We start from the raw sequence: 110,139 nt of genomic DNA, 5'->3' as shown, positions 1-110,139 counted from the left end.
TGAAAACATTTACCATAGAATTTTCGTGACTGATTGTGTTATTGACAAAGCTTTTTGGGTGTAGACATGACCCTGAAAGAATCTTTCTGGGAATATAAAGCTGTATACAGATTTTTGAAGAGAACAAAATTAAGAGAAATAAGAACATTTCACAAATTGGCAGAGAATTAAGAATGAATTGTTTCCTTTGGTTTGAAAGAAAACTTAAATGTGATAAACTTTTATCTTACTGACAGTCATGTGGGACACCAAAGGAAGAAAATCTATATTGATTTCGATCTTGTACATAGGATTAATTCATATATTAAGACTACTGTGTGTTTTGTAAAAGCTTTGTAAAAATCTCTCTATATAACAGGCATCGCCGTTGCTAGATGCTGGGGTGAGGTTTTGGAAGCTGCTTTCAGGATATAGACTTCTGTTGTTCCTCAGTCTGTGTGGAAATTAGCAAACTTGAAATCTCAGTTTAAAAATGGAAATACTGGCTTTTTGAAAGATTACTCTTGAAGGTTTTAAGACAATATCAATTCAATTTTCCTGGTTTCCTGTGTTAAGTCTGTTCTTTAGTCCAAAAAGAGGTTTAATATTATATATAATAAAGAGTGTTGATATCCAGGGAATCAAAGGCTTCAGAGTAGATTTGGAGCAGCCTAAGACTTTTGATGTTTGAGAAAGTGAACAAGAATACACTACTATCTGTGCAACAAGGTTCCAGTACAAAGCAGAAAAGAAAGAGTAACAGAAAAACCAAGCAGTCTGTGCCACTGTTTGCATTACATGTGAAAAAGATTGCAAAGGGCAGTAACAGTAAAAAGTTTGATATTTTTTGAATATGCGAAAGGAACAGAAGCTTAAAGCACGTTTCTGGGAAATATCGTGCTGAATAAACTGCTTTATTTCTGTATAGCAGCTACTACTGAAATATTTGTATGCTTCATTGGTATCTCCGTATTTGAATTATATTTTTGCTTAATTCTTGAAATAATGAACACAGGCCCTTCAACTTGTAGATTTCTGCCTTTATTCTTTCAAAGCTGGATGTGAAATAAGTAGGTAATGAGTTCTCTTGGTAACGATCATTCCTATCCTGCTCTGGTTACATATCTGGAAAATAATTAACAGGTTTTCTCTAATGCTTCCTAAAGATGTTGAAACTATAGTACAAATATTGACTGAGAGGCAGCAAAATTTGCTTGAACAGGAGAAAAAAAATAATGGTTTATATAACTGAAAACAGTTTGCCAAAAACAAAGCAGAAATTCTGGAAGCTCTGATTTACAGTTGTTGTCAAGGGGGCCAAGTGTGGATTCAGATATTTGCACAACACACATGTCCCATCACCTTCGAGGCACCACACAAAAGTGTTCTGGTTTCTTGAAGTTTTGCGGGGCCCCATCTCCTGTCCCTAAGAGCTGGGCATGAGGTGGCTTTGGGTTGTCCTTTGCGTTGCATGTAGGAACCCGTTGTTGGGATCTGCAGTGGCTCTGGCATGACCAGGATTTCAGAGATGTTAGCAGAAACTTGCAAGTCTGATGTTTTCTTGTGTTTATCAGCAAAAGAGAGGAAAGGAATTTGGGGAGGAGGTGGAGGAAACAAGCCTCCACCTTGTGACTGGGTTGAGCACATTGGGTAAGAAGGACTTTGGACTGCAGTGTGTACAATGGCAGAGAAGGTGGAGGCAGCTGGCTCCCCCGCTGTGAAAAGATGGAGTGGTTCTCCTTCCCTTTGTCCTCGTCACATATGTGCATGCCCCTACCCCCACAGTGAGAGCTCTGCCTTTTGAGTTAGGTCAAACCAGAGACGCTTTTGATCCTAGAGCCTGCTTGGCTACAGGTAAGGGTCAAAGACCACCCGAGCCCATGGATGTTATGCAAGGGGCTATTGTGAAGGGGGCCCAGACTGCAGCCCACATCAACCAGCCTCCCTGCTCCCCCTCCAATGCTGGCTTTGTTCCTCAGGGGGTTGCGAAAGCCCTAGGACTACATAAAGCATTCCCTGTCTGGACGGCCTGGCCACTGCCACCAACACAGAGCTCTCCAGAGTCTGCAGGGAGCAGTGCTGTCTGTAAGGGACCTGCTGCATCAGGGTGGGGGCAACTGGGCACCTTTCCTGCAGATGCATCAGGGAAAGCTGCACAGTGCCGTGGGGACTTGTGGGACAGCTCTCCTCCCTTCCCTGGGGGTCTGACGGAAGCCATTGCTGATGTTGTTTGTCTCTTTGCTGTTGCCGCAGGGACAGGATGGCCTACACAAGGAGAGCTCTGCTGCTCCTGGCACTGGCCTTTCTGGGCAGCGGCATGGCAGAGAGGGACTGCCGTGTGAGCACCTTCAAAGTCAAGGAGAACTTCGACAAGAACAGGGTAAATCTTTCTCTTCTGAATCTGTGATATATTGCTTAGCTGTTCTTCCCAGGCTACAAAATCTGGCATTGTGTGTTTATGTTTTCACTCTATGACTGCAATACTTAAAACAGTAGAAGTGTGTGTTGATGCCTGTACCTCCACGGTACTGGATCTTGATACAACTGATACAGGAATACTGCAAAAACTGAGATTAGCAGACTGCTATCAACTTCTGTGATCTAAATAGAAAAGGAGTGTAGTGACTCCATTTTTCTGCAAAAAATGCATGGTGTTTTCAGAATAATTATAAAGAAAAACATCTATATGTAGATCTGTTAAGATCTTCCAGTTGATATCCTCCTTCCACCAAATTTTTTCTCAATACAAGAGAACTGCAAACAGAAAAAAGATGCCAGAAAAACAGTCAATTCTTTCTTCTGTCTGCACTAGGACATATTGGTGGCCTTAAGCTGTTGGTAGAGCTATATTTAATTTATAGGTAAAACTTCAAGACATGGTGTCAAAGATCTATGTGTCAACCCCTCTGCCATCCTACCCCAGTTTGCAACGTCTGTTTGTAGTATTTTCCATACTTCTAACTGAGGCCTTTCTCATTTCCTTGCAGTACAGCGGCACCTGGTATGCCATGGCAAAAAAAGATCCTGAGGGGCTGTTTCTGCAGGACAATGTGGTTGCCCAGTTCACTGTAGATGAGACTGGACAGATGAGTGCCACTGCAAAGGGCAGAGTCAGACTCTTCAAGTAAGCTACTTGCAATCATCCTTTTGTTCCATTTCACTACCTTCTGCTTTGCTTGCTCTTGCTCGAATCCTGTCTGCTATCCTTGTGCTAGTCACACAGTCTCACCAAGTCTGTGCTGTCAGGTTTGAATGTGATATTTTCTTTCTCCCTGGCTGCAGTAACTGGGATATCTGTGCTGATATGATCGGCTCTTTCACTGACACAGAGGATCCTGCCAAGTTCAAGATGAAGTACTGGGGTGTTGCCTCTTTTCTACAGAAAGGAAGTGAGTAACTTTAGAAGATGTGGAGCTAACTGGGAGCCTGATTATGCTGAATGTTGATGCTTGGGAAGAAAAAAAATGCAGTGTTGGATTTCTTGAACACTTAAAGCACGCAATAACTATAATATAGCAAAGTCTTAATGTGAACAAGGTAATCACTTTTTTTTATGAGACGTCTGGCTGGTTCTCTTTAAGCAAGAAAAGACCGGGCCTTTGTATATCTTCGTATTTCTTTTGTTTGCTACCCAATTATATAATCTAAAGTGTCTGTTCAGAAAAATAAAAGGTAAGTGTAGTATTTTATGCCTTGTTTTAGTTCAGAATTCATTTACTGGATGTTCCTGCTCTCTACGAAAAGCTTGATGTTAGACTTGTTCTAACAGGGAAAAGGATTTTACAACTATTCTTTTGCATAATCTAATATCTGCAAATGCAGAGATTTATCTGTTTTTACAAATATCATACAGTAAATATATATTCATATTTCCTGTCATCTTTCACACTCTATGCAAAATTAGTTTCTTGAGTGAAGTAGACATTCAGTTACTTGTAGCTCAAGACATTTCTATGGATTGTTTCCAAAAGCAGCAGATGGAATTTGGAAGTGATTGAAGCTCCATTCTCTCCAAAAACACAGTTAGAAAGAGTGCTTTGGTTGCCAGTTGCTCTTGAATTGTTGCTGAATCACCTCAAACCATGCTGATGAATCATGTTTTCATGGATACTTCGGATTGCTGACTCAGGCTCTATTGTCTTAAAAACTGTGGTCTCCGCCCGCAGGAGAGATGGAGAAGAGAATTGCATTCAAATGGCAACTGTATTAATCTTTTACCTTAAAAAATATGACTTAAGTAATATTCCTGGGAGGAAATATTTATGAGTATTTTGGAGCACAACTAGCATGACAAAGAGCACTTCTTTCTTTTTTTTTATTAATTATTTTGAACATACCCTTTTTTGGTTAAAATAAGAAAACTTTAATATTCATGGTAATTACTCTTATACGTGGTTTTATTTTTGTGTTTTGTGCCACATTTTATAATAATTTTCATGCATGGATTTACAAGATGTTTACTACCATTTTGTCATGCCGCTCTTGTTCTGTGCTAGTGTTAGAGGCGAAGAAGTCGTGCCAACCCTTCCTTCTTCTCTTCATCATAGCCCCTAACATATAAGCTTATTTTAAAAACAAACAAACAAGCTTCCCCTCAGAACACAGAATCAAATACTGGACATAGGAATAAACTAAGAGCTAATTTGTTATCATTCATACCAATATTCATTGTAATTTCTTTTTGTTATTGTATTAACGTTATGGAATTATGACAATGATGAAGATTTTACTTTGTGTCTCTGACTGAGAATCTACTTGATTTACTTGCGTCTCTGTAACTCCCGTGCTTCTTTGCTATGATTTCTTCCAGATGATGATCACTGGGTAGTGGACACAGATTATGATACATATGCTCTTCATTATTCCTGCCGTCAGCTAAATGAAGATGGTACTTGTGCTGATAGCTATTCCTTTGTGTTCTCCCGGGACCCCAAGGGATTGCCTCCAGAAGCACAGAAAATTGTTAGACAAAGGCAGATAGACCTCTGCTTGGACAGAAAATACAGAGTTATCGTTCATAATGGTAAGAATATTTTTTTCAGAATAATTTTATTTCAGGGTTTATTGAGAAAAGTACTGGGAGTCTCTTTAAATAGCAAATGCATTAAGTTTTATACTTACTGGCTTTAATATTGTCATTTGAAAACTGGAGCTTGTAGTAAGTTCATTTCAACTTTTATTTCACTTATCTAAAGGAGAGCCAAGGTGTATGGCTTTTTATGTGGTGTATCGTATCAGCTGAAACAATAATTAGAGGAAGTTGTAAAACAATTAAATCAGTGTGTTATGGTTAAACATTGTAACTTCATAGTTGCTGTAAGGAGAAATTTTCTCTCTTTAATCAGAATTCTTTGCCTTCCTTGAAAGTAGCTGATTAAGGAAATACAATGTATTTTCAAAAAATTCTTGATAAAGAAAATAAAATTATTTATCAAGATTACACGAAGTGGGAAATAGTGAAGAATGAAGAAAATAGATCAGAGTATTTATTGCAAAGAAAATAGCAGTGTACCCCGATTCCTACCTTTGCATTCTGGAAGACAGGGTATCTGCAGAAGATTGACTGGTGAGTCAGCTGAATTCCCAACATAACGCCATGGAGAAAAGAGTTAATGTGATTCTTTAATGCATAAGACATGGATATCAAATATGGGTTTACAGACTCATATGAGGCAGTCGTGCTTGGCATAGGTCTGCTTGATATGTTTAATGATGTTGATAACTAGGAAGGGTATGAGAATGAATTAGAAATTTCAAAGAAGAGCAAAGAAAATGATTGAAAGTTTGTTAAATGTGTCCACTAGTGAGCGTTTCAAAGACCTTGATCTTTTTCTCATTAGAAAGAGTTTAAATACTGTCCTGAGCAAAGTCTGTGCTTGCCCACACAAGCAATGAGAACTGGATAGTAAAGGACTTGCAAACACAGGAATAATAAAATAAAATGGATGTACTTTAAACTAGATACATTCAGAACAGAAATAAATAGCCATTTGTTTAACTCCAAAGTTCATTAACCTTTGGAACTGTTTACCAAGAGCCATTGTATGGTCTTCATCTCTGAAATCTGAAAATCAAGATAAAAGGCTTTTCCAAATAACGTGTTGCAGTAAACTGGGATTGACTGAAGGAACTTTAGTGTATTAGAAAGGAAGTCAGAACAGGTGAGCACAGTCAGCTCTTGTGTCTATTACCTGCTCATCTGATCTACAAACAGAGAGTACTATATTGCCATGTAGTAAAGTATCCTGATAACAAGGTGCATGAAAGATCTGCTGAGGTTGGTGGTGTTCAGAATCCTCATGAGTGACCTAGAAAAATCATAGAATCATAGAGTGGCTTGGGTTGGAAGGGATCTTTAAGATCATGTAGTTCCAACCCCTCTGCTATAGGCAGGGGCAGGGACGCCTCCTACTAGAAAAGTGCCTGACAACAATAAAATTGAAATTTTTGTCTTGAATGAGAATTTGGAGGCAACATAAAAGTATTTAAGAATGTCAAATTTAAGAAAAATCAAAGATGTGGGTGAAACACGATTTTAATACCTACTTGATAATAAAGCTTCACAGGAAAAATTTTAACCACTCAAATGCTCTTGAGTTCTGACCTTTGTGTTCAGGAAAGACATCCGATGCATCAGACAACATAATTAAAATGCTGCTTCATTTGCTGCAGCAGTCAGAAAGCTAATGATCTGTTTTATTGCATAAAGTGTAGGACAGAAGATAAAATCATTGTTTATATAAACCGATGATACTTTCTTGCTTTGAATACTGCGTTCTCTGCCCTTCGAGTGACAGATGTCGAGAGTTAAAATTTCTGAAGATTAAAAAAAAAAACAAAATAATGAGATTACCAGTGGTGTTAAGGAGGTTTTTGAATTAAATTGAAGATAAAGTGTAGCTATACAGCTGCTATGCTGCGACTTTGAGATGTGTGTTATAGTGGCTCCTTGCATATCTGTCAAACTCAAAAAAAGTGCTATTTCACTGTAGAATCAGTATGTTAGGCTAGTCTGAGTACTGGTCTGGTTCAGGATTGTTTGGTAAAAATGTGTGTGATTCAGTTTTGCCTAATGTGGTTGAAAAACAAAATTGTGTTTTTTTTGTGTTTCAGGATTTTGCTCTTAAGGAGGTCCATAAGTATGGAAGAAAACCATGTAACAGCACCATGGATGTAAATTTAATACATTGATCAGGTGCTCTTTTGAAAAGATCTTAGATGGCTTCATTTAGATTTCAAATATATTTATCTGAACTGCATAGCTCATTTTGTTAATAAACCAATGAAACATTTTAATAAACTTGGATTACAGGGGATGCAAATTGTCTATATGCACATCTGTACATATGTAGGCACTGGTTTTAATAATAAATTGTTATCATTATGCACTATTTTAAACTGCTGACTGATAACAATTAAGAATTTATTCTTTTTTTGTTACTGGTTTCAATTTCTGACTAATAGTGTTTTAATTAAAAATCAAAAGATTTGTATTTGCTTCTAAAACATTTACTTTCTTTTCAAGTACGATGTCATGAAATACTGAAAATCTTTTCCAATTGCATTTTAGAAATGAGAAAAGGATTCCAAAAACAGTATATATCAATGCTCATTTTATGACTACAGAAGTCATAAAAAATGCATCTTTTTAAAAGAACTATTTTTCACATGACAAGTAAACATTTATTTATTATTTATTTATAAATTATCAGGCATTATATCCATATATTTAATTTAAGGTGGAACCAAAACAATCATTCACGTGTTGATAACAGAGGTTTATAATCTCATTTGCCAAAACCTTTATGCAGGTAGTCAGTTATCTAACTGTAAAATCAAGCGCCTTTTTTCTCTGGAAATCTACAAGAGCAGAAAATGTCTGAAGATGTACATTTTCACTATAAAGTTGATCTCAGCAAAAAAAAAAATAGAGTAAAAATGGAATAGATCTGCTCTTGATATAGATTCACTACAACTTTATTAAAATTAATAACATTTTTGCCAACTGAAAATGTACTCCCATAAAATTTAATTCTGCTAAGTACTTACTTCAACTATTTTACATTCACCAAGTTCACTGCCATATTTCATTTTCTTCCAGTACAAGTGGAGAGTTCAATCCATTGGATTAAATTGTGCAAATCTTACTGAGGCAAAGCAGTGTAGTCGAGAGGATTTTACTTGCTGGAATAAAAAATGTTTTTCTTTTTGCCTTCTCCAGCATATAATACTATAGCATGATAACCTAGTCAAACTGGGATAGTATGGACATTAACATCCAAAATGAGTCACAGTTCAGACTTTAAATAATTATCTGGTAATGACAGACAAATTAGGCTGTTCATATTTACTTCTTCTTGCAGAGGTTTCCGAACCAGCCCCAGTCCTTACAGGGTTCCCTGTACAACAGAGGAGAATTTCCTGACATTTACGTCTGAAATGGGCAACATTATATAAAACTGGGTTGACAGCAGAGTTGGCAAAAGTGAATAGCACTATCCAGAAGAAAACGGATGGCAAAATATCTTGTTTGTAGTTCTGGACTAAAATAAAAAAAATAATTATGATAATTGGGCTCCACATGATGAAGAAGGAGATCATCAGCACAATGAGGGCTCGGAATAGTTTGTAGTCGTGCTGGGAAACACGAATCTGGTGATTTTCTGAGTAGGCCAATCCAGCATTTAAACTTCTTCTTGATGCTTTTGTAATCTGCAGTAAAAGAAAGAAACTTTCACTGAAACCTATAGAAAAATTCTTAATGCATTTTTACAGGTGCAAAAGTAAATCTTGGTACATGATGTTTCTATTTTTAAAAGTGACTACAAAAAAGGCATTGCAGAATTCCATGTTTACTTTTTGTTAATGGTTCCATTTCAACATTTTCACTTTACTAGCAAGGTTTTTCTTCCTTTCAGCTGTGAATTCACTTCAGTATTAGTGAAGCCTGTTGTTCTCTGCATGGCTCTTCACAAGCCATAAAATTTCAGCATAAAATAGAGCCTTAATTACTCATGAAATCCCATTAACTTCAAATTATGACTTCACCTGCTCTATCTAAATAAACCTATCGATCTTTCCATAAATGCGAACTGGAATATAGGTAACAATCCTGTTGATGCACAAGAACGAACAAAATCTAATTGTATGATTGCTATGCTGGTATTATAAGGTAGGTATTAGAAGAAGCATGAATGTATTACAATAACTAAATCATGGTATATTTTAAATTTGAACGGGATTTTAAGTTTTGTCAAAATGCTTAGTTTTTCAGTCATTAATCAGAATTGCATTCTATGAATTAATCTGAATTCCTGCAGCTCCTTTCATCACGATGGAAGTCTCCCTGTATCTTGTAAAATTACTGGCTGATGTAATAGACCATAGTATGGCTAGTTTGGGGAATATACTATTCATGGGTATGTATCATCTGCCATTAGAATTTTGAATCTTGAGGGCTTGCAGAAAACTTTAAATCCAAAACTCTGCTCCGTGTCTTCATTGATATTTGCACAGCAGATTTAAAGTCTGTTAGATTCACATATCTGTTGCAAAGTAAATAAAATTGAAATATTTAGAAAAACATACATATACTAAATAAATGATATGCCCTTTTACAAAGAGGTGTTTTCAAAAATTTGGACTAATTTGGTGTTTAAGTAGGAATTCAAAAGCATAAGAACCTTCTTGCTGCTTGTATGTGTGACATATCCCTTTAACAGTAACTTAAAGGCTAACACTAACACTTAATAGTTTCCTTGTTTAGGTAAAGATGATAATGTTTATAGACTTTGAGTAAATTGTTATTCTTTCTGCAGTTTTCTGACTGTCACAGAGATTGATGGCCTAGAATAAGTATTCTTTAAGAATCCAGACTTCTGGCAAAGTTATCAACAGAATGGAGGTGTATAAATCAAAATCTGTGATAGAAAAATAGGTTTCTCTGTAGTTGTTAAGCCTGAGAAGGGGACAGTCTCACTAGCTGCTTCTGTAGGCAGAGGATTCTGATGTTTTAAATATGTAAAACTATTGCAGCTAGATCGTATCCTGTAATATGTACTTGAAATCCAGAAATCAGGCTAACTCTGAAGGATTCAGTGCCAGAGTTGTTCCCTGATCCAGCATTGCCTGCCTTAGTAAGGACATGCTTTGTGTAAAATACAAAGGACTAATACTTTGACTCTAAGAGTGCAGACTTTTAAAGATTTATCCAGAAAGTGGAAAGAAAAAGGTAGTGTGCCCTCCTTGGCTTCTAGTTCTGAAAACAACATCTGAAGAATGTCTTCAACCAGCAGGCCTTGTATCTGTCCTATGGAAGTACCCCTCATATTTCCTGATGGACCTGCACAGGCTTAGAACTAAGAATGCAAGAATAGGACTAGGACTGCATCTTAGTGAAATGCTCAGTTGAAATGGGGTGAAAATGATAAGTTTTGGATCCCTTTCTGGTCTGCCTAGTATAATGAGTCTTGACACCTACAGTGGTCACCTGGACCACGTGAAGACCAGAAACTTAAAGCTCATGTATATACAAATAATATCCTCCCAACATTGATTTCTTTACTGGTTTTTGCCTATTCTCTAAATCCACATGGGTTGGGTCTTGCCTGAGAGAGGAAACACTGCAAATTACAATACAATTCAGTTAACAAATTGTGCCTTCTAATCTGTTGTTTTTGGAAGTATTGCAAAAAGTTAATACTCAGATTCTAATTAAATTTAGGTACTTTTGGAGAATACATTTCTTATCAGATTACAGGCCTTATCTTTGTAGTGAATCATCATCATAGCTGCTGTGTTATCTGAATACAATAATGCTTTGAAGTGCTCCCAGTAACTCAGCATCGTACTGTGTGCACTGTTACCATAGAGTGTTCTCACAAAGTTAGAGTGAATCTGTTCTTGGGAATGACTCAGGGATTAAGATATTCTCCAGCTGAGTTCTGGTTGCTTCCTGAAGAGCTGTGTGAGATAGAAGATCCAATTATAACATATGGGAACCTGCTATAGGCCTCATTCCTTTTTCAGTTCAGGAGGAATGATAACACAGTTTAGCATCTGTGTTATCAAGTTGGAAAAGAAATGTGAGTACAGCAGTGTGGGGCTGATTTGTAATCCAGTATTCTGAACACTTTTTTAGGCTTTTAGAACCCTATGTGCCATTGTGTTTTCTAAATCTACCAGTTGTAATCTGAAGTCTGCAAGGACAAGCAGAACACCATTCCTGTCCTGGTCTCTGACCAAGGACTGTAGCATTCCTTGGTATGCAGTTTTTTGCAATTCTTTCAAAAGGCTCAGAATCCTCCGAGTTACTGTATGCTCTTCACCTACAGCTAGTATGAGGTTGCAAAAGGCAAATACTTTACCTCACTGGAATATGTTTACCTTATGCATTTACCTCAAGATTGTAATGAGATTAGAGCATAGGGAAATGAAGAGATTATGATTTTGACTATGAGCCCAATCAATACAATACATTCAGAGCCTGGAGCGTAGGTCATAGGTTCATGGTAACATCTATATCTAGCTCTGGCTCATTTACTCACAGCCCCTGGTGCTCACCATTTCACCAATTAATTCCTTGCTCAATAATCTGTGCATTTTGCAGTTCCTTTCAAAAGCCTAAAATGTTCCTTATAAATAATATGAGAAGCTTAGTTACCTAATACAGGATCCAATAATATTGTTGCTACTGGAAAAAAACAAACAAACAAACAAACAAAAAAACCCCAGGCATTCCAGCACTTAGTTTGAAGATTTTTAATTCCTTTCTCACTTAGTTTTTGGAAGAGGAAAGGGTATGAAAATAGTTTTTTTTTAAGGAGTTTAGGTATCTAGAATATACACTGTGATGCCTGGTGTCTTGACCTTATATTTCAACACCTACTCAGAAAGAGCATGGATGCAGAGTGCTTAGTTTACAGCCTTTGTCTGCAAAGTCAGAAGTTGTGGAGGAGTAAGAGTACTCTAATAAAACCCGTGAACTACAAATACCTGCAGAAAGCAGAAAATCAGTAGATCTAAAATGGGAAGAATTGTTGTTTCTAGTCCTGCCTTTCTTTGCTTTCCTACAACTTTCTTGTGAGTCCCCGTGGTTTAAGCTTAAGGAATGCAAGATCTAGTTTTATATTATTTCAGATGCTTAAGTCTTTAAGTATTTAAGAGTTTGACAGTCTTTAAATATTAATAACACATAAATGGAGATGAGTATTAAATACTATATATAAATGAAAGACAAACTTTATCTTAGTCATCTGGTAATGTGCTGTTCAAGTATGTTCCTAGTTGAAAAGTACAGACTGACTTACAGGTTGAAATGCCTTATTTTATATCACATGCTCTTCTACCTGAGCAAATAATGTACATACTCTTTAGGTGTATGTATATACAATGATGATGCACCGATGCCTAATGAATTACTGTTTATTTCTCTTAGCAAGATTTAAAAAATACCTGTAAGATTTTGGAATAACTGATGACAATGATTAATCCTGGTATTAAAAAGACAACAACAGCATAGGTCACATCCCAGACTATTTCTCCTGCATGGCTGGGCCAATCCAAGGTACAAATCTGAATCTCCTGTTTACAAAGAAAAAAGAAGAAAATTAACATTCTACGGTTATTTTTCCTATGATGTTGTACTTATCTCTCTCTGTGCCCATGGAAAAAAATGGCTGCAGTCTAAACTGAATCTGTGAAAACTTTCTATTCAAGCAAACCCATCAATTAATGTATTACTTTACATTTTAAGAAGCCCACATATGTACCAATAGATAAGTTATGTGAGTTGTCCACAATCTAATTTCCACCATAAATTCCACATCATATGCTAACGGCAACTTTAAAATAGAAACTTGCAGACTTAATAACATATTTGAGTGCCATGTTGGATGGACTTCTGCATGCATTTCAAAATACTAGAATCAAAAACCTATGCATGGCCACTTTGTACAGACACAGGCACACATGCTGGGTGTCTGTCCAGCTCTCACCCTTACCTCACCAGTGACACTGGGCAGCTGCACCACGGTGAAGAAGCAGCAGAGCGGCAGGGTGACGATAGCGGCAAAGCCCCAGATGAGGAGAGCAGCAGCCAGCAGCTTGCGGCGGCGGCGGTGGCGGAAGGCAGTGTGGTGCAGCTGAGCGATGCTGATGACCCGCTCCAGGCTGACGGCTGAGAGAGAGACAATGACAACGGTGCCACTGAGGGTCATCACATAGAAGAGCATGTGGCAGATGACGTCGCCCAGCACCCAGTTCTCGGTCCAGCGTACGATGGCGATGAATGGGATGGCGGTGATGAAGAGCAGGTCGGCGCAGAAGAGGTTGAGGACCAGGTAGTTGGCAGCGCACAGCCGTTGCTGCCGCCACACCAGCAGGCAGATGCCCCAGATGTTGCCCACCAGTGCCAGCAGGAAGATGCAGCCCAGTGCAGCCGACTCACCGACACGCAGGGCCGTCACGTTGCCACCCCTGAAGTCTGAGAAGAATGGGAAGTAAGTCTTGTTCTCTCCTGGTGTGCCCCCAGCCCCGACCATGAGGGCGGCTGGCGGGCATCAGAGTGCTGCCGCAGGCAGCGGCACCATCCCTAGGGGAAGGGCTGCGCTCCCAACCACCACGGCGGCACCTGGGGTGCTCTGACACAGGGTGGGGGGCTGGCTGCCATCCCCCTCCTCTTCTTCCTTCTGCCTGTGCTGTCACAGGCTCGGCTGTGCCAGCCGTTCAGTTTATGGCCCTTGCACTGCAGTGCAACAAGGAAGTGGGAGGGTAAACACGGCACAGTTCACACAAAGGTGAGGCTGCATGCATGGGGAGGCAGTGAGGGGCTGGGTGCAAGTGGGGCCTCCTGACACCTCCCCAGGGAGAGTGTGGGGCCGAGCGATGGCACCTCCATGCCAAGGGGACCTGGGCCTGGCCACTTCCCTCATGGCGACCCTGCTCTCCAGACAGCCCCTCTGGGTGCCGGTGAGCTGGGAAGGCCTTGCAGGCTGCTCCAAGATGCTCCCCTCTGTTGGGAGTGTGTGCACAAAAACACAGGGTGAAACACTGGCCCCAGGATGGGCTTTCAAGGAGGAGCAGCTGTGAAAGCTCTTCTTGGGACACAGGAAAGCAAGCACTGTCCTAAGGTAAATAAAGAGGGATTTACTGATTTCCTCATGTCTTGGCAGGGACCTTTGCAATGTGGTCTCATGCACTGCGTGTATTAACTGTAGTCCCGTGTGGAGAGGAGATGTCACAATACTGTTTTTTGGAACTCTTACACTAGGTTGAGCTAGAGTGGTGCCTGTTGTCTGTGTTACGAGTTCTGAAAGAAGAAGCCTTGTTAATTAAGACATATGTATAAACTACCATCTTTTCTCAGGATGTTAACTTCTGAGAGCGGTTGCTCCAGTGCTAGAAGTGGTCTTCCTGCTTACACTCTGGGCTGGGATTGAAGCGTATAAATGGTGAAAAACCAGCAGATAATGCCTCGTAAAAGAAGATAAAATGTTTTCAGGAACTGTGTAAACAGTTGTATAACTTCAGACAGCTCTAGATGAGTGTTTGATTCAGTGCCAATGCAAGTGCTTAAGGTTTCTGTTAGAGGCTTTGGCATAAGGAGCTACATGTTTTGATTTTCCTATCAACTGTTACTCTAAGTGAGAGTTGTTCCAAGCTGATATATCAGCAGGGCATCGTAAGGAGCCATTGCTTTTGCAGTATTCTGGATGTGATCTCTGCAATGAACCTGTTACATAATGGCATTACTGGGGATTCCAGAAACCTGGTCATTCTAGATGATCTTCTAATGAAGACTGGCAAGAGTGAGATTTTTACTGGACCACTTTCCACATCCTTGGTGGTGCAGAATTTACACTGCTTTTAATCAGCATGTGTTCTCAAGCTAGAGTGGCTCAAACTGTCTATTCTGTCTCATCAGAGTTTGCAAGGCCACTTAAGCAGGTAGATGACTACATCCTGCTGATTTATATTTGATTGTAAGAAATGTGGGCAGATCCTGCTGATTTATATTTGATTGTAAGAAATGTGGGCAGATTCGCCGTTATGTGGGTGGCTGCTCTGAACTATGACCTCAGATGAAGACAATAGGAGAACTTAGAAAGGAGTTTTGACAGCCATCTACACAAGGGACTGGCAAGCATCTCAAAAAACATGTTTTATTCTACATCACTTTTTAGGAGAAAAGACACTGCACCCATATTGCCCAAGATTCAGCAAATTTCATAGGACTGTTGAGGATGACTATGTATTTGACATGTTCAGCCACAATTTATATTGGTTCTGCTGTGGTCTGATCCTGTAAAATACTTAGCAAATCTTTAAAAATGGCAAATAACCTTCCTCAGCCTTATAGGCCTGGGACTTTATACAAGCTGACAAGCTAGTCCCAGAGTTGTGGGCAAATGGCAGTAGCAGTGACATACGTGGTCAGTTCTGAGCAGACACTGGGATGTGGGAAAGAGCCATTGTTAGAAGTCTGTGCCTGTGCAGAAACTTGGAAGGCATTGACAGGATGTGTAGTGGGCAGCTGACAAACGGTAGCACAGATTAATGCAAATCATGTTATGAGTAAAATCTTCAGCCCCTTTGGTATCAATGGAAAATTAAATCAGAGCCTGCTCTTATCAATTCAGGGTAAAGTGAACACCTTGGATACAGAATGGGGGAAAGAAAATAGGGAGCAAAACATCCAAAGCAGATTATTGAAGAAGTTAAGATAAACTAAGTCAGAAAGGAAAGGAATGCCATAAATGATGCAAAGGTTTGAAAATGGATGATGCTGAGAATTATCAGGACAGATCCTTGATCTTTAGAAAGCGTTACCTTTAGCTTTGGTCCTTCAATGTGAATGAGAACTCTATTTGGTATCAGCTAGTTCTTGCTCAGGAGTTCCAAAGCAAAATGGTACTCTCAGAATGCTACCAGTGAATGAGTTTCACACTGTTGTCTGCACAAAATACTGTACAAGGGGACTGCAGAGGTGTATAAAAAAACCAAGCGTATTACAGAGGGGTGTTATCAAATGAATTGGAGTTCCTTTTCCAAAAAAAAAAAAAAAGACTGATTATTCATAGGTCTAATGGATCCATTTACCTAAAAGAATACTTTTCCCTCCATGAATTACAAAAGCTGTATTTGCCATTGGATAGCTACAATCATAGCAACCATCACAACGTGAAATCTGAGGAAGGGAGGAATCATAACCTCAATATAGCTACTCTTGCGTTACAGTAATAGGTGGATGCTGTGTGCAGTATATAGTCCACGTATGCTTATGAACAGGAAATGATTAGCAAAATGCTTGGAAACCTGTTACAATGCCTTACCTGTATCATTTTTTCAACCTATTTGCTCTTTTACTTTCAGAAGCAATGAAACGCAGAGACAACTCCAATCTCACAGTTCTAGACTGAATGAAAGTAGTGGGGATCTCTGAGGAGCTAGTTAGCTAGCCTCAGAGGTTAAATGTCTTGTTTCTTTTTTTTACTATTTTTTTGGTCCTGATTAAAAGCTTAGTCTTTCCTTCTCTGTGGCAAGTAAGTGCTATGTTACCTGATATCATAAGTCAAGCTCAGTTTTTCAGATTATTCCCCTGACAACCATGAACTGTCATGACAGATGGGAGTAGTTCAGCTTATTTATTTCTTGTGCATAAGAAATACTCCTATAGAGAGGGACCTGCTGAGCTAGGTGATGCTGGAGATGGTCTTTTTTTTTTTTTTCCCAATTGGAAGTGACTGTGGAAAGCTTTTTGCCTTATTTATGTAATCTCTTGCATGTAAATTATTGTTTCGATCTTTGGGCAGTATTTCCATGCACTGGTGTCACAATAAGTAAATAACATTCACTTTTGTAACAGGTGTGTTGTATATTTCCTGTTTGCTGAGTGATAGAAGTTCATTGCGTTAGAAATATTGACTCTTTGTCTTCACAATAGAAGTTCCAAGCTAGCAGGTGACTCAAGCTATGTCTATATAATAAGAGTTTCAGCATAAGTTTCAACACAGATTAGCTTTCTATTTTCATTTTTTTCTGTCACGTACCGTGCTTGTAACTGTTCTGCTTCTAGACTTGAGTTGTTCTGCTTCTTTGCTTGGAAGAAGCTATGCCACTCTAATATTGGTTTCAAATACAAATCTGCTTTTAGTTATTTTGCTTTTTAGGGAGTTTTCTAACCGCTCTCCCACAGTATGTTCTCACTTCAGTGAGCTGATGCACTTACGCCAATGTCCAAGTGACAATTTTAAATTTGTAGTGCAAATATAAGCGCATGTGTGTGTATTCATGTAGTGGAAAGCTCACCCACTCCAGCGTCCATGGGAAACGGCAGATGTTGTATGGATCTGTGTGATTGTGTCAAGTACTGACTCTCCAGTTTCTTCTGGGGAGCCTTGTTCCCCTGTGGTCAGTGTCCAACAGGAAAAGGTTGGGAGCTGGATCAGGTTTTTTGTCATCAGGACCACCAGAAAGTTTTGTCAGCATTTTTCTTTCTTGCAGTACAGGAGGCATTTCTCTGTAAGCCAAGTGCAAATATAAGTACAGAATCCAGGTAAGAGTGGGTTCCCCAGACAGTCATGGTCTCTGTTGTGCTACAGTCTAACCAGAGCTTCATGAGGGTGACTCAGCTCCAGCTAGACTGCTCTGACTAAATGTAGTTTTCTGTTTCCTGTAAGTTTAAGATACTGTATTACATTTACACATCTTATACCTGGATTTCAGGAGTTTATCAATGAATATAGGATATCAGGATGATTCATTCTGACTTTGCAGGACCTGGTAGAACACCCTTACCGAGGAACTGAGACCTGAGCTAGATGTATATAGAGTACTGTAGTTTGATATTTAAGTGCCACTGAACTTAGCAGCTCTGCCCTTCCCCTGCCAGCCCTGCCCTAGCCCTCTGATAATAATTTTCAGCTGTGCATAGTTACTTACATTCCTGCTGATGAGCTTTAATGCAGATTCATCAAAGCATATACTAACTATATTGTTCCTCTGAAGGATTTATAAGCAAAAATTATCATCAACCTGTCCTCCTCATGAGATGTATTCAGACTTTCTCTGAGTACATCTGTGCAGTGGGCTGCACACAATGCAGAGATCACAAATGTCATCATTTTCCCTCATATCCCACAGACAGTGATTAGAGAATGCTCTTATTTACAGACTGGCTTGCTTTCTTTCCATTATAACTTATCTTAGAAGAGTGACTTTTTGAGATCAGCAGAGATTCTTCAGCTCAGAATCAGGATAAAATCTTTACTTTTACTCTACAGGCATTTCTGAAATAATAGGCTACAGAGTGACTCTCTGCAACAAAAAAGTGCTGTCCTTATTGAAGAGAAGGTTTGTGCTCCACTAGCATGGAAGATGGGAGAAAGAGAAAAACCATTCTTGCAACACCAATGAGAGAAAGTACAGATAACTATTTTAAGTTATGATGTAAAACTTTCTGACTTCCCAAGTGTAATGCTAAATCATATTATTTCCCCCACTGCTCATGATTTTGTTGTCTGTGGCTGTTTAGGGTCTGGTTACATTATAATTTAAAATGAGATAATTAAAGAGATGCGACTTACAGCTTCTCATAAGCCATGTCCAGACACATGGACACCTAAATTAAGCTGTATAGTTTTCCATCTAATTGAATGAGATAATACTGACCAGATCGTTATTGTTACATCAATAAAACTTGAGCTTTTCCTAATGCACTGTGCTTGCTCACCACTTTTGAGAAGACCAGAGAAATTAAACCTGGCTGCAGTTCTGTCAGGAAGCGAGCTGGTATTGACTTGATAAGGTCCCAGACTTCTTTATTAAAGGATGTTGAGGCACTTTGTCTTGCTCTCTCATTTTGAGACTACTCACTCAGCTTGAAACACTTACAGGCTGCCAATTGGCTAGAGAGGCAACAGAAATGAAGTCAAGTCCTTGGAATGGTTTTGATAGTTTTATGTAACTGTCCCTGTGGAGATTTTACAGCCTCGGTGAGCAATGTGTGTCACTGCTCATCTATCCCAACCACTAGAATGATTTTCCTTATGTCAGAATTTCCTGTTGCAGTTTTAAGCTTCTTACTCTTCTCACTGAACATAGGAAGACTTCTTTCCTCTGCATGAAATGTCATTTTTCATGACAACGTGTGGTCTCTGCTAGACTACTTAGCCCTGACTCTTGGATGATTTTGATCAGAAATCTTAAAGGCTAGCTACATCCTCATTAGCTCAAACTGTTCTTGAAGTACAGTACTTGAAACTGGATGTGGTATTCCAGCTAAAACACTCATCAACGAGAAATGCAAAAAATATGTGTAAAACATGTAAGAGTCTGTTTATTCATGATGTAAAACTGCCGTACAATCTTGCAAGTACGATAATGAATCGTGCTCAGTTTCTGAAATTTTCCTGAGAATTTGATAAACTGTCATACTACTGATTTTGCCTTTAGGTAGTTGATTATTTGTACCTGTAATAGTTACTGTATTCATCCTGTTTATTTCAGCTCATTAGTCTTAACAAACTGAAAATTAATGCTGTCCTCTAAAGAGCTCTTAGTTCTTACCTTGGAGTATCTCAGACTTTAAATGTACAGTATTGCAGAACCATATGCATCACCTGTGAAAATCCAAAATAGTTTTGGAAACAGATTAACCTAGACTACGTTCCTTACTTAATCATTTCATATTTTTACAGGAGTTCAAGGGGAACGTAGGAGAGAAATCCATTGATAGCTACTAACACATGGGAACTGTGTCTGGCTCTCAAAGCCCGAGATTTTCAGGTCTCATAGATGAGATACATCACCTGTCCTTATACTCAGCATCTACTTGATGCTGTTTGTCAGAGATACTGTATATCCTGACCATGTAAATCAGAGCAGAGATCCACCATTAGCTGCACTTATGTTCTAGTAGCTATGAATTATCGATACTTAACTAAATATTACAGCTTTTCAGCTACTTGTGCTATCTGTGGTAGAGGGTAGAGGAAATAATTAGATTTCTCTGCATTAAGAAACTAGCATTTGAGACTAAAGTCCACATTAGCATATCTTTTTTCCTCCCTCTCCACAGCACTTGTTCAGTAAGGAAACTGTGGGCACGTGATAGGATTCCAAGTGCCAGCTCTATGACAGTGTGCTTTTGTTTTTTCCAGGAATTGAAGTTAGGTTGATTTTCTCTAAATTCCTATGGCTTCTCCTTCCTTGTTAGGTATCATGTTTTTCTTTATTTTCTCTAAGTCTTTTAAAATCCCACCTACCCTCCAGAATCCTCAAACATCACAGCATGCATCATATCGCATAGATGATTTCAGGGAGGTCATGCACTGTCCTTGCCTGGTAGATATGTAACTACTCAACCTGGGTGAGTACCTTGAAAATGTCCCAAACAGACCTCCACATTGACAGTGCTTCTTTTTAATACCTGGAGACTTTCAACAAGACCATCTCTTACTGCAGGGAACAGATCCACTCAGCTACCTGTCACATTTTTCAAATTATAGGAAAGAAAAGATTTAGAACTGCTACAAGTAGTGCTCTGAGTAGCATAGTCCTGCTATATGTACTGTAGGCTTGTATTATAAGACAGTGTATCTTTCTTGTGTGAGAGATAATTTTTATCATTTTTAAGATAAGACGAACTGCTACTGTAATCTTCACAGTTCAATCACATTACAAGATGTGGAAACTAATAGATTGATTAGCAGTTTAAAATGGATCTGCTGCACTTTCATTACTTGTAATCTCTCACCTACATCTTCTTTGTGACAGAGCTATCACGAGGGCAGTATTCCCCATAGTCTTGTCTTGAGGACATCATACCATTCATTTTTGCATTATCTGCCAAACAGTGGCATCCAGTTCTCTAAATATTTGCGTGGTTCAGCATGATTCTTTTACAGCATAACAGGCACTGTGCCTCCCTGCCATATTATATTTGCATGGTTAAAGAGGTTTATTATAGAGCTTGCCTAAACACCTGTAAAACAGCTACTGGCACACAGCAAACAACCGTATGAAAGATTATCAAAATCAAGACTAAGAAATAAAGTTGCATAAGCAACTAAATGAGGAAGAATTGATTGAATGGTTCATTGGATACAACCTTACATTAAGTTGATGAGTAAGAGCCATCTTTCAGTTGCTGTTACTTCACAAGAAGTTGTCCTTGTGTAAAAAAAGACATTTGTTAGGCTCAGTATAGCTTTCTTTCCAACCGTACCTCATTGCATCAAAAGCAATTAATTCACTATTTACAAACAACTCTGTATGTGAAAGAAAAATATATATTAATATGCTGTATTAATCCGAGAGCTTTCCTAGACTGGCATCTTCATATGATGCAGGCTTGACAGAGATTTGCAATGTTGAATTGTGTTGAAATTCAGTTACTTGAAATGGACATAAGAAAGAATAGACTGCTGAAACTGAAAATACAAAGTGTTTGAGATAACAGCATTTTTTTTTAGAATTATTGCCTTAATTATTAAATGTACAGCTAAGTCCTAGCAGTAGGACAAGCATTAGGCACAAACCCATCTTTCCTAGGCATAACTTGAGAGAAAAGCAGCAGACCTTTTACTCAACCGTTTACTTTCAGGATAAAAAGCAAACTTCAGTCTTAGACTCTTTCTTCACTTCCAGTGACCACAAAAGAGAGACAGTGATATGGCCTGCATGCTCTGTGAAAGAGTCAGAGTTCCATTCTATGGTTGGTTGTAATCACATATAAGTAATGACAGGTTTGTGATCATGCCTTCAAAGTAGGACTTGTCATGCTCAAGAATGTCCTTTTGCTAGTTTTCAAACACAACATCAATACTACAAGTGTATCATTACATTCTCTTATTTTGTGCTTAGGTATAGGTATAAATATAGGTATAAATGCGTTGTTAAAGTTCAGAGCAGGTGTTGGAATAAACAAAACTTTTTAAAAGGTATCAAGTTACAATTTTATCTGAATCCCTTCATTTAATACTAGGCAACTGAGCAGCTAGTGAGCTGCAGCCTTTCTGCCCTCTTGGTAGCACCAGCTTTAATGAGAAAGTGTTTCAGGCTAATTTAAGAAAGCCTCAGAATTACTGCAGAGAAGACTGCTGACCTGGAGCAGGCAAACTTATTTCATCTATAATACATAAAAGTTCAGAATTTCTTATTACAGAAGCCATGCTGAATATACAGCTGGGACTAGAGTACTAGCTGCTTAATATGTTGTTAAAAGACACCTAACCTAAACTTTTAAAAAAATAGTTTAATAAGAGATTAAGGTTGTTCGGTTGGAATGAAAAGCATAGTAATCCTTAATTTAAAAATTAGAAGGACATGAAATGAAGGGAATTTCCATCATGATGAAACCTTAGGATTCTGAAGCACAATTTGCTTTACTTGTTAGTTCACCATCTCTTTGCTAAATAGTAGCAGTATGTTTTCTTGCCAAATTGTCAAAGACAAAGATTAGCCTGACAATTAGTAAAATTGAGAAGTGGTGATACAAGTGTTGTCTTCAAATAGCTTTTATCAACAACGATAGAATATTATAGCAGTAATTGGAAACAACTTTGAAAATACCCCCCCATTTAAAAATAATGTTTAACCATGCAAGAGTAGGGAGAACCTTGTGGGTCAGATGCACAAAATTCTACAGCAAACTATGATGAGAAAAGCTGACACTGGCTAGCAATTCTAAATGGTACACCAGAGATAGATTCACCTTACAGTTTGAGTGCAGGTAATTTGCTGGCCTCAGCAAACCATAGAATTGCAAGAGAAGTTAATTTATCTTCATTATTGCCTTTTAAGAAGTCCTCAATTTAATCATTCTTATGATAATAACAACTTGTTGGAGTTCACTACAGGTACAACGAGGAAAATGCTAGCAACAAACCCAGCTTTACAGTAGATGCTATAAGAGAATTGTGCTGTGATTGCAAATCAGTAAACACTCAAAGTTTTCTGCCAGTTTCAGAACTGGATATGCCAAGTATTAGTCTGACACAGTAGGTGCATTTTTACCGGTCTCGGTTTTAATAGTGCAAGAAAGATCAGTAGTTTACTATTAGGAAATAGTCCTAATTCTACAGATACTTCCATTTGTAAGCAAAAATGCAATGGCCATTTCCACAAAAGTCAGGTGGAATATTTGAGGCCAAATAAATTACTGTTTTCATTGAACAGAAATACAAAGTTAGTAGTCCTTCATATAACCTTAAAAGAAAAGTTTTACAAAAAATATGTTGCCTTTATAAACAGTATATTGGGAGTGCATAAAGAGAAATAGAAGTCCATTTGGAGCTTAAGCTGTACAGAAGTCAATATGCGCTAGTAATTCTCTGTGCTGGCTTGTTGGATACTGCACTTTACATCTGGGACACTCAAGAAAACTTTCATCAAGGAGATTTGAATGTTTCAGGGAAGGACTACTATCATACGCTGCAATCTTCTCTTCAAATGCCACTTGCAAATCTTCTTGTGGCTCCATACGTCCAGACTCCTGGAGCTTCTGGAAAAGGAGAAGATTTAGTGAGGGACTGGGGCATGCATCAATGAGGTTCTGATCACATAAATGTATGAAAAAAAGATATTTGATGGCACACAAACCATGTGTTACATACAGCACTAAGGACAGAATTTTAAAGATGGCTAAACGCAATGATGCTATTTGCATTAATAACAAGGGGCAATATGGGCCTGCTGAATAATTTTAAAACGATATTTGAATTAGATTGCAGGTAGCTTTCCTGCAGGCTATTTAACACAGGCTTTCCACAATATCTGATTAAATATACAGATAAGAGAGCACATCAATTACATTATGGCAGTGTTTAATGCATATTCTTAGTTTGAAGTAGTATCTCTCCTTCGTGAACCACTGAAGGAGAACATGATTCCTGCCACTTTAAACCCTACAGTAGCTGCTACACAGTGTATTCATAAGGTATAACCAAGGAAACATGGTGGTTTATTGTTCTAAAAAGTTCTAAAAAATGCCATATATGTATCAAGGAATTCAACATGATTTACAATTACACCTATATTTAGGAAATTTCTTCTTCCCTTTGCAAGGAATCCTTCTCCAACCATCTTCCTAGCCATTCATGTAGTACCCCTCCCTTAATCAAATGCACCAATCCCCACTACATAGCATGCCACCTCTGCCTAATTACCTTCCTAAACTCTGCCTTAGTTTTCCCTTCTCTACCTGACACCATGAACCAGTTCCTATGCACGAAGGTTTCCTTTAATGGACAATGGCACCCAGCAGCTACCCATCCAACTTCTCAGCACAGCGAAACTGAACACTGCAGCTCTGCAGAAGCTTCAGCTCCTCCTGCAGCTAGATTTTCTAGTGGCCTCTGCAGCAGCAACTATGATGCAGAGTAAGAAGAATTCCTCTGCTATGCAACTTGTTAGTAGCTTTAGGATTTACCTTCTCTGTAAGAAGCAAGGCAGCCTCAGATCTGATACAGGCACCTGATTTTTTTTTTCCCTTCTGAACCTCATAAATAAGTCCAGAACTGCAGACTCACCTATTCAGCTATCACAATTTTGCAAAACCCTTAAGATAGAGTTCTAGAAACACCAACAGTCAAAATATATTTCTGCTCCAGAGCAATCCTGGATACAACAGAGCAAACATTAGTGGATTGCTTGATGTTTAATCTTCACTATTAAATTTCTGTTGGATCTAATGGTCAAATCTAGGTAGCTTTCTTTGGGCTTATATAATAAGCAGCAAACAGACCATGGCCCTCACACAATACAAATGTCCTTTTTTATTGTAGGAGTTAAGCAGATCTTTTTGGAAATTGATAAACATTAGTGATCCATCAGTTCTATATAACAGAGATATAGGATAGGGACTGGGGAGAGGGATTCAGCTGTAAGGCTAGTGCCTTGTTCACTAGCAGCAAGTTTGAGTAGAAGCATATTACAGTTTTATTGTGCAACAGACAAAACTACATATACACTGTGACAAAACTATTATGTTCTCTATTGAGGAACCTGGCTATTCTGGATCTCCTTCCACAGTACTTCTCTGCAGCAAAGAATTTGTATTTAACTAGCTAACATAGGGTTCTGCACCATTGGACTACTTAGCTAAAGGATACGAGCAACTACAGTGAATATCTGATGATGTGAACAGAAGGCTCACTACACTCTAAAGTAGAAAGCTGTTCACTTATGCAAAATTCCTGAGTTTGCCTAGAAGTTATTCAGTACATACCAGAGGTTCAAGACGAGTTATTTGCTCCCTAGCCTTGAACAATTCCTTAAGGATTTTGTTTAACTGACGCTTCAAGTCCTGGCGGTCAAGCTTTTCATTCTCCAAGTCTGTGGTGCATACTTGGATCTTGCAACCCCACAAAGGGAAAAGAATAGAAAGTAGAATTATTAGGAAAACAGTGGAAAGAGTGATTTTCCCTCTTCATGTATTTAAAGCAAGCTTTACTTGCAATAATATCCTAAAATATGTTAAAATCATTTCTTTCATTTCAGTGCAATTTATATGCTCAATTATGAAAATAATTAGAGGTAGAGCTACAGGTTATTTTGGCTGGAGGGTATTTCAGCTGTCTTGTAATCCTAAACCGAAGATTTTATGGAAAAGCATATAGTGCAAGTTCCCCCCAAAAATGCCAGTTTTTACTCAGTGATCTTTGTTATACCAATTCGAAAGGAAACTGTGGGCAACACTATACCAGAGCTTAGCAGATAAACGCACAGTAACATTTTCTCCAAAGGACCTAAGTTAGATCTCTAAAAACTTCCTTGGAAAAAATCAATACGATGTAGCAGATGGCAATGCAGTTATTTGTATAACTTTATCAGGAATATGTTGCAAATCTCAATGAACTGATTGGTTTTAAGATGTTTCCCAGACCTGATTTGAGGATGTACAGTTTCTATTTATTTGAAGAAGTGATTGTGCAGAAAGTAGCATTAGGTTTAAGTTGCAGCCTCTTACAGATTTCCTCTAGGAAACATAAGAGTTCTCGGAAGCATAAGGATTCACCCAGAGTTGTTTATTAGTATCTATTATTGTTTTATTAATATACTGCTTAGTCTTAAATTTGAAGTTATTCTGGAAAGCCTTTGTGCATATTATACAAGTATCAGATTCTTGAATAATCAAGTCAGTACCTGAACATGTAATTGCATACCTGTTGTTCCAAGAAAGCTATCCTAGCATGTTCCTCCTGCTGTTTGAGCAGTGATTTACGAAGAAGCTGTACCTACAAGGCAAGAAAACAAAGCAATTTCCATGTACAATAAATAGGTAGTAAGTTTAAGAAAAAATTCCCAAGGAGGAATGAAACTAAACTTTTGTATTCCAGTGCCAGCAGAAAACACGCCTATAATGCAGCAGCCAAACAGGATTCAAATACCTCTCCTTCCCTGGGGAAAACCCCAGGAAAACATTGTCACTACATGGAGCAGGGAAGAAGGTAGACTGATATTTTACTGACGGGAGAAAAAAAGAATAAAAACCAACTGAACTCTCCCAGGCGATTGGCAGGACAGAAAAATATAAGGACAAAAAAAGTATGTTTAAACTAACATGCCATGATAATACTATTTATTTTAGTAAGTAATTTTAACTTCTTTTAAATAGATCTGAAAAAGTTAGAAAATACTCAACTAAATAAATATAACTAGTTAGTAATGCATATCTAAAATAACCTCCATTAACAGGACATATCAGCCTTTTATAGCGAATGCTTTTGTTCAGTTGAAAAAACTGAAAATACAAAATAACAGTTTATAATTACTATTAACCAGTGACAACCACCAGCCTGTATTTAGAGAGCTAGTCTGATGTTCTAGTTTTGGCCTAAATCAGTACCTATTGAATTATATCCTCTTATTTCAAATTTCAGCTCCATTGACCACAAAGTGTGAAGTGTATCTTATTTGGATGACATGAGTACTGTCCATCAAGAAGAACTTGCCAGGTTCTCTTCAAAGAGATTGTCTTGATTACATGTCCAGAGAATGAAGTTTTTATTAGCATCACAATGCTGACAGGAATACTTAGTTTTAATTTACCACTGTAGTTCTCCACACAGGGAGTCCTTGTGACTATTCCAAACAAAGTGTAAGCACTGAATTATTTTTAACATAAAAATACAGCATATGCATGTTTTCCCAACTCCGCTCAGTCAGATAGGTAGTGAGAAGTCATTGGGCTCAAGGAAACGGAAGGAAGAATCAAGAACTTCACAATTAAAAAATGTTGTTGTTTATATAAAATCACTAAGTTACTCTCTGGGAAACAGGCAAGCCCTGCAAACAATTAGAAAGTGATAGAAAAGCAGCAGATGAGGCAACAGTGAAGCCATGCACAATGAACAGCCTGCCTCACAAGCAACTTCTTGGGCTTTGTAATGAGTTACAGAACTGTTGTCATTGGTTTCTACCACACTCCAAGACAGTGACAATTTAAGCTCTATCACATCCCTTATCGACATATTCCTTTTTAATACTCAGATATGCTTGATAATGTTTTATCCATGGCATAATGTAGAAAACCAAGGATGGGATCTGAGCAAGTGGGAAAAAAAAGGAAAAAGCTGGTGCAGGCCACAACAGTTAGTTGGAGGCTCTATCCAGGGAGATGTGTCTGTTTATCCAGTAAATATTAGACTAGAGCTGATAGTAAATATCAGTGATATTCCACTTAGGACCACATGATAGAATAGCATGTATTAACCTGAGTTTTTACCTTTTCTGTTCTCATTCACCAATAATCTTGAGCATGAAGCCAGATCAAAATCAATGATGCATTCTCCCGCTCCCTTTTGTGCCCCACAGGGCTATTGAAATAAGTGAATTCGTATGTCTTTAAATGACTAAGTTTCACAAAACTAGGTTGCTACATCAATATTAAAAGATTCAGTTTTAGCCACAAGGAGGATTTGAGTATAGATGAACACAAATAGCAGTTATCAGACCAAGTGAGTGACAGTCCATTCTGATAAAGTATGGCTTTCCAGCTCTCTTGATACTTTGCTAATGATCTTCAATTTTTATCTGCTTACCTGAGATAAGAGATCTTCAGACTTCTTCTTTTCCTCTCTTAGCTGTACTTTAATACTTTCATTTTCTTGTTTTAGTATCTGTATTTTCTCTCCTTTATTTTTGTTTTCATTTTCTAGATCCTTCATTTCAACAACCTGTTGTGACTGCAGTAATGCATTTAAACTCATTATTTCTTGTCGCCTTTGCTCATACTTTTTTTTGAATTCATTAAGTTCACATTTCAGCTGGGTTACAGTGCATCTTTCAGCCTCAAGATCACTCTTCACATTTTGCAAGAGCTGATCATAATGTTTTTGCTTTTCTTCTTGTAGATGACCTTAATGAAACAAATAAGGAGGCAATAATATATAAAAAAATCACTTCAGAATGAGTGCACCACACACTTAATGCATTTTCAAGCATATTGATGTAAATTGACATTTTAGGCTGTTACACAGCCTAGATTATCACCAAACAATTAAAAACAGCTTTCTAAACTTCTAAAGCAGGAAAATCTTCTCCAAGGATAGTTACTGGAAAATAGCAATTTGGCTTCCATGTACTCCCATAGCCACTTCCTTCACTAATTGTTATAGCAATGTTACAGCATTTGCATGGTCCCACTAATAGTTCTTATGTGGCCTCATGCATTATACTGAAACATCAGAATAGAGGCCGAAAGACATTAGAATCTCACATTTAGATTTAGGCTCCTTAGTGAAGGTTCTGTCATTACTCTCTCCCTAGAGACGCTGTGGGAGTCTTACAGGCTCTGTTCTACCCCTGCGCAAAGATGGAATATCTGTTGTCTTAAAATTTTATGTGATCACTTCTAAATTGCACTTAAAGGAAACTGGAGTAGGTCTTTTGATCAAGAATGCCTGCTTCTTGGCTAGTGACAGTTGCTTAAATCACTGCTCAAATAGTTTATGCTTGTTGACCCAAGAAAAGATTATTAACTGGGAAAAAGAAGTGCCCTCTAGAAAATCAGAATTTAAAGTATACCCAGAGGCAGAATAAGGAATGCTGTCTTACACAGTCCCTTGTGTTTCCTGGTACTCAAGTTCTTGTCTTGAATGCTTCTCCTGTTGAAGAACAGGAGGGAAGCCTTCAAAGTGTACTTTACTAGGGAAAGTTTCTTGCTTGAATGTTCAATACTCCCCACCTAAAGCTAAGCCTTAAATTTTTGTTAGCAATCCTCCTTTAAATGGTCGTGAGCTCTTCAGAGAGATACCAAGGTTTTCCTTGGAAAAAATATATTTATTTTCAACTTGTACAGCTAGATATTTTTAATCATCTATTTCTACTGCTGCCTAGTTGCTTGAAGAGGAACTCTCATTCCCTTACTTCACATTTCTTGGCTGCTTTGATGATAAAGCTTTGTCCACAGTAACTCTGGTTACTTCATCTGGTGAGCTACTACAGGCTGCCTCCCTCCAATACACTGTTCATAGATTCTTAAATCAAATAAAGATTAAAAAAATGACATTTCACAGTTATCTGTAAGGTTCCCAGCAGCAACAGAGAAACAAAACCGCTACACATTAATTTTTGAAGTGGCAAATACCTGTAGGCATGTTCTTATTCCAGATGAGGATAGTTTTATTTAGTAAGTTTACCTTGCAGATCAGTTGCAGTATTAAACTGCAAGCCAATTCCTTCTGGCTCTCCTGTTCAAGATTATTTTAACTGTATTCTACAAGCTGGTCAAGTGTGACTCGAGTCAGTCTGACTACACGGTACAGAGAAGGTGCTTATTGAGGAACTCCACAACGTGGAAGTGAGCTAGAGGTAACAAGATCCATATTGCAAAAGGTTTTGGATAGGTGTCAAAACCTATCAGATTTTCATGCCTGACGATCTGTTCAGATGAATAAAGAACATGTCAGGCTTGAGTCATTTTTATAATGTTTATTTTGAAAGAAACAGACTGATACACACCTAGCCAGTAAATTCTTAATGCTTCCTTTATGGAGGCTGAGAGTGTACTCTGAAGGATGGGAGTTATACATATATTTGCCTCGACACTTTTTGCAAACAGAAAGGTGGCCAATAAACTGTCAAAGCTTTTAAAGAATGTTTGGTGAAGTAGATAGGAACAAAATAAATTGATCAAGTAACGCAGCTGAAAAACAGGAAGCAAAGAAATTTAAAAGTTCTACCATTAAGAAAGCAAAACATTGTTAAGAAAGTCATGACTTCTGTTTTCACTTATGGAAAATGTATTCTATAGATAATTATTGTTTGGGTCACTCACGGGAAAAAATAAAATCAATACCTTCTGCAGTGGATTCTTTCGGTTGTTGCTGGCTAACAATTTCTGACCTCTGTTCAAGTTCAAAGATCCTTCCCAGCAGTCCCCTGACATATGCTTCACGTTGCTGGTCATACAGTAACCACTGTTGGTTTTTCTCAAGAGCCTTCGTGAAAAGGAAGAGAAGAAAAGAAAACCTCCAGTACTTCACCAGATTTTAAAGTATTATTCACCTCAATTCTTAAGAGAAAAACCACATATTGTACGTTTGTACAAGAAAAGCCACTTAATTCCCCAGCAAACTTAATCTTTTTTCACAATAATATAATAAATATTATATATTTATGTATTATGTAATAAATAATAGTTTATTCCATAATAATGGAATAAATGAAAGCATTACAACTAAAAGCCTTTAAGATGCCTGACATCTGACTATATCTGATAGTGTCCTCTATCATACCCTCCGAGGTCCCATTCTAACCAAAAACATGAATAAGAATATAAACTATCACCATATATCTTGATACATGATTTTACATGGAATGTTGTACAGGAGAGCTTACATCTTTCAGCTGTTTTTCAACTTCACTAAGATTAGTTGAAGATCCAGGGCTGTTGGTTACAGCTTCCTGCAAACAAAGGACAATCAGCATTCTTTAAAATAAAAAAAAGCAGTATGTCTAGTTCTATGTAACTTTAATCTTGTTGTTAGCATAAGAGTAGTTTAAAATTTAAGAACATGCATTTATCTGACACTTAAAAATCTATGTTCTATTTTTAGAAGGAACTAAGTTACATGGGAAAACATTATAGATTTTTAAAAGTCTCCTGGAAAAGATGGGACAAATATTTCAATTTAGTTCACTGAGTAACGGTTACATAAAACTTTTCATAAAAACAACATTTTTTTGTTGAACTTCTGTCTTGAGAGACCTGAAGGGTGACAGGAAAGCTTCTGAAGGATTCAGGTATCTAGGGTTTTTATTTAAGTAAGAGAAAATGTAAATTATTTTTTCTATTTTCATATCATCATTATACCAGTTTGACAATAAAACAGACCTGTAGGAGTTGTTGGGGTTAGCTAGAGAAGTTACACTTCTTTGAGATAGCCATAGGATTATTAACACCTGGAAAACTATGGAAGCCTGTTCAGAGCCATAAGGACATACTAGTTTTCCAAGAGCCAATCCACAGCAGAGCACTTAAAGTATGAGTTTCACAGTTCTTTAGCCCCATTTAAAACTGAAGAGCTGTTAGACATTTAAACTTTGTTCATAACATGTTATGTCTATTCACTGCACAAAGCTTTTCAAAGTTGTGTAGATAAGCCAGAGGGAACTTGTAAGGACATGAATGGAGATTATTAGATAAATCAAATATATTTTTCCAAAGTTTTCCTGTTATTTGTAGAACATAATTTAGAGCAAGTTTTACAGCTGAAAAATACAAGAGATTTTGAATGCTGAACACAGTTATTAAAGCTCAGTGCTTTCTAATGTGATTTAGATTCACCCTAACTGTTCAGATTCTTATTTCTGTAAATAAGAGAACTTCTGCATCAGTGAAAACTGCACCACTTCAAGTTGTCAGAGTATACCTGCTGCTTGTACATCACCTAGCAGTTTTAAGAAACAGTGCTGAACTTGTGTTCAAGTTTCCCAAAACATTCAGCAAGGAAGTCTAAAAATATTGTTGTCCTCCACTAATATATCAGTAAAAATTTAAAAGGAAGTGCTGATTTTAAACTAAGAAATATTTGGCAATCAGAATCTAATTTAAACTGTTGAGAATGTCTTCCCTGAGGCTTCTTTTATCACTGATAGCAAGCAAGCTATTCTAGAATTAGAGAAAATCTAATTTCTAGCATTACCAAAAAAACCAAACCACTGCTGAACACTTACCTCACTGCTGAGGTAAGAAGTAATTACTCTTTAATCCTCCTATTTTGTACCTGGGATTGAAAGATACACTTTCTTTAACTAGCAGGCTGCTTAAAGTTCCTTAACTAAGAACTGAAGTCACAGTACAGATAGAAAGTGGGGGTCTTCATCCTTCAAAATAAAGAGGAATTCTGCAGGCTACAGGATTCTTTACTCTTGTATCTTTTTAAAATGACCTATTATCCTGGCACACCACTAAACCTCTCTGCAGTCAAAATATTACGCTGCGTACTGCCACTGAACTTTAACTTTGTTCTGCCTGTAGCATACTATGGATGCAGTTCTGCTATTGATGTGGTTAAGACAACAAATTCCTGTTGTGGTTACTAGACAAATAAATCCATTGACAGGGACAGTATAAAAACCACATTGAATGAATGTAAGTTTAAATTTTTCTATAAAAGTCTTCAGTGCTGTGAAATTAGACATAATACCAGTAGATGTGATGTGTTTATTTCCCAAGATACGTATTTGTACCCCACTGAATAGTGTAGCATTAAAATTGAAAATGAGTAGATTAGGTTGGTGGTTTTTTTATTTAGTGTATCTGATAAAAGCTGAATTTCTAGAAATTGCTTAACTTTGTTATATAGCTTAGGGAACTAGCACCACCTCAAGGTTGGAAACAAAACGATTTAGAGGCAGCTCCTTTCAAGCACTGATTTCCATGTGCCCCCTACTGAGACAATACTGCATTTTCCATAGAGCATTATCATAGGTGAAAAAGCAACCAGAGCAAACAAAATGCACTCATAGAAGTAACACCATAGCTATTAAGAAGTTTAAATGACAAAATCATTACTCCATCTTCTGTTATATTAAAGCATCTATCATATCACAGAATGGCCTGGGTTGAAAAGGACCGTGATGATCATCGAGTTTCAACCCCCTGCTGTGTGCAGGGTCACCAACCACTAGACCAGGCTGCCCAGAGCCATGTCCAGCCTGGCCTTGAATGCCTCCAGGGATTATCGTGCATTATGCCATGTAAAGTGTAGACAACTAGTTTTAACCAAGGAGTAAATGAAGATTTGCAAGAGCAGAGAGGAGAAAGGCATTTTCATCGCTTACCCTGAAATAAGTAGGTGGGGAGTTTAGCATTCCTTTATTAAGGCCCCATGTCTATTACAGCTACCTTCCCACTCTGCTTACTCACTGAGCATACAAATCCATGGAGGGCACAGTGTCTGTTTAAGCAACAGCATGTCAGTCATACCATACCACCATCACACCTGCCTGCATACGAGAACAGGAAAAGAGGACTTGCAGTACAGAATTCTCTCCTAGCTGTGTTGCCAGAAGTTGTACTCACTGACTGAGTATTAATGTTCAGTCTGGATACCACCTGCTGTGTTGTATGCTGAAATCTTATATGAAGACTTGTAGGAAGATTAAAAATCGCATCCCATTTTATAACAGATAAAGGTGCTCAGTGCATGAAAATTCCAAGTCTAACCTGTAAACAGTTACTGTTTATCTTTAGTGCTTACCTGGGATACCTGAGAACTACCAGTTCTGTTTTCAATCTCAGAGCATTTTGCAGTAATAGTGGATAAATTACATTTTAATCGGTTCATTTCTTCTGATAGAGAACTAAGTAACTGTTCTCTCCTTTCTGCTTCCTTTGTTTTTTCTTCTAGTTGACTGTGTAATATGGATACTTCACCATTCTTGTTTTTGGACTTAAGCCTGTCTCTTAGGTTTTGGATTTCTTTGTCCTTCTCTCCAAGAAGATGGTTGCATTTTTCTTTTTCTTTTTCAAGACAAAGTATTTTCTAGATGAAACAAAGAAGTGGCACAAAGGTGTAAGCATCTGCATATACAGCAATAACATTAGCAAATGCACAGCAGTTTAAGATATTCACTTCAAATGTTCTCGTTGCCTTTAGTTACCTGAAAATATTGTTTTTTTAATAAAACAGACAACACTACAGCAATCGCCTGAAATATTTCAAATAATTTTAAGAACAGTCTAGAGTAAATGAAACAAGAAAAAATGCAGAGAATTATATTTCACAGACTTGGAAAGCAGCTTTGCTTATGAATACAAATCACTATGGCATATGAGCTTTAGTATTATAAGTACTCTAGAGCATTTCCAGTTCAAAAAGAAAAGTTGTTAATACTTTTTTTAGTGTCAGTAAGATATTTAGTAGTTTTTAAGGAGTAAGTGACTTTTAGGTAGGCCTCCAGTGTGGTACATTCTTGAATAGCATTAGAATTTTGAGTTACCTCAGAGCTATGCATAAACTTGTTACCACAGCAAGTAATTTCCCATGAGAAATATCAAAGCTGAAATCCTGATACGGTTGATATCAAGTCATTAGAAGGTGGCAGAGAAACTGGAAGAATTCGCATTTTATAAGACCTCACTTTGGGGGTGGTTTATGACCGCACCCAATGCTCACTAGAGCTATAACACTGATGCCTAATGGTATACCTAAGCACGCCTGTGATTGTCCACATATAAACTAGTAGCCAGCTGTTAAGTAACCAACACTCAGCAAGCAGCAAACTCCACCATACACAAGAAATATGCTATAGGAATTTACCAGAGCAGCAAGCCATAACTAGTACTTAGACTAGCATCAGAACTGACACTGCAGCACAGACACATCAAAACCATTATGAAGAAGTAGCCCAGAAACAGCATGCCTAGTTTGTTAAGTATATCCCTTGAAAGAGTCCATTTACAGATTCCCAGTGCTTTTGGGAAGCCTGACAGCATCACATATCAAGTATAACTTATTTTTCTGCAGCCACAGGTTTACTTTTAATGGACTACAAGGCATGGAAGTTACAATGTTTTAGTTTGTGCTCCGAGGTTGGAATGGAATAACAACATGGGGAATGAGTTAACAGTTTTATTTACCCGTGCCTGAGAAGATGCTTGGCAACCTCGGTTCATGCAAGGGACCCGATGCACTGAGACCAGTTGGACACACCAGTACAGGACCGAACAGACTCAGTGGTGCTCCGGCCTCGAGCCTTTGCATTTTACAGCCTTACCAAGCGACAACCTTATCTGCTCAGTTATCACGGGGAAATATTTGAGGATAGAAGCGTCACAGCGCGTCTGCTCACCTCCAGCAGCCGGCTCCGCTCCGGGTCCGCCGCTCGGCCCTTCCCCTTGGTGACTTCCTCCAGAGATTTCCTCAGGGCTGCGTTCTCCAGCTTGTACTTCTCAACATCGCTCACTAGCCTGGAGCTACCGGACTTTAAGCCCCATTTACCAATAATCGCGGCCTTAGCCGTCTTAGAATTCATTTTCCAGCGCCTACACAGACAAACGCAAAGAAACGCCTTCCCTCCAAGCAGGACAGGGCCTCTCCCGCAGCTTTAACGGAGCTCAGACGACGCAGGGCTCTCAGCTCCCACCGCGCCCCACGTCTAGCAGCGCACACCCCAGGGCGGGCAACAGACCCGGGCGGCACAGCGCAGCAGCTGTCCCGCTCAGTCCCTGCTTCGCTTCCGGGAGTTTGAATCCCGCGGCTGCACCATCGTCACATCCGCCCACATCACCTCGCAAGCGGAGCAAGAGCTACGGCGTCCCCCGAGGGTTAAAACAGAGCGGGGGCGGGGGTTGGCCAGCGCTTCTGAGGGGGCGGGATGTGGGGCGGGGAGGGCGGGACGGGACGGGACTGAGGCGCACGTGCTGCCTTGAGCCAGGTGGCTGGTAGCGGCCGGTGGTGCGCTGATGGGGGCTTGAGAGGAGGCTCTCCATTGGCTGCTGCGGCTGTGGCAGAGTTGCCTGGCCAATGGGGAGGGGCCTTTCTTCCGTCCACCTCGTTGCATTCTCCTGACCCTTGTGCTCCCACCTGCCTGTGGTGAGGCGAGGCCTCATTTGGCCGTACCAGGGTACCTGGAGCTGAGTAGGGCAGGGTGTACTGCTGGTTGTTTCTCTTGTATAAAGCTATAATTAATTTTTGCTTAAAGGGGCTTTCCACCTTGTATTTAAAAGGTCGTTGTGCAGTGCAGGCTGGTGGCAGGTGTGCACTCTGCATGTTGCTTGCTGAGGGTAGGCACCCTGCTCTGTGTGGTACACTTAGGAAGGTAAGCAGTAGCTGGGAGGTTGGGGATATGATGGGAGAGTGCCAAAAGGCTCAGAGTGGTGCTTCATTCGAGTCCTTTGGGTCCAGTCAGTGCTATGGTGGGTCTGCCCTCATCCTCATCATGGATTGCCTTTTGTTTCCTCAGATTCCTCTCTACTACCTAAAATCTAACCATCTTCTCTGTACAACTGCCTGAATGGAGGTTGCGGGGAGGGGGCGGGGTTGGCCTCTTCTTCCAGGTAGCAGTGATAGGAGAAGAGGTAATGGCTTTAAATTGCACCAAAGGAGGTTCAGGTTGGATATTAGGAAACATTTCTCCTCAGGAAGAGTGATAATGCACTGGCACAGGCTGCCCAGGGAGGTGGTGGGATCACCATCCCTGGAGGTGTTCAAGAAACGTGTAGGTGTGGCACTGAGGGACATGGTCAGTGGGGGTGGGTTGATGGTTGGACTCAGTGATCTTAGCAGTCTTTTCCACCCTTAGTGATTATGTAATTCTATTCTGTGATTCATCTGAGAATGGAAACAAGTTTTATATAGGCTTCAAAAATAATAAGTTATGGGTAGCTCCTGTGGGTCCCCACATCAACGCTCAGTTGACCTTTGTCTGTGGATGACTCATTCTGTGCTGTTTTGTTGGCTGCCCTCATCTCCACCTAAAACACAGATTTTGCAGAAGTAGCATGAACCACTTCTTTTTTACATCTGGCTCCCAGCTGAGGAACATCGCTATAAAGCTGAAGATGGGGTAGCTTGGAGCAAAGAGTTCTTGTTCTTGGTGTGCAATTTTTTAGCAAGATTTCTTTTAGCGGAGTCTACTGCATGTGTTTGTGTTTAAAATGTAGGCCTCCAATACACAGGGTCTTATTGTCTCGTTTGTTTGTTTATTGTATGTATTTGCTTAATTCTTGTACGTTTTTTACTTATGACTTCTGGTCATTTCTTTTTGGGAGATCTACTAAATACATCACGTTAAATGCAGGAAAGGGAGTAGTTTGGCACAGCCTTCTTAGGGCGGTGGTCGCGGCACCGTGCTTGGCAGAGTTCAGGAATCCTCTGAACAACGCTCTCAGACGTATGGTGCGATTTGGGGTGTTCCTGGGTGGAGGCAGGGGGTGGGCTCCGCCATCCTTGTGGGTCCCTTCCAACCCGAGGTTCTCCGCGATCGATTCTAGTTTGGAACGCGGAGGTTCCGCAGCTGGCAGCAGGGGGCGCGCGCTGCGCGAACTTCTAAAACAGTACAGAAAAAAAGCTACCATGAAATGCAATGCCTGGGTGTACCGAGAGACAGACGTGATGTATTCTGACTGCTGGAATTGCCTTGAATACATTGCTTATGCTTGCCTTGGTTACTGATGTGGTATTTATCACGCAGTGTGAGAAAGCACCAACAAATCTGCCCTTTCTGTTGCTGGATCTCACCGGTCAGAGCTCCTTTTGTGCAAAAACACGGCGCTTGGTGTCAATTTACAGGCACTGAATTTGTCATAGCCTTCGGGAGCAGTTCGTCATAGACCCACCCCGAGCTCCGGCCGCACCGTGCCATTCCCTGCCGCCTCTTCCTGCTCGCGCTGCCACCCCGAGCTGCGCCTGGGAGCCCGCGACTTCCTTACGTGGCTCTGCGGCAGCCGGCGTTCGGTCCCGGCTCGCAGCAATGCTCCGGGTGATCGTAGAGTCCGCTTCCAATATCCCCAAAACCAAGTTTGGGAAGCCAGATCCGATTGTTTCCGTAGTTTTTAAAGGTAAGGAAAGCTGTCATAAACGTACCTCGGAAGGGAGGTTTGTGTAAGGATAGTGTCCTATGTAAGAGTTGGAAAATGTGTAAAAATACATTTGCATGAAGTTATCGCTGATGTACTGTTAGGAAAAACTTTTATTTGAGAGCCTGAAGTTACCTGCGTGAGGTTGGACTTGGGTGGAGTGCACTGCTTTTTTCCTGCGCTTCTGTCGTGGGATGCAGATGTTGAGCTTGATGCAAAGGATGAGCCTTTTGCTTTAAAACCCAGCCATACTGCAGAGATGAATTGATTTTTAATCTTGGTATTTAAAATTACCATCCAATTAATTACTCCTCTGTCTTGAGTATCTTGCACAACTACTGCTCACCAACAGTGCCACTCTTGCAGCAGTGTATCTTTATTTGTTGACTTGTTTATTGCTGTACTACCAGCATGTAGAACAGCAATACAGTTACTGAAAATGTTAGGGATTTTTTTTTTAACAAGCTGACTTGCATTTAAAATGTTTCCATTTTGAGACTGTTTAGTTTAAAGACGAAGGATTGATAACCCATTTTGCATTTTTAATAGCTAAATGCATCTGGGAGAGGGAGAAAGCTGGTATAATTAGCATTTACATGTAATATGTAAATACTGTATGTTTTAGCTATCGTCATCGCTCATAATATGTAAAGTTAACTATGTTTTACTGTGTGTTTTACCTGTTGCCATCATTTCCTCTCTTGTCTAGACTAAAGGAATTTGATTGCAAATATTGATTTATCTTAAAGGTGTAGAAACCTGCAAGCTATTTTGGATCATTAAATGAAACTGTGGCAATGTTATCTGGTTTTTCTAACTGCCCTGAAATGAGAATGGTGTTTCTTAAAGCGTGAAATCATTGATCATTGCAAGGGCTTGCCACCTTCAGAAACCAAGTATGAAATCATGACATTCTGCTGGAGGCTGGAAGAGGCAGTGGGTATCCAGTATCTTCCAAAATAAAAAGTTTTCAGATTCAGCACCAAAAAGACATGGTATCATTCCATTTCCTTTTTTCATTCCTCTTTTTCAAGTTTGTCTTTGTTTTCTTGTGTGTTAGGGCAAGCGGCTGAGCCTGTCTCAGGGGCTTTTGGACTTCCTAATTCTTAAATAGGATTTCTATTGCTGTGCAAAAAATGGTGTTACTGGTGTACTGTAATTTCTCTGTCTTGTTCCATTTACTGCTGCTGCATCCTAAGCATTCATATTTTCAGCTTCTTTTCTTTTTTCCTCACTTTCCTGTCTCAATTTAGCCTTTCTGCGTTACTTCTGTTCCTGTAGTTCCATACTCCAGAGTATGTGCTTTCTCTTCTTTTGTACCTTAAGCATCTGTTTAATTCCTGCCAGTAATCTGTTGTTCTTACTGTGTGGTCGAATACAATTCAGTTTTACTTAGTAAATATGATTTTCAGAATTTACTTATTTATGTTTTTATTTTGGTATTGCTGGATTTCTTTCTCAGTACCTTAACACAAGAATTTCATAGCAAACATTAAAGGAATGAGTTTACATTTATACTTTATGTTCTGTAGTTGGCATTATTGATATTCACAAACATGGTCAGCTGTTGTCTTAAATTTAACTTCATAATTTTGATGTTTATCCTTACACCTGCCACTTCTTTATGTCGTTGCACTACCTAGCAAAGGTCAGCATTTTGGCTTTCTGAGTAGAGTTGTAAGGTAAGCAGTAAGCGTCAGGCTTGTGCTGGCTGTTGAGGATTTAGCTTGCAATTGATGTAGCTGGTTGCTGAGTGTGAAGGAGTAGGGATCAAATCTGAAATATCTCGAACTTCTGGCTCTTTACTGAGATGTTTTACATGCAGCCAGTTCCCCCTCACCAGATTTAAGTTCACGTCATTAAACAGTGTTGTTGTTTTTTTCCTGAGATTTTTCAGACTTGAGCTTTCCGCAGCCTTTGCTGATGTCACAGTTAAGTGATTTTAAGACTTCTACTTAGTATCTCTCAGGGTTAGATCTTTACAGCCATTATTGTGAAGAAAAGGCCGTGACCCTACAACTAGTAGTATGTGAGTGACTGAGAACACTTTATGTGTTAACCTACATGGGTTACTGTAGTTTTACCTATGTATGCAATGGACTTCATGAATACTTGTGTAGCTAAGCTAGTTATAGGTTATCTGCAGTCAACACAATTAATACAGTGATGCCAAGTACATATAAAGAGGAAATAAGAAGCTGTTTCCATTGTAATGTTTTATTTACAACAGAGGCTTTTTGTGTAAGCATTTGACATCTTTTTGCACATTTCTCTTCAGTCCAGTGGGTTGGAACACTTCATTTATTTACCTTACAAACAGCTCATTGTTCAAAGAGAGCTACGCCCCGAGAGTAAACCAGTACTGCTATCTGGAACTGACTGATATTGCTGCAGAATTCTGAGTTTGTTGTTACTTTATGCAAGACAAATTATTTGTCAAATTAATAAGAAAATGTGTTGTTGTTTGCAAGTGGCAGGAACTGATAATGATTATGTCAGTAATTTTTTTTTTTTTGCTTGTTAAATATACCAAATTGGAAAAAAAAAATGTGCAAGATTTGTCTTTGGAAGCAAAAACCGGTGTAACTGCTCAGATGTGCAGTGAGGTTTAGGACATTTAGTGCATTGTTCCTTGCTTTTGACTGTCATTCAGATTTATTCATTAAAAACCAGCATGAAACAGCATTCAGTTTAATTGGGCCAGCCTGAATATATCATCTTCCACTCATGGTTAATCTAAGAGCTTTCCAGCAGATGTGCAGCCATTTATTGGTTCGTATTTCAGTGTGTGAAAGAAAGGAGTATTAGAGTGCATTAATTCACAAAATATATATTTTCTGTTTTGTAGGAACTAAGTAACTTTCATTTTGTGGCTTTTGGGGGTCTGCCTGCTTGATCCTGCTGTTTCTACTCCTGTGCAATCTTAATTCTTCATTAACAACAGTTCTGTGGAAAATGAAGTGTACTGGATTGTGATGCTCTTTTGAATCTCGGGATTAGGATTGTTTTAGCAGATAATGTTTGCTTCTGCTGTTCCCCACCTGCTGAAATTGATAAATAAATTGATAAAGTTGTTGTAGGAGAGCAAACACAAGATTTAAGCACTGGTGGTTTTATAGTATTGTAATTGCCTTTCTAATGATGGAACAGTTGTTGTTTAAACAGCTCAATCTTTGAATGAATTTTTTGAATACTGTCATCTCATTGACTATCACAAAGTCCTTATTACACTGAAATATTTGCAGTGAAGAATATTGAACAACTTGTGGTAGTATAATGCCCCTATCCAGATAAAGCAAAGAAAGATTTCTTCTACAGTATCGAGAATGGCTAGTTACTTTTTAAGGAAACAAACATGTAGAGTGTCCCACTCATATCCATTATCATTTCTTACTCTATTTCTTGATAGGGCCAAACTAAAAATGATGACTGACCTTATCTCAGAATGTACTGTGATTTGCATTATAGTCTTGGCTGCTGTAAATAGGTTTGTTACAGTAGAAGAGAACAGCCTGAGAACTTAAAACTGGGCAGTCTGTTCTATCCTGCTTGGCAATAACATGTTTAGCAAGGTAACTTTGGTGGGGAGGTGTTTCTCTTAAAGAGCAAAAAAAAAAAAAAAACCCACACTACATTAGAAGAATGGTAATAAATAGAAAGTTTGCAAAAAAAGAAGTGGAAATATGTGGCTGAGGAACAAAAATGCTACACTCAGACAGAGTGCCATTGAATGCACTGCTTCCTGGTGTCTTTCTTCCAACTTTCATACAAATGCACAACACAAAATGTTTTTTCTTCATACTGTGTAAAATATGCTTACTCTTAGTGGAGAATCATAAATCTGACTTTCTTGTTTTTATGAAAAATGATAGTCCAGAGTGGACTTTACTCCCTGTCAAGAATTGTCTTGCCTGATGTTTGAGCCAGGGCTTTCCTCACAGCACAGAGTTGCATTTGAGCTTAGACAAGGGTCATAGGACTTCTATTCGTTTGTTCTCTCAGGATCTGTGATTCATCTCTCCTTTGCAAACAGCTGCAACTGTTCCTTTTTCCACCGGCACTGAGAAGATCTTTTCCCTGACTCCTGGCTCCTATTTGTAGAAGGACTTCGAGTACCAATTCCAAGCCACGGATATTCCAGGATATTCAGCTTTCAAAGTGTTTTGTCTTCTATTAGATAACTTACATTTATGTTAAGTGAAGGTAGATTTCCCTTACTAGCATAACTAGTTCCTTGTCCTGCAAAATGTGAGTCTGAAGCATGTTGGTTATGAATGCTCTTTCCTTTGTGGTGTGATATGAGTCAATATCCTGTATAAATTGTAGATGATTCCTGTTACATAAATGCGAGTCAGTTCTCGCAATTTTCATTACGGGATGACTTTTCTTTTTCCAAGCACGTCATACCAACGGAAGCAGCCACCACAGGCTGCTGCTTGAATAGTGTGTATATGAATCTGCCCGTGTGGCATGTCTTTTGCCCAGGCCTTTACAGAGTTTTCCTGGCAAAGTATAGGCATAACTTGCAAGTAATGAACGTGTTAGCACCTTTACTATGCTCCTTAAACTCAAGAAGTCTGTCTGAAATGTTGGCTTCTTGAGGTGGCTGAGCATCTGACAGATCAGCAGCTAGGATACTGACCTTGCTGAGAAATACGCATTTGTTAACGCTAGTATACAACATTTCTCTTTAGAGATCTGCTTGTTTGCTGGTGTTCTTCTTTGCTCCCAAGTGCTGTGTCCAGACATCTTTTCCATCAGAGCTGTATACCTGTAGTGCAACTAAAACTTAAAACTGTAAAGCATTACTTGCTTTGAGCCTGCTGTGACAACAGAATTGTATTTCCCTTGCTTAGAAGTGAGGGGGTTTGCAAAGGGCCTCTGCAATAGTATTCCTCTCGGGAGAAGGAACTTGAATAGAAACACTACAATCTAAGAAACTTACAATCCCTCTGTCATTTCTAGGTTGACCAAATGCAAATTTTACCATGAAATATTTGTTAATAAAGTCATACATTTGATTTCTGAAGACACTTGATCTCTGGAAACCTTTTTTTTTTTTCTGGAAGGACTATATTTCCTCTTAAATGCATGTCTACTTCTCCTAATATTTGCTCATTTAAAGCAGAAAATGCTGACAATGTAATGTCTTCTTAAGATTTTTTTTCAAGTGATGCTATTTCAGAGTTAGACTGTTGTGTAATACAGATTTGGTAAACGTGTAACAACACATTGTCTTTAGTAGTGAAGTTCCATCCCTTTGAGGTCACTGTGCAGTTGGATGTCTCCAGGCTTTTTAGTCTGTAGTTGTTGTCAAAGGTCACAAAAGATTGAAGTACCTGAACAATAATTTTGCTTTATGGGAATAGGTCTAGCCATGCTTAAACAAAACAAAATAAAAAGCCTCAACAACCTCTTAAATTGCCCACGAAAGTTTTGTAACTGGAAAATCCGCAGATATCAGAAGGGGACAAAAAGAATTAGAAAGTTTGGTTTAAAACTCAAGTTTTGTTTTGAGAAATGAAAGGAAAAATCTGGGTACATGTAATGAATTAGTGAAAGCAAATGATCGTTCTTTATTTGTATTTGCAGATGAAAAGAAGAAAACAAAGAAAATTGACAGTGAACTCAATCCTGTTTGGAATGAGGTAATTTTTATTTGAATTAATTATTGATCTCTTATGATAAAAAATGCTTGTAAAGTTTGAAAGTCAGTTTCTACAGCTGTGAATATTAGAGACTGGAGCTAATGAAGGTATGTTCTTAAAAGGTGTTAGTAAATACAAATGAATGGATTCATCCTGTGCTACATATTATAATGCAATAAATAATGATTTTAGGTAAAAGTAAATGAGCATCTGATGAGTTTGTGGTATGTGGTTGGTAGTTTTTTCCTTCTTGCTTTGGACCAAATGATATTCATCCCATCAGTACTGTATATGAGTGCGTAATTGGATCCTTTATGATATACTAAGAAAAAAACACAGAATGAATTGTAAACTGAAGTTCCTTGTGGCTTATGCTAAGGCTGCTATTTTGCATCTTCGGTAATATTTTTCTTGGGGAAAATATTTTCCTTGTCTGTTTTTTACAATCAGAAATGGTAGCTAAAGATTAGTCTTTAGTCCCTCTGTACTCAGCACTGGTGAGGCCGCACCTCGAGTACTGTGTCCAGTTTTGGGCCCCTCAGTGCAAGAAAGACATTCAGGCCCTGGAGCGTGTTCAGAGAAGGGCAATGAAGCTGGTGAGGGGTCTGGAGCACAGGCCTTATAAGGAGCGGCTGAGGGAGCTGGGATTGTTCAGTCTGGAGAAGAGGAGGCTCAGGGGAGACCTCATCGCTCTCTATAACTACCTGAAGGGAAGTTGTAGTGAGCTGGGGGTCAGCCTCTTCTCTCTTGTAACTAGTGACAGGACGAGGGGGAATGGCCTCAAGTTACGCCAGGGGAGATTGAGGCTGGACATTAGGAAATTCTACTTTTCTGAAAGAGTGGTCAGGCGCTGGAATGGTCTCCCCAGGGAGGTGGTTGAGTCACCGTCCCTGGAGGTGTTCAAGGAATGTTTAGACTTTGTGTTGAGGGACATGGTTTAGTGAGAACTATTGTTGACAGGCGGTCGGTTGGACTGGATGATCTTGTAGGTCTTTTCCAACCTTCTGATTCTATGATTCTTTGAATTTGTAACATGTAAGAAAGGGAACCTACAAATATTTGTTTAAATTCAACATCATCTGACTTCCTTCAGTTTTGGAGGGGAATTGTATCTGATCCTATGAATAATAATAAACTACTTATCTTAGTATGGCAAAGCAGAACTGCAAAAGAGAGTATCTAAATATTAAACAATTGAGTTCTTTTTCTGTATTGTTAATAGAAAGCAGCAACTCAATGTTCTATGAGTGTGTTCCAAGATTTTAAATTTTGCTTTTGCAAATGTTAGATCGTTCTTATATATCTCTAAGTGCAGAATTTATTTCTGAATAATTTTACTGTTTATGCTACTCTTGTTAATTAACTCTCATTAACTTAATTAACCTATGTGTAACTTGTAATTATGATTTAGTTTTGCTCTTTTTTTTTTTTTTTACTCAGATTCTTGAATTTGACTTGAAAGGAATCCCTCTGGATAATTCATCTTCCCTGACAGTTGTTGTGAAGGATTTTGAAACAATTGGACAAAACAAGTATGTACCTTTTCACAACATTAAATGCAACTTTTAGTGTAGAATTGATGTATGCATTTCAGTGTTTTCTGATGTAATAACTACTTCTAGTCTGTAAGGCAGCACGTTTCCCATCCCTCACCAGTTGGATAGTTACCGTGAAGAAAGTGCCAGCTTAATTTTTGAAATGTTGAAGCAAAGTCTGAGGTGTTTAAGGCAGAATTTGGTTAAAATTTAGATCCCCGTGGCTATTACTGTCATTTGAAAAGCACAGGTACCGTGATTCAGTTACTGATTCCTTGTAGTTAAAGTTCTTGTGTAAGTAGACTTCTGTCACTTCAGAAAACTGGAGCAGGTCATTATCTTGCAGAAGTGTGCAGTGCAGTACCCAAAACTGCTGCACTTAATACATTTCCAAAAAGTAGCCCTGAAGAAATCATAATGCTGTTAAGGCTCTTATCTTTAAAATCCCCCTAAGACGCTGCATTTTACATCACTTATCAAAGTATTGTCTAAGAAAAGAGGAAGCAGAAGTTGTTCAATTTCCTACCTTATCTGAAGAGATTCATCTCCTGGGAGAGTAACTTAGTCATCAGGATAAATATGTTGAGTAAAATACAAAAACTGTCTTGGGAATGAAATCCAGATTCCTGTTCCTTTGAGTGTCCTAGCCAATGGGATCTATGAAATGTCATATTCCTTCAGTATTCTTCCTGACTCAATGAATTTTAAACTCTCTGCACAGTTATTAAAAGACCTGGAAACATGAATAACTTCCCCAAGGTCAATTTGTAAATCTCTTTTTATCGTGAGGGTATATTCCCTTACGCTGAGCAGGGGAACTAAATCTCAGCTCAGCCTGTTGGCTGGATGTTGCAAACTTAAGACTCATGGCATATATCAGAGACTGGCAACACTGTTACTACCTCCTCTTCCGGTTCTACTGTAAAAAGATTTTAAAAGCAATGAGGATTGTTTTGTGTTGTTGGTGGCTTTGTGGGTTTGTTTTTTGTTTGTTTTTAAGAAAACACATATTTTGAAATTAAGAGAGTCTTCTGGGAAAAGTAAATTGAATAACATTAGTGGAAGAAGAAGTTGGATGTCTGGCTTCCCATTTGTTAGGGAAACTAGGGTTATGAAAATGGGAAGTGGGGAAGGCACTGAGAATTACCTTTTTAGTTGTTCGTTTATCAGAAATGAAAGCAGAGATTCCTGCTATCAGTAAAGGATTTAGTGTCTAGGTCTTCAGCAGACAGACGTACCCATTTTCTTTATGCTCACAATGTGCAGGAATTTAATGCTTTTTCCTTCCTGCTCTATTTCTGTTTTAGTTTGTACAGTTAGTGTATGCAGGGAGGTCTGAATCCTGCTCTAAAAATCTGAACTCTCCTAGTGTAATATGTAGAGCATCTATATAGTTAACATCAGCTTATGTATTTTTCAGGCATCTAAAAATCAAATGCCATGGGACCTGAGGCTGCAGATTTTTATTTTATTTTTTTCCACTGCGAGAGGCTGAAGGAAAGTTTAATTCATGCAGTTTTTGTTAGGGTTTTGAGGAAGTCCTCATTGCTCAGACAAAAATTCTTCATGCGATAGTAAGAAGCTTAGTTTAAGTTTTGACTAAATCAGGCTTCGTTATCAACTTTAGAGAACTAAAGATAAACAGTAGCAATATCTATGTGTGTCTGGAAGGATATAACATCAAATGTGAATGGTATCCTTCAACTAAACAAACAAAAATATGTCCGGGCTTTCTACACATGCTGTAATTACAGCAGAAGAGATGCTAAGAGTGTACGATTTTTTTTGAAATTTTTTAATGTAATTTTACTGTTGAGGAAACAGGCACCTTGAATTGAAGCTGCTAGCCTTATAGGATAGGAGAGGACGTTATAGAAACTTTAGAGCGCTGAAATGCTGTTAGATGTCTGCTTGGCATTTAGACATTTTTTGTCACTTTCTCCTTTTACAAAATGGGAATGTGTGCTAAGTAAGTAAATAAGGATTCTTGTTCCACTAACTTTAAAGAGTAATCCATGTATTTTTCAAGCTTATATTGTTACTTTTTTAAAATTAGATTTGTTTATATGAATTGAGTTTGATAGGACCTCTTAATGGTGGCTGTTGAAAAAAAGTTGTTGCCTTGAAAAATTAAAGTTGTATACATGTGTACACTGCAATTAATTCAGATTATATTAAAAAGCATAATATATAAATTTTAGTAAAATGTAGGGTGTTTTAATATTATTTTTGTCTGGACGTTGAGGTTCCTGCTGCAATTGTGAACAAATACATAATGCAGGATGTAAAGTTGTATCTGGTTCTGAACATAAGATAATAGATATTTGAAGGAAAAAACCTCACATAACTATCTGGAGTTTTGTAGGACTTCACCTTTAATTCATTATCGGAATCGTATCTGTATGGGGTACCTTAAAGCAATGTATGCAGATCATCCCAATAAAGAAGACATAAATGAGAGATAGCTTTATGAACTTGTGGGGAGCCTCTCATGGTTTGCATGCTGTTAGTCAGAGAAAAAAAAGCCACTCTCTAAAGTCAATTGCAGGAAAAGTTTAAGCTCTTCTGGGAGGGCAAGCTAGTTGCAAATTATTGTTTTAGACCATGAGTGTCCAACATTCTGGCTTGTGTGGGCCTCACTGAGTAAAGAGGAATTGTCTTGGGCTCCATGTAGGTAGGTAGCTCCAAAGGTAATGCCTCCTAATTAATTTCCATAGAAACTACAAGAGATACAATAAGCACAGAAACACTGTTTGATAGAGCAAATTCTCAGCTATAAAATACTATCTTTCAGCATAGTCACCACCATTAGCTCTGCATTTTTGTCAGTGATGAACAGGAGTTTGCATGCCACACTCATAAAAACCTCCATCAGCAGAGATGACCCACTGTAGTTGTTGCCACTGCTGACATGTACCACCCACTGCCTCATTGTGCTTACACTCCCTGTTTGGTCTCCATAAACATTCAGCAAACATCCATGAATGTCAGTGGTGCCATTTCTTCCAGATGGAGAAATTCGGTTCCACAACTTTGGCCCATACCCACTTCCATGTCAGACACCATTTTGTCAGACTTCCTCTCAGCTGCCATCTGTTGCATGGCGGTGATGTGTAACGGAATGTTGGTGGGAAGGTTCAACCTCTACTGTCACACCACCACCATCTGCCTCTGATGTTGAGGGACAGCAGATTAAAACAGGAGGCATTACTTTTGGAGCAGCCTTCATAAAATATATAATATAGTTAATGTATGAGAGTAACAAAACATTTTAATTTTTAATATTTTTCTATTAAAACATAAAAAAGAAGAGCAACCATAAAACTAGTGGGGTATGTGGCCTTGTTTTTTGTGAACGTAATCATCGGTGTTGGTCAGTGGAAGTGGCTGCCATTCTTAGTGAGTTCTCAAGGTGTTTCTCAGATTTTTTAATGAAATTTTTCCTTTGTTTCATCCTTGAAAACAGTTGTTCACAAATGTACGAACTGCCAAAAAGTGGTGGCACGAGTAAGTGAAGCGAGGGATATTTCTCTCTGCTAAGATAGGGATTATAAAAGTCCAGTAGAAAGACATGATCACCTTTTTTGAGTTGAATATCTGATCGCAACAATATACATTCCATTTGAAAATTTGCTGATTTTGTATTTTTTCTTGACTGAAACTGGAGTCTCAAATATTCCAAAAATTGATAATTTTTTTGCAATCTTGAGACTGTTCTCAAATTCCTGTATCACAACAGAAAGCAAGGCTGCCTTTTTTCTGCTGTCCACAGAGCTGTGTTTAGCCAGTGAATACATTAAGAATGCATTAAGTTTCTTGCAAGAACTTGATTTACCACTGCACAATGTTCAGTTGGCGTTGAGTGACAGTTGCGCACCTGGGGCCAGGCTGGGCTGCTCTGCTCGGTGAGCCAGCGCTGCTGCCGTGATGGTGCAGGGCAGGGGCTGGCTGCATTGCAAGCTGTGCTGGGCTGCATGTGACCTGCAGCTTGGATGTGCCTGTTTTTGGCAATCCACAGCAGGAATAGAATGTATTATTTTGTGTCCAAACATGATTGTACTAGAAGCTCCAGCAAAGCCTAGTTCATTCTTAACACTCCTAGCAAGATAAAGCTTTTAATTTGTTTGAAGATTAAAAGATTTTGTTTAATCTTTATCTATCCCATAGTGGTTAGGATCTTCAGCCAATCTCTGCTTTTTGCTGAAAAAGGTAAATATATATTTCGACAAGAATCCACTCTCTAAGTCATAGAGGAATTTTAAAAATGTGAGCAGGAAAAAAAAAAAAAACAACCCTTATCCAAAATGAGCTGTCGGTTCCCTACTACTTTGTATGAAGTTCCAAGATTTTTAAAAAGATCCATTTCTTTCCTGATCAGCCCCTCTTCCTCCCAATGAATGCCAAGTAGGGTTATTGCTGTTTTGAAAGGCAGTGATGATAAATTTGGGTATTTTATGATGCTGTATATATTCGCACCTATTTATAGTAGTCTGCTTCCATTGTAGATTTTCTTTACACCTTTCTACCTCCTCCCAGCAGTTAAACTGCATTTCATATTTTTGTAGTGCTTCATCAAATCTGCCGTTAAATCTCTGTTATGTGTGCAGATGCCCTCAGGTCTCTGATTTGAGATTTCTTTAGGTCAGTAAAGCAGTAAAGCATGCCTCTGACTTTAGGAAAACCCCAGAAACCACTTTATGGAGGAAAGCTTGCCAAGAATCTGAACGTTGTAGTGGAATTTGTAGATTATTACCAAATAAGGGAAGGTACTTAACTTGAGCTCTTAAAATACTTCATTCTGTACAGGGGTTCAAATTGTAGCAAGCATGCTGTTTTTCAAACCCCTTCTGTAACCATCATCTGGGTTTGTGACTGTTGAGCCTAACACACACAGTTTATGCAAATGCCTGTTTTGCTTTTGCTTATGCGGTGTCTACCGCTTACTTATTCTGTGTACAAATAAAAAAAAAATCTTTGTGGAAAAAAAGAAAGTAAAATTGTTTGGGAAAGTGATTTCCATGCCCAGAGCTGTGCAATACATATAGTCCATTCCGAAGACAGAGCAGTGCCTGCAGAGTCTTGTTCTTTGAAAGTAAATCCTCAAAAACCCCCCACGTATTTGCAGCATGTGATGTATTTGGCAAGGAAACAGGATAAGCAGAGTTAGAAGTAGGAATAGATGAGTGGGCTTCCTGACTCCACCATGATAATAGGAAATGTCATCTCAAAATTTCTTTTAAAGACAGAAAGCACTGTAAAAGCAGAAGAGACTTTATGTTAACGAACTTCTAGTGACAGGAGTATATAAAAGAGGGAGAGAAACTTTTGGAATAACTTTCCCACATATTACTTGTGTGCATGCATAACATGTATTTCTGTAGAGTTACTGATCCTATTTAGTAATACTGAGTTGGGGAAGGTTTTAGAACTGCCGTGTTATTGTTTTGACATTGCAAACACTCTTCAGAATAGCCTGATAGTTGTTTTTTATCAAGGTGGTCTCAGTCATAGTTTGAGTCTCGAAAAACTAATGAGACTGAAATGTATTCAAATTAAGAATTCTTTAAAAAGTGAACATTCTTTTTTTAATATAAAAATCTTGTCTTTAAAGGCAAGGTCTTAATCAAACATAGTGGTATATTTATTGATTGAAGTACATAAATATAGTAGAAATTTAATTTATTTCCAGGTTATTATGCCTGTTCATTTGTAATAAAGAAGAATGTAGGTTTTTAGTTCTTAGAGTAATTCAAATTTTGGCCCCCAAATGAAGTCTTTCTTTTTCATGACATCTAGCTCAACTTCCGCTGATTTCCAAGAACTGAGTGCTTTACATTACATTTATTATTAGGCAACTATTAAAGTCTGCAGAAGGTTTGTGAAAGTCTTGTACTCCAAGGAAGTCACCCTGCCAATTACACAAGTTTGTTTTCTCTGTATATATCTGAGAAGGTTTTTGCTGAAAACCTCTCCAGTTAATTCTGCTATTAATTTGTTGCTCCGTGAGGCAGATAGCCAAAGCAAGCGCAAAATTGTCTTGCACGTATCTCAGGGCAGTGCAGCACATATCTGCAGCTCTGCAGCATTCCAAAGAGATGCTCAGTAGAACGCTGTGCAAATGACACTGCCTTGTGTTGTCTGCATTCTAGTTCAGGACTGGAAAGGTGGAGTTCAGTGTCTGCCTATGGTCCTTACTACTGTCATTATGAATGACAGTATGTTAAACAAAACAACCAAACATAAGGCAGGGCAGGAGAGTGAGTGCTGTAGTATACTGTATTAATTTTTAGATGTCATGTTGATGTTGTTAACTGAACTCAAGCTTTTCAGACATAAAGGCCCATTTTTTTTTTTTAGGAAAACAGTGTTTGTCAAGGACTTTTGACATTATTCAAGAGCAGACCTGTTAGCTTTGGAAGTACATCTCGTGCTTAGTATAATGGGATTTGACTCTAAATCACATAAATTGTTCATTCCTGTAATCTTTTCTGTAGAGGTTCATGATTTTATTATTTTACTTCTCTTTGAATTCTAGATTGAACTGGGATTTAGCTTTTGATTGTGACAGGTATGTGTAGGGGATTGTGTTTGCTGAGAAACAGCAATGAGAAAGAAACTACACTGTGTGTGTGTTCAGCCTTATTTCCTCTGTTCTAGAGGAACATTCTTACACTGATGCAGGATGAGGAGCACAGTGGATGACTCATTGCTTTGGCATGCTTCTGTAAAAACAAGCTTGAAAGAGCACTTGAATATTTTTCCCTTTCTCTTTTCCTGGAGATAGAATTTACTGTTCTATTTACAAGATCACTAAACTTTTGTGGATAGATTAAATGAGTGCTGTTCATGTAAAAAGGCACAGTCGTTCAAAAAGATAAATGAAGCAAACCACACTCAGATGTATGTGGACAGATCATCATAAGAATAAGCCAGAAAGGACTCATATGATCTGTGTTGAGCTAGATTTTCCAGTGTAAAGTCGTCTGAAAAGAAAACACATCTGCTTTCTGTTATGTCTGGAAATGTTAGCAGAAAGATTTTGAACTCTCCAAACAAATCCTTATGCAGTTTTTTTTTTTAAAAAAAAAAAAGCTGAAAAAATTGCATCAGTCATCCCTGAGAAGTTTAAAAAAAATACTATTAAATTACTATCTTGTTTGAATGAAGTGATTTTAATTTGATTTGAAGAGAAGAGCTGGGATTACATTTCTCTGGGTCCTTTGTGTAGTTAGTAACGTAGCAACACAGAGGGGAAACAGATTGGGCACACCCTTACAGTGCAGCAAATTATTTAATCATGTTTAAGTATTCTCCATAGGTAAACAATTACTGGATTGTTTGAATCTTCCTGTAGTTAGATCCTGTAGTGTGAATTCTTTTCTATGTCAGAGTGGCTGTGCATGATTACAGGCTTTTCTTTGCATATGTTGCATGCAAGATCGAGGCTGGTTAAGATTCAGTTTGGGAGTTTTCTGTTTTGCACTAAATAGTATCTGTGTATTGTTCCGTAAAGTTTGTTCATGCAACAACTATTATCTAATAACTAAAGAAGATAAAAGTAGTTGGTTTGCTCTTAATAAACATTTTCAAACACAAGATAAGTAACAGAGCATGGGTGCTGGGTCTTGTAACACAGAAGCTATAATGCAACATATACACTGAAAGAGTGAGAGTAGAAATTATAACTGTAATGTTCAAGTTTGCTGATGAGAACAATCAATATAACTTCTACCAAAGAAAGCCCTCAAAAATAAGCCAGAAGAATTCAAAGGCTTGAACCTCAGCTGATTTAAGATCTCTTGGAACTCAGTAGAAGTAGTAGTTAAGCAGATGGAATACTTGATACGCCAAAGAATTCGGTGTAAGTTGCTACCTTCAAACAGGGATAGAGTAATAAAATGATTGGTACTGTGAGTTAGCATTTCCTGATCCAGGAATGGGTGTGAACTTTCACTTCTCTTAGGTATTATTTGGGCAGCTAACAGGAAGTGCTAACCACGGCACTAACGGATTAATTAGCGTTAGCACAAATACAACACTATTTCCAATATTTGGACATCAGTAGCTTAGTGATTTCATGCTGATAAACTAAGTATTTCCCTTGATTATGGATAGGAAAGTATCACCGGCCTAGTATGGTGAATTATACTTCAAGTGGTTTAAAATCTGCTTCTGAATGTGGAAGTTACATTTCTCTTTTGAGGTTGTATTCTGTAATATACTAGAACTGCTTGTGGCAGGACAGTTTTTTTTTGCTTTCCATCAGCAAAGCCAGAAAAGTTTGAAACCTGCCTGACAGGGCACATTACATGTACAAGTCTTGGGGATGATTGGATAGGTATGTATGCAGAGTTAAGAAGCTTAGAAACTGAGCTGCTAAAAGAAAAAGACTCCCTGTCATCTTTGAAGTCATGACTGTGGAAGGAGATTGCAGGCAATCCTTCCTCGAGGTAAAGAAGTCTAAGAGAGTCCATATGAATGGAGCAGCTTTATATAGATCCATAATAGTGGTGCAGAGAACTGGGCATCTATTAGGGGCAAGAGCAGTAGTAGACCTTGCAGAAAAAGGATTAAACAGCAACAAATTGTTCAGGGACATGATGCCACAACTTAGCTGATAGGTCTTACATGACTTAAACCAAACATTAGAGACTAGAGAGAAACAGCTCAGGAAAAGGCTTTCTCCAAGACTCTTGTCAGAGTCATAAAGGTGAGCCTTAGCAATGATCTTGAGGCAGTTCTCGTTACTTTTGAAAATATGACTTCAGCCACTGAGTAGCCACATGATCAAAACCAGCCTGGACTGGCAACCTGCTGTAGCTGACTCTTAGCTGGGATTTGATCAGCTCGACAGCAGTTCTGTCATTCTTATAGGGGAGTAGTGAAACAAGTCACATCCAGTGAACAAGACCACTTCAAGGAGAGGAAAAAGACTAACTGCCTGAAGTTTGTCAAAAGCTTAGAATTAGTCTAAGATACTATATCAGCTATTTATTAGATTTCTTAGTCTTGCTGGAGTGGGAAAAGATGGGAGACTGTTGTCCAGCCTGTTAGAGGAGGGGGCAACGAAGGACTTCAGAGGCAACTAGAAGCAGTCAGGTGGACTCAGTCTTCCTGAGGTGATTGGTATTTTAAAAAAGATTACAGTGTATTTAAATGTGTGCACTGTTTTTATTTGCATGGGACAGAGAAGGATACAGAAGTGCAAATTTATGCTGGAAAATCTCAGAAGCGCTACTACTGATGAGCTATTCCTTCAGTTAATGTCACCACATAAGAGAGTGTGGTTGCTGAACCAGTCAGCCAGATGAAGCTCTTTTCAAAGTCAAAATAAGTCACTCCAGCTCATATTAAAACATAATAGAAAGTCTGCAAAATTTTTCTACTTATGTGCATAGGAGAAGTTTTATTTGCCTTTCTCTAGAATCAGATATGGCTAGTAGGTTTTGAGTAGTCCTGGTTTGTTTTTGTTCTTTTTTCCCTTTTGTGATACTTCTAGCTATGTACGTTTATGTCTGTTATTCTCAAATAAAAAGGCATAGTCATAGTTGAAGGATTTGAGGAAAATTTGAAATAGAATTTTTTAATTGATTAATTTTGCATTGAAGGAAGAAGAATAAAGAGAAGTTGATTTCTTTCAGTATCCAGCTGCATAAAGGAAATTCAAGCATTTGTTCCTTTCAGCTATAGAAGTTGTTTCCCATTTGTTCATATTATACTTGCTTTCAAAGATATTTACATCTTAGAAGCCTATGAGATAAAAAGGCACTAAGCTACACAGGATTTTCCTGGTTTAATCACTTTGAGCTTTGCAGTCATATGGAATGAACTTTTTTGACTTCTCTTCAATGGCTGAATAATATGACTGCCTGCAGGTCATTTGCCCTTTATGTGGTAAAAGTTGGTCAAATGTAGAGGAAGATATCTCTCTGGTGTATAATGCCAGACTTACGTGACTTCTATGGTGCACCACTGTTTGGAATGTTAAGGCATGGGAGGGAAAAAAAAGCCATTTTCTGTTTGAGAAAGGCCATCTGCTGTTGTTTCATGGGCTCAGTATATGTTACTGCCTGGTGTCGAGAGTTGCTGAATGGAATCACAGGCAACATCAAATAATACTAGAGTTGGAAGTATAAAGAAGAGCAGTATGGTAACGTATATCTGATGTTCGCAATCTAAGCTTTTCGTGTGGGTTGAATGCAATTGTTATGTAACGGGAAAATGATTGTTATAAAGTTGAGAAATGCATGGAGTCAGAATGTCAGCTAATGTCCAGCTCTGTGCAACAGTTTGTAAAAAGTGACATGTACCTAAGATTGATTAAATGCCCACTGAAATAATCTGTTGTATTTCTGTAGCTTTTAAAGAATGCTGAATCAAGACTGTGCTACTGAATTGAGGTGTCTGTTTAAGGGAAGAAAGGCAGGTGTCAGAAATGGAATCAGTTTCAGTTGTGATCCTTTTAAAGGTTAGAACAGCTTCACCTGTGCAGCATGGCCTGATCTTAAACTGCTTTTTACATCTAGCCCGTCCCCTGTATGTCAGTAATATGTGATGCAAAGCTAGAATATTACTGTGCTCTGGCAACTCTTTTGCCAGATGTTTTGGGGGAGATGGGGCTTGTGGATTGGGACTGGCTGCTGGGTGAGGATTGCCAGCACACAGTGACTTTTTTTCTGTGGCACATCACTTAAATTACAGGACCAAAAGCAACTGAAATTAATTTCAGACAGTAAAGAGAGGATTTTGAATATTAATTCATAGCCTAATCTAGAGACGATGTTGTATGGAAATAACACAGATTATGTGGACAACTGTGAAACTAGGAAACTTGACCTGGTGCCCTGTTGCATTCTTTCACTTTTAACATCCTGTAACAAACCAAAGAAGTGCTTAGAACAGAAGAGAAGGAAGGTAGGAAAGATCTCTGGAAGCTAAAGGGAGGTTAAGGCTTGAAGAAAAAGTGCTTAAATGCTAATATCACAAATCTGATATTTAGATCAAGATGGTATTGTAGGCCTGAGATTTAGCTGAGAAGATTTCTTTAGAAACCTTTTAGTGGAGGAGAGCAGGCTGGGCTGGAGAGGTTCTGAGGGCTGAAGTAGAGTATTCCTTGTCAAAAGTAAATGAAGTGTTCAGTTCAAAAGAATTTTGATTGCATTTACTCTGTTTCATTGTTTTTATTACAGACGTTTGTGTGTGTCTTTTTCTGTACTTTTTTGTGTGATACAGCATAATATCTTTATACGGTACTTTTCATCTGAGAGTTTGCAAAACTATATAGGAAAAGATTAGATTACCAGTGAGAACTGTGAGTGAAGTGGCAGATAAGAACAAAATGGCATTAGTATGAATGCAAATCAAGCAGAATGTTTTTTAAGGTGGGACAGAGAGGGAGAAATACAGAGAGAGATTAAGGCAAGGGAAGGAAAGGTAGATTGGGAAACAGAATATTTAGAGGGTTACAAGTTCAGTAAGAAATGTCAGCAGGGAACTGGAGACAAGTTCTGCATCTGGCATGGAGAGAGTTCTATAAATGGGAAGATGGAGAGTTTGAACTGCATAGGCACAGCATAATCCTGAAAAATTATCAGAATTATTAATCTTGATATTAATCAGGAGATTAATTTATCCCAATATATTTATCAGGGAAAAAAAATGGAGACAGAAGTGAAAGGTTTGAAGAGTGAGTCAAAACTATCAAAAAGGTAAGAGGGATTGGAGGTGTGAGGTGAACTGGGGAAGCAGAGTTGATTGACATGGTGCTTCAGATGGGTTATTCTAACAGAAGTGTAGGGTTTTGTGTACAGATAAACACAAGCTGTAGTATATGATACCTGAAATCAGTATTTGCAGGAAAGTTGTGTTTTATACCTATCCTAACATACTTAGTAACTTATGTTCTTGTGAGGTAGCACCTGAGAATGGCTATGATAATGCTCTTGCTTCATTTCACAAATGCCTTTGGATCCTTACCCTCTGCATGAAAAAGCACCGTAATCTAAAACGCAATGTAATCTACTCAAAGGGACCACACTTAGATCTTTTTTTCCCATGTCAGCAGCAAAGTTGGTACTTTGTTTGAAAATGTTCTCTTAAAATATTTATAGGGTGAAATTATCTTAGGGATTTCTCTCTGGCAAAAATCTCACCTATTCCAATAATCCACTGTAGTATAGGAGTTACCACATACTGTGGTAACTAAATGCAGTGCCAGACATTGTGCGATGCCACACAGATAGAAAATCAGCCTGGAAGAAATTTCTCAGGTTAAAAATGCATGCAATTTTCACTTTTCTTAATAAAGATCAGGGTTAGAGAGTCAGTTTCAAGAGGGCAGAAGCAGCTCAAGGAGTTTGACTTGTAACTCTTGGGCATCTTCTTTTGGTAGGTCTCTCCAGAGGAATATCTAAACATTTAGAGAATTGAGAGGCAAGCATGTTGAACCTATTTGAAAATGTAGAGTATGGTAAAAAGATTATTTTGTGAAGAATTTTGATTGCATTTACTCTGTTTCATTGTTTTTATTACAGACATTTGTGTATGTCTTTTTCTGTACTTTTTTGTGTGATACAGCATAATATCTTTATACGGTACTTTTCATCTGAGAGTTTGCAAAACTATATAGGAAAAGATTAGATTACCAGTGAGAACTGTGAGTGAAACAAGTAACGACTGATAATATTCACACAAAATGTAATAACCAGAAATGAATATATATTTTTAATTTACTTGTTTAACCTCTTTTAGGTTAAAATAATCTCTTCAGTAAAGGAAAATGAGTACCTATAAGCTCAGTGAAAGAGAAAATATGAATTAGCACTACTCAGCCATTAGATGACATTTGCAATGATCTTTCGAGTTTTCAAGTTACAGCTGGAATCATCTGGTTGACAGACAGAAGCTATGGATGAAAGGGAACTTGTGCTTGACAAATACTTGTATTCTAATAATGATTTTTACTTCATTTCAGGTTAATTGGCAGTGCATCCATAGCACTTAAGGATCTTGTAGGTAACCAAAGCAGATCGTGTCCCTTCAAACTCATACCTCTGCTAAATGAAAGAGGACAAGAAACAGGAGTGAGTGGCTTACGTTTCCTGCTTTTACTGTAGTCTTGATCAAAATGCTCCAGCAGTAAGAAGCAAATATATTTCGAAGTTATTTTTACTGTATAGATTAAATGCTTTGCAGTTTCATAGCAAAAGCTTTAGACAAATGTAATTTATAGCTGGATGTAATTATTCCTATATAGTCAGCTTGATTGATATCAGAGAGATTCCTTTAAGTTAGATTTTTTTTTTTTCTGTGTATGTATTACTTATTTGTATATGTGTTATAGATGAGCCTCGGGGTGCACGTGAAAATCATCCTAGTATTAAATATATATATGTACTTTTTTTCCTAAGTAACAAGTTGACTTCACTTCTTGCTGTATTCTTTCTAATGTTCACCTGTGTCATAGCAGTGATTCTAGGAAGCACACAATCACATGAATGTTTACTTCCAGCTCAGTTCAGAAAATTACACAAGAACTTGCTTAACTTAGTTTAGCACGTGTTTAAATTTAACAGAGTGATTAACCGATGTCTGATAAAAGTAATGTCTGGAACTAAACTCACTGTTTGTGCAGACTGGCTGCTAAGGCACTTCATATTACATTCCAGTCCATGTAATAAGAAGCCTTAAAGTGTAATTTCGGTATTTTATCAGCTACAGCTTAATATCATGGTTAGTTGGTCATGGAGTCAGGTTGGTTTTTTTTTTTTTCCTGACTCCTCATGTTACTGTGGGAGCTAGGAATAATAATGTTTTATTCAATCATCTAAAATAGCACAAAAAGGCAATTCTGCAATTAGAATGGAAAATGACATTGTGCTTTTCTTCCAGGATGGAAGTATGAATTGGCAATTTAAAGAGCCAGACAGGAAATGCTGCTTGTATTTCAGACTTCTGTTGTTGGTCAGATAGTGTTATTTCTCTCCATCTTTGTTTTTTCACTTTTAAATGTAGGATGTCACCTAATCTGCATCAGTATTGTGAAACTAAATAAATTAATATTTGTTGAATGTGTTATGTACTTGTATTGGAACTGATTTTTCTAAATATAAAAAAGCAATATCATTTTTTTAAATAAAAATTTAGAGCAATAGTCTGAAAATTTATTATAAAGTATGCTGTGAACGTAAGTAGTTGTTATTTATGTACAGTATTTGAACAACTTGCTGCTTTAAATGAGTTGTTGTGAACACTTTGTATTTCATAGAAAATCATGTATTCTTCTATAGGCAACAATAGATTTGGTAGTAGGATATGAGCCGCCAGCTGGACCTGCAAATCCAAATGACCCAGGAGGGACCAATACACAAGAAGGTATTTCAATCTTTTTTCAGAAAATTATTATTTGATGTCTTATGTATCATTTTAACCAGACATTTGTTGAGAATGTTTTTGAGATCCTCTGTTTTTTCCAACTCATCAGAGAACTATGAAGTAACAACTTTTTTTCAATTGGCAGGTAAATAATTACCCTGGTGGTCAGACTGCACTTGTGCAGAAATAATTAAATGTAATAAATGTTATATGTTTGAGAAGAAATAAATCAGTTTGACCATTATCTACTGATATACGGTAACATAAGATGGAAAAAAAAATGAAATTTAGAGTCTCCTGGGGTAAAATTTTGATTCCACTGAGAGATGTGCTTGGGGATTGGAAGGATAGGTAATGCAAACACAAAAGTTCCATGTTAAATTACTAGACTTCAGAATGATTACATGGAAATGTGGACTTGAAGGCTAAAAATGTTAATTGACTTGTATGAGATTATTTTGATAGTTTTTAAAAAATGTACTATAATGGAATACAGATAAAATACAGGCTTTTAGCTGGTATCCAGCAACTGCATGATAATTATTTCAGTGCCAATTAGCAAACACATCTTAATTCATTATTGTAAATACGTATTTCCCATTAAGTGAAATGAGTTGTGATTGCTGCAGTTCTGATTCAGAAGTTAAAAATGAAGTGCTAAGTCAGAGTGTTTAATCAAGTTGCATGTATCCACTAGGGCAGATGGATTCTGAAAGTTGTTAAGGAGATGGAGGCTTCCAGTTACAAAATATATGTCAATTGTGATTTTAGACATCTCTTACAAGGATCACTGAGGAATTAATTACGCAAAGTGATCAGTGTAAACTAACTCATGAATTTAACAAACATTCTGTTAATGCTAACTACCATACACACAGCATGCTCTTCCTGTAGGTTTTACCACATTCACTGTCCTTCATTTAAGAAAAGAAGCTTAAAACACAAGGGAATGACACTTTTGTGGTCTAGATGTTTATAGATCCTGTTTCGCAATACTGGAATTTCACTGTATGATTCAGTATTGTAATGTCATGGGGTTGTAGAACTGTGTTCCACAAAGATACTGTGATTTCAGAGCCCTCTTTAAAGAGGCTTTTTAAGAAACTTCCCCTTATTCTACAGTTACATGCTGTGGAGATGGATTCAAAGTTTTACTTCAGATGGCAGTATCTCCCTTCAATAACTCATAAATGGATTCATATTTTCAAGATGCTGAAGTAAAAACCAATGCTATGCTACAGCCTAGTCTTGCTGCTAGGAAAAATAGCTTCAACTGGTGGATGGCAAGCTGAACACAAGCCAGCATTCTGCCCTCATGGCCCAGAATGTGAACTGTATCCTTGGCTGCATCAAGAGAAGCATGGTCAGCAGGGTGAGGGAGGTGATCCTGCCCATCTGCTCTGTGCTGGTGAGACCTCATGAGATGTAATGCATACACACGTGGAGTCCTCAGTACAGGAGAAACATGGATCTGTTGGAGTGCATCCAGAGCAGGGCCACAAAAATGATTCGAGGGATGAAACACCTCTTCTGCAAGGACAGACTGGAAGAATTGGCTGTTCGGCCTGGAGAAGGCTTCAGGGAGACCTGAGAGCAGCCTTTCAATATCTGAAGGGAGGCTAAAGGCAGACTCTTTAGTGGGGTCTGTTGTGATAGGTCAAGGGGAAATGGTTTCAAACTAAATGAGAGATCTAGATTGGATGTAAGGAAGACATTTTTTTACACTAAGGGTGCTGAGGCACTGGTGCAGGTTGCCCACAGAGGTGATGGATGCCTTGTCCCTGGAGACAGTCAAGGTCAGGCTGAACAGGGCTCTGGGCAACCTGATCTAGCTGTAGATGTCCCTGTTCATTGCAGGGAAGTTGGACTAGCTGACTTTTAAGGGTCCCTTTCAACTCAAATGATTCTATGATTCTAATTGTCTTAGATAATCTGCACCCAAAGAAGGACAGATCTGTGGTTACCTTGGCTAGGATGTAAATGAGATAATACAATTTCAATATTATTCACGTGTATCAGATTCTTATTACTGAAACTTCAACAGTAGTACATCAAGCTGTACTATTTGTTTATCATCTGTGCTGTTTTTTAACTGTAGCAGATGGAGAAGATGATGGAGATTGTGAAGATGTCCTGGATGGTGCTGTTGCTGGCATCACACCAACAGTTCCAAGTGGCACAAGGGAAGCCCAGCTAGCTAGGCGCATCACCAAAGGAAAGAAAACACGCAGAATCCTTTCTAACAAACCACAGGATTTTCAGGTAATAGATTTATTAAATACTGCATGTTGCCTTTTTCTGACATTCGCATTATCTTGAGTATAATTTAATGTCAGATCATTCAAAGCTAATGCACTGTGAAGACAATTAACCTCTAAATTTAAAAGCCTTTAAAAGCCTAAAATTAAATTCCAAAATATTTTTCATATTGTTACGGAGATGTCCAGCTTTGAAGAGCTGACTGAAAAATAGGTGAATCTTATTTACTATATAGTTGGAAGATACCAAGCTACACTATCAGCTTTAAAAATAAGTAGTGAAAGCAAGTTTAAAAAAAAAAAACAAACCCATGCTGAAAAGCTTATCTCCAGTTTGTCTTGTAAAATTCAAGTGAAGTTATACTTGCTGTCATAATTAAGTTTGAAAAGACTATCCATCTCTACCAGCTACTTGAGGTTTGGTTAATTTTTTAATGGTGTATTGAGAAATTGCAGGATAATAGAAACCTTAGGGAACGTGTTAATACAAACGTTTGATTATTTATGTCTATTTCTTTATTCAGATTCGTGTTAGAGTTATCGAAGGTCGTCAGTTACCTGGAAATAACATAAAACCAGTCGTCAAAGTTCATGTTTGTGGTCAGACACATCGAACGAGAATCAAAAGAGGAAACAACCCTTATTTTGATGAAGTGGGTGTTGTAAGACACATGCGGAACCTATTCTTTCATGCCATTGTCCATGTGATATAATACGGGCTTTGAATAGTTGTGTGCAGGCTATAAAATTGCTGGGAAAAAAAAATTACTGTAGTGCTCTATGGTGTCTGCAGCTGAGCTTTCAGTGCAGTGCTTTGGTTTACTAAGACTGCCACGCAGAATCTGGAAATGCCACTGCTTCACTATATATAATTTGTAAATGCACAGCTAGATTTCTCTGTCGAGATAGATTTCTACCTGAAACATATGGAAATGGCAGAATAGAATTCACAGCAGTTTAAAGGGCACAAAGGTGATTGTGTAAACCTATAGATGTTTCACTCATATTGGCTAAAAAAAAAAAAGAGTGAGAAAATCACCTGCACCTTAACTTAATCAATTTGTAGTCAGTATATAGAGGAGGGACTGTGTTTGTGTACCCTTATTTCTTGTTGAATAGAGTACTAATTGAAGTATGACTGGGCTCAAACACCAAACCTAGTAAAGCATATACTGTAAACAGAGCAGATAAGCTAGTAAGTAGTTTATTTATCTTCACGCTGTCCAACTCTCAGATTTGTTACTGTAAGTCTTGAAATTCAAAGACGCAAATCATAAAAATCATTATCACCGTGAACACTACACAAGACCTTTTTGACAGCTATTACAAAGATGACTAGATCAGGACTGAATGTCCTGGAGAACAAATAACCTTTACAATTGCAGAATATGTTCCCCTGAGGAAAATATGAAGTGCACAGCAAAGGCAGTGCTGAAAGTTTCCAACACAACTATACCTACTGCATTCTGGGTGGAAGTCTTGACTTTGTCTTCTGTTTTGTACTAAGTTTATTTACCGAGTTCCGTTTTTACTTCTGCAGTAAATAATCATATAATGTTTTCAAAACAGAGGCAGACTGAAAGTATGATAACAGGTTAGGCTTCATAAGCCTCCTAAAGTCTTGTTTTCAGATTTTCTTCTCAAAGAATTATGTGTTTGCCGTTTTGAGACAGTTTTTTTTGTTTGTTTTTACCTTAACAGATATTTTTCTACAATGTCCACATGACTCCTTTAGAGTTGTTTGATGAAACAATTAGCATTCGGGTAAGAAAAAGCAGTGAATATGGGATTCTCTGGCCATTTCTCTGTCATAATTAGAAGCATTCCTGATTCATGTCTGTCTTTATAGGTATATGATTCTTACTCCCTGCGAGCAGACTGTCTAATGGGAGAATTTAAGGTGGGTGTGAAACATCTTCAGTATCTTGACCAAATTGAAGAAAATGAGAAATTATTAAAGTCTTTGTTTTAAGCATTTAAATTTATACTGCTTTAGCATGGTGCCAGAGAATTACCTAGTGATGTCTTGATTGTTATGCTAGAGACCATTTGCTCTAACCACTAGCAATTGCTTTTCTTATTTGAGTAGATTATTGTTAAAAGAACATTGTGCCTGCTTTATATAGCAAGCTCTCTCACTTGGCATCCAAGAGAAAAAACTTATTTTCCAAACGGTAAATGCTTTACTCAAAAAGTAACAGGGTGATTATTGGGTATGAGGAAATAATGTTATTAGACGAGAAAAATGGTGATGTGTATGACGCCATAAAGATTCAGGTTCTGAAATGATGCAGAAAGGTGTTCACTTGATCAGAAGCTTAAGCAAAAGAGATCACAAAAAGTCTCCTAAGGTAACTTCTGTGGTTATAATAATAATAGCGTGATTGGTTTTATCGGTATGCATTTCAGTCAATATTGGGAGGTAGACATCTGCACTGTTGAAGGTATTCCTAAAGCAGTACAAACAAAGCATTCACATGATAGTTGTAATGTTTGCTCCAATTCCCTATTATAACATTTCCAATATCAGTGTTGATTGTCTTTCATTTGCTTATTTTGTACTGTAAAAATTCAGTACATCTTTAGATCAGATACGTGTGGAAAAGTGCTCTTTATATGAAGCAGGTCTGCCACAAGTCTGGTAGCTTTTGCTCCTTGCTGCTTAGTTTCTCTATAATTTCTAGTGATTCAGACAGTGACATGTTACTCTGATTGTTCATTCACTAAGAAAAATAGGCAGATGACAGCATGTGATTCAGATGCTTTCTGTTCCTGCACACACTTCAGGAGGAACCCCTACAGAAGAAACTCTCTCTACAAAAGGACTTTTTTTCAGACCTGTGAGAAATACTGGCCCCAATTGCCATGAGAAAGCATAACTTAACCTTCATGAACATGTTTGAAATCTGATACAATTAATACAGTAGTGCTATATGTGCAATCTTGTCCAGGTTTCACCTAGTGGGGAAAATATTGCTCACCTTTTATAAAAGAAAAATGAAATTATTAATTAGAAAAACAAGTTTAATTTCTGCAACTGAAGGATGAGATATTCAGCAGGAAATAGGAACAAAACAGTTCTAAAAAGCCTTTATGAATGTAAAATTAAGGGAAAACATGGAAATTCAAGAAGCAGTAAGCTAGCTCCATCTTATGTCTCTGATGAATAGAAAAACTGCAGATCCCAGGAAAAAAGGAAGTAACCACCTCTGTTAGACTCTATGCATCTTTTACAGTGGTTTTTTTCTTGGATTCTGTATCTATTAAAAATTCCTCTTTTGTCAATGTAAGGCATTTTCTTTTTTCCTCCCAAGAATAGTCTATGTAAACTTTTATCCTGTTTGTGACAAACTTGTGGAAAAACTTTAGAGGAGTTTCCCCAGCCATTTTGCTTCAGATCTATTACTTCAGATGTGATGTCTTTGTTTTGATTGCAGATTGACATTGGCTATGTCTATGATGAACCTGGTAAGTAACAGCTACTTCATATCTTCTTTCCTAGCTTGAAACTTGGAATTGAAATATTTTCATTACAGTTTCTTAAGTAAATTGAAATTGCTGCTTAAAGTATTAAAAAAAAAAATCCAACAGCATGTAATTCCTTTCAGTGCTTTCAAGATGAAGAACAAGCACCTAAAATTTGGATATTAGTTTTGGTATCAAAGACATTTAAAAAATGGTTATTATTAGGTGGATTTTGTTTGTTTTATTTTAGGCCATGCAGTCATGAGAAAATGGCTTTTGCTGAGTGATCCCGAGGATACAAGTTCAGGAGCTAAAGGCTATATGAAAGTCAGCATGTTTGTCCTGGGAACTGGAGATGAGCCACCAGTAAGTTTGATTTGTATGCTTCTCTGCTTTTCTTCTACTCCCTCCACCTCATTCATGGATATGTATTCATGTTCCCCCTCACACTTCATGAGTTCTGTATAATTCCTTCTGTGAGCAGTATGTAAAAGTAAGGAAATATTTACAAATTGTTTCAAGGGCATCCGGTACTAAGTGACTAACTTGAAGTGTTATCCTCTCCAATTAAGCAGTCTCTGGACAAACTCTGGCTATGCTGATCGACCATTTGTAGATATTTCTTCATGTCCTGGAAGAAGCAGAAGTTTGCTAGCCTGGAGTCGCATGAAAGCTAATATGTAATTCTACTTAGCATAGGTAATCAGGCTGAGCAGCATATTGGTGTCAGTTGCATGACTAACTCAGGAATGTCTCAACTGTTGCATAATGTAGATGAGCCTGCAGAGAAACCTGAGTACCAGAAAGCTCCAAATACTTGCTTGGTGAAAATCAGGCCCAGCAATAGTTACGGGTTAGTTAATTTGATGTATGGGAAAGCATATTATAGTTAAAAGTAGCTACTACTTTTAAAAATTCAGTCCTTTACAGTCTGCTGTCCTGTCAACGTAAAAGTAGACTCTCTCCTCTGTGTGACTTTTGTTCACTCTTGAACATTGTCTGTAGTTTCAATTCTGCTGTTACCCCTGCCTGAGATTTTTACATTCTGCTCCTACTTAATTAAAGATAATATGGTCCCTGGAATCATGGAGTATCTCCTACTTGTTCCATATTATAGAATCATGGAATGATTGTGCTGTCTTAATGCTTCTTGATATAACAATGATATTTGTAGTTATTTGTGGTGAAGTTTTTGATAGCTTGTTTACTTTTAAAGCAGTAAGTTCTGGTAAATTATATCAGAATTGTACACATTAGCTAGTTGTTATACGATGCCGTACCACCATATTAATCTCAAGATGGATATGAAAACTGCACAACATTGGCATTTTGAGTACACTAATGAGCATCAGATGAGGATGGTTTTAAAAGTGTGATCACGATAGAGATGAAAATCAAAATAAAATAGTTTAAGTAAAATTATTTTTTATGGATTGATAATACAATAAAATTTCATTCTTTATAATGAAACTGACAACAGTTTTCTACCTGAAGTGTACTGCAGCACCGGTTTAACTAATTGCCTAAAACCTGTATGTTAATCTCGGTCTTTCTTACATACCAACTGCTGTGTACCAATGTATCTCCCAACAGGTTGAAAAAAGGGAAAGAGATAATGAAAGCGATGATGTGGAGAGCAATCTGTTACTACCAGCTGGAACTGCACTTCGATGGGTCACGTTTCTTCTCAAAATCTACAGAGCTGAGGACATTCCACAAAGTACATAGATTCTTACTACGTGCCTATTGGTGTATTTGATTACACATTAGAAAATTTAACACAATAGAAGTACCTATGCTAGCTGCTCAGACACAGCTAGCTATGTAAGCTGTTCATGAACATAAAACATAGCTGTTGGAGCCAATAATTCTGCAGTGGCTTAAGTAGCCTATTTCAGCCCTTTGGTAACGCTCAGTGAGTCTACTTAATTCTTAATGTTACCCACTAGATGAGCGATGTTCATCTGTTGCTGAGTGGGCTTCAAGAAGTGGTTCATTAGCCTTCTTCCACTCACAGAAATTAGATGCATGTAGTTAACATTCAAGTACAGTTGATCTGCAGGTATATAGAATGTTCTACGAACATCGATTTTTTGAGTATGCAGTGCATGTGCCAATTTTATCCCTTCATAGCATGATTTCTCCCCACTGCCTGTGGCAGGTGACCATGTCAACAGGTACTTGAGTAAAACATTTCAAATACAACTATGACTCTCAATTCAGGAGCACATGAGCACTCTTTATAGTGTTTCAGGAGTTTATATTCTTGAAATTTCACCAAAACCTCTCTCCTTTCACCAGTATATGTTTACTCTTCACAACTTTGTTCATCAGATTAGACTTCACCACACCTTGATCTATAAATTGGTTGATTTTAGTGGGAATGTTATGGCAAGTTTAAAATTGAAGAAAAAAAAGTATAGACTTTAATTTGTTTTGAATACTCTCTCCAGTGGATGATGCTTTTGCACAGACTGTCAAGGAAATATTTGGAGGAGAAGCAGACAAGAAAAACCTGGTAGATCCCTTTGTAGAAGTTTCTTTTGCTGGAAAAAAGGTAATTTAGTAAATATCTGAGTCACTGCATTTTAGTCACAGTCCTGAGGGAGAATTTATATGCCAATATACATTTTTAAGCTTACCGAAATTATGGAAATGAAAAAGCATTGGCGCTGAAGTTCACCTGCTATAACAAGGACAATCTACATATAGTAGAATGGGTGTAAAGCTGATGACTAATAAAAAGAATGTATGACTAAAGGCTAGGAACTGATGTGTACCAGATTGCTTATCTACTGGTTCCTGACTGCTTTTTTTGTAACTGGTTGTGCAGATTTTTCTGGTCAGGTTAATGTCATTTGTACATTTTATGACTAATACGTTCCTCAGAATACCAAATTTGAGCTGAAGCCCAATTGCATAGCCTACATTCATAGCTATCCAGTCTTCAAGAGGAAAAATGTCAGTCCTTTATTATGCTAATATAATCAGGTTACCACTCTCAGTAAACAGAGGAGATCTTCAGTAGACATTACCAACAAACAATATAGGCTCTCCCAAAAAGTATATTCTTCATCTATCCTGAAATCTGCATAAAGTAAGCTGAAATTGGGTCATTCCTTTGTCATGTTTCTTTGCAGTGGTAGGAGATCAGTATTATTAGTGTGAAAGCACATTCATTATAGCTAGTGGAAATAACGAACTTTTTTCCCCTTAAGGTAATTCCAGCCTCAGGTTTAAACACTATTTCAAATTTTTCTTTTCCCTCCAATAGTCATTAGGTTTACCTATGCAAGTCAGTTTAGCAATGTTTATGAATTGAAAACAACTGGTTTATTGCAGCATAAGATCCTCAGTATTCATCATTAACTACTACCCCTTCTCTCTGAGTAGAATATGATTGATCCAAAATCATAGCTAGTATATGCTTTTTTGTCTTTTTTATCTTTGTCCTATATAATTTTTGTGGGTTTTTTTTTTTCAGGTTTGCACAAACATAATTGAGAAAAATGCTAATCCAGAGTGGAACCAAATTGTTTACCTTCAAGTCAAGGTCAGTTTTTTTTCTTGTTTATTTAGAAAACAGACGTTCTTTTGGAACCCAAAGTATTAAGATTAGAGAGTTGAAATAATTAATGGGTTATTTTATTATCATTGCTTTTTTTTCAGTTTCCCTCAATGTGTGAGAAAATAAAGCTTGCAGTTGTTGACTGGTGAGTTACGACTTAAAGCGCTGGACAACATAAATTATATTGTGTGAAGTCTGGTTCTTTAGCTGTCAGATACTGCTAGTCTCAATCTACAAGAGTGCTTAAGCAAATGCATAAGTATCTTTAATAATATGGTTTCTTTACAAAAAGCTTGATTAGCATATTGTTAGTTTTGTGCAGTGAGCAATGAACACTATTGTTATTTAGCCGATAGTGAAGAACAATGTTTGTAATACTTGTGTTTGTCTTTTTTCTTCCCTAGTTTTGTGTCCACTAACTAGTTCATTAGTATTTTTAAAAATGTTTGAATTTCATTGCATTTTCAGATAAAACTTGAATGACTGCTTCCACAAATGTTTGTCCTGCACATATCAATACTGTCTTCCCTATTAATTCATGTATTGTTGAATTCAAATATTAAGCATGCTTAGTGTTTAGGTTGTTCAAATCCTAGTATGCTACAGTTACTATTCTATCTGTATGCCTGTATACACTTACTAAGCATAGTTCTGGAGAGGAGAAAATCTCACAGAGATCTCATTTGCAAATTTTGCTCTACTACAAATTTCTGACTGTATCTAAGAAATACAAATGATTATTTTCAGCAGAGCTTCTAAGTTGGTTACTAAAATTCTATTTTTTTTAAGCAGTCTTTCAGTTTTTTACATGACTTCCTCATGGTACATGCCATTTTTGTAACCAGTCATTACCTTCTGCTAATAATAATAAAACATTCCATATGAAACAAATGTCATACCTGTGCACTCTGTCTTGGAGTGCATTTTAACCACCTGTATCTTGCTTCTGCATAGGATGGCCAACATAAAGTTTTAATTAAACTTTTCCTCCTTCTTTTTGTAGGGATCGTCTTACCAAAAATGATGTAGTAGGAACAACTTATTTAAGTCTCTCAAAAATTGCTTCTTCTGGAGGGGAAGTTGAAGGTAAATAAATCAACAGTATGTAACATACTGTCTTCTCTTTGGAGGAGCAGCAAGCATCAGTGCTCTTAAGAAAGCATATTTTCATACAGCTCCTCATTTCTGTGGCTACAAGATTATCTGTTTCCAGAGATTTCAAAACAACGCTCACAGAAAACAGGCAGTGGGACTTTTCAGAGTATTAATGTTTAAACCACATCATCATCAAAATAGCAGTAACTCAAAATTCAGTGTTGTGTTTATTAAATATTATAGATATTTATTAATATATATATATATACAGTTAATGAGTCAATTAAATTTTGTAAGTCCTTTCCCAAATTCCAAAAATGATGTAATCTCACAATATGCCATTAGTGAGATAAGTAAATTTGCTAAGATATTTAACTTAAGAACAACCTGGAGTCAGTGTTTCATAGTCACTACTTCATTGGGTACTAATGGACAAGATTTCTTTTGCCACCTTATAAATCAATCTCTTCTTTGGTTGGGAAGACAATGTAAAAACAGGAGACTATTCCTGAGTAGTTAGCATACAGGAATGATCTAGAACCACCTGCTTCTTTTCTATATACTGCTTTCAGATGCTGAGAGGAATTTTGATCAGTCACTGCTTTGATCAGCAGCTTTATAGAAACTGGCACTGTAACTCATTGCTTAAGAGCTCCACATGACTCTTTAGCAACCCTTATATTAATAGCTTCAGTGAATTAATTGAATGCCTGCAGTACTGTGATTGCACATCATTAACTTGCATGCTTCAGTCAGTTTACGTGACTGGATTTGTAACTTCATAAAAATTGAAAGGCAAAACTGACTAGCTGCAAGAAAGCAAATGTTGTTAGGCAGGATATGAAGTTCATAACATTGACTCCATTAGACAATATATTTGTAATAAAACTCCTCTTAATGGTATGATAAGCAGTTTTGTGCACAGATTTTTGGGAAATACTAAATAATGCATTTTCTCTTTCTGTTCTAATATAATATTGTGAATGTTTTACAAATAATATCCTTGTCATCTACATCTATAATTCCATCTTTTCCTAGCAGGATCTTTCATATAATTGAGGCAGTTCCATGACAAGGATTCTGTGTTATTTTGCCTGAAAAAATGTTTTGTCTTTTTATGAACATAGTGTGGTATACTGGGTGTCCATACATAATTTTAAAGCTCATGGTTAAACACGCTTAACCTTTATTAATATGTTGTTTATTAATTTGTAGGACAGTGACTGAAAACCACTTCTGCAATAAGAATCTAAATTACTGATTTTTTTTTTTTCCTCTTGTGTTTACGAACCTGTATGATGTGTACTGCTTGTCAGAAAGCAGCCCAGTTTGTCCTTGAGCGAGTAGCTATGTCAGGAGTTTATAAACAAAATGCGTGTCTCCAGCCTTGCATGACTTGAGCAGATATTTAAATATCAGATGGAATTGTATTGCTAGTCACATAACATCACGCTTAGTATCCGGTCCTCTTAAAACTACTGCTTTTGAAAGTACAACTTTACTTTCTTATGTCCCACATGCAACCAGAGCCAAAAGCAAAGGTTAGGAAGGCAAGGAGAAACCAAAGACAGAAGGGCTGGGCTGTTCGGGAAATTCCAGCTCTGGAACAATCACTTGTACTACCCACACAAGCATGTAACCTGAACTACTGCTGAGTCAGAGCTCACTTATGAGCCGTGAGTGCCTCATTTAGGTGCTGGGTAACTGAGAAAATGTTACTTGGATTCTCTGTCTGCTGGAGTACTGACTCTGCAATGAACCAGTTCCATGTAAAAACTCAGATTATATTCCAGGAGCTCAGTGCCAGGATTGAAGCCTGTTCTGGCTTCTAAATGACTGAGAAACTCCTTTTCCTGTGGAATTCGTACAAGAAAAGTAACACCTTCGTATTATAATCAGGAAGCAAAATTCTAGCGCACGTGAACTTGTTTTTTTCTCATGCTTTCAACTACATTTTTAAAGCAGATTGCTTTTTGATGTATGTTTTTAAAATGCTATTGTCTCCTGTCATGTAACATATTCTCTTTTTATAATGTAGAGTTTTCATCTTCGGGAACTGGGTCTTCATCATATGAAGGCTTAGGTCAGTTACTGATTTTACTTCCATTGCCCAAACTGAGAAGTATTGCCTAAGAAAACCCATCATCTTAAACATATATACATATTTTAAAAATTCTCTCAAAGAATTCGCCATTATAATTATAGATTATCAAAATTGCTAACTGTATAGAACAGTTTTGGCACTGGAACTGGTTTGAAAATATTTCTGTTTGGCTGATGCTTCAAGCTGTGTTTTAAAGCTGAGTATGCAATTGCTTCAGTTACAAAGTGCTCTAACAATGGATTGCGATTTTTAACATACTTATGAAGTCAAAACTAGGTTGGCAGCTGCTGAGCCTTATAGTAGCAAGTAACTGCATAAAACAGCGCATGCATTGCTTATCCTTAGCTAGATGTATGAAGTTTGAAAAATGAAATCTGATTCTGTGAAAAGCTGGAGAGATGGCTCTTTCTGACTGTTCTGAAAGACTTCGTGTAAATATTTATGTAATGACAAATAAATACAGTTGGAGTGCAGCTGAAAGGTAACACACACATTCCTGCACCAAAATACTTAGTTTACTTTTTTTCTTTCTTAATAAAGTAATACTAAATTGAAGGCTGAAATAGCTTTTTGAAATTGCTTTCTGTAGCACGGGATCATCAGCCTTCTAAATGTTTTATTAAAAAAAAAATACACAGCAACAATGAAGAGGGTGGAGGGTTAAAAGATTTGGATTTGCAGTATCTTATGTCTGGATCCTTTATTTTATATTTTGAGATTTTAAACTACTTTGCATTGACAGGAAATGAAGTCAAAACGTGACATTAATTTTTATTCATTTGTGTCACTCATTAGTCACTGTGGCAAAGTCAAAGAAGGCATAACCCTTTCTTTTCCACTATCTTATCTCAACTACATTTTCCTGTGATAAATGTGTAATTCATTGTACTGCAGATCATTCGAAGTGATTTATGCTGCCAGGTTAAGAACCGGATTCTGATCTTTTTTACACGGGGATCATTTGATCAAAGACAGAAGTTTGGATAAAGCAAGAAAAAAAATGTAGAATCTTTCCTGTTCTCTCATAACTGTGCAGTATTTTTCGTAGATGTGGTGGGAAATTAGTGTATAAATTGGAGCTTACTGTCATTGTAATTGGTAGCAGTTATTATTAGAGTCTGCATTAGTCTTTTACCATGAAGTACAATCACAGAAAAATTGTACCACAATTAGAAGAATGAGATTAATTCTGCTAAATTCTAGGTTTTTGTGGTATGGTGTGCATTTTTATTGTGTCTGTTTAGCCAGAACAGTAATGACCTGTGCATTTAAATGAATGCACATATGTTCCATTTCTTTGTAGAAAAGTTGTTTTTCCATTAACACATGAGTGTATTCACATTAATGAAAATCTAGTATTTGGAGTTGGACAGAAGTTATGTTTATTCTGTGGGTTTTTTGTGTTGTTTTTTTTTTTTTTCTGCATGAAGCAGTATACAGTAAGTATGTACAATGAAAGAGGAATTTAGGAACAAATACAGTCAGTGATATAGTTACTTTGAATTCATAGTGTATACCCAGCTAATGAAGTGTTCCTAATTCACTAATAACTAATACCTAACTAATATCTAACATTTGTTCTGTTGGGTTTGAAAGTAATGGTGATTGTTTTTCTGTCTCTGAATGATAACTAATAAAGATACAATGGTGATGTTTGCCTATTAGTTAACACCGGAGAAACAGAAGTTGGCTTTTTACCAACGTTTGGGCCTTGTTACTTAAATTTCTACGGAAGTCCAAGAGAATACACAGGATTCCCAGATCCATATGATGAATTAAATTTTGGAAAGGTCAGTTTCTTTATTGATCCTTTTTTATAAAAGGATTAAACACAATCAGATGTAATCAATTTATTAACTCACTTTAAATTTTTTTTCACATTATACTCCTTTTGCTTTTTTTTCTGATTGTGTCTTCTTACATTATTTTAAGTTTTTAGTGATTTTTCACTACCTGTATCTCTTCATGCAGTTGTATTTCTTACCTCTTTGGTTTCTTAAGTATGCATTTATTTCTCACTTCTATATTAATAATTAGTTCCAACAGCTTTTTTCATTTGTTCAAATATGCACATGCATACCTCAGAAGTTTTAAGAACACTTCAGTGATGCCATAAGCATGTACAGGCAAAGAAAGATTATGTTACTTCAGGAGAAGAATGTAAAATTGGATTAAATCTGTCATTCTGTTACAGGGAGAAGGAGTTGCTTATAGAGGAAGAATTCTGGTTGAACTATCTACAGTGCTTGAAAGCAAACCTGTTAATAAAAAGTTAGACATGATTCCTAATGATGACATACTGGTTGTTGAGGTAAGTTCTTGTTTTACTCTCACTGTTGGTAATGGAGGTTTGCCTTGTCGGTTTTTTTCTGGAGGGTGATCTAACTTATTAAAATTGAAGTTATTGAGTTGAATATTAGAATTAAGAGATGCTTATTTATAGCATGGCTACAGAAATGTCAGACCCTCGTGTATGCCCACCCTGCTGTTGACCTGAGCTGGGACCCCTCAAGAGGGGCCTGGAGGAGAGCCCATCTGGGCAGGGGCCCTTGGCTGGAGCGGGGGTGAGGACACTGCTCCCTGCCCTGCACTCCCAGCTTGGGGGCTGGCTCATCCAGCCCATGCCCTGCAAGCATCTGGGCTGTCCTTATCAGGCACTTGAGAATCATCCTATGCCCCACTAGCCCGGTGCCTAAGCTCCTCCCAGGAGCCTTGCAGCTTGGGCAAGGGCTTCTTAAGCAGCCTGCGTAGTAGCAGAAACAGGAAGCGTCACCACGGCAGGAGACCCTGTGTCTGCCTCCTGAAGGCAAGGCTGGGAGCCATTCACAACCCATTAAGGGAAGAGACAGCCAAGGCTTGTGTCTGTCCCATGCTGAAGGCATGTGTGGGTGGGTGAGGGGCAGTGAAGAAGGGCAGATCTACCCTGTCTTCAATGGACAAGGTGTGTATGGAGGTGTGTGTGTAAAGGGCTCTTGTCAGCAGACCTTGCTCCTGGTGCTCAAGGCCACCCAAGGGATGTCCCTGTCTGCCCCGAAATCACCAGGCCGCTTTGAAGTCTGGATTTGTGCATGGCCTTTGGACATGGTCCTGCACCACATCCTTATCTCTAAATTGAAGAAATATGGATTTGAAAGCTGGACTATTCAGTGGTTAAAGAATTGGTTGGATAGTTGCAGCCATGGGGTTGCAGTCAACAGCTCCATGTCCAGGTGGAAGACAGTCATGAGTTGTATCCTCCAGGTGTACATCTTGGGACTGGTGCTCTTTAACATATTTATCAGTGACATAGGTGATGGGATCAAGTGCACTCTCAGCAAGTTTGCTGAGGACACCAAGCTGAGTGATACAATACAGTTGATACAATGGAAGGAAGGGATGCCATCCAGAGGAACTTGGATGGGCTTGAGAAGTGGACCCACGTGAACCTAATTGCAGTTGGGTCGAGACAATCCCAGACGTGAGTACAGACTGGGAGGAGAACTCATTGAGAGCAGCCCTGAGGAGAAGGATTTTTGGGGGTCCTGGTGAGTGAAAAGCTGGATGTGAGCAAGCAGTGTGTGCTTGCAGCCCAGAGGGCCAACTGTATCCTGGGCTGCTTCAAAAGAGGTGGCAGCAAGAAAGGAGGTGATAGTCCCCCTCCACTCTGCCTTTGTGAGGCTGCATCTGGAGTACTGTGTCCCAGCACAAGAAGTATGCAGAGCTGTTGGAGTGGGTCCAGAGGAGGGCCATGAAGATTATCAAAGGGCTGGAGCACCTGCTATACGAAAAAAGGTTGAGGGAGCTGAGCTTGTTTAGCTGGAGAAGAGAAGGCATCAGAGAGACCTAAGTGCAGCCTTCTGGTACTTAAAGCAGAAGGGTGACCAGCTTTTTACACAATCCAATAGTGATAGAACAACGGGGAATGGCTTTAAACTAAAGGAGGGGAGATTTAGGTTAGATGTTAGGTGGAAATTCTGTACTCAGAGTGGTGAGGCACTGGAACAGGTTGCCCAGAAAATCTATGGATGTCCCATCCCTGGAGGTGTTCAAGGCCAGGTTGGATGGGGCCCTGGGCAATGACCCTGCCCACAGCAGACGGATTGGGGTGCAATAATCTTTAAGTCCCTTCCAACATAAGCCTTTCTATGATATTATATCATTTTTATACTCTCAAGTGCAATAACTTATGACACACATCTGTTTTTTTGTACATCTCAGAAATATGCAAAAAATATTAAAATCATTGCTTCCATTGAGCAAAAGGTACTGTTTTCTTTAATTGTGGTTCCTAGCTTACAATTACTTCAACAGAACTAAAAATGTTCTTGTTGTAGAAGTACCAGCGCAGACGAAAGTTCTGCTTGGCTGCTGTCTTTCATTCTGCTACCATGCTGCAAGACACTGGTGAGCCTATCCAGTTTGAAGTTAGCATCGGTAACTATGGCAACAAGTTTGATACCACCTGTAAACCTTTGGCATCGACAACTCAGTACAGTCGTGCTGTTTTTGACGGTAAGGGTGCTGCTGGTATTGGGATGAGATCACGTAAAATTATCCTTTGAGCGTGCAGGATATTTATAGCTTTGGAATGACAGCCCTTACTCCACTAAAAATTACTGGAAAATGAACAGAAAATAATACGGTTTTTTCATGGTCTTTGATAAAAAGTAGGCTGAAAAGCCTGCTGAGGCTTTAAAAGAAATTTTTGCAGAATTCAGTGAGATCTCTGTGTACTAGATGTACACAGGAAAATTGGTAGGAAAAAGCAATCACAGGGTTTTACAAGTATCTGAATGCTAGGGATTAAGAAGGGAAAACACCATCAGAACATTCTGCTTTCAAAGATAATAGGAACTTTTTTAACTGAGGGTCTGGCAGCCTAGAAGAAAACAAGTTACTAATATCACAGAAAAATATGTTTTGGCTATAAATTTAGTTATTAAATGCAAAAAGTAGGAGTTATTTTCTCTGTGTATTAAAAGATCAGGGAAAATGATTATTTGAATATTTTATTTCAGAGAAACACATTAATTCTCACAATGTTTTACATTAATTAATAACTGGTTAGAACAATGAATGTGTTAATAGATTATTGGAAAAAAATCCACTTGATCATGATACAGTTTGAGGTCAAGTTTTACCATCCAACAGATGCTATAGAGGCTGAAAAATAGAAATCCTTTAAGTGGGGCTAGCTTGTGTGTACTTTTTGAATGATAGTTCATAACTGAAGTGAACAGAGCAACTTGTGCAGTACATATCTGTGCCATGAATTCTAAGTCTAACATACAGATGTTTCACACCAGGTAATTATTATTACTACCTGCCATGGGCAAACACAAAGCCAGTGGTAACACTGACTTCTTTTTGGGAGGACATAAGTCATAGGTTGGACCCTGTGAATGTAATCCTGAACATGGCTGAAAGACTGGTAAGTTACTTAAGAGCTTTCTTTTTTGTTGATCTGTCTGTCTCTTTTCTTGGATGTGTAATGAAAAGTGATTTTTTGAGCAAATTATGGAACGTAATTTTTATCCTTCTCTCCTGTTCAAAGCTAAACATAGAACAGTGTGAGAAATGGCACTGATAATCTTAGATTTGTATTCTGAAAAGGCCCAGTGCTGCTTGAATCTGCAGGGAATTCCCGCAGGATGGAAGGGTCCTCTTCATTTGGGAGCGTGTTGAGTTTGTAGAACTGTACTTGCCTTGAAGTTAGGTGCAACGTGATGAAGTAATAAAATGCAATGTGAAGGAACATGTAAAGAGTCTTATTAAATTTGAATCGAGTTTGAATATCTTAGTCTTTTTTGATTCCGGCTTTAAAATAAGATCAAAATAAAGTATTGAAAGTCATATTGACTATAATATTGCAATTTAAGTTTCTAAATGCAAATCCTTCTAAATTCCTCAGCAATCCAACTTAACCAACTTAAAATCAGGAATGCAGGCTAAAATTTCTGAAAACAGATTAGCTGAGATGTGGCTGAAGCTGATTGACGAACTTACAGACGATATAAGGTAAAAGAATCTTTTTTATCTCTTGCCTTATCGTTCTAGGCCTGCTTGTAATCTTCTTTGTTGCCTTTACTGAGTCAGAGAACAAATTCTAAAGACTATAAAACTCATTGCCCATATGAACTGACTTGAAAACTGGAATTCTATAAGTTTCTGAAAGCAGTAAAACAACACAGATAATTGCCAGTGCAGTCATCCATCTAGGTTTATAATTCTCTGTTATCTTAGTCAATGATAGTAATAAAGCAGCATCTCTTGGGGAGGGGGGACCAAGGCAGAACTGCTTTCCAAATGTGAAATTGTGAATCTCTGCTGCCTTTCTACCACTTTAAGAAGATAAAGCTTCTTTAGCTGTTTAGAGCTTAAGGGCCATAAAGATAATATTTTTGAGTGACCTTTTAGTCAGTATATCTGTAATGTGTCCAGAAAACACAATGGGAGTCAGCACTTAAGGTTTTGAAGGAAAACAAATTCTAAATAATGAGGAAAGAATTGTATGAGAAAGAGGCATTAACAGAAGGGGATGAGGAAGGGAGATGGAAAATAAGAGAACAGTTATTATTCATTAGAGTAAATAACAGAAAATATGCAGTTATAGAAGAACTAATTCATTAAGCTCTAGAGCCAAAGTAGAAGTGAACAGAGGAAAAAGCAAACACAGTGAATATCATTTTATGTTATAAAATAATTGTATGGTAGATAACTTATCTCAAAATATAAACCTACTATCGTACAGAAGAAAGCAGAGAAAGAACTGACATGCTTTAGGAAAGCAAAACTATTGTCACGTGGGGCCATCTGGAGAGTATAGAAACTTTAAGCTTTGTATTGGTGATAACAATCCATCATCTGACACATCTGCACTGCTATTCAAACTTGTTTTATTAAATAGCAGGAGCACTTAGACATACCAACCGCATTAGCTTCCTGTTGTTTATAGGATACAGTGCCCTCTGATGTATTTTCAGGAAACTCACAAAACCTTTGTCAAAGGCAAATATCGTGGGTTGAATTCATAGAACAGTTTTCTCTGCTATGATAAAGTTTTCACAAAAAGGAGTTTGAGAGTTTTCAGAGCACCGTTTAAACCTAAAATGTGATGACTTTCTGGAAGTTCGGATTTGGTATGTTTGAACCAAGTGTAAGTTCTTGTACCCTGGACAGGCAGCATTTGCATTCAGATTAGTAGAACTAACGATAGCTATAGGTGCAATAGTCAGTGGTAAGGCTTTGCAGAGTCAAAGTCCTTAGAAACGCATGACTTATTATTAAAACTAGGTCAGAGAAGAGTCCATCTTTCTAAACTTCACAGTGTCTCTGGAATTTTCTTTTTAAGTGTCACATTAAAGACTTTTTAATGAACGCTACTGAAGAAATTTAATCATGGATCTTTGAAAAGCTACCTTTTCCCCAAACCAACACCTCAAAAAAGCCACTTCTTTTCCTGAGTTCTTTTGCACTGCTAAAATATTGCTTGCTTCTGTTAAATAGTTACCCTGCCCTCTGCTGTCACTAAAGTTCTGTGTTACAGATTTCTTTTAGAGATTTTCCAAGTTTTGTTGCCAGAGAGTTAGATAGCTCTTATACTCATAGTGACAGGCTGTATTTGTATATTGAATTTCTGAGAACTGATGGTTTCAGTGAAGGAAAGGAACCTAATCTTGGTCTGAAGTGCTGATTTTTATCTTTGAGGTGTACATTCTGAGACAATATTTCTGATCTGCATACTTAGGGAATGGATTTTGCTTGATTTGGTTAGCAGCAATTACATGAAAGCACATCCGTCTATTTTATATTGGTGCTTCTTACATAAGCACAGCTTTCTCCAATTTACTGTAAACACTTGGTCAGCAGGAAATGTCTGTAGAAATGGATGCTGTAGTACTATTCTGGTGGCTTTCAATTACAGAAAGCGGTAGCACTCAGTGTTTTGCCACTGTATGCATGTACTCATTTAGTGTATGGCTAAATAAAATTCACTTAGATTGTTAACCACGCTAATAATTCTATTTTTCAGTAAACCATTTCCCCTCATAGAAGGCAAATCTAATATTACAGTCCTTGACACTCAGATAGAAAAACTGCGCCTAAGGTCTCTCAGACAGATTGGAGAAGCAGCAACAAGGATGAGAAATGAAGCTACTGATGTGAAAACCACTTTGACAGAAATTGAAGATTGGTTGGATAAATTAATGCAACTGAGTGAAGAGGTTAGTCCCACACCATATCAGTGATTCAGTTGGTTCAGAAGTAGCTGTCTAACCCAAAGTGGTATAATGTTCATTGCTGATCAAGCAATATCCACTCTATTTAGAAGAGTAGTTTTAGATGTCATGAGAATAAACATGTGCCTCTCTGTAATTAGGATTTACTTAAATGTATTGTTCTAGCTTGTTATCCAATTTCACTGAGAATGTATGTTGAGAAATAACCTTGTAGAATTAGAACATGCTCTTTATCTCTTCAAAGCAGCAATCTTTTTTCCTTTATTTTCTTCCAGATCTGCAAGTCATTCTGCAGGTTCAGGGACTACAGGGTATATGTAGTACTTCTGCACGTCATTAGCCATAGTAACTAACTTCTTACAGTTGTGTTGTTTTGTTTGTTTTTTTTTTTATTTTCACCAATGTCTTGAGTTTTCACCTGGGTTATGCTCTTTCATGATTGGTTTTCATGACATTGTAGAAGTGCCTATTTTCCCTTTGTCACTTCTACTTTGAAAAACTTTTTTAAAAACCAGCACTTCATTTGAAAGACTTGCAGCTAGTGTACAGAAGTATGGACAAAGCTGAAAAAAAATGGGAGGCTGTTTATGTCTTGTAAAAGTCTTATGATGATTCACTCTTAACGTGCAAGCATTGCAATGTGCACTGTATCAATCGAAAGCTATAGCAACTGGGATCTGTCACTGCACTGTAAATGAATTGGGATACAATGCATTTCTAGATAAAATTGCAAAAGATGTAGGAACAAAATCTTTTTAACAAAACATTGTTTTCTAGCAGTTTTTATGGTATTTTTAATGATTGTTTCACAACTGTATATTGCATTATTTGTAAGGTAAATCAATTTCCTCCATTTATCATAAATTCATGCTTATTATTGATTCGTAACTGATAAATCCTTTGACAATAATAGATTTATATTGCTGTTGCCTAAGCATTAGGTCAATTTATGTTTCTGTTATCTAGCATTAGGTTCTTTTAACCTTCTATTAATTACCACCTTTGACATTCTTTGCCCTGCAAATAATGAACAGCCACAAAACAGTATGCCTGATGTAATCATATGGATGATCCGAGGCGAGAAAAGGCTGGCTTATGCTCGTGTTCCTGCACACCAAGTGCTGTATTCCACCACAAGCCCTAAATCATCTGGTAAATACTGTGGAAAGACACAAACAATCTTCTTAAAGGTATATTTTTTTTCTCAAAGTCCTTAAACTTTAACTCCCTAAACCGTGATGCTTTCTTAAGTGTGCATGGAACATTGTCAGACTCTCCTGACAAGAAACACAAACATCCACGTGAACTTTAAGTTATTGTGATAATTAAGAACACATTACTGGATTAAACTTGGGAGAGGATATACAGAAGCAGGGATTATACAAATGGTTACTGTGTTTGGTTTTTACATGCCCAGGGCAGGTACCATTTAAAGAATATCTCCTTCCTGAACTGTTTTATTAGCTCCTTTTGCAGAAATGCCATGCAGGAAGCTATGAATCATGTATTATTACTCATTTGTGTGTTATTGTTTAGACTGTGCTGAAAGCTAAAACACCTGTATGACATAACAAAGAATATCCTTATGTTTGTGTGTGTCAGTACCCACAGGACAAGATGAAAGATGTCAAAATGCCTGTGGAGTTGCGAGTTAACATTTGGCTTGGGCTCAGTGCAGTTGAAAAGAAGTTCAACAGCTTTGCAGAGGGAACATTCAGTGTTTTTGCAGAAATGGTATGTCCCTCGTTGCTTTCTTGCATTAAACTTGGATGTGAATGTTAGGAATTCTATGCAATTTGAGTTCCTCTGAAATTGTTTTACATGCCTGTCAAAAAGGGAGAGTAGTATACATTATACTGAAAAAAGTGCTGAAAAAAGTAGACCACATTAAAGGCAATTAATAATTGAGTCTATTGTGCCTACCAGATAAATTTCAGCAGAACAGATTCTGAACTGGTTATTCGGGTGAAAATCTGGATAATTCCAGTGATTTCAAAACACTTGTTTTAGATTTTTATCATTGTAATTAAGATTGAGTTCTAGAACGTAATGTTTTGGCATACAAATATATTTTTTAATTGATTCTTCACTTCTTTACAAATGATGCATGGATACAAGTGGTTTTGTTTAATAATGGTTCTTTTGTAGGAGCAGAAAACTTGCCAAAAATTAACTGCTACAGGGAAAAACTGGTCAAAACCAGTAGATTTCACTGACAAAGGACTATATTGTAACATGTCAATGGTAAAAGCAAAAGAATTTGAAAGAAAAATACTTCAAGTAGTCCCACAACATATAATAGAGATTTTCTATGATAATGATAAGCTGTAAGCGTCTTTTCTCTGCCTAGTTTGCATACTTAATGCTGCACGTAATCCACTATAACAGTTGAGGAAATGGCATTTTTACAGAGGTTTGTGTCATCATTGCACCTATGCCTAAAATACTAATTGTAGTGCTATGTTAAGTAGCTTAAAATAGTCAGTGGATTTTCAAAGCCATTATTTGTTTAATGTAGAGGTTTATGAGACTATGGAATATCTTGGGTTTTTTTCCTCTTCATACGGCACTCCAACAATGTCATAGCAATAAGAACAGAACATCATAAACTAGGACTAATCCCATTAACAGAAAGGGAAATAGTATATAAGCTGTGCTGACATCAGAATTGTTTCCCCAGTAGCTTCCATAAGACCAATTATTATACATGTTACAAAATAAGAGAGTATAAATAGGAGGAGATTTGAGATGTATGGAATGAGAGGATCATGCATTTAGGGAATGGGAGAAACTCTTGTTCAAATAATGTATAGGTATTTTATTTAACAGACCCTTAGCTTGGAGGGAATTTGACTGTAGACTACAGTGTCATTTAGCAGTGGAATCATTGTTTACATTTACAAGGCAGCACAGGAGAAAAAGGAAGAAATTAATGATGACAGTGTAAGGCAACATAGGAAGGAAATGTTTAATTTCAAATAAATTAAGTAAATAGTAGAATGCTTCAATTGTAACTGTTAAATGAAACTTTTTTTTTCTCCTGAAATCTTTTCATTGTTCCTAAAGTACTGTTCTATTCTTTCTTCTCAAACAGTATGAAAATCAGGCTCTTCTTTTTGGAAAGTGGGGTACCTCAGGACTTGTTGGTCGCCACAAGTTTTCTGATGTCACAGGAAAAATCAAACTGAAAAGAGAGTATTTTCTACCCCCAAAAGGCTGGGAGTGGGAAGGAGAATGGATGGTTGATCCTGAAAGAAGGTGAGATTCTTTTAATTTTATGCAGCCAGAAATAAAGGAATTAACTTCAGAGTGTGGAGGAAGATATCCCCTCTCTGTTTTCTTTGCTGAGGAAGAGATTTTCAGCTGAACTTTTTAAGACAGCAATAGCCAGCCAATAGTCAAAGCTTTTTAATAACTCTAAAAATACTATTGCCTTTTGTTGTTCACATACAATGGATTTTTTTGTGTGCTTATTTCACTAAATGTTGAGAAAGGTTCATGACCCTCATTAAACAACTGTCATAGGTTATTTCTCAGAGTGACTCAAGTCAGTGGCTCTTTTTGGAGGCTAAGGCTGTGCTGCCATATGATTCTTTCTCCCTTGGCAGATCCAGTTCATGAGGTCTCCATCCTCCAGCTCCAGCAGGTTCAGTCTTGCTCTATCGGAGGCTGTCAGCTCCTAAATTGTCCCAATTCAGCCATTTGCACTGTAGCACTTAAAACTGGACTGGGTAAATGAGCTGTTCAAAAAAAAACAAAAACAAAAACAAAAAAAAAACACCATCAAAATAAAAAAGATGTGGGTTTTATGTGTGTGTGTTTTATGGTGTTTTGTTTTTGTTTTTAATGAAAGGTTCACTCAATTTTTAATTCTTTTGTTCTTGTGGTAAGAAATACACAGGACTGTTGGTACAAAATAATTGTGTGGGAAAATATGTGCTATTTGCTCCATTCTGAAGTCATGCACGTTTGTAGGTGTGAATGGATGAATTTATTTCTGTATTACTTAAATGAATAGTCTGATATGAAGAAAAGCAATAACACAGAGATTCTTTCTCAGATAATGGGAAAGAAGTCTCCAGTTAAAATGCATGTTTGTTTATAGCTCATACCTGATTTTAGCGAAAAATAGTCTTCATGGTTCTACTTGACCAGCAGATGGCACTTAAGGACATATTTTAGTGCTTTTTGACTCAGTTAATCACAAATGGAAATCGAGTCTATTTTCTTTAATGTTTTTTATTTATTTTGCTTTCAAGTTAGAAACTTATCAGCCGATTATTCAGTTTGTAAATAACAGAATGAGGATAAAATGAGCAACATTGCCAAATTTCAGTGCATAGCTAGTTATATAAAAGTTAGAAAGGCATATAGCTATCATGTGGTCTGTTTTTCTCTGTTTGAATGTATGAGGTGTTTTCTTTTTCCAAGAGAAGTGTTCAAAGCAGCTGAATAACAATGGCAGTCAAAACACCTCCTGCTGATCACTCATGAGTAATGTTCCTCGTATTGTTGCTACTAGAGGAGTTGCTGCAGTGTTAGGAAGATGTTCTACGAAAATGAAGTTCTCATACATGAGGGCTGCGTTGTACTCTGTATACCAGTGGAACTTCACAAAGACGGACAATCCAGAACTACAGCGTTTATATTGCTTCTATGTATTCTCTGTGGTCTACTTAAGTCATTTTGGCTTAATACTGTATTTGCTTTGGATTGGCAGTTTGTTGACTGAAGCTGATGCTGGTCATACTGAGTTTACTGATGAAGTGTATGAGAATGAGAATCGTTATCCTGGAGGAGAATGGAAAGCTGCTGAAGAGAGTTTCACGGATGTGGTGAGATGTAAAAGTTTGAGAGAGTTCTAAGATCTGCTTCACAGTGTATTTTATCTACTAATACATGGAACTGCTGTGTTTTCCCTATGTAAAAGAATGGAGAAAAAGCTCCACCACCACGCGAGTTCACATGTCCTGTTGGATGGATGTGGGAAGATGATGCTTGGAAATCAGACTTAAATCGAGCAGTGGATGAGCATGGTAAGATTTACTGATTATATGCTGTCTAAGAAATGTATTTGTAACTGTCTACCAGAGAACAAATCATAGAATCTAAGAAGCTGTATGTTGGTCCAGAAGTTTTGCTAAATGCTCGTGAATTTTAATTTGTTCTAAAGCAGTTGAAAATTCTCAAATAGTTACTGCTTTAAACGTAAGTTAAATAAATGACTATTTCTGTAGGAAAAAGGAGATCTTATTTTTTATTGTAGAGTACTGGTAAGTGTTGTAACTGGAACCTCTGCTAGGATTCTGCAGTAACATTTTATTAGGAGATCAATCTAAGTCTAATGCCAGATACCTGGCAACGGAATTCTAACATGTAGAGCCAAAATACAGCAACCTCCTCCCGTGCCTCACCACCTTCGTAGTAAAGAATTTCTTCCTAATGTTTAATATAAACATTTAGTTAAAAACCATTACCCCTTATCCTATCACTCACTACACTCCCCAATAGCCTCCCTTCAAGTAATGGGAGACCTCTCTGCGGCCTTCTCTTCTCTGGGCTGAACAACTCCAACTCTCTCAACCTGTCTTCATAGGACATATCAAATAGTTTCATGTGACTAAATCTTCATTCTGTGTAGTCATGAAAAAAAAATTCCTCATGTTTTTTTTTATTCGTATCTTGCACGTGTTTCTAGAAATATACCAACTATTCAATTCTGTTTTAGGATGGGAATATGGAATTACTATTCCTCCAGACACTAAACCAAAGTCATGGGTTGCTGCAGAGAAAATGTATCATACACACCGACGACGAAGACTGGTGCGGAAGCGTAAGAGGGATTCATCTCAGACAATAACAACAGGAAGGGTGAGCAGAAGAGAGATGCAATTACAGACTGTATTTCTTGCACATTGCAATAGTTCCTGCCAAAGCAACTGCAGATTTTTTCGTGATGATTTTACAATGTTGTGGATAACAGATTTACATCTCCTAGGGAATGTCATCATACGAAGATCAAGAAGGATGGGAATATGCTTCTTTGATTGGTTGGAAATTTCACTGGAAACAACGTAGTTCTGACACTTTCCGTCGAAGACGATGGAGACGAAAAATGGCTCCCTCCGAGACTCACGGTGCTGCAGCTATCTTTAAACTTGAAGGTGCTTTGGTAAGGGACGCAGTATCAAAAAAAAGTCCTTAAAAGGTCAATCTATTAATTTTTAGTATCTGAATCATTAAATTGATGTGTAACTGAGGAGCTAATACAGTTTATACTGTTAGAAGTCTGAAAGGGGCCACTGAAGTAACTACTTAAGTTCTTAAATAACACACTTATTTACTTGATTCTTTAAATTATTATTGTATAATATGGGATCTAGATCAAAAGGCAAAATTACTAGATAAGCCTTCTGTAAGTAAAGTGGAAAGATGACTTAAGTTTTTCATGCACATAATTTAGATGTATTAACAACAGTACAAGAAGCAAAAGAAACTGAAGTAGCTGCCCCTGATTAATATCTGCAAGTATAAACAACCAAGCACGAGGAAAAAAAATAGCAGAGTATCTGAAAAGTCAGAATGTTGTAGGTCACAGTTTATCAAAATTTAATTATTCCTCAAGTTTTCAGGTTAACACAGCTTCACAGATGAGCTCTATTTATCAAGATACAAATTAGAGCCTATAATAGTAAAGCACAGTCTTGTGTGTTTTTCTAAGCTGATGATTCAGAGTATAGCATTAATGACAGTTTCTTTTTTTTTTCTTTACATTCCTCTTTTTTTGCACTGAATATCAATCCATGATTCACCACTTAGTTTGGTGCCACAGAGTTTAAAAACAACTGTTATTCTTTTGACTGTACTTTCTGCGCTATTGCTAGGGTAAATCCTTAGAGCACTTCTCTGCAACAGGGCAGTGCAGAAGAACTCTCCTGCACTAAGAGCTGAGGTAGCTAACACATCTCCAGCAGTAAGACATTCTGGCAATAAAATGAAATGACGGGATCTGATTTCTGCGTAGTTTCAGTGGCGACAAGACATGAGCTTTGCATGACTAAACATCTTTTACTTAGGAAAGAAAGTTATACCTTGTCTTGGAAAAGAGACTGAAGCCTGTATATTCCCATGTATGGTAAACTTTATTCAGGTTGTTTCTTTGTTTTTAAGCATGCAGTGATCATTTTTTTCTTCACAAAACTTTAGGGGGCAGACTCTAGTACCGATGATGGAGAAGGGAAGGGTTCAGACAAAACCAAGGAGTCAGCTACAAAGGTGTTTGGTGCCAATACGCCAATTGTTTCCTGCTACTTTGACAGTAGGTTCCTAAAATTCCTTTCTTACAAATTGTGTTTGTTTCTCTTTGGTATCAAACAGAATTGTAATAACTCTTTGTGTTTTACATATAGATTTATAAACATCCTGCAATAATTATCCGATTCTTGACTGAAGCCTATTTATCCTACTAAATAAAAATACAGTTGATCATTTCAATATTACAGTCCACAGTTCATATTAGCTTATATTCTAATATTTAAAAAAAGAAGTGAAGAAATGTAATATGGATAAAGAAATCTCATTTTGTTTTATATCTCTCAGGCATTTGTAAAACAGGGACAGAAATTCTCAAGCTGCAAAAGCAGGATTTTAGGCTTTATCAAAAGAACATTGTTAGCATTAAGGTCCATCCATAACAATGTAAGAAGCTAAACTAGCAGAGATTATGTATGTACAGTTATTTTCTGCTGGTTTAGTTCACTTAACCAGCTCACTGCAAGGTCAGACTAATGCCTGACCCAGTATAAGCAGCAAGGCCATGTAGATGAGTCAGAACTGTAACTTTGCCAGCCTGGACTGGATTAAAATTCCTTGGAATTTCCATAGTGGTACTCACAAAAGTGGGAACACTGAGGTGGGAGCCACCAGTGTTAAAAGGAATAGAGCCCAATTCAGTGCCACTCCTAAGACTCAACATCCTTTTTGAGGATCTCTGACTGGAACATTTGCCTTTATTTGGAACCTACAGCACTCTATCTTCCTTCTGGGAATAAGTGCCCAAATCTTGGCTTTCAGAAGCTGAAGAAGTAATCTTGCTGTTTCTTTCAAGTAATGACTAGAATAGGAGGAAAATGGCCCCTTTTCCTGCCAGAGTTCAGAGGTTTCAACTCATTGTGTATATGAGTGGCACTTTTTTTTTTTTTTTTATAAGGTCTGGAAGTGATAGAGCTCACATCTTCAAAGAAGATGCGTAGTAAATTAGCCATATGTTGTCCTGGGTCAGGGCCTCCATCACATCCTTCTTTTCGGCTATTCCACCATGCCTGCAGAGATTCGTGGTGTGGGTTTAACTTTAATATTATAGCCAGAGATGGAGATGCAATTGGAATTATTATGTAGAGGTAGTTCAAACATCTCTTCTAGGTCTTTACAAGTGCCATAGTGAATAGTTTAACTATAGGAATACGCGGTTATTGGTTCTGTTTGGAGGAGCTAGATTATCACACTGGTGCAAACAAGAATTATTGAGTACAAAGATTTTTAAATAATGATGCACTGAAAAAGCCAAAATAGCATTAAGGTTTTTTTGTTTTCATTTCTGCTTTAAGTTATTCTTGTGTTGGAACAAATTTTTGCAGGTGCTACTGCATTGGTACTAGCGTGCAGAAAAGTTAATACAGTGCTTGTGTTTTAGTCAAGAAAATGTTTAAAGCATCTGTATAGACTGAAAATAGCTTCATTTTAGGAAAGATGTCTGTGTAATGCATTTGAACTTTTTTTTTTTCCATTTGATACAGGGGTATATACTTACCATCTTCGCTGTTACATATACCAGGCAAGAAATCTCATGGCTTTAGACAAAGACAGCTTTTCAGGTATGGAAAAATCCTACTTGTGGTGCAGAAAAGTACATCAACGATGAACTAGTAACTTGATTTGCCTATAGACTATCCTAAATCTGTAAGTTCTGTGTATAGGTCCTAGTTACTGAAACTATGCCAGGAAGGAAGTCTCAGCTTCATTATGTATGATCCGGATTTCATTAGTACAGCCAAAAAATAAGTGCTCTGTATATGCATCACCTTCTCCTCTCAATGGAATTCTCAGTGGGGAATGGGAATTGATCACTTTCCTATGACCAATCCTATGCCTTAGCTTCTCTTAATCAAAGCATACATACAGTTTCTAAGCTGTCTTGCAGAAAGCTTGCATCAAAGCGGGAATGAGGAAAACTGGATGGCTGTTGTGTCAGCAACTTCCTGTCAGTGTTCAATATTTTATAGTAATTAATTACTGAGATGTGAACTTGTAGAAAGCTACACTGTGCTTTACTAAGAGGCAAAGATTTTGTTTGTTTTCACAAGAATAACGTCTGCACTGTTATTTACAGCTGTTAAGTATTCCACCTGTGCTGTGTCTAGTTAGCATCTTTGTAGTCAGACTAATTCAATGTTCAGGTTGTTAAGTAAGTATGTAACTTTTGTTAACTACAATTAAAATTCCACTGGCAAGTCAAAGAGTAAATTGAAATTGGATTCTATAAGAATGACATTACACTTACTTTATGTAAATTCAGTCAAAGAAAGATGAAATGGGCAGATTGGAATTAATTCTTATCAGAATTGCCATTCATTGGTATTCTTTTCTCCTCTTTTTAGTTAAGTGTATTAAAGAAGATATACAGCTATAGATATTTCAGTGCAGTTTCTTGAGATGAGGTTGTTGGACTTTTTATGTACAACTGCCTATTGTATCTTTCATCTTAAATCAATACGTAGCATTTAAAAACAATATTAGGAGACAATAATAAATACTTCTAATTTAAGTATGTAGAATTCAAGTGGGATACCTCAGACGCAGTCATGCATAAACCAAACACTAGTTTCCTCTGAAACTAGTTTGAATAGTTAGTCAAATTTTGTAGAATTCTGATCGGGTACCAGAAGCTGTTGAAACTGACCTAAAGATAACCTTTAAAACAAACAGCCTTGAGTCTGTAGCAACTGCAATTTGTACAGGAAATGTTAATGACCATCATCAGATACCTTCTGCGGAGCTCTTTATGATTTAAAGACCTGCCAAATAGAGAGCTGCTTTAATCATTCAGTTGTGTCGCAAGAAAAGGTTGTTATAAATAAGGATGTTTGAAATCAGAGCTTCATCTGAGTAATGTAGCCTGTTAGCTTATTTGGCACAAGCTAGTTAGAATGAACTCCTTGTATTATTTATGTGTCCTTACAGTTATGTATCAATGGAGATAACAAAAGAGCTTCTACAGATCATATTTAAGAGGAGTGTAGTATAGCCAGTATTTTATTTTAGTTTTCAAATTCAGTTTGTGATTTTCAAGATATTTTAATCATTTTCATTTATTTCTCTGTTATTAAAGACTGGTTTAAAGGTAGCTATTTAGTAATCAGGAGGAATTTATTAAATGTAAATGATGTGTATGGTGTTTTGTTGTGTTTTTTCATATAGAACAGTGTGTAGAAATGGTAATGACAGAAGAAAAATAATGTACTGTGTTTGATAAAAAATTGTGCTTGTGTGCCTTATGATTTCATACGGTTTTCCAATCTTTGTATAATATTTCAGATCCATATGCTCATGTTTCTTTCCTCCATCAAAGTAAAACAACTGAGATCATTCATTCAACTCTAAATCCTACATGGGACCAAACTCTCATATTTAATGAAATTGAGATCTATGGGGACCCACAGACAGTAGCCCAAAATCCACCTAATGTTGTTATTGAACTGTTTGACAGTGACCAAGTGGTATGTGAAAGCTTTTTAACTTGATTCTTGTTTTATTGTTATTTTTTTCTATTATTGTTATTTGACAATAACATTAATGGCTATGACTTTCATTTTGATTACAGGGTAAAGATGAATTCCTTGGAAGAAGTGTTTGTTCTCCCATGGTCAAGTTAATCCCAGAAGAGGACATCACACCAAAACTGCTCTGGTATCCTGTAACAAATAATGGCAAAGCTAGTGGAGACATTCTTTTTGCTGCAGAACTTATTTTAAGGGACAAGGCACGTATTTATTATATTTGTGTGTGTGTGTGTGTGTGTGTGTGTGTGTGTGTGTGTGTGTGTATATATATACACACACATTTTATATATATGTCATATATATTCTTTCCTAGCAAGTCATTATGTGAAGAATTATTTTAATACTTGCAAAGTATTTCATTTAAGGAAGAGGAGAGAAACCAGTACTTGTGTGTGTCTTAACAGAGCGGCTCCAACCTTCCAATTCTGCCATCACAAAGAGCGCCAAAGCTTTACATGGTACCTCAAGGAATCAGACCAGTAGTTCAACTCACTGCTGTTGAGGTACTGTTTATTTTTAAGCTAATGGAAAACAAGTGCAGTAATCTCATCCTCCAGCTAGCAAGTTTGTTTACTTGCTTTGAGGAAAAAAAAATAGTGAGAAATGTCTTGGATTTTTTTTATAAGCACTTTTTTGGGCTTCACTTTTCCCCTTATCTTCCACAGTAAAACAACCTTGAAATATTTTGCCAGTCATGTCTTTTTTTTTTTTTTTTTTTAATAACGGAGAAGACTTTATTTCTTCTTTCCTACTCTTTGAGTATCATACTAAGCGTACTGCTCTCTCTCTCTCTCTTGCTGTCTTCTGCTTATATTTGATTTTATTTCACAGATTCTGGCTTGGGGACTGCGGAACATGAAAAACTACCAGCTGGCACCTGTTATGTCACCGAGTCTCATAGTGGAATGTGGGGGTGAAATGGTGGAATCTGCAGTGATTAAAAACCTCAAAAAGACGCCAAATTTTCCATCTTCTGTTCTCTTCATGAAAGTTGTACGTTGCTAAAAACTATATACCCACTATCAGCAGAAAATGAGTTACAGCATACTTTAAGAGGATTTGTTATGTAAGAATGAAAAGAAAAACGTACACATCCTTTTTTGACTTAATATAACAAGTTGCTGAGCATGAAAATTCTAGTGAAGATCATGTAATTGTGTCTGTATGTACGCTGAAAAAGTGTACAGTCTGATGTGCTCCAGTGCAGTGCATAGAAAACATCACTGTACCTATAGAAGTGTGACTACTTTCTTATTGCTAGGATGGGGGCTGTGTAAGATTCAAGAATACTGAAGATTTGAGACAATTAATAGTATTCTTAATGACTTTATTGAATCATTTTATGAGGTCAGAAAGGTTTTTATTCACCATATACCCATAAAATGTAGTCGATTAATACTAAATAAAGCAACTGCTCTAACTTAGGGGGAAAATCTTTATTATTCATTTTCCTTTTGTCTGCATTATAATCAAACTCTAACATTTAACTTTTAGCTTTTGCCAAAAGAGGAGTTGTACAGTCCATCTCTTGTTATTAAAGTGATAGACCATAGACCGTTTGGACGGAAGCCCATTGTGGGACAGTGTACTATTGATTTACTAGAAAGCTTTCGCTGTGACCCCTACACTACTATAGAAGACATTGCTCCACAACTGAAAGGTAAACAGCTGGAAAAAGAAAAGTTACACTTTCCTGCGAGTTACTAGGATAACCAACCTTTGGTGTTTACTGTGCATACTGTACTGATGAACAGCTTTCTTGTGTTGTGTACTTACTTGGAGATATGATCTGAAAGAAAAAAAAATTAAATAGTGCAATACTATGGGGGTATTAAGAGTGCAAAGGAAAGTCTACTGTCAGAATGAGCATACTGCTCATGAAGTTCTGAAGTTCCTCTTTAGTACTAGCTTGAAATTTAACTACCTGCATGTTACCACTGTTCTCATTGCCAAAGAAACAATACGGTATTGCAGCAAAAATGCTCTGAGTGCAGAGCTGACATCTTCACCTGTATTTCTTTTCAAAATTTTACTTCAGTTCTATTTTTTGAGAAATATTTGTGTACACTGCACAGAAACATGATACATTTCTATTTTTAGCAAAACATGGCAGTGAATTGCTTTCTCTAGAGGATAAGCTTACAGTCAATTAATTTACATCTTCTTTCAAATCCTATGGAAAGGTTTGATATGGTAATTTTCCCATAGGGTATTACCTTAATAAAGTCTTTGGCTTACAGTTAGTCTACTCTCTGCTCCACCTCGCCGGGATACTGTAATTGAAATGGAGGACACGCAACCACTGCTAGCAGCTCAGGTAATGTTTGAAGTTTGATGCTTGCATTTCTTCTTCTTCTGAGCTGTGATTTCTGATTTTCTAAACAGCAAAATTGTCAGAAATATATGTAGCTGTCTGGGAAGTCAGATGGAGCAAACTTCCTCTGATACAGGAAAGCAAAGGAAATATGTTAATTGTTTCATCCTCTGTTTTCTTATAGCAAACATCAAACCATCTTTTTATGCAAGGAAAGTTCACCCAGTAGTTTAGGAATTCATTAATTCATTCAACTGAAAGAATAGGATAGAACATTGCCCCGTCATCTACTGGTAAATGGTTAGAGCAGCCTGATCTCAGACAGACTGAGCAGTTTTAAATAAAGCAAGCAGATGGTATATGCTTTAGTGATTACAAAATCAAAACTGTTGTCGCACAGACCTACAGCTGTTCATTCTTTTCCCCCACAGTCATGGCTTTGCCTTTCTTACCATATCAGTTTTGGATGACTATAACACTGAAACAACTTTTTTCTGTGTTAACACCTCTTTTCTTTCCTGTTCTCTTGTGCTTTGTGGCTCTCTGTACCCTACTGCTCTGATTCTTTCAGGACTCCTACAGTACAGTCTTACTTTACAGGTAAAAATAATTCAGCTTCCAGAATTTTATTCTTGACTTGGAACCTGAGAGAAGGCAAATTCCAAACAAACAATATCCTTTCAAGGAAAAAATGTCAGTAATTTTAGACCTTAACCTAGAAGATGTTTTCATAAATTGCTGATAGAGCTTTCTTGACAAAAATAGGCTGAAGTTATGCCCTTTAGTATGTTAATTTTGTAGGCTCTTAATCCATAACTAACTTTGATTTTTCAATTTTCTTCATTGTTACAGAGGTCCTAAAGTAAATACTACTAAATTCAGACTATTTGCTATTTTAATGTTATTGATTGTGTCATTCTTCCTTTATTTCTTCTTCAGCATTTTAATGTCATGACATTTTATAATTGAGTTTTCTCATAGAACAGTTTCTTATATATAATTCCCTCATACAAGTAGTGTCCTGAATATCTAATTTATAACAGTAGAAAAATGTCTACTTTTTATCTGAATTAGGCCTTGTGTAGTAATAGAAATGTTTTCTATACAGTACAGGTAATTTTTACTTCCTTTAGAAATTTTAAGAAAAAAGATTTTAAAAAACAACTGAACCCACTGGCAAAACTGGTGTGAATTTTTTTTTTAGCTGATTTCGTTTATGATAGGAAATATGTTAATTGCTACATAAGGTGAAACGTAATTTCTTTTGGAGTTTGACATCACCCAAACAAAATATAGTACAAACCTGTATAAGTGATAGCATCCATATTAGAGATGGAATAATATTCAAAACAATTCAGGCTGCAATAAATAAGTACAACTGCAGGAGGCATAAGTGATATGCAGGCAATTTCTTAAGGACACAAAAGGCCAAAATTTCATCAATTACATTCCAATTTCCAGTGTTTAAGCAGTATGTCAACAGCACTCAGCAAAATGGCTTCTCCAACCACAGTGCATGTATGTATGTATGGAAATACTGCATGGAGATGACCAGAATGGTAGCAGAACGTTAATGGGATGTGGTCTTATGGGCTGAGCTTCTCTTAGCAATAATTCCATACAGAGATCTTGGAGGAAATGACTCTTATAAGCCTAATAAAATTAGTTACAAATATTAAGGTAACTTTCTTTGGAAACTCATAAATATCATACTATGTCTGTATTTATTATTGTTATAATATATAAATATTACTATATCATTATTTGGAATCTATGTACTAAAAGCACCAATATTAACAGGAATGATTTAACCACACTATTAGTATCTAAACTTTGTTCAAAAGTCTGCTTTCCAGATAATAAAATAGATGTACAGTAAATAAAATTTTAACCCTAACTTTAGTAGGGATCCATTATCTTTTTTCCCGTAATTTTAAGATATTCAGACAGCTAATGGTTCAGTGTAAATATACTTTACATATAACAATCCATAGTGAAATCAATGTATAGATTTAAAAACAAAAAAAGGCAGTAACTATATAAATGGACTTTACCATATGAATGTTTCACTCCAAAATCTCAAATTTATCATATGGCATTTTATCCTGTATTCTTGGCATTCTATGAGCACATCCTCCTTACCTGTTTTACCAATAGTATCCAAATACAGGAACTCATTTGTTTTGATCATTTTTAAAGAAGGCCTGAAGATTTGGATTTATTCTTTTTCCATAACCATTTCTTCACAAAGCAAAGAAGTGCATTACTTGAAGAGGCACCTGGAAGTATATCAAGGGAGAAAAAAAATAAATCAATATTATGCTTTAATTATATTTTGTGAAAAGGCTCCAAATTGGGAGTTTAAACAATTGTTGTAACTCTTCATGTTGTCAACATGATAAAAACCAGTGTTTAAACAAAGTCAACTTCAAATGTGGCAATTTATTCAATTCCTAAATTTTGCCTGAAATTTTGCAAATCAGCAATATAGTTTCTAAGAATAAATTACTTGAATTACCTTTAAAGTAGAAATACAGAACATTTTTGAGATTTATGTGGCACTTTAAAAAATATATATATAAGTTAAACAAGACTACTCAGACATACCAGGCCTGAATATCCCTGCAAGATAATTATTTTCAGAATAGAGCTAAAAGATTGATATATCAGAATGATGTCCTGACCTATTGATGCATTTGGCTTGTACTCATAAAATGTTTTGCATATTTCTTGCTTTACACAAAAATGTATGGATTATGCCTTTAAATTAAACCACAATGGACAAAACATAAACACGAGCAAATCGTGCTAGCTAATCCTGGCTTCTAAATGGGTTGCATGATGCTTGCGCTTAACGGAGTATCTGATCTTACTTGCAGTATCTCTCATCTTTATCACAGGTGAAGCATTTTGGATTGTGCAGGTTGTTATTGCACGGTTAAATCTGTTGGCACATATCCTGATTGTTACTGTACTTTATAATTCACATTTTTTTCAGGCTCCTGAAATTCTGTAGCCTGTAAACAAATGAAAAAATGATAGTAGAAAGGGAAAATGCTGCTGGGTTTTAGCTAATTGTTTTATAAAGAAGTAGATATCCAAGAGGTGCAAAAAATCACTTCAATTTTATATATGTGAAATTTGTTTGGAAAAGAATCTCTGGAATAAATTCACTTGTGTAAGTGCTCTTATTTCAGATGAAAATGTGTTTAAATCAGATCCAGCATACTCTGCAAGTCCAAGTGAAAAACCAGTGAATACTCCAACTGCTGTGGAAGTGAATAAATATAAGCCAGAGTTGAATGCTGCAATGATAAAAGTTTTGCTTTGTTATATGAAAAACAAAGCACAGGACTATAGTAGTGTCTCACAGCCTTTTAAACATGGGCAGCTTGGGAATTTTTGTTTTTAATTTATATATATTTTCAGACAAGCTTAACATCAAGGTCATGCTGACAGCAGCAAAAAAAAAAATTATATGTATGCTATCTGAATATTCTTTACAAGTTATATGTTATTGATATTAGTAACTTTACATGCAAAACTGTATCCAAAAAAAAAAAAAAACCACCAAGAAAGCAAAGTTTTTAGAGCTTACTTAAATCTACTGAAGTCTACAAAGCACATCCTCACAGTTGTTTCAATTTTGTTTTTTTCATGAATTGATCCTCATGAGCAGCTTACAGAAAAGGTAATGTATGCTATTTTTTAAAATCTATACATTGCTTTCCCATAAATGAAATCTCTAATTGAAAGTCAGTATATTGGCGTTGCTCCCTAAACTTTAAGAGGACATATGAGAAGAGTAATCTCTGAATAATCTCTGTTATAAAACACACTATCAACTTGTAGAATGGTAAATTCAGGAAAAATATGCAATACAGACGTAATAACACCCAGATATTCAAAAACCCCTTCACATTTAATGATCTGTATAATACTTGAGAAATCTCTTTATATCCAAATATAGAAAATACACAGTGAAAAAGTACTGTTACTGATTAGAGTATGTTTTCAGGGGCAAGTAGTTACATTAGGAAAATAGTACTCGGGGGGGGGGGGGGGGAGAGGAATTGTGTTATCAGTTTTGTGGTTTTTTGCTATTTTTATTTATTTAAAACTACAGTTAATTGAATGTATAGACTGTTAGCGTGTAGCAGTTGCTTGAAGGTTGCTGAAGTATTGTCTTATTTAAGAGTTCACTGCTCGTTCCTTTCAACTGTGTTAGAATCCTGTAGGTTTCAAACATGGTGGTACAGATAATTTCCACCTCTTTTAATGGCATGATGTATACTTAGAGTTGCAGATCTGACTTGATGTAATTATATGGCAACAATTTCAAAATAAATGGGAATGCCAAAAGCAAACTAGCACATTTTCCCCTCAGGATAAATAAATAAATACATACGTACATCAACAGGTTTGCTATAGTTTTTAGAGGAATGCGATTCCTGCAATGGACCCCAGGTATGATAGTGTTTTTCTCTAACAGCCAAAACAACTGACTGCTCCATCTAAGCAAACGTTAGCTTCCTCTGACTGTCTAGGACATAGGAAGCTGGGTAAGCTGTCCTACACTACTGGAAAACGCAGCAGAGAAATATATACACCTCCAGAAATCAGACCTTTAAAACGAGTTATCTAGATACCACTAATTAATAACTGCTTTCTTGGAGATGGCTCTCTGACTCAGTGTAGCTGCATTATAGACAAGATGTCTAACCCTGGGTAAGAGAAATTCCATCTTTTTTCTGCCTTAATTACATTCTAATTCTCTGTCTTTCAGATGAACCTTTAATATTGTTTAACTGCTAACAAGTTTTGGAGAATACGGTCTTTTACCGTGCTTAGCTGTTTGTAGTTTCTGCTGCACAGCGTGGAATGAGAGGCTCTATCTCTCAGTAAAAAAGTCTTATTTGTCTTTTTTTTTTTTAAAGGAGGAAGAAATTGTTGATTGGTGGAGCAAATTTTATGCTTCAATAGGAGAACATGAAAAATGTGGGCAGTACATTACAAAAGGATATGATACATTGAAGGTATTGCTCTAGAAAAAAGAAAGGAATATTTGCCAACTTTAAAGGCCCTAACCTGGTCAAAGCTGTACCCTTCATTTTTTAAAACCTCAAAATTTAGCTGCGCATGATTTCATGTAAAGGTCTGTTATTAATTCATGTGGCGAAATGAAAGTTTTAAGAAGAAATCTTTGCTTCTTTTCTACATAACTATGCTTACTAAGAGATGTATTAAGAGTTTAGTCTAACCTTCAGTCAAATGGAATTTTACTCCTAATTTTATTTGTAAACATCCAGACTGAAAAAGTATGGACAGACAGGGCATATCATGTAGCGTTCCTTCATTAGAAGTTGAAACCATACCACTTTCACACCTTGTCTAAATACGCTTAATGAAGAAAGTATAGATAAGGTTGTGAAATGCTTATTTACTGTTTTTAACAAGGCCTGAATGAAGCCCAGTAGCACATTCTCCAAATATTCCACTGCTTCCACTTAGACGTAAAAATAAAAATGGTTCTGAATTCTTTAGTTCCTTAAGATATTCTACCCAATATACAATATACTTTGCAGTGCCACACTGTTGAAGCTGATACATAGAATAATTTTTAAACCGTGCTTTTATCCTTTCTTTTTTTCTTTAAGGTGTATGACTGTGAACTGGAAAAGGTACCTGAATTTAATAACCTAACAGATTTCTGTGATACATTTAAGCTGTACAGAGGCAAATCTGAGGACAGTGATGATCCATCAGTTGTTGGGGAATTTAAGGTAAATTTCAGGCAATGGGCAAAAAACAAGTACAAAAGACTGCATCCAGCATTTAAGTGCTTATCATTTAAGCGAGTCTAAATACAAGCATTTCAGCAGATTTAAAGGCAGAGGCATGTGTTAGTAGGGGCAACAGATGCTCTTACCTGCTTAGGTATGGTCCTTTTTCACAGAACGGAGAGGTGCACATGGCTTACACTGTATGTGATATTTGTTAATTTAAAGGAAATATAATTAATGCTATTGAAATCTCCCCTGTGGAACAGAACCTTCCCAGGATGAAATTTTGCCTTTGTGGTCTTACCCAAGTCAAACGACTTCTGAGTTACAACTCTTTAAGTTGAATTAAGCTGTGATTTTCCTGTTTCTATGTAAAATTGAGTATATGAATAGGATAAGTAGGACTGACTTTCCTACATCTATCTTGACTGATTCTTTGTATTACTTTTTAGGGATCCTTTAAAATCTATGCATTACCCGATGACCCCACTACTCCAGCTCCTCCCCGCCAGTTCCGGGAGTTACCAGACAGCGGGCCTCAGGAGTGCATTGTGCGAATTTATATTGTTAGAGCTTTGCAGCTGCAACCCCAGGATAATAATGGGCTGGTGAGACTTGTTGGTTTTGGAATGTCTGTGATCTAGCTCTGCTCTGCTGTACTAGAGATTAAATACAGTTAATCTTATAACAATTTCTTAACACTATTTCTTCTTATTTTAAATAGTGTGATCCTTATATAAAAATATCCCTAAGCAAAAAAGTAATTGAAGACAGAGATAATTATGTGCCTAATACTCTCAACCCAATTTTTGGCAGGTAACAAATTTCTTTGTATTTTTACTCTTCTGCATTTTAGAATGTTTATGTTTTCTGATAATGTCATACAATTAACAGTTACTATAAATATCCAGTGAAGTATTCACAGTTACATATGGATAATTGCAACTTAAGTTCCAAAAGGCATTTGCCTTTGAAATCAATAGACAGCATAGGTGTTTGGCTAGTCAATAAATGTTCTGAATTACATGGGTAAACAGCACAAATGCAAACAAGCTGCATCTTAAAACTGCCCTGTCTAAATAAGAAAAAAAATGTAAAAAAAAAAAAAGAAAAAAAGAAAAAAGTTTTTAACTCTGAAAAATTGGGAAACATTTGAAACATTTATAAAAGCTCCAACTGTGTTCATATTGCGATTTTTAAAAAATTAAATTCTAATCATGCAAAAGCTATGGATTAACTAACATATTTTTTATACTGTGACTAACAAAGCCACACTAAGTAACACATGATGCAAAAAGGAATGTTGCAATATCTGTAAGTCTACAAAATGTAATTATTATTGAGTACAAATACCAAGCAGTGTATCAGTGTTAACTGCTGCTAGAATTATCAACGTTGAAAATGTCCATTTAATATCTTATAAGTCATTTCTCAAAATGAAACTTTAAGCAATAGTGTTAACTAGACATTTTTATGTTTAGAATGTATGAACTCAGCTGCTTCTTACCTCAAGAAAAAGATCTGAAAATTTCAGTCTATGATTATGACACATTGACTCGTGATGAAAAAGTAGGTGAAACCATAATTGATCTTGAGAACAGATTTCTGTCTCGTTATGGATCTCACTGTGGCATCCCACAGCAGTACTGCATGTAAGTCATACTGTCTATTCAAAAGTTGTATCTGGTAGATCTAGTCCTCATCCTCCGTAACAAATATAATAAATCAGGACTTTCTTCATCTTAATTACGTATTTTAAAAACAACAGTATGGCTTCTGTTGCTTGGTTGTTGAGCTTACTGTATCATCTTAAGTAAAGCTGCAAAATCTTCAGAAGAGCATTAACTGAAAACAACGATGTCAAACATTTTAGTATTCTTTTCCTATGGTAAAATGTGTGTTTTCTGTACAGAGAACACACACCAGTTTTCTGACTTATTCATGGGAATTAATATGAAAGCATCTGTTAGCGTGTTGTTTTGATACGTAAAGAAAAAAGCACTCTGTCTTGAAAGGTAATTGTCACTATCAAAATCAGTCAGCCGGTCTAGGCAGCTGGATTTCTGCCCTTTCTGAATTGGTTTAAAGCTAGTAAATACATTTTACATAATTTGCAAATCCCCTGGAACGGTGAATAATTTTAGGATATATTTTGTTGCTTTCCTTAAAGTTCAGGTGTGAATACCTGGCGTGATCAGCTGAAACCAACCCAGATATTGCAAAACATAGCCAGATTTAAAGGCTATGCTCCTCCTGTCTTCTCTGAAAATGGTAGAAGGATTACCTACGGGGGACGAGACTATATTTTGGAGGAAGTCGGTGAGCTTGTTCACCTATTTTATATTTTTCTCTTACATTCACATTGATACAAATATAAAACTTTGCTATTGATGGAAGATGAGGGAAAAAAAATCTGACTCTAGTATACACACTTTTGTGCTAGATTCTACTTTTTTTTTTTTTTTTTTTTAAGTTTGAAATGCAAATTCTGGATCATGTTCCTTTATTCTATTTCAGAAGCTAATAACGTACTACATCAGCATCTTGGTCCAGGTGAAGAGCGGCTCGCCCTTCATATCCTCAGAACCCAGGGTTTGGTACCTGAGCATGTGGAGACGAGGACCTTATATAGCACTTTCCAGCCCAACATCCCTCAGGTACCGTGAAATGGTTTTACTTCTGTTTCCTGAATGCAGAAATACTGCATTCCCATAGCGATCAGAGAAGTTAAATAAATAAATGAGCCTGTATTTCAAATAGAGTACAATGTCTGCAGTGGTTGCCTCACATAAGTCTAGTTAAGGGGACTGCTCCTCTACAGCAGGAAGGCCACCAGCCGCAAGTAATTAGACTCAAATGACGCTGCACTTAACATCTGAGAGAACAGAAACTTGTAACTACAGAATGAAAACTAATTAGGCACCCAACTGCACTGTATTCCCTAGGAATTAATGTCCCTACCACCTTCTGAAATTTTGGCATTGTTTATTTGAGGAAGCATAACATGAGGGATTGTGCTTACCCCTAGCTGAAGCCTGTAGAAGTAAATTCTGACAATCTTATCATCAGCGAGTGTGCTCTGTGGCTAGAAAGTACTACTAAGCATGTCAGTAGGCACGTTGTAGGTAATTTCCAGGGAATTACCGTGACAAACATGTACGCAACACTCCCTCATTCGTCTTCTCTACTACTGCAGGGAAAGCTCCAGATGTGGGTTGATGTTTTCCCCAAAAGCTTAGGACCTCCAGGCCCTCCCTTCAACATCACTCCCCGAAAAGCCAAGAAGTGAGTATCTGTATATGCATACTGTCTGGCAGCCCTAATAAAGCTAATTCAATTCTTTCTCTGAACATCTTCTCTCTTAGGTATGTCTTACGAGTGATTGTCTGGAACACCAAAGATGTCCTTCTGGATGAAAAGAGCATCACAGGGGAAGAAATGAGCGACATTTATGTGAAGGGGTAGGAGCATCCTATTGTGTAACACTTGCAGATGAATGATGTTCAGAATATCCTGGCAATGCCTAGAAAAGGAGTTCCAGAAATGATCTGGTTCAGGCAAATCAGTGTACCCTGCACCCTCTGAAATAGTTCTAAGCTCCGAAGTACTGAAGTATTAAAAGATACGGGATGAGCAGTTCCTGTGTTATAAAAGATCCCAGAAGTACAGCCTTACAAAAAATAAAACCTAGAGATGGGAAGTAACAGACAAGTAGGTGGTTAGCTTTGATGCTACGTATCCCAAAATCTTCTTACATTTCCTAGTCTTTGTGTAAAAAAATTCATAAAAATCACAAGACTAGAGACTTACTCCTCCTAAAAAAAAAAAAAGTAAATTAAACCAGTTTACCACAGACAGAGTAATAGTCTTAGAAGATCAAAAGTTTGTTTCAGGTGTTCATATTTACAGTATTCATACATTATTCAGGTGTTCATATTTACAGTACCAAATTAGAACCACATTGAAAGACTGTGAAGGTCTCCATGCCTCTGTGAGCAGCTCCTCTGACTTGTTTGCAGCCACTCAGTAACATGGTTGCAGTACAAACTACTGGTGTGGTTCCACTGCAGACACCACAGATGTCCATCTGTACTTCCACAGATGGATGCCGGGTAATGAGGAAAATAAGCAGAAAACAGATGTTCACTACCGATCGCTGGATGGTGAAGGAAACTTTAACTGGAGATTTGTTTTTCCTTTTGACTATCTCCCAGCGGAGCAACTCTGCATAGTTTCCAAAAAGGTAGGCATTTCTGAAGATAACAGTATTTAAAATATAGATTTTAACTAGTTCTGATAATCTTGTCTCCAGTATACACAGAGGCACCTTTGCTCAGTTCCTCATAGTTTTCTCAAGTTGCTACTGCAAACACTGAATTTAAACATTAAATTAGGTTCTTCCTTTTAGCCAGGAACAACACATTGGCCACAAATGGCAGGCTCCTCTTTCCTTTTCTTTTTCCCTTTGTTTCTTAAATATTAGGAACATTTTTGGAGTCTTGACAAGACAGAATTCAGAGTCCCACCCAAACTGATCATCCAGATATGGGATAATGACAAATTCTCCCTGGATGATTATCTTGGTAAGGAAACAAAACAATTTTAAATTACTATATATAAGGGCTATATGTTCAAAGTGAGCTACCGTTAGCTAAATAATACATTTAGCTATCACAAGTTACTTGAGCGTTATATTTCTGTACTTTGTTATATTCTTTTTAAGTACATAGGGGAAAAATATTAAAGATCGAGTTATCTTTCATTTAAAAAAAAAAGGGCAGGGTTGATATTGGAGCTTGCGAAGTACTTCTTATCAATACTAATGTATTCAACACCAAAAGGTAAGTGTAAACGTGGCCTGCTGCGTCCAGCTTGCCTGCTTCACAACATGCTTAAACAAACAAGAACGTAAAATGTATGTTGATCACTTATTTCTAGAACGTTTGGATATGGGAAAAGTTTATGATGAACCACTTTGCTTTTGGTTGGTTGCATTATGCAGTGCCTGTATTTTATTCTATTTGTCTCCTAGGTTTCGTGGAACTTGATTTACATAAAACAATAATTCCAGCAAAAGTTCCAGAGAAATGCAATATAGACATGATTCCAGAATACAAAGCGGACAGTTCTCAGAAGACTCCCATGACTGCATCTCTCTTTGAACAGAAATCCATGAAGGGGTGGTGGCCATGTTGTGTTGAAAAGGATGGCTCTCGCATTTTAGCGGTACGGTTATTACTTCTCTTAAAAATTACTTAAAATGAGGTTACTTTTAATTGCGAAGAATCTATCTGGGAATAAAAAAATACTAATTAACCATAGGTATATTTGAACTCTCATAATTAAAGATATTCAAGCATATGTTTAGACTTTAGACTTAAAACATATGATGAATTTTAAAAATGCATATTTATCATTCTCTGACACCATCATAGTACAGAAACAAATATGTTTTCAGATGGAAATGGAACACCACTACTCCCCCCCAGACACACACAAAGCGATCTTGTCCATGACTACTGCGTTTAGGTATCAAACAGCTACTCTTCTTGCTCTTTTAATAAGATAAGATGTTTGTTATATGTTTTCTGAAGGGTAAAGTGGAAATGACATTGGAAGTTGTCAATGAAAAAGAAGCTGAGGAAAGGCCAGCTGGTAAAGGAAGAGATGAACCCAACATGAATCCCAAACTAGATCTACCAAAGTAAGATATTTTTCTCTTACTAGCTGGAAGAACATATTTCTAGCTACTGTGATGTTCCTGACAAAATCTGCATTGAAAGTGAGCTACTGTACGTCAACTGTATCTATCCTTTGAAAAACTGCTTCTAAAAGCCATCTGTTTCCTTCTGCAAGTCAAGTTTAAGAATAAAGTGCAAGATGGTTTCAGTATAATGGCAAATATTTTATTGAAGCTGCTGACTGACACTAAAAAACTCTCTCTGCTTTCTTCAGCTCTAAACTCAGACTTCTTTAATATGTTATACTCTCACACCTAAGTATCTCAGTATTTATAGTATGATTAATATTTGTTTGTTTTTCGAAATACAGCCGACCAGATACTTCCTTCCTTTGGTTTACAAATCCCTGCAAGACAATGAAATTTATTGTGTGGCGCAGGTTTAAATGGCTCTTCATAGGCCTTATCATCTTGTTGATTGTACTCTTGTTTGTAGCAGTACTCCTCTATTCATTGCCGGTAAGAATGTTTAAATGTTACTGTTGTTGAACTGTAGTATGAGGCTAGCTTTTATATGAGTCCTCAACAGCATACCCTCCTTACCTCAGATAAGAGATTCTATCAACTCAATTCTAGGAGGGGCATAAAGACTATAAAAGTTAACAGCTATAAATGGTTCCAGCTGACTTCTAATGAGAAATAATTATGTTAAAAGTAGAACTGAAGCAAATGAATTCTTTAGAAGTGTTAATAACCTACACAATAAAAACTTGCATCTAGATTTCATTCTACTTTACTCTGAAATATTTTTCTTTTTTTTTTTTTTAACTGAAATTAGCATGCCCTGAATATATTCTGATGCAGTTTAGAATCTTAAAATCTCTTTTTGAAAACTACACTGAAGTATTTCTTATACGTCTTTTCACTTCTTGTTTTTCCCCCCCCTCTCACTTCCACAGAACTACTTGTCAATGAAGATGGTGAAACCAATTTAAAGAAGAGTTTTTTCCTCATCTTTTTAAATAGCAGTGAGGTTTTGCCTCAGGCTGTGGACCGAAGTCAGCAAGGCTTTCCATGCATTTTGTCTGATACTATTTTGAACTGGAAAGTAGATGACAAGTAAGAATTTAACCATGATTATCCAAGACTCAAGGGGTCATGACTGGTATTTTAAAAAGCAAACAAACAAAAGACCCTCGTGTATATTTCTTGACTACAGTAATATCTATCTATGGTAAGGCTCTGATTTCCCTTGCTTTTATACTAGATTTTTCATGAAAATCACTCAGGAAAACTGCCAGTTCTTGCTCTATTTTCTAACAGATACTTCTTTTGAGAATTCCTCTCCATTGGTGCACTTCAAAACTTTGCATTTTAAATTAATGAAAACCAAGCACCACTTATTATGTGTACCAAAGAACGTCTTACAGTGTAATTAAAGATGGGTCAGATGATTTTATAAAATGTTTCAGCATCATTCTGCTTAAAACACTTAGTTATTGCAGTGTAGATTTGACATCACTGTACGTATCTGAACAACAACTGCATGCATGCAGAAATAACTACATTAATATACTGCTTACTTACTGTAATTTTAAAATGGTTAAATAAACTTATTCACAAGAAAAATGCAAGTTTCCAAATTAGCCTACTGCAAAACTACAATGCATTAGGTATTATGTAGACTCTATAATGTAGCATCTATCAGAAGATAGCAGTGCTGCTAATCTGGAGTTTAAGGAATTTTACTATTGTCATTACAGTGAAGAATAAGGAAATACTTCTGCACAAAATTTAATGAAAATCAAATTTTTGGTGAAAAATCTCTCAAGCATCTTGATCTATGAATGAGAGATCAGAGCTGGCACTAATCCCCATCCAGACAGATTGTCCCTTCAAGAATAATGAAACAGCACTCCAGAAATTACTGACGAGTGCATCATCTATCAATAAAATCTATCTCAGTCAGTACCATAGATATGACAGAGGGTAAAAATCACAGCAGCTTTCTTTTCATTGTACTTCAAAAAAATATGTTGCTTGTAATGGTTGTCATTAGACAAGCATTTAGCTTTAAGGAGGGATTTAAGAACAGCATTCCTCAGAATGCAGATATAAAATGGAGCAGAGATCCAAGCAAGACTCTCCCCTTAGCGTTTCAAGAGTTTGATACTCTCTTCCAGCTGCCTCTGTGCAAGCATGCATAGGCTTGACGGTTTTGCTACAATTATGCAAATATTACTTTAAAATGTAACTGAAAAGTTGGAGAATCCATTCTGGCTCCCAGCTCACCCCAGAAACAAAGCAAGCACATGTTCACAAGCAAGTAAACCTCAGCATTATCAGTTACATACACTGCTAGTCACAGCTGTAATCCTAGATGTAACTGTTACGCATGACTCCAAAATACAGTAGCTTAAAAAGGCTGTAGCAAAGATTTAGCTCTGTGTGGGTAACAACTTCGTGCTGTTTCTTGCCATGCCCGTTTTGCTCCAGGTGCCAGCAACTGAGAGTAACACCCTTCAAAGCCACAGAAAAAAAATGGTCCTTACAATAGGGAATGAATTAACCCTAGGAATTCCTCACAGCAAGAGGGAATATTCCACAGATATTCCAGGAGGATATTCTGTGAGTTTGCATTGCCTCAATTAATAACCTGTTAAATATACATGGCCGTAACGGTTTGGTTTTTTTGTGGTTTTTTTTTTTTTTTTTTGAAACTACTCTAAAAACAAGACTTTTGTTTAACTGTCTTCTTACTGCAACTAGGCACACTTCTACATTTGATCTGTGTTTTGGCATATGGGAGTCACAAGTTGCACACTTTTCTAATCAGATTTTCCTTGAAGGCCTAGAACAGGCCCTTGTCATAGTTTCCACAAACTGTGCACTTCAAGTTTGCAATGTTAGAGCAGCTTGAGAAATACATCCACCCAATCAAAAAACAAATCCAGCCTTCAAACAGAAAGTGAAGAAGGTCAGGTCACTGCAGATGCACAGTATTTCAGTTTTTCAGTAGTATTCAGAAGAACTAAAAGAAATAAACTCGCTCTTCGGCAATTACAGAGGCACTGTCATCCAAAATACTTGGGGCTCGGTAGCGATGTGTCCAGTGCAGGGGCACTCCTGTCACAAGTCCTTGGTACACAGACTCTTTGTTCCAGAGATGTTTTCCTCGATCCAAAATGACTTCTCTATTTTGGAAAAATAAAATCTATTTGAGTCTACCTTCTCTGCACCTCAGTGTCCTTAAGACATAAAACACAAGCTAGCTGAAACAGCCTGGAAAAGGCTAAAGCTAGACAGAAAGCACTTTTAACAAAAAAGGCTAAATAAAATTGGTATATCGCGTGCCATCATTGCATCAAAATCCTAGCTCTGAAACTATGTATACTGGAAAAGCAGCACCTGCACTGATGCATTCAGCCTTCCAAGAAGTGTGCCATTTCCTATCGGATACCCTTCAAATGATGGTAAATGCAATCTATAGTCTCCCTAAGCCCAGACTACTGGCTGTGAGAAAATTAACAGCTCTTGTAATGTATAATCCATCTAGTTGTAAAGTACAAGAAAGAATGATCACATAGCTCAAGAAGAAAAGTTTGCTCCTGAAACAGCTCAGGGTAAAATAAAGGAGTAAACTCAGCAATACTCACAAGATGTTCGTGCATTTCTTCAAACAACCACAAGATGACATCCCAAGTCTCATTTGTTCGTGAAGTCTAGTGCTTGTGCTTCATCCCTACCCTAAACACAGTTCACATATGAACAATAACATTATTTAATAGTTAAGGGAAAATACAGTCCCACCGAAGTCCATTCCTTCAAAGTGTATTTGGCAAGCACAGCTGTCAATGCCTTTGAAACTCGTCTATTCTACAAATACATACAGAAAGTGATTCAAAGTGAAATTCTGGCTCACACTGACTCTAGTGCTGCAGTTGTGTAAGTTTCCACTCCATGCGACTAGATGCTTAAGTGTCTACTAGCAACTTGAAAGCAGTACCAGATAGTGAGAATGCAGCATTCAGTGCTGAATCTAGCTTAGTTATTTACTAGCTAAGTTAACACAGGTATTTACACAACTGTTCACTGTTATGTATGAAGAAACTGTCATATACTGAATTAGAAAGTAAATCACTAAAGAAGGAAAACTAGAAACTTATGTAAAAATTCACACAACAAAAAAAGGAATAGACACTACTGAGTCCAAAAGTGCTCTAACTACAAAGCTACTCTTCAGAAAAGTTTCTTTTGTTACATTTACTGTGGCTAACAGATGAAATCCACTGACAAACACAGGATGAAAAATACCAAAGGGAAAACGCTTACTTCCTTGAAGCCACCAAAAAGCTCTGAGTACACACTATAATTGCTTATGAAAGACTCCAAGGCAGTTCAGTCCCTTTTCCCGCCCTAACAGTTGCCAGGACTAGCAGCAAAAAGCACCAGGGTATTCAGAACACCTCAGGAGGTGCACAGACCTGAACAGTCAGCCACCTCAAAGGGATGCACCAGTGCCAGCACAGAGAAGCAAGGCATTCACTGACTTCTCTAGGGCAGCTACTTATCATCAGTAAGGGACAAGGACCCTCTAGCATCGTACACCTCACAGCTGAGGGCTGCAGCAAGTTGCAAGCAACTATTTGGGATCCAAAGACTAAACCACTTTTCTCCACCCTTTTCTACAGCAGTGCTTCTACTACAATGGCAGTGCTGGAGGGTGTTCCCACCAACACCGTATCTGTAAGGGCACACGCAGCTATGTAGCAGATTTGGGCTGAAACTTTTCAGACAGAGAAGTGAACTGAACCTGCACAGACCTCCTCTCAGAACTTCAGAAATAGTAAAATTTTCAGCCACGGCAAAGCTTAGGTGCCAAGCTGAAAGAAGGCAGAGACAGCCTCAGAAATGAAGAGATGCAGAAGTAGCAGTGAGTAGAGAATTCATATAAACCTTAAGTGGAACTGGTGCCAGGCAGTACTGGAACTGTTAATTTGCACCCAAGCACCTGAACTCCCACTGAACAGCTATGTCCTCTATCAGATCTGCCAGTGAGAGCAGATCAGTGTGAAACAGCAATTAAGGAAACTAAAGTTGCAGCCATCATCCAACAGGGAACAGTGAATAAAACCAATATCACAATGTTATTCTATCAATCATAACCAGCTTGTGTTCAAACTTATGATTTGATTTTGTCACAGGTCTCAAAAAGGCACATAATAAATGAATAAAGATTCAAGTGTGG

General features: G+C 37.3%; 4 protein-coding genes and 1 long non-coding RNA gene across 19 annotated transcripts; 2 read left to right on the top strand and 3 right to left on the bottom strand.

Annotated features, from left to right (window-relative positions):
• RBP4 (retinol binding protein 4) lies at positions 1,701-7,295 on the top strand. 2 transcript variants are annotated; one of them, XM_021400086.1, is made up of 6 exons: positions 1,701-1,833; positions 2,233-2,359; positions 2,967-3,103; positions 3,262-3,368; positions 4,790-5,002; positions 7,093-7,295. In XM_021400086.1, the coding sequence occupies exons 2-6, from the start codon at positions 2,240-2,242 to the stop codon at positions 7,104-7,106; spliced, it is 591 nt and encodes a 196-aa protein (XP_021255761.1). In that variant the 5' UTR covers positions 1,701-1,833; positions 2,233-2,239; the 3' UTR covers positions 7,107-7,295. The 2 variants fall into 2 exon arrangements, with proteins under 2 accessions (XP_021255761.1, XP_021255760.1); XM_021400085.1 differs by lacking the exon at positions 1,701-1,833 and adding an exon at positions 1,967-2,064.
• FFAR4 (free fatty acid receptor 4) lies at positions 7,651-13,758 on the bottom strand. 2 transcript variants are annotated; one of them, XM_021400083.1, is made up of 3 exons: positions 12,981-13,755; positions 12,433-12,561; positions 7,651-8,691 (listed from the first exon to the last, which is right to left on the bottom strand). In XM_021400083.1, exons 1-3 carry the CDS (start codon positions 13,518-13,520, stop codon positions 8,290-8,292), a joined length of 1,071 nt encoding a protein of 356 aa, XP_021255758.1. In that variant the 5' UTR covers positions 13,521-13,755; the 3' UTR covers positions 7,651-8,289. The 2 variants fall into 2 exon arrangements, with proteins under 2 accessions (XP_021255758.1, XP_021255759.1); XM_021400084.1 differs by having other exon boundaries at positions 8,291-8,710; positions 12,981-13,758.
• Positions 22,758-35,789, bottom strand: CEP55 (centrosomal protein 55). Of its 2 annotated transcripts, none has more exons than XM_021398228.1 (8): positions 35,284-35,789; positions 33,690-33,974; positions 30,823-30,888; positions 30,281-30,422; positions 28,023-28,339; positions 26,145-26,216; positions 25,208-25,333; positions 22,758-23,479 (listed from the first exon to the last, which is right to left on the bottom strand). In XM_021398228.1, exons 1-8 carry the CDS (start codon positions 35,464-35,466, stop codon positions 23,276-23,278), a joined length of 1,395 nt encoding a protein of 464 aa, XP_021253903.1. In that variant the 5' UTR covers positions 35,467-35,789; the 3' UTR covers positions 22,758-23,275. The 2 variants fall into 2 exon arrangements, with proteins under 2 accessions (XP_021253903.1, XP_021253901.1); XM_021398226.1 differs by having other exon boundaries at positions 22,758-23,482; positions 35,284-35,786.
• MYOF (myoferlin) lies at positions 37,686-108,118 on the top strand. 12 transcript variants are annotated; one of them, XM_021398217.1, is made up of 55 exons: positions 37,730-37,993; positions 43,604-43,659; positions 45,100-45,191; positions 58,168-58,276; positions 59,483-59,567; positions 61,669-61,829; positions 62,350-62,478; positions 63,527-63,589; positions 63,675-63,725; positions 65,263-65,293; positions 65,541-65,656; positions 66,884-67,010; positions 67,744-67,847; positions 68,775-68,843; positions 68,960-69,003; positions 69,862-69,944; positions 71,992-72,036; positions 73,723-73,847; positions 74,252-74,368; positions 76,371-76,548; positions 77,343-77,467; positions 77,948-78,054; positions 80,069-80,261; positions 81,311-81,466; positions 81,879-82,010; positions 83,371-83,534; positions 84,997-85,111; positions 85,207-85,312; positions 86,005-86,147; positions 86,275-86,448; positions 87,483-87,594; positions 89,072-89,149; positions 90,870-91,051; positions 91,156-91,314; positions 91,519-91,617; positions 91,946-92,107; positions 92,609-92,774; positions 93,355-93,431; positions 94,890-94,946; positions 97,108-97,119; positions 98,366-98,464; positions 99,086-99,211; positions 99,664-99,819; positions 99,936-100,027; positions 100,693-100,863; positions 101,382-101,530; positions 101,729-101,868; positions 102,408-102,496; positions 102,577-102,672; positions 103,313-103,454; positions 103,695-103,794; positions 104,244-104,437; positions 104,806-104,915; positions 105,263-105,410; positions 105,851-108,118. In XM_021398217.1, the coding sequence occupies exons 1-55, from the start codon at positions 37,906-37,908 to the stop codon at positions 105,884-105,886; spliced, it is 6,240 nt and encodes a 2,079-aa protein (XP_021253892.1). In that variant the 5' UTR covers positions 37,730-37,905; the 3' UTR covers positions 105,887-108,118. The 12 variants fall into 12 exon arrangements, 10 of the variants coding, with proteins under 10 accessions (XP_021253898.1, XP_021253892.1, XP_021253891.1 ...); XM_021398216.1 differs by having other exon boundaries at positions 37,731-37,993; positions 61,666-61,829; XM_021398224.1 differs by lacking the exon at positions 94,890-94,946 and having other exon boundaries at positions 37,731-37,993.
• LOC110399483 lies at positions 83,541-93,993 on the bottom strand. The gene is made up of 3 exons (XR_002439233.1): positions 93,331-93,993; positions 92,832-92,903; positions 83,541-84,016 (listed from the first exon to the last, which is right to left on the bottom strand). It is a non-coding gene; the product is annotated as an uncharacterized LOC110399483 (long non-coding RNA).

This window comes from Numida meleagris, chromosome 5, assembly GCF_002078875.1.
Source record: "Numida meleagris isolate 19003 breed g44 Domestic line chromosome 5, NumMel1.0, whole genome shotgun sequence".
In the NCBI taxonomy this organism is placed as follows: domain Eukaryota; kingdom Metazoa; phylum Chordata; class Aves; order Galliformes; family Numididae; genus Numida; species Numida meleagris.
Note: the sequence above shows the minus strand (reverse complement) of the source record. Positions and strands in the feature narration are given on the sequence as shown.

Coding starts and splice junctions, on each gene's coding strand:
- CEP55 (XM_021398226.1), bottom strand. CDS start 35,466: ATGAATTCTAAGACGGCTAAGGCCGCGATTATTGGTAAATGGGGCTTA. Junction 26,217..28,022: donor CTGAAGATCTCTTATCTCAG/GTAAGCAGATAA, acceptor CTTGCCTTGTAG/GTACAGCTTCTTCGTAAATC. Junction 25,334..26,144: donor TAGCTTTCTTGGAACAACAG/GTATGCAATTAC, acceptor TGGGGTTGCAAG/ATCCAAGTATGCACCACAGA.
- MYOF (XM_021398216.1), top strand. CDS start 37,906: ATGCTCCGGGTGATCGTAGAGTCCGCTTCCAATATCCCCAAAACCAAG. Junction 87,595..89,071: donor TGTTTCCTGCTACTTTGACA/GTAGGTTCCTAA, acceptor CATTTGATACAG/GGGTATATACTTACCATCTT. Junction 100,028..100,692: donor CTCAACCCAATTTTTGGCAG/GTAACAAATTTC, acceptor TTTTATGTTTAG/AATGTATGAACTCAGCTGCT.
- FFAR4 (XM_021400083.1), bottom strand. CDS start 13,520: ATGGTCGGGGCTGGGGGCACACCAGGAGAGAACAAGACTTACTTCCCA. Junction 12,562..12,980: donor TGCCCAGTGTCACTGGTGAG/GTAAGGGTGAGA, acceptor CTTTGTAAACAG/GAGATTCAGATTTGTACCTT. Junction 8,692..12,432: donor GTTATTCCAAAATCTTACAG/GTATTTTTTAAA, acceptor CTTTTACTGCAG/ATTACAAAAGCATCAAGAAG.
- RBP4 (XM_021400086.1), top strand. CDS start 2,240: ATGGCCTACACAAGGAGAGCTCTGCTGCTCCTGGCACTGGCCTTTCTG. Junction 2,360..2,966: donor AGAACTTCGACAAGAACAGG/GTAAATCTTTCT, acceptor ATTTCCTTGCAG/TACAGCGGCACCTGGTATGC. Junction 3,104..3,261: donor GGCAGAGTCAGACTCTTCAA/GTAAGCTACTTG, acceptor CCCTGGCTGCAG/TAACTGGGATATCTGTGCTG.